Source organism: Bos grunniens, chromosome 7 (genome assembly GCF_055505025.1).
Source record: "Bos grunniens cultivar Pamir isolate PY7600 chromosome 7, Bosgru_T2T1.0, whole genome shotgun sequence".
Classification (NCBI taxonomy): domain Eukaryota; kingdom Metazoa; phylum Chordata; class Mammalia; order Artiodactyla; family Bovidae; genus Bos; species Bos grunniens.
The window spans coordinates 92,638,291-92,782,469 of NC_141171.1; the positions used below are offsets into that span (position 1 = coordinate 92,638,291).

Below are 144,179 nucleotides of genomic sequence, written 5' to 3' on the forward strand. Positions count from 1 at the left end.
TCATAAGATACAAGAGATAGTATAATCCTACTTGTAAGGAAACAAATTCTGTGAAGAAAAAAAAAATACCCCAAATTAAAAAAGCATGTTTCAAAATTGTATTCAGTCTTCACAGGCATGTGTCAAATGTTTCCCTCTCTTCTCGTCCAATCATGACACTACAGGACGCTTCAGGGATCTAGGATGCTGTGATTCTTAAGAGTGCATTCTGCTCACTGAATTTAAGAATGTTAAAAAACAAACTCCTTCAGTTTATGAAATTATTCATGCTGGAGGCAAACCCCTTTGTATCTTATGTCAGAGACCTGGTGGGAATCTTCAAATGGAAATAGTAAGAAGAAATGTCTCCTGATTATAACACATTTTTTTTTGAATGAAAACCTAATGTTTTGTTTACAAAAAGGAATGTCTCACATATCAAGAAGAAAGTCTGATCTTAAACAGAGCCCAGTAATAGCTGTAGCAGACACAATTAGCAAACCATGGAAAAAAGCCAGGAAAAAACATAAATTTCTTCTCTCTCTGTTTGTGTTACATTCCTGACTCTATCTAAATCCAAACAGGCATGTTTTTCCATCAGTGTTAGTCTATGGAGAATTTAGTAGATAAAAGAGAAGCAACAGCCTTGAGACAATGAATTTTGACCTCACTAAACATCTGCTAAATAGAAAACTGTAACAATAAATATTAAATTGAAAAAGTTGTCAGGCTTTAAGACCTGGTTCCTTTTAGGTTTATTTAAAACAAATTGCTTCTTCCCTTTTGTCCTTTTCATGGGAACTTTTTTAACAACTAGATTTTTGCTTATGATTAAATGAGAAGGAAGTTAGTTATAGGTAAATAAATATGTAAATAAAACTGAGGTAATGTATTAAGTAAACCCTAACACATGAAATGAAACAGTTTATAATGAATAGCTAAATCTATGAAATGGTTAGGCAAAATATCTTTCAATGCCCCAAATTCCTAAATATGTCACTAATCATAGGCACAAAGCAAATTTGAATTTCCATTTGTCTAGGTTCTCAAAAATTGATTAATAACATAAAAGAAACAAGTTTTGAGCATGTAGAAGAATGATTAAACCAATGTAGCAGTTTCTGTGCTAGAGGAAACTTCCTGAAAGTTCTAATTCTTTATGGAACATGGAAGTATGTGTTCCATTCTGCTTTTATATGCATAAAGTAATCTGATTAAATGATCTAACCAATCAGAAGAAATGGTTGATACTCTCACATTTTAAAGAGGGGTTGCTTCATACCCAAGGAGAACAACAGACGAAAGTTAGGGTTCAGGCAAGGTCCCATCTAATAAGAAAAACTGCCCTAATCACTGACTAAGTGTGATGAAGCCAGAAGAGAACCCAGAGATGACCTAAGATGAAGTGAGCACAGCCATAATCTAGTGAAAAGAGCATTGATTCCAGCATTAAAGCGATGTAGGTGCAGAGTCTGGTTCCATTTTAATCACTGTGCAAATTTTGAGTTATCTATACAGAATTGCTGAACCTCCATTTCTCATTTTAAATGTGAATAATCACAGTACTCACTCTATAATTTATTTCAAGAATTAAATGAGATGATGTCTGAAATGTTAGTAGCACTCTGGCTAGAATAAATGTGAGCATGTTATTATTATTAAACACCCAATATATATTAGTACACAGAAAATCAGTTGCGCTCATATGACTTCTTGGAAAAAAAAAAGTTAGAAATGGTTTTTGTATTTCCATGATTATTTGTGACTTGTTTCTATACTTTTGGTCCAGCAGGTCTAGAAATTATTTTAAGAAAAGGTATGCTTTGGCAAGGAGTTTCCTGGTGGCTCAGACAGTAGAGAATCTGCCTGCAGTGCAGGAGACCCAGGTTTGATCCCTGGGTTGGGAAGATCCTCTGGAGAAGGAAATGGCAATCCACTCCAGTATTCTTGCTGGGAAAATCCCATGGACAGAGGAGCCGGTGGGCTACAGTCCATGGGGTCGCAAAAGAGTTGGACCCGACTTAGCGGCTAAACAACGACAATGGTATGGCAAACAAAGATGGACTGACGGGCATAAGCCCCTCACAGCCCCACCTGACTTGGAGAGAGCTGCTTCTACAGACCTAGGATATCCACAGAGCCCTAAATCCTACAAATCTGTAGAGGGGCTGCCCAGGAATGTGCATCTGAGGGCTTTCCAGGTCGTTCAGCGATAAAGAATCTGCCTTTCTATGCAGGAGAAGCAGGGGACGGGTTTGATCCCTATGTTGGGAAGATCCCCTGGAGGAGGGCATGGTAACCCACTCCAGTATTTTGCCTGGAGAATCCCATGGACTGAGGAACCTGGCAGGCTATGGTCCATGGGGTTCAAAGAATGAGATACAACTGAAGCAACTGAGCAGGTTTGTAGAAGTCTCTTAAGAAGGCAGTCATGTGAACAGTCTATAGCAGGCAGTATAACAGGATAGACCCCAGAAGGCCCACTGGCCCAAGCATGTTTGTGTCCTAGAGTCTCAACTGGTTATGCACTGAAAGCTGGTTGGATTCTAGAATAGGTAAAAATTCAAGGATTTATGATGCATGTGCCTCTGTTTGGGACGATCCCCTGGAAAAAGAAATGGCAACCCACTCCAGTATTCCTGCCTGAAGAATTCTATGGACAGAGGAGCCTGGTGGGCTACAGTCCATGGGGTCCCAAAGAGTCGGACACGACTGAAGGACTAACACTTTCACTTTCACTGTTGCCTGGAAGGAGCCCCCAAGAGTGTGTTACCATAGATAGATTAACTTGTCAGATTAACTAGCCGTCATTGGGAACCTGAGGGGAAGAGCAGGAAACCTGTGAAAGAAGCAGAATGGCAGGGAGAAGGGCAGGGGAGGCACCAAGAGAGGAGCAGGAAGGAGAACCTCCGAGCAGAGAGGGGAGGAGAGGCCACAGCGAACCGGACTGGACCCTGAAAGGAAAGCACTGCTCTACAGAGGCGCCTGAGAATAAAACTAGGTGCTCAGCAAAGCCCCAACAGCTGTGAGAAAAAACAGTAATAAATCATTGACTTAGAGCAAAGAGCACCTTCCTCCTTATGAACCAGTCTGAAAACACTTAAGAGAAAGTATTTTGCTTATATTACATCTGCTACTTTTTAGCAGTTATGAACGTTATAGAGGAAAATCATATTCATAAATAAAAGATCATTTTATTCTGGAAAAAAAGAGAAAGCATGCCATACAGAAAAAATACCTCCTATGCATTATTACAAAGCAAACACTGCAGTCTCCCCTTTGCCCTCTCTGGCATACTCTCGGCCACTAGCAATCAGCAAACCACTAGGCAGGAGGAAGATGGCAGACTGCAACAGTCCAGAGCATCCTCCCATAGAGCTAATAAAATCTTAATGCTAAAAGAGCTACTCTAAAGTGTGTATGTTACCTAGCTGAAACTTGATTCATTTATTAAAATGTAAATTTTAAGTTTAGTGGCTATTTTTCATCATCTAATTTGCATCATCTCATGGGAAACTTGAAAAGCTATTTCAGGCCCACTTACTATGATGTAAGTAGAAAAAATATGAAAGAAAAAAAAATGCCTTCCTTGCTCTTAGCTGAGTTTGCCAACAAGTATCAAAAGCAAACAGAAATGAATATTTTGGAGCCCAATAACTGAAATTGGGGACGGAGTATCTGTCCCTTTAGATAAAATATATTTGTTCATTTTTTATTCAAATACTTTGCTTTTGCATTTTTGTAAAATGATCTTGGGGATACGGAACTGTTTTCCCAATAGGAAAAGATACCCGATATTCAGATCTGAACCAGTTGACTAGTTATGACATGAGTCAAAAGTAATATTTGCATCTCCCTAAATACTTGTGTATATATTTGTCATCACTAAGTGAGGCTTGGTCCATTTATCCAAAGCAAACTTCAGCAGAATTTGAAGAGTGAGTCAGAACATCCGTAGGAGCCAAAAAGGCCATTTGGTAATCAAAGGACAGCAGTATCCTTCAGTATTTCAAGAAATAAACACACGTGAAGGAAAAATAAAGGCAAAAGAATCTAATCACTAAAAATGCTTTGCCACATTACACATTCAGCTTTGAGCACTAGTTTTAAAAATACAGTTTAGACTTGGGAGACATTAGTTTTCAGGCCATCTAGTCAATTTCCTACAAATGTTGAATGGCTGATCATTAGAATAATTTTATAGGGCTCTTTGTTGAGTTGTTTTCAGTCTTCAGCTAAATGGTTCATCAATGGAGTCAGCAGTGAATATTGTTATCATTCGTATAAAGTCTTTCTGTTTTTCATTTGGGAGCATAATTTTGTTATTCTTATTCTCTCAGTTGTGTTGCTAATGAGTACCAAAAATAACTGTTGTATAACCACTGTTATTCATCACTAAACCGAGAAATTAGAAACATTTAAAAAAAAATACATTGACTTGAGAGTCAAGGCATGAGACACACACAGGAGATGACATGGTTTTGTGGATAAGTTGCCCTGTTGTAATACATTCAACTTCTATCTTAGGACATCAAGTTCATGTCCAGTTTATACAGGTGGCATGAAATCATTAATGAACTTCTGCCAAAGTGAGTAATATGGTCCATTCTCACTGAAAAGATCAAGACCAATAGCTTTCCCAAGTAGTGTTGAGTAGCAATGAACTTCATCATCCTTGTGAACAGAGCTTGACAGACATTGTCAGATTCTCACTCCTGAGGTATCATTGTCATTCACTCTGCATTAACCCCGCTAGGAGCTACTGCTGGATTTAGCCTTCAAAGTCTCCTCATTATTTGACAAGTTAGAAGAGGTAGTGGAACTACTAGTAATTGGGAAACTACAGCTCCATCCCAGCAAGTGACCTTGTCCCCAAACTAAGCTCCGGCTGGCCCCAGGTAGAACACCTTAATTGGCAGAGGAGTTATTATTGCCGCTCTTCAGCAGGAGTATTCCAGGAAAGGAATGGGTGAGCAGGATTTCAGCACAGTGCAGTGCGGATGAAATGCTGATAACTCCATTGGAGGCTGGCATATTGTGTGCAAGTGTCACTAGCTTTGGATTTATCTCTGTCACTTAGCTTCCATCTCAAAGAAGAATTTGATTTAGAGCTTCAAAAAATCAAGTCCAAATGAAAGAAGATTCAAGACAATTTTAAGTGGGAGGTCACGTTTCCTTCTGCCCTCCTATTTTAAAAACCTGATCCCTCAGCGTAGAGTCAGATTGACGTGAAGTTGATATTCAAATAACTTTGGTAAAAACTTTTAATTAGGTTTTAAACTTTCCAGACCTCTGTGCTCTTGGCACCATCTGAAGCTGGAAATGACAAATAATACAGAGGCTATTCCTTGATTCCTAATAGTTTGTTTTCATGATCAAGTGGATTAAATATTTTAGATCTCACTAGAAAGCTATGAAACCTAAAAAGTTTGAATACTAATGAGAAAATTTTTTATGAATACCCTAACCTTGGGATGCCTTGCCACAATTAAAAATAAACATGCAGAAGTTTGTCCAGCACGTCAATTAATGGAATATCTTAGTTACATATATATGAAATATTCAAGTTCTATGGAATAATTTGAACTACTGCTCCAAGTCCGTTTGGTTTACTAAAAGCCAAAGCATAGTTAGTTATATTAGTCTTTTGACATACAACAAAATGTCTACCTTAAACTCATTCCTAGGATCTGAAATATTCGTTTGTAATTTAGTCACCAAGGGCAAACGGCACAGAGCTCCTTTCCCTGCTAGTAAAGAAGGGAGGTCCAGGGTGGTCCATGCACCTCTTCACCACACACAATCTGCAAAATGTGAACATCAACAGCATGTGTCCAATCACCGCTTCCCAGAATAACTAAAGGCATGAGGTAAAGGCTTTCTAAAATATTTCCACGTTTCCTAAAACCACCATTTATATTATTCTTTGTGATACTTGACTCACTGATCTAAGTAGAGTTTTAAATATATAGTAAATACTTAGTGGATCATCATCATGTTTTTAAATTTGATTTATATTCTATATGTAAAAGAGGAAAAAAGAATAGAAATGGAACCATCATTATTACCCTCTAAATTCATGTGTGTGTGATCATGCAGCCAATCAAAATAACTGAGACAAAGAATAAAAGAGGAAAGCTAAACTTCTTCTCCAATTAAAGTATTATTTAGATAAAGGTAGATGTGTAAGTTATCAAAATTTTCTAGATCATTTTGCAATCTTGGTTTTGCCACTGTCAAATCAATATAGTCTTTAAGTATAAGAAATGAATCTGAAAAGCAAAAATTTCTGGTCTTGATTTAAAGTCACCAATGTTACCTATTTGAAATCTAATCCAAAATTTAATAGGGTGTATTATTTAGTCTCTGATAGCTTATAGGACTTTCCTGGTGGCTCAGACGGTAAAGAATCTGCCTGCAATGCAGGAGACCCAGGCTCAATTCCTGGGTCAAGAAGATCCCTTAGAAAAGGGAATAGCAATCCACATCAGTATTCTTGCCTGGAGAATTCCATGGACATAGGAGCCTGGCAGGCTACAGTTCATGGGGTAAAAGAGTCAGACATGATTGAGCAAATAGCTTATATGATTGGTTCTTATGAGTGAATATTGTCATTAAATTCATGTTTCTCATTTCTTTTACATTACTGGTGCAACTCCTGGGTTCTCTTGGGTACAAAGGAGAAACAGCAGTCTTTAACATGCTCAAGAAACCTTCAACTCTAGGAATAGTATTTGCAATATTAACAGACCATAGGAACCCCAGGTCGTCAAAGAAAGAGTGATCATCCCAATATGCCAAGACAAAGAAAGTTTTCTGGTATATAGAGCTTTGAGTGCTTAATGGTAAAACCAGCAATATCCTCAGCAAATCGGGGAAAGTTGGTCACCCAAGGAAACAGCACCTTAGCAAAACTCGTATGAGTGTGTTTTCCAAACGTTCCCCCCAGTCAACGTATAGCCAAGGCAAAACAGTCTCTTCAGCTTAGGGAAATAAAGGATGCAATGCGGAATTTTTTTTTTTTTTTTTTTTAGTGTTGCTCTTAACATAGAGAATGAGAGACTATGAAGAGTTGTTATATTCTTTTCAGTGGCCCTTTATAAGCATTTTCAATGCATCTTCTGAACCCATGTTCTTAAACATTGTCAAGCTTTCATGAAAGGTACAAGCAATACTGCTGAGACAAGAGTTGTATCCTATAAAGGAGTAGTAGAAAGCTAAATACAGTTGTACACATTCCAAGTTTTTTGTCCCAATAAAACATGATAGTCACATTGTTCGTTTTTAAAGTCTCTTAAGATCCCATTTTTTTTGCCTCGTGGCCATAAGCTAGGGAATTGTCTGAAGGGCTGTAACATAATGACGTGACCCAACCCCATAAAAAAGAATATATCAGGGTACCAGGTAACAGCTGAAAGATTAATAAGGCGGGAGGGTTTGGGCAGAACATCCAGTAATTTCTTCTGGATAGTTTTTCTAAAGCAGCTGAGATGCAGAACTCCAGCCCTGCTAAATTAAACATTTCAGCCCAGCTAACTAGTGCCACAATGCACAGGTAGAAGTAATAAGTAATAATGAGTTTTGGGCCATTGAACACTGTGAATTTTCCCAGTGTACCGCAATTATAGAAACATCTGTGCTAAATAAGTTCCTACCGAAAGCTAGGAGTGTTTAATAATCCTCACAATTTCTCATTATCAGCCCTAATACAAGGGAGAGTAAACTCCACAGAAGTTTACCATCTTCAAAGAAAATTGCCATGAACGTGATCATTTCTGGTACCGCATTTCCCTGGATGATAAAAACACCAGAGACAAGCTCCTTGGAAGAGAACATTAAATGGAAGCTTTAATAACATGTACCACAGCACAAGGCAAATAATGCCACTTTTCAACAGCCAGGCCATCTTGGCTGGAGGATCCTGACAATCAGGAGATTGATGATGATCTTCAGCTTTCTCCACCGCCGCTGACAGGAGAGTGGTCTAAAAATACACATGGCTTTCCTCGGACCTGTTGGAGTCACCAAGGCCCCAAATGAAACAGCTCCACACCTCCTGATCACTTCCCACAGGACTCCTTCCAAAACAAGCGCGGGTTTCAGGGCCAGCATCTGAATCACATTACCAACCACAGATGGCCAGCCATGGCCACTGAGAGAAATGTCACTCCTCTGGAGAAATGTCAGTGACTTGGATGTGCGTATCAACGGTTATTAGGTGCCTGTATAATTAGTTGGGGAACAATAGAGCAGATATTACTTTGGAATTAGGTAGCACATGGGAGTCAGTGAATGTCTGTAGCTGGATAAGTCTGTGATGAGAAACTGATGAACAGTGCCCATCATAGAATATGACTGCTTCGTTGTCATCGAAAAGAGAAAAAGTGATTTGCATCCACGCCTGTCAAAATGGCTTGAGTTCTGTGACTGAGTGAAACCGTCACTGATGCCAGACCAGACATGGAAGCCATCGTTAAAACATGGTTAAGGCACTTTGAAACTGTAAACTTTATGTTTATGTCACCTTGGCTGGACCCCAGGACCCAGATACACAGTCAAACATTAGTATTCTGGATGATTCTGTGAGGATGATTTGGATGAGATTAACGTGTCAGACTTTATTTTTGGGGGCTCCAAAATCACTGCAGATGGTGATTGCAGCCATGAAATTAAAAGACGCTTACTCCTTGGAAGGAAAGTTGTGACCAACCTAGATAGCATATTCAAAAGCAGAGACATTACTTTGCCAGCAAAGGTCCGTCTAGTTAATGCTATGGTTTTTCCAGTGGTCATGTATGGATGTGAGAGTTGGACTGTGAAGAAAGCTGAGCACTGAAGAATTGATGCTTTTGAACTGTGGTGTTGGAGAAGACTCTTGAGAGTCCCTTGGACAGCAAGGAGATCCAACCAGTCCATTTTAAGGAGATCAGTCCTGGCTGTTCATTGGAAGGACTGATGCTGAGGCTGAAACTCCAATACTCTGGCCACCAGACTCTGATGCTGGGAGGAATTGGGGGCAGGAGAAGATGGGACGATAGAGGATGAGATGGCTGGATGGCATCACCGACTCAATGGACATGAGTTTGGGTGAACTCCTGGAGCTGGTGATGGACAGGGAGGCCTGGCGTGCTGTGATTCATGGGGTCGCAAAGAGTCAGACATGACTGAGCAACTGGACTGAACTGAACTGAACTTAACGTTTAAATCAGCGGACTTTGAGTAAAGCAGATATCCTCTGTAATGCAGGTGGGCCTCACCCAATCAACTGAAGGCCTTAAAATGAAAGATTGACCTTCCCTGAGCAAGGGGAGAATTCTGACAGCACAAGACCTTTGGACTCGGCCAGCAGCATCAACTCTTTGCTGGGTCTCTTCCCGGGCCTGCTAGACCACATGGCAGATTTTTGGATTGCCAGCCTCCACAACTGTGCGAGCCAATTCTTTAAAATCAATCATGAATCAATCAGTTCTACTGGTTCCATTCCTCTAGGGAACCCTAATAACAGAACAAAATCAATATGCTGCTTCTATTCAATCTTTCTAGTTTTTTGCTATTATTATTAGCAATATCTAATATGTATTGTGTAGCAGGTAATATATTCAGTGCATACATACATATATGATATGATTACTGGCTTCATTTGACAGAGACCAAGGCTTGTAGAGGATGGCCAAATTGTCTAAGAACACATAACTGGTAAGTGATAAAGGCATGATGCATGTCCAGATGTGGCCCTTTAGAGCCTGAGTGTTGCATTGACTATAATGGGCTGCTCCACCAATAAAGTAATACCAAAAAAAAAAAAAAAGAGAGAGAGAAAGAGAGAGAAAGAAATGATAAGAACTACAAATACACATTCAGTTGGGAGAAGTTTTATCCTTAACCACTTTCGCCGCTTGGCTTCAGCCATCCTGCATGCTCAACAACTGGACATGTTATCTGACAATCTGTTCATGAACTTGCACCAATGTCTCATGCATGTGTCAGATGTGACCCCGGAAAAGCCCCTTAACCTCTCTGGGTCTCAATTTTTTTTAATCTATGAAAAAACAGAGGAAAATCAGATAAAATGATCTTTTAGGTTTCTGTATCACCTGGATGGTGAGGAAGCCTCAGTTTGAATAGAAAACTATTACTTGCTTTAAAAATTCTCTTGAGAACTAAATAAGAATAAATTCAAAAGTGTGTGGGGAAATAAAGAGGCATTAGGCACATATTTGATCTTCTGAAAATCACTTAAGAGCAAATACTGTCTTGCTCAATGTGGGAATGCAAGTAATAATTCGAATCAAGTTTTGATTTCTATGACTGTGATTCATGAAGCATTTTCACATGGAGCATTTTTTTCTGCTGGCACAATCCTAATGCTTTGGTATCATGTCTCATGTAATCCTGTTCCATTAGATAGATGAAACCTGGATAGCATTCCGATCACAAAGCCATTTTGCTTTTAATCTGAGATCAACCCAAGTTTTTCAAACTTCCACATTATTATGGTAAACATGGGATTTACACTTGACAAATTTTTAAGTGTACAGTATAGATTTGTTGACTACAGGTTCAATGTTGTACAGATCTCTAGAACTGACTTACAGGCCTCACTGAAGTTTCATGCCTGTCGAACAGTAACTTCTTTCCTTTTGCCCACATTTTCTGGCAACTACCATTCCACTCTGACTCTATGAGTTTGACTGTTATAGACAAGTGGAATCATATTGTATTTGTTTTTCTATACCCGGCTGATTTCACATCGTATGATGTCCTCAAGGTTCAACCATGTTGTGGCATATTGCACAATTTCCTTCTTTTTTAAAGTTGACTAATTTTATTGAATGCATATACCATGTTTTCTCTATCCATCCATCTGGTCAGTGGACATTTGTTTCTATAGCTCAGCTGTTGTGTACAGTGGTGTCATGCTTATGTGAGTTCACTATCTCTTTGAAATCCTAATTTCAATTTTTTAGGTAATATCATAAGTGGGATTGGTGGCTCACATGGTAATTCAATTTTTAATTTTTTAAAAAATGTATGTAATTAAGTATGTAAATTAAGTTTTCCATAGTGTCTGCACCATTTTTCATCCCTACCAAAAGTGTACAAGGGTCCCAATGTCTCTGCATCCCCACCAACTAACTCTTCTCAGTCCTTTCTAAATCTGGTTCTTCAACTTTATTTTCCTCCAGAGGAGCTACCCCAAGACTTTCCTCATAAATTTTCTTTTTGTTTGAGTTGAAAAGCCAGTTCTCTCTGTCCTAATGGACACATAGCCCCCTCCCTTGGAGAACAGAATTCTCTCTTCCCATCCCAAGCACCAGCTATTCTTTTTGTGGCTCCCTGGGCAGAAGCATCATAGAAATGCAATGCACATCCTAGGAAGCTTGATGCTCTCCTCAAACGACTTGTTTTCAACCAGGGTCCGTGACAAGGATGAAGCCAGCAGGCATCTAAAGTGCAAAAGGCAAGGAGGCCCTCTCTCTCACGGCCATGCAAGTGCAGGATCAGGTCCTCAGTGAGCATCTCTGGAGACTTTGTGTCAGACATGCCTCCTTGCCTCACCCTTGGCCAGCTGTTTTCAAGCAATGTTTAGAGATGGAGGTTCATTTCTTCTGCAAGGAAATGTTTCTGGCTGCTGGCCACGTACTTCATATTGAACCAATTCTTTCCCAGATACTACAATTTCAAGGCAGCAGAAACAGTTGTTTTCTGAGAATCTGGGAGCATCAGAGGCTTCAAAGGACCCTGGAGGATTTTGAGAGACTGCCCAATTAACTCCTTAGGCTCTACACATAGCTACTTCCTACTAGGATTATGCAAGGCCTAACTCCTACAAGTTCCAGAGCTCATTCTGATTGGGGCTTCGTCACTACGATAGCAAACAATTAGGAAGAAAATGTGCTTCCCCAGTCATTTCACAACCACAAAATGCCTTAGGATGACTGGCCACCCCTGAGGCCTCACCAAAATCGGGCAGGGAAATGTTGTTGCTCCTTGGAGAACGACTGAGAAATGGAGCAGGAAAGACTTCAATGGGACTTACACAGAAATTCCTTAATTAGGAGAGTGATAAAACACAGGAGACCTTTAAGAGAGACTGTGAGCCCTTGAACTCTTGAGGGCTTTAGAAAAAGCATCTAAAATCATCTCTCCTGTTAGACACTCACTGGTCTTACTAGACGATTTTAATTCTATTGCTTAAAACTCTCTTTTGCATGGTTAGCTACGTGCCTGGTGATGGTTAGGAAATATTATTAATTCCAGAAGAAAAAACTACATTTAAAATACATATATATATTTTAATTTATGAATATATATATATATACACACACACACAGCTTTTATACAATGTGCAATATACTGTTTGCCTCGTATTTTTTTTAATACCATGTTGCTGATAATATCTATTTCATACATTATTGGCTTTTATCTCTACTAAAAGTCCTATAGCTGAAATGTTCCATGGATCAACAGAGCACATATGGAAATGAAATACATAGGTCTTGCATCTATAACAGTTTTTGAAAGAAAGAGATCATTTTTTCACTTGGCGCAGGCAGCTGGCAGAAGCAGAATTTCAAAAACCACTTTTTTGCATTAAAACTTTACAAATATGATTGTACCATAATTACAATGATGCTATGTATAACATTCCTTGATATGACATACATAAAATTTAAAATTAATGTAATGTTTTTATTCAGTGCTCCTGTTTCCATGAAGAGCTAACCCCAATCCTCAAGAGAATCATGTTCTTTTAACACCTTTCTCTTACTATTATCTGCTCCTCTTCCTGAATATGCTTTGTCAATAGTCACATTTACTCATCTCCACGGAGTCATCTTTTCTTTCTTTCTTGCCCTTGTCCCATACTCAGTTTCTAAGACCTTTCATCGGTCTACCATCTCTTCCAGCCATCCTTTCTTTCCACATCTCCTAAAATAGACTTTATTGTTTCTCACTTGGACTATTGCAGTAGCCTCCCATTCCCTAGCCATCTTCATCTTCCTTTTAACCTTTTCTTCATGCTCCAAAGGAGTATGACTTCTGATTACCTCAAAGATAAACTAACAAAACCCATTAAATAGCTTTCAAGTGCCTCCTTGATCTGGCCTTCACGTAACTCATTTTTCCAATCTTTATCTGTTTGCTATTTTGAACTCTCATTTTTTTCCCACCTGCATAACTTAATTCATGCTATTTCTTTCCATTGAAACGCTCTTACAAGTTCTGAATGATTATCAAGTCATAGCTAAAATGTCAATTCTTCCATGTAGCTTTCCTCAATCATACTAGACAGAACTCCTCTAAACACAAAACTATTTCTATACATTTTTGTGAAATAGATATTATATAACCTCTGTTCCTTTTAGAGCACATGTACATTAATTAACAAATCCCTGATATATTTTTTCACATGATAAAATAGCAATATGTCTTCTTTACAATTGGATAATCAGTGAATAGGAATGAATGTATGTATAGCCGGTCCTTAGATTTTTTTATAATTCTGTTTTCTCCTTGTTTCTCTAAATATTGGCATAACCACTATACCATTTATTCAACTGTGTAAATACTCATGGACTGCTCATTTCCTTTGGTCCTTCCCAAGTTAATCATTCTATTTTCAAAAGAACATTAAGGAAGCAAAATCCGCCACGTCATTCTCAGCATCCTCACCATCCCCAGAAGCTCAACTGCTTAGTAAAAAAAAAAAAAAAGTAGATCAAAGTGTCAATGGCAACAGTTCTTAAAGTCCACTAACTCAAAAGTTTATAAATGGATGCTTTTTTATTAATGGAATTCTATGATTTAGAAGGTGAAGTAGGATTTCATTCATTTTTTAAAAAAAGCATTTAGTCTTCCACAGATCCAAAATTCCCCACAAAAGCCTTATCTTACACTTTTACTTAAATTTTATTAGATTTTAAAACAAATATTATACTTAAACTTTTAAGCTGTTTATTGTACAAAGAATACAAAAATCTTTAAATATACCCCCAAAACTTAAAGAAACGGCATTACTATTTACCTGAATTAACTAAGATAAGTGAAAGAACAAAAGTAAAGACTATTAATGGGTAGCATTTAAGGATATAGCGTCAAAAATAAGTGGCAAGAAAAAAAATTTTCAAGATGTAACAGGAATATTATAATGACTTATTGAATGTGAAGGAACAGGTGTTTTTATAGAGGCATTGAAATTACTTGCATATCATATGTTGTTATATTATTTGAAGAATATTTTCAATTGGCTGTTTTCTTTTAATGACATTAGATATAACAAGTACCATTTATCTAGATATTGTTCACAGTATAAACATTTCTAATACATAATTATTTCTTGGAAAACACTTCTATTTAGAATAAAACATTCTGTGAAAATTTTATTTTTCAATTTCAAAGTGATTTAATACTAAAGTTATACCCATATGAATCCAGAATAGCTAACTTTATAGTCAAATTATTCTCCTGCAAAGGTTGTATTGAAAATCATAGCTTTCCTCCTTTAAAGGTGGTATTTAGTAAGTTAACAAAGGGAGCAAGAAATTTAATACTTTTTCAGTTAGGACTTTTGGTTGCCTAGGATAGATAAACCAATGAAAGCCAGCTTGAACAGAATGAGACTTCAGTCATTTCTATAACTGAAAAATTCAAGGCACAGCTGACTTCTGCCATGATTAGCCTCAGGGTTCATATAGTGTCATTTGGGTGCATTTTCTCTCCATCTCTCACATCCAACTTCCGTGGTGTTGACTTCAGTTTCTTCCCCATCTATTGTTGAAATAACTCCAGGAGGTCCCCACTTCACTACTCCTCTCTGTCTCAGAAATTCTAGTTATTCTCCTGGCATCTCTTTTGTTGTGTTGGGTCACATGCTCACTCCTGAACCACTAGCTATATTCCCAAGAGAATCTGAGGGTCTCATTGGTCAGGTCAGATCTGAATCATATGCTTCAGAAAGATCTACCAAAATCACAGGAACTTATGGGGAAGGGAGACATCTTCCACTAAAATGGAAGTAGGATAAGTGGATGATGGGAAGTTCAGAAAGCAACACAAAACCTACTATGAGTTAAAAGAACATGACCTTGTTAATCAGGGACTCTAGAAGCAATGTCAGTTCTATAGTCTTTGGCTCTATAGCTTCCCTGCTATATCGCCTACTCCCTTCTGGATCACTGCTTTAGCCTCCTGAAAGCGCGTGTTAGTCGCTCAGTCGTGTCTGACTCTTTGCAGTCCCATGGACTGCAACCTGCCAGGCTCCTCTGTCCATGGAATTCTCTAGGCAAGAATACCGGAGTGGGTAGCCATGCCCTTCTCCAGGGGATCTTCCCAATCCAGGGATCAAACCTGGGTCTCCCACACTGCAGGCAGATTCTTTACCATCTAAGCCACAAGGGAATCTCTTGTATTTGGCTTCAGTTTCTTCTATGCCCTAGTCCTTGGATGAGGTCCAGAGAAACCACTACGTAATCAGTCTCCGGTTACTTCTCTACCCTCTTCTCAAATTTCTCTCCCTGTCACCCTCTGAGCTCCAAACACCCAGGACCCTTGTTAATTCCACAAGCTTGTCCTGGCCTCCAGGTGGCAGGGCCTTTGCACATTGTTTACCCATTGCCTAGATCTTTCTTCTTCCTTTCTGCTTAGTGAACCTCTACTAACCTTCAGATATTAATTCAAACATTATTTCTATAAGGACATTTTACTAATACCATCCTAATTATAAGGTTTCAAGTTCCCTTATATTGCACTCTCATGAAATATATTATTCAATAATACTAACTATAGCTTTTACTTTATATGCATTTATATAAGTTGATTAGTTAATATCTTTCTTCCCCATTAAAGTATAAGGTCCATGAAGAAAATATTATATGTGCTTGTTGCTGTATCCCTGTACCTACCATATAGTCAATACTCAATAAATAGTAGAAGGAATAAATAAAGATACTTTATGAAAATGTGTCTCAACTTCTTATCCCTAACGTAATGGAGTTGAACTAAAAGATCTTAAACCATCAATTTTGGCTCTTAAAATTTTTGATACCAACCAAATACTACAAATGCTTCATGTTATAGGTGAATAAATATCTAAATAATACCTCAGAAGAAGCTACTTAAATAAAAAATGGTTATTTAGTCAATAGCTGTTATAGAGGAAAGGCCAAAAATATCCTTTAAATTAGTAAAATATTACCATTCAAATTATAATGATCAATTCTCCATTTTCATTGATATTAGATTAAGGAGACACCCTCCACCTTCAATTAAGAGCATTTAAGTCAGTGTGAAAATCACTATACAAATGAGGATTAGCACCACTGAACTTCTTTGGGCACGGTAGGGTCAAGATTATATTATGAGGCAAGTAAAATTTGTCCTCTTCACCCTTCCTTTTGTTTTCCATTTCTCTCACTTGGGGGTCACGCAGACCTGACTACCCGCAACAAAATACTCAATGCCTTCTTTCTCTCCACTGGCTACCCCTCTATTAGAAACACCCTCTCCCGCCAAACTGGACCTGAGTAATACCCCTACATGCACACTATGAATCACCACCTTCTACTTCTCCATTAAAGCTTACCTCCCTTCTCTTCTGTGTCTTCACGGCCCTGATCGTTACTAGGTGTCAATGGTTGTAAGAGGTTATTAACAAGAAAACTCATCCATTCTAATATGTTATATAGTTAATTAATGTTACCTCCCTCAAGATAATAAGGCATATGTCCCCTTAAAGGCTTTTAAGAATGACTGTAATGGTGGACATTTCAGGCACCACTGCAGACTGATGAGGGAGACGGATTTTAAAGCATGGGGGGGCCGCCCGTGGATCCTCAAATTATTCCATGCAGGCAGCTGCAGACTCTGCCCGTGAGTAAGCCAGTCTCTCTCTGGAGGACTTTATAAACAGCATGACTTTCACTGTTTGACAGAGTTGAAGCATCGTTCTCTCTGAAAATAACCGCTTTTAAGGTGTCATCTGTTTATGAAGCTGTGGTTTAGGTGTTCTCGAGCCTAGGACAGCTAACCCTCACTCTGAGATTGAACAGGTCAGCCAGCCTTAGGAGACAGGTGAATTCGGAGGTGTCTTTGAGCAGCCAATTGATTTACTTATCATTTTCGTTTTGGATTCCAATTCAAGCATACACCCTGAAAAAAAAGGAAAGAGAATGCTGAAGTCCCGTGGTGTGCCCTGCTCTCCCAGAACGTGATTCCACCCCTCCTCCATAATCTGTGAATCTCCTTTTGGTATCGGGGAGTCACCACGTGCAGAGAGGAGAGACCCATGCCGGGAGAGGGAAGCCCATTATGTAGTTGAGAGCTAATTTTGCTTAATCTTCTTGATCTCCATAAAGAGCATTCTGAGGCCCACAGGATTTAAACAAAAAAGATAAAGATGAAGAGGGACTGCTCAAGCAGAGCCAGTGTAATACTTATTTATTAATGTCGTCCATCACAATGTGTTTATATGCCTAACCAAAATTTAAAACTATCTGATTGAGAACAGAGGAGGAAACCCGATTGCTGTATCCAGGCAGTACAGGCTCATTCCATCTCTATGTATGTAATTTGGACAATGAACTGAAATGATATAAGTACCACATTAAACACTTATGCTTCCATTTAAATGTTTTTAAAAGATAACTAAAAATATAAATGTGTGACCCTGAGTTTATTCTTACACAGAAATCTCATCTTAAGGGAGAATCTTTCCATTCTTAATAGAAATTAATAGAATTAATATTAAAGGAACCTTATTTTTCACTTAAACTTCTTCTGGGGAAAGGTAGGGAGGAGAAGGGGGGCTCCAAAAAGAGCAAGGGGAGTGTATTCTCACAGCTTAAGAGACAAGCTTAAGCAGGAGATCATTGAATCAGCTCAGAATTGGAAAATACCTTAAAAGCCTCCAGCTCAAGCAAGAGATGGTGTATTTCACCCCGAATTCTTCCAGTGACGGAAGAACCATCACCTCTCAGGCATCTCATTATAGCTTTGGATAGTTTGCAATATTGTACGTCTCTCCATTGTAATATTTGGAAATCTGTGCCCCTGTAATTTTCTCTTGTTGGTCCTACACCGCCTCTCTGAGCCAACTGCATGGAATGAATGTAATGTTTCTGAGTGTAGACCTTCAAATATTGAGAGGTAGTTCCCTTTGAATCCTTTGTTGGCTCAGTCTGCAGCTTTATAATTATAATAAATACTACTACTGAAAGTTCTCCAAACTTCCTGAAGTCTTCCTCTTTTCAGAGATGTATGTCGTTAAGTCAGATTTATCTTGTCTCTGGATTTTTAAAATTTGTCCTCTCTTATTTGGATGATTAGCTAACCTGTAAGATTTTCTACATGTTTGGATTGTCTACAACAATTTTCAGTGCAGTTCAGTCGCTCAGTCGTGTCTGACTCCTTGCAACCCCGTGGACTGCAGCACGCCAGGCTCCCCTGTCCATCACCAAAGCCCAGAGCTTACAACAATTTTGGATGTTGTAAATTTAAAAGGCATTTATTTGAAGAGGAGGGCAATCCTCTATAGTAGCTTCCCTGGCATTCATACACACAGGGCTTGAAAATGCTTGAATAAATAAATGAATGAATGAAGATTCCTTGTATTCTTACACTCATAGAGGGCTTGATACTTTACAAATGAATTACATCTATTATTCAAATGTCACTATACACAAGAGGTCAGTGCAAAAAGTATTATTATCCTTATCTTATAAAAATGAGAAAATATGCAACTTAAAAGTAAGTGCATTTTGAAGAAAAGCCTTTTACTGAGACAAAAACTATTCTGAACTTACTAATTCCTATGCTACTATAACATACATTCACAGGCTCTCAAAAGAACTAGATTTTTTAAAAACATTTTTGCATTATAGAAAAGTCACTAATTTTTACAGTGCATGTTTATTTTAATATAACACATTTCTTGGCCAAAATATTTTTCTTGATGTAATGAAAAAGCCACAATAACAAACTATCCTTTCAATAAGACAACTTATTTTTTTTAATCTCAAAAATCTTTACAATTAACATTTATAACAAGAAAATCATTATTTTTAAATGAGATATGTTGAGGAAGAAAAATTCAATTTTATTAAACTATTAAAAAATATTTATTGAACTTTTATTGTGCTGAGGGTAACTGAAGAATAACAAATAAGGTCCCAAAGCAGGGACCATAGGAAAGGATGACTCAAGGAACATCAGCATGTGAAATTAGGAGATACATGTATGCTGCTGCTGCTGCTAAGTCGCTTCAGTCGTGTCCGACTCTGTGCGACCCCATAGACAGCAGCCCACCAGGTTTCCCCGTCCCTGGGATTCTAAGGTGATAAAATTTAGCAGTGGAAGCTTTCTAGGGAAATCTTAAAGGATTGTAATTAGAGGGTAGAGGCAAAATACATTCCAGCCAATCTATATGCATTGGTTGACCTTAGATAAACCATGTAAGAGAATTCAGTATGACTCTGCTTCCTTCACTTTCCATTTCACGTCTCTTTCAAATAAGTAACCTTATTTGTATCTAACTCTGCTGTCTGAGGTCCCTGGATGGAAGGAAGATAATGGAGGAAAGTACACTTATTCCACAGTGACAGAGACTTTTATTACTGCTGCCAGAAGATTTAGAACCTTCTGCTGATATACACACCAGATATGAGCTTCTTGTCTCACCAGAAACCTACAGACTCCACTGTGAGCATTTCTGGAGGAATGCTCAGGAATGCCCAGAAGTTCTCTCTTTGCTTCCAGCTGTCCCCTTGACCAAAATAAGGAGAATCCCCTCTCCCAACTGCTCAGACACACAAAAAAAACCATCTTCAGCCACCTATGTCCATCCAATCACTCCTGCAATTAAACAGTCCCTGTGAGGTTTGCTACGAAGCTTGTCAGGGCTTTCTACCACTTACTCATTCTTTGTCTTACTAAAAATGGTAAACTGGTGAACTATTTTTTAGCTCTCACTTACTGCCTAATGATCTCAAATTCTTTAACCTTTAGTCAGCATACTTATCTTACAATTGTTCGATTCTATTCATGTTTTTCCCTCTATCGCCATAAAATTTTTCTGACACTCTGACTTGAAAGCCAAACTGTGCCCCTGTATTCCCTTAAAATCCCTACAGGAACTATTTATTCATGATGAATTGGGTTTTTAAAATTTTTACAAACAAAAGGATTTCCATAGCTTCCCCAACACACCACAAATATTTCCTGAGAAAGGCATGCTAAAATGAGACTCTCATTCTGGTAAACAATGGCCTGGCGTATGTGACATCAAAGCATTTTCAGACTGATAATATTTGTTAGATACTTAAGGCATGGTGGGCTGATTATTGCAGATATAGGCCAGCAGGGAGGCAATTTTAGGCTTAATTACAGATCCCCTGTATATATTGCATGTTGCTGGACAAGCTAACAAGCCTCATGTAACAACTGGGCATAAAAAAAAAAATTGTGATCTTGACACCCCTCCTAGAACTATTACAAATACCATCCTCATGAATCGCATGTGAACGGCTATATAAAAGAATGGAAATATATTTAGATGAAATAAAAGTCACTTCAAATTTAGAAAATTCAAAAAATAAACTCTGAATATGGCTCAATCTTCATATTTAAGCTCCAATATCATATAGTTCTAGGATGGACTATATGATGCAAATGATCTACTCAAAGATTATTTAAAACTATGAGATCATGATTTGCTATATTTTGGCAGCTTGCTTCCTCATTCTCAACTTGGTTCCACTCAGATTCAAAAGGATGGGCTGCAGACCCTGACAGAGTCTCTGAAACTCCCAAGCAGATGAAGCCCCATCTTTCAAGGTCTTTGAGTAGCATCCTTCCCATGGGACTGATGTCCAGAGCACAGTCACCTCTCTCTTTCCAGGGTTGCCTTTGCACTCCAGTGGCTCACATTTGTTCTAGTCTTTTACTTGTCAGCCCCTGACTGCAGATGCTCCCATTCTATCTCAGGGACCCTCTGTGGACCTCTGGGATCTAGTTTCCTTTGCTGCTACTGCTGCTAAGTCACTTCAGTCGTGTCCGACTCTGTGTGACCCCATAGACGGCAGCCCACCAGGCTCCTCCATCCCTGGGATTCTCCAGGCAGGAACACTAGAGTGGGTTGCCATTTCCTTCTCTAATGAATAAAAGTGAAAAGTGAAATTGAAGTCGCTCAGTCATGTCCGACTCTTAGCGACCCCATGGACTGCAGCCTACCAGGCTCCTCCGTCCATGGGATTTTCCAGGGAAGAGTACTGGGGTGGGGTGCCATTGCCTTCTCCATTTAGGCACTATCTTTTAATGTATCTCTATATTCTATACCAGAAAGATCTAATTTTCAAAATACTTGCTCTAAGGGAGAGTCTCTAAAGAGCTTCTGAAGAGTTGATGTCTGTCCCTACTCACCCTGATAGTAGCCTCTCAATTTATTAGGTCCTGGGTAAAGAACATTTAGAAACCAAAGCACAATGCTAATAACTGTGAGATCACTTAATGGATATGAATGTTTCACGAAAGTGTTGCATAAGAAGGGGCGAATTAAGTAGATGTGCGAATCAGGAGGAGGAGAAAGAGTAATTCTGTTTAATAAGATGTTTCCAGCATTATCTTACTAATTTGCTGAGGAGCAGGTATGGGCTGTACAGCACTTACAAAGTAATTAGAAATCCTTGATAATTGTTTTTTTAATTAACAACAAAATTTGAAAAAAAAAAAAGCCTGTTACCCATTCCCACTTCTCTTCTGGATTAACTGTGCTAGATTCAGGAAAGGCAATTTATGCACAAGAGATTTTTCCATTCCAAATTACCCAGTGAAGAGGTGCAGATTGGACACTTGTATAATTTATGAAGGCAGGAAGGGCCCCTTTATTTCCCCTCCTTTTAATGTTCCAAGAAAACCTGCTGATCACCTCTGACAAACTTTTGTTCCCTTATTAGGGGAGAGAAGATCTCACTACAGACAGTTGCTTTACCCTCACTATTTAATTCCACATCCCATCCTCAATTATTGAAGGTCACTGAGTCACATAAGGCCAACAAAGCAAATGCTGATCATCAGCCATGATGACAAGGCCATCAGCATAGATATAATGAGACCTGCAAGGTCTACAGAAACAAATAAGAATATTACTGTGATAAATCCAGACCCTTCATACTGCAAGCAAATGACTGATCACTTAGATAGCTAGAATTGCCCTCCCCCCGCAAGTGTTCAGGCTTCTGTTTTACTTCATATCAGCCACTCTGCCTCCTCCCATGTCACTAGAAGCTGAGATCAAATATCGCCCCCAGTGAAGGAAAACATGCTGATGAGAGTTGCACTGAAACTGATTCCCTCCTCTCCACCAGAACCTTACCAAACTTTGAAGCTGACTGCTGAAAGTCATCTACTGGGAAGTGTTCTTCTCTGAGAATTTTACCAGCTCTTTGACAGTACTTGTGTCAGGTTTTATCTTCTGTATTCTAGCATGAAAAAGGATGCCATTTTTCTTTCATTCTATTTTATGCCTAGGGATTGAGACTGAGTTTTGAGGTGGGGTAAAGACTGCAAGGGACTTCCCAGGTACTGTTGTGGTAAAGAACTCGCCTGCCAGTCCAGGAGATGCAAGACACTTGGGTTCAGTCCTTGGGTCAAGGAGATCCCCTGGAGAAGGGCATGGCAACCCACTCCAGTACTCTTGCCTGGAGAATCCCATGGACGGAGGGGCCTGGTAGGCTACAGCCTATGGGGTAGAAAAGAGAGTCAGACATGACTGAAGCGACTTAGCATGCATGCAAAGAGTGTAAGAAATATCTGAACCTAATGCATACATTAAAAAAAGGTAATTTGGGGAAATTTTAAATGCCCTATGTGTATCATTTCTTGCCTCTTTCATGGCCACTGAATGAGATGGAAGGCAGACTGTCACACTGGCAACCAGTGATTCATAAAATAAAAATATATTTAGTTGTATTGTTTAGTTGTATAGGATTATATATATTGTAATGATGTATAGTTGGCCATACGTCTCCATTTGCCCAAGGCTACTGTCTGTGGTCCTAACATATTATTAAAAGTGTCACTTTTTACTCTCAAAAATATCCCAATTTTGACAATAAATTATATGGTGACCTTGTTTATAATGAAGTTAGAAGAAAGAAGCCTTAAAATGCCCTTCTGAGTCAATATGAAACTTTTGCTGACACTCAAAGAGAAAATACTTCAAGGACCAGGGTCTGGTGATACTTGTTTTTCCAAGATTTTTGCCATTAAAAATCAAATTTTTATAACATAATTAGATATAAAACTCATTCCCTGTGAGAACGGATTGACAAAGAATGTTCAATGGGACAAAAATCAAGAGATTCAACATATTACAAGATACCTCGTCACTTTATGCTCATGTTCAAAGATTCAAAAGACTTGGTTAAATGTCTCACATTCACTTATTCATTCAACAGATATTTAGTGAGTATCAGAGACTGTGCTAAGTGCTGTGAGGCATATAAATCAAAGCAGACATGGACACCACACTCACAGATACCATGGCCTAGGAAAGAAGATGAGAAATGTGTATTCTGTGTCCATGAGAAGGGAGACCATGCAGTGCTGAGTGAGCTCAGTGGAAGCGGAGATGATATTCTTATTCGAGGGCATGAGATGTATACTGGTCTAACCATCTTGAAAGTGTCAGTCATTCAGTCGTGTCTGACTCTTATGTGACCCCATGGACTGTAGCCCACCAGGCTCCAGTGTCCATGGGGTTCTCCAGGCAAGAACACTGGAGTAGGTTGCCATTGCCTTCTCCAGGGGATCTTCCCAACCCAGAAATGGAACTCAGGTCTCCGGCACTGCAGGAAGATTCTTTACCATCTGAGCCACCAGGGCTGTTAGCTAACCTTCCTGGCTGTTAACATTTTGAGATACTTCCAAATTCCCCACTTACTTAGGCTATAACTCACCTATAATGCCCAAATGCATGTCTAGCAAATAAAAGAGTCTAGGAGCATTGCTGCTTGGAGAAGTGGAGCCCAAAAACCTGCTGAGTAGACCGAGGTGGCTTCCAAGGCAGTGGTGAGGGGTAGAGGTTGGAAAGCTGAAGGACCTGTCCACTGCCCAGGAACAGTCCAGTTCCAGGCCTGCTGAGGGTGGCGCTGCCGTGAACATTGTCAGCAGGGGCCTGGGGCTGGGCTGTCTCCAAAAAGTCATGTGAGAATTACTAGTTTTCAGATGCATACCTAGCCAGGAAGCATGCCAGCACCCCCAGCTGCAACAAAACCCAGGCTCCAAATACCAGCTGACTATGTCATTTGTTGCCTGTAGAAACACGTTCACAAAATTGCAATATAGTATTATTCTCTTGATTCTTACCAAGGGTCACTATAAGAAATGACCATATGAATACACTTTCTTCATCTTCTCTAAAGGCCACCATTAAAGATATTTTCTTTTATTACAGCAATCCAGGATTAGATTCTTGCTAGAGTTTATTTCCAGGAACATTTTCTTCTTACCAACTAGTATATACCCTTCTATTAGAAAATGAATACTACATGATTCATGAAATTCCTTTATTGGCCTTTGTGACCCACACAGGAACTAAATTTAATGTGTAATTGTAGAAACTATCCTTAGCTTAGGTTTCAGATCCAATCATCTCCTCTATTCCTTTATATGGTCCTTCATATTTAGCCTTATTTTAATGTTTTATCGTTTCTGTGTAATATACATCAAATCTTTATAAAAGAAGCAACATATACCAAATATCAAATATTTGTATATTACATATATATGTATGTATAATATAAAATATTTTGAAATCTTAGGATTTTCCTCACAGTACTAAACAGCTCAAGTATTCACCTTAACTCTAACTCCCTTATGTATCATCCCATACAGTTCCACCATTTTAGCGCACGCCATAATTCTTGGCACATATGTGTTGACTAGCAGCACGACTGAGCGTCTTCCCTTTCACTTTTCACTTTCATGCATTGGAGAAGGAAATGGCAACCCACTTCAGTGTTCTTGCCTGGAGAATCCCAGGGATGGGGGAGCCTGGTGGGCTGCCGTCTATGGGGTCGCACAGAGTCGGACACGACTGAAGCGACTTAGCAGCAACAGCAGCAGAGCAAAAATTGAGTACCACATTGAGAGAGTATTATAATATTTGTAATGGGGGTAAAATACCATCATAATGATGTCAATACCCCTTCATTTTCTGAACTAAATATGCAAAAAACATTGCTGAAAGGAAATTAATCATCTATGATCAGGAAATGTGCTTTATTTGGATATTTCAAGTACTATCCAAATAATAATTTGTATATGATCAAATTTGGCATTTGATATAGCATGGATTTTAACTGGAATGCAACTTGGAAAATCCTGTCTGCAAAACTCCCCACTTAGACAAAGAATGCCCCGTATATCTGCATCTTAAGAAGCCCACTCATTTTCAGTTTCTGGGGTTGAGGTCCCCCTCTGGAACTATAGCAAATTAGGAGGTGTGTGATTCTTGGAGCTTTGTCTCTTACATTAATAAAGGCTAATCGTGTTTAAACATGTTAGCACAGCAAGCCCAGGGACGTGGGATAGGATGCCCGCTTTAAAGTGGAATTAGTAGTGTGAAAGAAGCTATGTGAAAAATCGTGGAGAGAAATTGATTGAAAATGAAAATGAGGTATCTTTTGAAAGAGATGGCCTGGAAGCCTGACAGTGTGAACTGACAAAATAAGGTTAAAAAATATAATCAGAAAAAGTTGGGCTCTGTGAGATTCAAACAACTCTTTTGCTACACTCTACAGAGCAACTGCATTACAAAGAGGAAAAATTGTACCTACCATAGGCATATTGGACAGAAGACAGCTTTCAGAAAGAAGTCCAGAGCAGGAAAGCCTCTGTTGTACATGAAAACAAATGGAAAAAAAAAAAGAGATCCTCTCTTTAAAACCAGTAAAATCTCTCTTTTTCTCTCTCTCTCTCTGAAACACACACACACACACACACAGAGAGTCTCTACCTTGCTTCCTCCATCTTTGAAACACCTGGCTTAAGTATCTCTAAAGCTTTTTCATGTCACTGATGGGACCCTCATCATCAGAGGAGCCTGCTCATCTCTGCCTCCCCTATTAGTTGTGAAGTTCAACTCCCCGTCCTGTTACTGCTTGAGTAAAATGTTAATGTTTATAATTGTTCAACCATTGACCATGATGATGTTGCCTGCATCTATCCCTCATGGTTGCTATGGAGACAAAGCATCACCTTGAGGTACCAGGCTTCCTTCATAGCTCAGTTGGTAAAGAATCCACCTGCAATGCAGGAGACCCTGGTTCGATTCCTGCATCAGGAAGATCCGCTGAAGTAGGGATAGGTTACCCACTCCAGTATTCTTGGGCTTCCCTTGTGGCTTAGCTGGTAAAGAATCTGCTCGATCCCCTGGAGAAGGGAAAGGCTACCTAACTCCAGTATTCTGGCCTGGAGAATTCCATGGACAGTCTAGCGCATGGGGTCACAAAGAGTCAGACACGACTGAGCGACTTTCACTTGAGGTACCAGCTACTCCACATTCATGGTGCAAAGAACCAGAAGGTGGAACCTACACATTTCACTCGAAACTCCTTTCTGAGAGGAGAGACGCTCGCACACAGGGTACACACAGTCAATCAGGCTCTGATGAGCCACAAACCGCTTGTTAAGCGTTGTAAGCAGTTCACGAGCTGCACACTGAGCTTCAGTGCCTCAGGGTGAGTCGCCCTTACAGACAAGGAGTCAGGACCTCCGAGGGCCGTATTCATTTTGTGCTAATTTCCTCATGCTAGGTATTATAGAATTTCTTTATTTAATTATAGTTTTTCTCATGTGATATTCTACTGAGATTAAACATTTGGGGCCATTAATATAAATTTACATTATGGTACAACTATTTCACATAATTGTTTAAATCAATAATAATAATGTGGAGGAGGAGGAGAAAGAAAACATAATTTATTTCGTACTTGCTATGTACTAAGAGCTTTATGCACATTATCACATTGGAGCCTTACGCCGGTAAAGCCAGGATTGCTTTTGTTCCCATCTTGACTTCGATTGGTTTGAGAGAAGGACCTAAAATGTGTGTGCTTGTGACATGGTGTGGCCCGGGAGAGCTAAGGCTTAGTTTACTAAAAAGCAAGCATTTTTAGGACATCAGTGTCTCTTCTGTAGCTCTCTTCCCCTGAAAGCAAAATTCTGTAGAAGGGCTCTTACCCACCCAACTGACCTTAGTAATGCATCTTGCTTGTTGCCCTTCATTTACTTGATCATTTTAACAGAAAGGAAAAGATAATTAAATGATCAGGCAAGTCATCTGTTGGTACAGACACTCATGTATTTAACGATTCAATTTAAGGATATCTGTGAAACTGTGAGATAGTGTCAAAATATTATATAAGTAATGCCGCCTCTTGTGAGGGGCGTACTTCTTATTTGGAGGGTCTGCTTATAAAGCCATTAACCTAACCAGGGACAGAGCCCCCCTGCCCTCAGAGGCTGGATCACTAACAGGGTGATCTGGGGACTGAGCGAAAGGGAAAGGCATGTCGTGGTTTCTCTTCATCCCCTCTCCCCTTATCTATGAGCAGTTGACAAGCGGAATAGCTGGCGTGGGTGAGTTGATCAGTAGGAGTGCGTGGGGGAGGCGAAGGCAGACAGCTCTCCCAAATTAGCCTGCCGCCAGTCTTGGTTCGCTGGCACTTTGACACCGACGTGAGGACATAGAGCTTTATTGCAGTGGCACTTTGGCAGGATACCATTTCACAAGGAACTTCCAGCTCAGAGACGGAGAACAGGCCTGTTATTACCGGATGCTTTAAATTCATGGGCCTTGCAAATGGAGAGATGTGTTTGTCAAGAAGTCCACATTTAAAGAAATGCTTGATGTAGATTTTTGTGTGTGGGTGAAACTCACTTAACCCTCCAGAGGGCTCACATTTCAGCTGAGAGAGATCAGTGGTTAGCTGAATTCTACAGAAGGAATGAGAAGGCTTATAAATTAGCCTCTAAAAGCCAAATTTACTCAAGAATGCACAGTGGTAATAAACATTTATAAATGCCAAAAAATAAAGCATTTAGTGAGAAGGCTGATGTTAGATTGCGCCTATTTGTCATAGGATTTCACTGGAAGCCTTTACGTAAATTCCTCGGGTTCCAAGGGATAATTTGTACGTTGACACAAGTGCTGTGATGTGTTGCAGATGCCGGAAGTGCTCTAACGCTGCGAGTGTGAGCAAGACCAGCAGTTCAACCCTTACACACTTTAGCTGTAAGCAGATAACTAAGCTCCATGGGGCACAGAGTGTAAAGGTTAAACCTGTGGGATGGAAAGCGAGGAGACCGATTCATGAATAAAGTGAGAAATTGGTCTCACTGCTCTAGTCAAAGCCTTTGAAAGTGTGTATGTGTGTGTGTGAGTGTGTGTGTATACTCAGTTGTGTCTGACTCTTTGTGACCCCATGGACTGTAGCCCGCCAGGCTCCTCGGTCCATGGGATTTCCCAGGCAAGAATACTGGAGAGGCTGCCATTTCCTTCTCTAGGGGATCTTCGAGAGCCAGGATCAAACTCGTGTCTCTCGTATCTCCTGCACTGGCAGGTGGATCCTTCACCACTGCGCCACCTGGGAAGCCCGTGCACAGTTAACCCCAAACATATTTTAATAATGACTACTATGAAATCAAACTTAGCCCAGGAGGCCACAGTCAATTCACGATAGTATGTTTTCAGTTTTTCAGGGAAACGAAGAGATATCCTCTGACAGATATACAACCTACCTGCTTGAGGTGGTTCCCAGTTTCAATTAGGTTGTGTTAGATTCATTTTGATGATGTCGTGTCTTTGTGAAACTGAGGATCCAGTAATTGCTATGAGCAAGTACCACATGAAAGTCAACACAGAATGTGGGACCAGAACTGAGGCTAATAATGTCTAATCTAATTCCAAAGTTTAAGAAGTTGCACAGTCCAATACACACACGTATCTCGTGTGTATGTTATATTAGGTAAAAATGAACTGAAATTATGCTTTTTTTCCCAATTTATGTGTGGCTTTTAAAGGGCCACTATGTTGTTAGGACATAAATACTTACTAAATTGTTTGGACCCAGCCACTTAATGCAACAGTTATATTATTTCTTTTGGCTGGGGAATACTATGAGGAAAAACTGCTGAGATACTAAGAGCACTGTGAATGGAAAAGTTCTGAAACCTCTGATGTAAAGTTTTCGCAGCTGTTTCTCCTCCATCCCTCCCTTTCTTTCTCATGCACATAGGCAATACCTGTTTAAAGGAATTTGTCCTCCTTCCATCAATAGATAATTATTAACAGACATTATTGAGCATCAGATACATGCTAGGCACTGAGCTGTTTGTTTAGTTGCTTACCCATGTCTGGCTCTTGTGTGACATCATGGACTGTAGCCCGCTAGGCTTCTCTGTCCGTGGGATTCTCCAGGCAAGAATACTGGAGTGGTTTGCCATTTCCTTCTTTAGGGAAGTCTTCCTGACCCAGATGGAACCCATGTCTCCTGCGTTTTGAGCCACTGGCAGGCAGGTTCTTTTACCACTGAGCCACCATGGAAGCCCTGAGTTAGAGGCTAGGTATACAGTGTGAATAGACCCAATAGTCTCTGCTATCAGGAAATATAAGCTTTTGAGAGACACAAGCAGCTGATGAACAAGTTAACAAACAAACGCAAAATACAAAGTGCTCTAAAAAAAGAGTTATTCCTTAACAGCAGGGGCTCCCTTTCCCACTCACCAGGCTACAGAATTATGCTTGGCTTCCCTCCAAAATCCCCGAAAGCTTCTTAAACCCCACATGCCCACCTGCCCACACTACTGCGGAGTCAGCAACATCATTATTAGCGCTCAGTATCAGCAGTGGCATGAGCGCAAATGCTGATGAGAAAGGGCTCTGGGCAGCTACATCATCTTGGGGTGAAGGGACAGCGGTGTGTGTGACGGACTTTGGAAAAGGCAAGAAAAAAAGAAAATAGGACTCTCCTCATGAGAACCACAGCCCCAGGCAGGGCCCCTGTGACTAGCATGATACTCTGCGAAGCCAGTAGTCCCAAAACACGCTGCTTTCCACCAGCTGCTCCTGAGAGCAGAGGAAGAGGAGGGAGAGTGGGGAGGATGCCACTGAAAAGAAATAGGGCAGGTGTGGCGTTTGGCCTGAGTGAAGCACTGTTTGTCACCAATGCTCAGAGAAATAAAACTGTGCTCGGAGAATCTCCTGCCCAGTGTACACTTGGCTTCTTCTTCCTCACTCTGTCAGAAAGGATGCCTGACAGAACGTGGTCCTGCCAACACCCCCTGACCTCATGCAGAGTTACCAGCAATGGCCTCGGTCTCAGGCCTAGGTGTATCTACACATCCCTCAAAGAAACCCCTCAAAATTTCAAGCAGCAAAGGAAATTTTGACTAGAACCAAATTCCCTTGTGAGAACTGGACCATAAAGAAAGCTGAGCACCAGAGAATTGACGCTTTCGAACTGTAGCATGGGAGAAGACTCTTGAGAGTCCCCTGGACTGCAAGGAGACCCAACCAGTCACTCCTAAAGGAAATCAGTCCTGAGTGTTCATTGGAAGGACTGATGCTGAAGTAGAAGCTCCAATACTTTGGCCACCTGATGCAAAGAACTGACTCCTTGGAAAAGACCCTGATGCTGGGAAAGATTGAAGGCAGGAGGAGAAGGGGACGACAGAGGATGAGATGGTTGGATGGCATCACTGACTTAATGGACATGAGTTTGAGTGAGTCCCAGGAGTTGGTGATGGACAGGGAGGGCTGCCGCGCTGCAGTCCACATGGTGGCAAAGGGTCAGATACAACTGAGTGACTGAACTGAACTGAAATTCCTTACCCCTACACATGCATCCTTACTCAGAAAACATTGCAATTTATGTGAGAGAATTAGTGCCAGAACAAACAAGCTGTGAGAAAAGCAAATGGCGACACTGCCTCACCAAATAGAGTGAAGTTTTAGGACTAGGGGACTTCCCTGGTGGCTCAAACAGTAAAGAATCTGCCTGTAATGCAGGAGACATGGGTTTGATCGCTGGGTCAGGAAGTTCCCCCAGAGAAGGAAATGGCAACCCACTCCAGTATTCTTGCCTGGAGAATTTCATGGACAGAGGAGCCTAGCGAGGCTACAGTCCATGGTCTCGCAGAGTCAGACACAACTGAGTGACTAACACTTTCACTTTCAGGACTAGAGTATCTGTCTTCCTCTTTAGATCTGTCTGATTCCAGGAATGCTTGGAGAAGTCAGTCATTCAGTGCCATCCAAGGAAGGACAGTACATTCTAAGTTATAATTTAGAGTCTATCAAGGGTTTTTTGCTTTTTTTTTTTTTTTTCTCTTGAGACTCCCCTTAAGAGAGGAACCAAGGTAGATGAAATTATTTCCTGCCTGTGTTTAGCAAATGAGGGTTGTAGATTATCCGGGGCCATTGGACTCTGAGCTGTGCAACTCACAACATGCTTTCTCAGCAAGAGACTAGAGCAATTTGTCTTCTGTGGGGAAAAATGTAGAAATGGAAGGACGGGAGGCAGGATGAGGGAATTTGAGAGGTGGTGTGATATTCAGCTACTCAAGAGGTAGAGACAGTGCTGCTTGTTGCTTCTGCTCTGCTGCAAGCACAGCTGTCATTATGAAGCAATTTGCTCCTGAACCTTCTGGGTAGGAGTTGGGCTTATTCCCTCATGGACCCGTGGTGCGCAATCAAGTTGGCTGTGTCTCTGCTGTTAGGTATTCTCAACTGTTGGGGAATCTTCTACACAGGCTTTTTTTTTTTTTTTTAATCTGAATCAGAATATTCCTGCACCAGGAAATCAGGCTTTCAAAAGGAAAAGAGTAACATTAACCTTCAAGTGTTTGTTTTTTTTTAAGAGAGAAAAGAGTGAAGCTTTTAAAAAGCATTCTCCTGTTGCTCAGTACGATTTAGCACTTAATTGTATGCTGTTTAGTTTCGTCCTCTGCTAGAATTGCTGAAGGCTGGAGCTGGCCATGACCTTAGCCCTCATCTAGTCCAACCCTCTAATTTTAAGGATTTTAAAGAGAACACTATGGAAGAGGTTTTTTTGTTTGTTTGCTTGTTTAGCAGAGAAAATACCAGGAGCCAGATTTTCGGATTCCTGGACTGGTGTTTGACCAATTTGGCCGGTCTCAGGTGTTCTAGAAGATAGCAAATTTGAGATTGCAAACATGATTTTATCTTCATAACAATGTGCAAGTATTTACTTCCAGTGAATTTTTGGATTTCCTTTCTTAATTCCTCTTATATGTCTAAGAAAAAGTTTTAAGAACAAGACAAATACAAAGAATGGTATAAAGACTACGGCTAGTTTTCTTTTCAAAACTTAGTCCCAATAATAGCTAACATTATTTAATACTCATTCTATTCTATATACCAGGATGAACAGGCAGGCAAAAGTACAGATGATCTCTCTGTGACCAAACAGCGTCTAACTTAGCAGAGGAGAGATACTCCTCCATTTAACTGAGTCTTTTCTATGTGCCCAGACATACTGAAAGATCTGTAAAAGCATTATCTCATTAACCCAACAAAACACAGCAAAGTGAGCAATAGTCCCTTTGTTGGCATCATTCCATCCTATAGATGAGAAAACCAAGGCTCCATGGCTTAAGGTCTACAGGGTCTGGCCAGTGAAGATTGAGAGATGGGACTTGAATCAGGGAAGCTGAAGCCTGCCCTGGCTTGCTTAACCACTATACTAAGTTGTCCTGATGAACAGGAACTGACAACATGGTGGAAAATGTACAAACGTCATCAGAGAAGCCCACAGTATTACCTTCTCCCTTTCAAAGATCAGATTTGTAATTTAAGACTGTTAATCCTAAATCATGGTCCCCTTCAATCTAGCTTGAAAGACTGAAGTAATACCTAATTTGAAATGAGAATTATCACCAGAAAGGGGAATAACCCAGATCTAAAAGATATTTTATAATACTGGGGCAAAACATCTCTCATTTAACTCATGTGGAGCAATCAAAAACTTACGTTGTCTTTTTCAATGGGCAGAACCTCATGGTGACTCATGCCTTTAGTTACTGAGTGGACTCTGCCCTCTGGCTCCTGCAGTTTAGGCAGCTCTTCTTCTTGTCTCTATGTTGACAAAGATGAAGCATTTTTCTGTAAATCTTGCCTTGAATGTGACAGTAGGGTCACCAGCCATCCCGAATTGGTCAGTTCATGGTTTTTCCAGTAGTCACATATGGATGTGAGAGGTGGACTCTGAAGAAAGCTGAGTGCCAAAGAATCGATGCTTTTGAACTGTGGTGTTGGAGAAGACTCTTGAGAGTCCCTTGGACTGCAAGGAGATCAAACCAGTCCATTCTAAAGGAGATCAATCCTGAGTGTTCATTGGAAGGACTGATGTTGACGCTGACACTCCAATACTTTGGCCACCTGATGTGAAGAGCTGACTCATTGGAAAAGACTCTGATGCTGGAAAAGATTGAGGGCAGGAGGAGAAGGGGACGACAGAGGACGAGATGGTTGGATGGCATCAGCGACTCAATGGACATGAGTTTGGGTAGACTCCAGGAGTTGGTGATGGACAGGGAGGCCTGGCGTGCTGTAGTCCATGGTGTCGCAAAAAGTCGGACACAACTGAGCGACTGAACTGAACTGAACTGAACTGAGGTGCCCCCAAAATGCAGACTCGAGTGCTAAAACCCCAACAGTCCCAGGCATCTATCTCTTCCTACTTATGCTCCGCTGGACATCTGAGTGCACAGAGAGCTTATGTAGCCCATGTGGGTGGGGCAATGTCCAGCTCTGCTCATTTCTGGGCATTCATCTCTTGTCCAGATTGACTCTACTGCTGATCTGAGCTGGTGAAATTCATGGTCCCACTTCTCAACAGCAACAGCACACAGTGACAGCAGCCTGGTGAGCTCAGATGTCTCTCCTAGGGACAAGGCCTCTCGCTTGGCTCCCTCTGGACTGCAGTTTGCCTGAGAGCCCCCAGACGTGGCTCTCATCTGAGCCTCCACTTCCCGTTATGAAGGATTTTCTATGAGAAAGCTCCCCCTCTGGAATTCTAAATATGTACAGTGTCCCTCTGCGGAGGCTTCCTTCTCAAGCCATGATCTCAGTCACTAGCCCACCTACCACCAACAGAACTTTGAAGCCTAGGAGGTAGGCCTGTACACAAGGGTCTCAGTTCCTACATTTGCCCCTTCTCTCTTCTCTGGAGCAATCCCCTCACTATCAGAAGGCGTTATACTTCCCCCTAATGGGAACTTTGCTTCCGTGTTCTCCGCGTCTCTGCAGTGAAGTTGGCATGCGGAATAAAGCTTATGGAATTTAGAAAAACCCTTCCACTTAAGAATCAAGCTTTGCTACTCTAAACTGAGCTATGGCCTCTATTCTCAGGGATTCAGCTTGAAACTATAAATGCTATTGGTTCAATGGATGAGGAGTTACTAAGCAACTTGCTAAATACATCAGCGATACTTTCAAAAATATTAACCTCATTATACTTTTTTAGTTGTCTTAATTTGGCACTGGCTCCCTTACTTTTTACTCTATTTTTTACTACTATGATAGCAAAGGAATCTATGGCAACGTTGCCTTCACCAGAATGCACAGGAAGGAGACAGGAGGACAGAGGAGCCTCACGGTGCGAGGCTGACATTTAAAAGTTTGTCTTCCCCCCGTCCTGCCAGCAGCAAACTACCCCACTAAGATAGCAAGTGAGAGATAGCTCAATGACTACTATTAAGAAAGGTTATATTTAAATTAATTTCCTAAAAAGGCTTTTCTTTTTTTTTTGGTCACAGGAAAAAAACCCTGAGTTTTATTTTCGAGTGTAATAAGATTCTTTCTTTCCTTCCTGATCATTTCCAGACACGGTACTCTATCTTGTGGTGGGTTTTCCATAAGATATTTTACATAGAATCACAGACTAATTAGCACTGACTGGGTCCCAAGAGATCATCTAGTCCAGTCCTTTTAAACTATTTTAAGCCAGCAGAATTATGAATTTCCTCCCCCAAAAGACATCTTGCTCCAAAATACCGTATTCTAAAGGCAGTGGTACTGACCCGGCAGAAACAGGATGGAGCGCTCGCCCTAACCCACAGTGACCGCTGGCACCCAGGCAGTAGCATCCAAAAGAGCCCTAATGACAAGCACTACCGAGCCCCAACAAGGACGAGGAAACTCGGAATCAGAGGCCTCTCTCTGTCCAGGACACACTGCAGGTTGGGGTTCCTGTCTATTAGCATTATTTCATGCTAACACACATTCCGGCAAAGGTTTGCTACTTTTCTTAAGGTTGTTTTTGGTTTTGGTTTGGGGTTTTTGTTTTTGTTTTTTGCAATTATGCCAACTTACATGTCTAAGTTATTTTGGGAAATAATTTTTTGTTTTTAGCTTTTTACTGGTGATGTATCTTTAAGCTGCAAGTCAATAGAAGACAGTGATCTCATTTTCAAAAATTCTACATTCTGAAAAGTTTCTAAAATCACAAAATACAGCTGTACTATTTACCAGCACCTCTTTGACTGGGAAGTTCAAGGACTCAGTTAAATCCTGAAAAAAGCCACATGCGTCCTAAGGGAAATTTCAAGAGAACACCCTGTTCACAAAGGTATTTCTTGCCCACTTCATCAAAGCATTATTTGATGTAAAGCAAGCAGAACTGGAGCTGGGAATTTAAGTCACATCAGGATAAAGAGAAGAATAGAATGGCAAGCGTACTGTCCAGATCAAGAAAGGGGAGGGCCACACTGTTTTCTTTTGTTTCTCTTACCAACTTGATTTCTGAAATTTGAACATCCAGTAAGTCTTTTTACACTCTGGAGGACTTGGTGTGGAGCTTTAAACTTCAGGAACTATGAGTTCTTCAAAGCCATGGAAGATTGATTTCATGTTTTTCTTTTACAGCATTTTGATGTGGACTTGGCAAAGAATGAGGTTCCTGTGCTAATTTCCTCTTGCTCTATGTAATTAGTCAGCATTTGAAATGAGGTAACAGGATATAATTGTCTACTGACCATTGCAAGCCCCTTTGTTTATGACACACTCTCCCGGCTTTTAGATGTACAATATTATTACCCACCTCTTTATTTGTGTCGCTGTCTCTTTCCTCTTTTCTAATTTCTCTAGTTCTACTCCCTTCAGTCCCTGCTTCCTTTGTGGGCATTGCAAGAAGGCACTTTTCCTTCCAGCTGGCAAGGCATTAAGGAGGTCTGAAGGGGGTGTACAGAGGGACTTCCACACTCCCCAGAGGCCAATTACACTTGGAATCCTCCTGATCGGCCCTGATCAGGGAGCAGGGCTACCCCCTCACAGCCTATTGTGCTAGCTCGGAGCCACCTGATCAGCCTGGTCCTACCCAGTATTTAAATTAGGGCATCGCCAATCCTGGACCCACGTCAGGGCCTCTAGGTAACACTGGGGAATAAATTAACATTCTGCTGTTGTTCCAAAGCCACATGGATACCATTGTTAGAAACCCATCAGCAATAACGGGGACTGTTATGAAAGTCTCAAGAAGAAGGTGGTGGGGGGGAGGGGTGAAATAGCATCATGCAATTGTGTGCCATTGCACTGGGTTTTAATGCAACAATTACCATGCCGCCTTTGTTAGGTTTGAGTGGAGGAGTGAGAACAGTTTGACATGGCATCATGTTATGTGGCTAGTTATGTAAGTTTATTGCATTTCTTTTAGGATTGCCAAATACAGGGAAGGAAGGGAAGGAGTGAGGGAGAGAGGAAAGAAAAGGTAAAAAAAAACATATATATGTGTGTATATATATACACATATATGTATGCCTTGTTGTTGATATATATATACACACACACATATAAATCCCTTTGTTGTTCAGTAGATATGCAGACAATTCATGTGCTAGCTAGAATTGTAATCCAAGCCACTGAAAACCTAATGTAAGTGGTCAGGCTAGTTTACAGGAACACTTGCATAACAAAACAGTGACAGAAAAGGGAGGCTAATGGAAAAGGACTGATAGGCAAGTTAGCAGAAATCAAACAAACTGGCTGAGTAAGAATGTGAGAAAATATATGTTTCAATATCAACGGCAATGTACTTTACAGAATTTCAGAAAGTAAGAAGGACTTTGAATTTATTGAGGACAAATCTTGGCAGGACATCATGATGAAATGCTTTCATTTTACAGCAAAAAATATATATAGATATATATTGTGAGTTCCTGCATTCTTGTGTTTTTTCCCCCAAAGCAATTTGTGATATTGCTACTGAAATTTTGCAGTGAATTTCTACAATAAGTTTCATAGTCCTTTGCATTCAAAATACACAGCTATTATATACTTACATCTATCTATATATCAGCCATTTTACTTTCACTACTTTTATAACCTGTATTACACAGTGTTCTGAAATGAACATCGAAGAAGGAGGGAGTAAAACCATATCCTTTAAATAATTCAAACAGCTATTTAAATGAGGCAATAAAAATATTTTTAGGTGGAATGTATTGCCATTGTTCTCTCTTGAGAAACTATGTATATAATAATATAAAATACTCAGTTACTATTTTATAAATATATAAATCAGAAATGATGATTTTTCACTCTGCAATAAAAGGGCAATATACAGTTAATACAACTTCCAGAATTTTAGAAACATTTTTCAAAAATTCCTTGCTATTTTAAAAGTCTAAGTCATCAAATTTTATGCTGATTCCAAAGTATATTTTGTATCTTTTTTTTGAGAAAAGGATTTTTAATTGCATAATCATCTTAATTTTCATTATCATTTTGCATAGCCTAGATTAAGTAGGAATAGCAAATAAAACTGTGCCAATAAAAATATAAGAGAAATTACTTCAAAAGCAGTTTAAATCTAATTCAAATTTATGATATATAAAGAAATCCTAAACTCTGTGCATCTTAGTTCAAATTTCTGATCCAAAAGTATGTAAATATATTTTATCACAAATTATATCTTTAAAATAGTTATTTAATATGTAAAGAATTCAGATAAATTGATTTTGAAAATAGTATCTCAATAGATGAGTGGGCAAATATAGGCAAGGAAGTAACATAAATTAATAATAATCATGAAAATATTTCAGTCTTGTTAGTGATCACAGAGGGTTTCCCAGGTGGCTCAGGGGTAAAGAATCTGCCTGCCAAGCAAGAGAAGCAGGTTTGATCCCTGGCTTGGAAGATCCCTAGAGAATGAAATGGCAACCCACTCTAGTGGTCTTGACTTGGAAATCCCATGGACAGAAAAGCCGGGAGGCTACAGTCCACTGGGTTGCAAAGAGTCGAACACAACTTAAGAGACTAAATAGTAGCAACAGCAGTGAACACAAAAATGTAAATACAATCAGTAAGATACAACAATCAAATGTACAAAGACTTGAAAATGAAAATGCTAATGAAGGTATAGTGAATAAAGTATTAAATGGTGATAATGAGAGCAAATATCACATTACTAGAAAGCAATTTGACAATCTATAGCACTGGCCTTAAAGTGTTTCATACACCTAGCTAGTTTCGCTTCCTAGACTACATAATAAGAAACCGATACAAAATTCAGGCAAAAATGTATATTCAGTAATTTTTATTACATACTATTAATATAAGAAAAATGTTATTATTGTGTGACAATACAATAGTGATTAAGTAAATTACACATTGTTTTACCTAATATTATGCAGCTATCAAGATCAACTGGCAAGAAATTTTCGTGGAATAGGAAAATGCTTATAATATAACTTGAAATACAAGATTCAAGACTGGGTATACAGTGGAATTCCAACCATATTTTTAAGGTGTATATACATGTGGAACATTTGCTTTTAGAATTCAGCCCCCTTCCTATGAGGAAGCTCAAGCAGTCTGATTCAAGCAATTTCATGTGTGCTAAGTTGCTTCAGTCATATCTGACTCTTGTGACCCCATGGACTGTAGCCCGCCAGGCTCTTCTGTCCATGGGATTCTCCAGGCAGGAATACTGGAGTGGGTTGCCATGCCCTCCTCTTGGGTATCTTTCCTTCCCAGGGATTGAATCTATGTTTCCTGCAGCTCCTGCATTGCAGGCAGATTCTTTTATTGCTGAGCCACTGGGGAAGCCCCAAGCAACTCCATGGAGAGCCCCCAAAAGAGAAGATCCAATAGGTTCATTTGGGCTGTGTCTTATGTAGCCATCTTGTCAAGATGCCAGATACATAAGAAAAGCCATCTCAGACCTTTCAGACTGGCATATCTGCCAACTCAATATCACCCAGTGACCTCAGACAAGGGCATGTGTGAAGCAGAAGAAATGCCCACTGAGCGCTGTCCAAGTTCCATATCCACACTATTTTGAGATATGAGAAATGGAATATTTCCTGCCATATCAGTGAACAAGGATGTCACAGTCATCAGGGATTTCAGCAGTCCAATGTGAGCTGGTAAGCCCTAAGGGCACTCAGTAAGGAGAAGAATGCCTGTGGTCCAGCAGCCAGTTCCTGCCGTGAGCCCCAGGGGAGCTCAGGATGGGAAAAATACTGGATACTGACCCCAGAGAGCTAAGATGCATATGAAAGGAATACTTTCAGGGAGTATCTTGCATCTTCCCATACATAGAAAAGCACTAAATTTCTTAACGTAGGATATCTGGTTTTCTTTAATTAGCAGTACTCTTTTAATGTTCAAGATTACCTCCCCTTTGTTAGAAAACTTCTATAAAACCTGGCTCCTCCCCTCACCTCAGTTCTCTCAGGATTCGATTACTTGAGATGCTTGTCTCCCAGGCTTGAAGTCCTAAAAATTGCCACCAAATAAAACATAACTCTCAAGTTTTAGATTGTGAATAATTTTTAGGTATTATATATGACAGAGATATTCAAATAATTGTTATGATACATATAGATGAAGATAAGTAGATAAGAATCCTAAGGAAATGATTGGAAGAAAATATTCTAAAACATTTACAGTGGTTATCTTCGGTGGGTTGTTTATCAATAACTTTTAATATTTTTCTGTGCTCGCCAAGTTTCCATTGGTAAGCATGTAATACTTTTATTTTGAAAATAATTTTAAAAGTGAAAAATTCATTAATCATTATTGCTTAAAACAAAACATATCTTTAACATAGCATATCCAGAGAAATATGGCAAAGAGGCTTTGCATTAAATTACCTACTTGGGAATTAAATGTCCAAGTTATTTAATTTTTAAAGTAAAAATATTCTTCTTAAATTTCTGCTATTTAGACTAGATCATCTAAATAGTCAAATTTGGAAAATAACAAATGACTATTTTATACACGGGTAAGGTTTAGCTCTGAGATCCTCAGTGATGATACTGTACTCACATACCACAATCTATTTTGGGGGATAGTGAACAACCGCATCCACTCATGAGTTCATGGACCTTTCTCGTTTTATTCGTCAACTTCATTTTAAATTCCCAGGATCCGAATTAATTGCAGGTGTCTGTTTCCAACAGGAGCACAGTCCTTAAATTATACATGTCAGGGCATCACTTACATCATGTCACATCCTGTTATGCTTCTCCCCACTATGAACTGGCATAACACAACACGACACAAGAGAAATGTATTGACACAGTGCAAGATGTCAAAAAATAAACACTAACTTTTAGCAGATAATATGGTGCGGTTATTTTGAGTTATCTTAATTCTTCTGAGCAATTTAGTTGACCTTATTAAACTTTGGTCTTAAAAAAGCTGATGGCAGAATTGTTCGTGCTTGGTCCCAGGAGACTTCACCTTAAGTTTGGAGGTTCAAAACATGAAGCAATAACACAGCACAGGGGCTTCCCAGGTGGCGCTAGTGGTAAAGAACCTGCCTGCCAGTGCAGGAGACATAAGAGACGTGGGTTCGATCCCTGGGTTGGGAAGATCCCCTGGAGCAGGGCATGGCAACCCACTCCAATATTCTTGCCTGGAGAATCCCCATGGACAGAGGAGCCTGGAGGGCTACAGTCCATAGGGTTGCAAAGAGTCGGATGCGACTGAAGCAACTTAGCACAGCAATGTGTATAGGCGAAATGTTTAATCAGATGGTATTTTGTAAATGTTCTACTACAAATAACTCAAACCATCAGAAAATGATGTTGAATTTTGACTCATAATGGAATAAGCTCATGGTTTCATGGGACAAGAGCACTAACACAGAAGGAATGGTTTTAATGTGCTGTACAACTAAGAGTCAGGATTTGCAAACCAAAATTCTAACAATGACAGAGGGGTCAAAATAAACCAGTGACAGAGAGAAGCTGAGCTAGATAGCAACGGACAGGGCAACGTGCGCCTCATACTCAGTGTTCAGCTCCAGCCAGTTGTTGCCTTACGGAAAATGTGGGTCTAAAGTCCCAGGTCTTCCTGCTCTTCAAGAGAATATTTACACGACTGAAATATATTCTCTTTTAAATGTTGGCAACTAATTCATAGTTCTAATATGTGAACAGGTTAAACAAAGCATATCTATGTGCAGAAAGCTGTTCAAGGCACAGGGCCCCCTTCAGAGTCTTAAATGGTAATATTCCCAATAATCATTGCATTCATGGTTGAATCAAAGAGCTCAAGTGCTGGATATTCAACCCTGTGTGAGCTAGACAGGAGCACATCGTCAAGAGCAGATTTCTAATTTTTAACTAGGCTAATTTTGCTCCATGACTCTCAGTATCTTCAAGCCACCTTCAAGCCTGCTGCTGACATGAATACTATTACCCACAGATAAAGCTTAAACACTCTCAGTGAAGGGTAGATGCTTAACATGAAAGGAATTTTTATATTCACATGTTCCAAAATGTTACAAACTCAGAATTCCCAGCTAAATCTATAGCAACCTTTCACCAACTCTGCTAAGGGGCATGGGGACAACAGACCCAGAAAGAGGGATGGGTTACAAGAACTTTGAAATATAAATTGTTAGTCCAGTTTTGTTACTTTCAAAGGTGGCACAGCTTTGTTGACTACTGATGAACTATTATATATCAAGTACTAGCAAGAGTTGAGCATATAAAAATGAGCAAAGCCCTGTCTAGGAGACCTGAAGAGTTCTGCAAACGAATCATTATAATAGTACAACGTGATTCTCGCTCTAAAAGAGGAAAGAACAGAGTCTAACTCCCTAGAAGAGAGAGTAATCAAATCCAACTGGGCATGGAAGAAGAATGCTTTGCCAAAGAGGAGACACTTGAGCAGATCTGAGCCTGAGGACTGAAACAGTGTGGCCAACAAAGAGAACGACACGTAATTAAATATAGAGAGAGGATAGGTCATGGGGCTCAAGGAGATTGGAAAGGAGAAAGCAGTAAATTACAGGTCATCCTAAGAATTTGGGCTTAATATTTGTCAGTGAAAAATTATTAAAGGCTTTTAAGCAGAAAAGTACAAGTAGATCAAATCTTTCTTTTAGAAAAATCACTGGGAACAACATTAGGGCTAGAAGTGGGGGTGACTCAGAGACTGGGAAATGAGCTAAGAAACTATTTCAATAATCCATGAGAGAATCATGAAGGCTTAATATTTTTAATAAGCAAAACTAAGAAAAGGAAAATAACAATTCTTAGTACATTATAATATATATATATTATATATTAGCACATATAATATAAAGTATAATAAACATAACTGTACTTTGTTTTACTTTTTTCTTTTAACTTCTTAAGCCAGAAAATCAAGGATATTGTGTCTAAATTGCCACAAACTGCAACATTAGCAGAACTTAAGTTCATAAACAATAATCAATCATTAAAATCACATATCAATAAAAATCTAGGTTAAGGAAGAAAAATACCAACTTTAAATCTCAAACTAAATTTTTTTGTCAGATTCTCTTGATGCTTATTCAAAGGAGAAGTTATTTGATTAAATGAAGTTTAATTTCTTTACTAAAATTGGCAGAGCATAGAAGAGTTATGGTGTTTGTCTGAGTTCCCCAAGAGCAGAGTCAGAGGGCTCATAGACTCCTGCTTTATCAGGGAGAGCAACTCTGGGAGCAGGCGTGAGGATTGAGGGGGGTGACAGGGAAGGAGAAAAGGAGCCCTAGCGAAGACTGGAGGATACATTCCAGGTTCAGCACCGCTAAGTGCAAGTTGAGTGCTCCATATCCCAGAGTCCTATACCCAGTTTCCCAGAACAACTGCTGAAGGAGGCAAAAGGGGAAACTTTTACACCAGTTCCTACCTTCCATAGGTTCTAAACCAGGCTTGGTGGTGCTTTAGTCGCTAAGTCATGTCCGACTCTTTCGACCCCATGTACTGTATAGCCTGCCAGGCTCCTCTGCCCGTGGGATTCTCCAGGCAAGAATACTGGAGTGGGTTAGCCATTTCCTTCTCCAGGGGATCTTCCCAACCCAGGGATTGAACCTGGATCTCCTGCATTGCAGGCAGATTCTTTACCAACTGAGCTATGAGGGAAGCCAGGTTTAATATCACTCAATTAACTCCCTATACATTTCCCAGTTGCACATGTATAACTTCCGGCAGGTCATTGACCAAATGACTCCCAGCAGTGAAGGACCAAACTTCATTCCCTTCGCCACATCTGGTGGAAGGTGAGAGGTCCAACCTCTCAGATTGACCTCGCTTGTCAGACTGCACTTGGATGGCATCACTCAGAGCCCACTCAGAGCTGCCCACTGCTGCAGAGGTTGGAACAAGATAAGTGAGACCATCAGCACGTCAATGGGAGCCCACCAGGTACATGATACTGAGCCTGACTTCTGAAACAAACTTATACAATCGAAATAATTTGTGATGATGAAAACCACCTTCATTAATTACTCTATCATCAGAACTTTTCACTAAGAATTTATCTTTGAGATGAAAGATGTAAACATAAGTACAATTATTTAAGTTTACAGTTCTCACCCACTCAATATGCGTTCGGTCTTAACCATGCCGTCTGCCAGCATGTCAATTCATTTCATACTCTAATTCTGTGATCCTACCAGACTTCCAGGTCTCTAACTTCCCTCATGTCCTCTTCCCTTCCCACCTGGGATTCCATGCCTCTTTGTTATAATTATTCACTTGCAGATATCAGCTCCCTCACCTTTCGCTCCAGAACCTTGTGAAAACAACAGAAGAAATCCGAAGAGGATTTCAACAAACTCTCCTGCCAACATCCTCACACCTTCCTGCAGCTAGTGTCTACTTCTGCTTCTGGGTGGCTTCCCTGTTCCTGTAAGTACCCTGCCCTTCCATCTCTTTGTTGATTCCTTTTCCTCTTGCTTACTAAGAGACATTGCTCTGGTATTTGTCTTCTCTTTCTCCTCTGTCATCAATTGTCCTTCTCTACTGGATCAATGTATGGCAGGCAGAGATACTAGAACATTCTGTTCTTTAAAATACTGGGGTTTCCTGTGTGGCTCAGATGGTAAAGTCTCTGCCTGCAATGCAGGAGACCTGGATTCAATCCTGGGGTCAGGAAGATCTCCTGGAAGAGGAAATGGCAACCCACTCCAGGATTCCTGCCTGGAGGATTTCCATGGACAGAGAAGCCTGGCAGGCTAGAGTCCATGGGGTCACAAAGAGTCTGACACCACTGAGCAACTAACACACACAATCACATCTATCCTGGGAGTTCATAGCCTACTAGCTAGGAGCCATTTCTCTACTCCCCATTCTCGGTATTCCTCTTCAGCTTCTTCTCCTATCGTTCTCCCTTGAACCTTCTCCCATATGACTTTTATTCCCACTTCTCCATCAACCCTTCACTTGTCAAGGTTGTTAATGATTTTCACACTGATGAAGGCAATGGTTATTTGCCAGTTCTCATTTTAAACAACAGCAGCATTTGATACAGAGGATTGTTTTTGCTTTTCAAGCTTTTCCCCCAAAATTGTTTCTAAATATTCCCTCTAAATTTTCTTTCGTTCTATCTGTTCCTCCTCATTCTCCTTGTTGATGCTTCTGCATCTCCCCAAACTCTAAACTTGAGAGCCTTGAGCCTCAAGTTTGTGAATTCTTTTCTCTACATACACTCAGACTTTAAATAACCTCCTCCAAGTCCCTGCGGCTATAAATATTATCTATTCCCTGAATACCATCTAATCCATACTCTCTCTAAACCATCTCAATTTCAATGCCCAAATTTGCTTCTTCTCACACATTAAAATCTTAGAATCACATATGAATTCTCTTCCTTTCATTCCAGTTCTCAAACTCTTATCAAGTTCTTTTTAGACACTTATTTGCAGTAGTAATAATGATTATAAACTAAGACATACGTATGCAATGCCTGGAATACATTTCATCATTTCCATTCCTACTAACCTCACCCTTATTTAGGACCCATTGCAATGAATTACTAAAACAACTTTATTTCCTCCAGTTTTCCTTCCCTATTCGCTTCTAATTCACTCTCCCATATACTGTAAAATAAATGTTTTGATTCTTGCTATCGTTTTCAAATGTTCATTACCATTAATATGAACTATTGATGGGCCAGAGATGCATGTATGCTCCCAATTTACAGTCTAAGTATCACTGATGCTTTACTTTTCTTATGGGTCATGAACCATTGATTGCAAATACAAAAATAACCAGCTTGGAGGTCTCCTGGTACCTCCATATTGGTCAGGAAATTTTAGGGTAGGCTACAGTAGCAGTCAATTCCAAAATCTTAGTGCTTTCAAGCAAAAATTAGAATTTTAGATATGCCCCTACGAACTTGGTGACTTCCCAGTACTTAAAAACTCTTCTGATGAGATCAACAGTCATATTAACAAATCTGATCTTTAGATATCATCTAATACAATGTGTCAACATACATGGAAGATCGGCAAATTTAGTTTACAAATATTTCCTACATGATTGAGACTTGATGTTACAAAATCAGGCAAAATAGGCCAATGGATTTTAATAAAGCAGAGTACAAAAAGGTTAATTAACATCATTTCAGATTCCTCACTGCAACACTTTAAGAAACTATCAGACTTCCCTGGTGGTTCAGGGGTAAAGAATCCACCTGCCAATGCAGGGGACACAGGTTCAGTCCTTGGTCAGGGAAGATCCCACATATCTTGGGGCAACTAAACCTGTGAACACCATTACCCAGCCCACGCTTTAGAGCCTGAGACTGCTACTGAAGCCCATGTGCCCTAGAGGTCATGCTCCACAACAAAAGTAGCCTCCACTGCACCACTAGAGAGTCTCCCCCATTTGCCGCAACTAGAGAAAACCCACATGCCGCAACAAAGACCCAGAGCAGCCAAAAATACATTAACTTAAAAACAGAAAAAGAAACTACCACTTGTCAAGGTCAAAGGGGAATAGTGACAACTCACCAAACGCTGTTAAATACGCCTCCCTTTCCCAACTACATATCTAAGGTCAGACTTATTTCACGTACTTTGCAATGGCAGCCCACTCCAGTACTCCTGCCTGGAGAATCCCATGGATGGAGGAGCCTGGTGGGCTGCAGTCCATGGGGTCGCTGAGGGTCGGGCACGACTGAGCGACTTCACTTTCACTGTTCACTTTCATGCATTGGAGAAGGAAATGGCAACCCACTCCAGTGTTCTTGCCTGGAGAATCCCAGGGATGGCGGAGCCTGGTGGGCTGCCGTCTATGGGGTCGCACAGAGTCAGACACGACTGAAGTGACAGCAGTAGCAGTTTCCCAACTACATATGTAAGGTCAGACTTATTTCACGTACTTTAACCAAAACAGCATATCACAACAATGAGAATGTAGAGGAAGACAAAAATTCAGCGATTTCCTGTTAAGTCTGACATTAAAGAGACCTGGAAAACTGCAAACTCTGCCACTCTTCTCGCTAAATTTTGAAGAAGTTTGGAAAAGATACTTATTTTTCACAAAATACATGGTAGTTTTAACACATATTGGTTTACTACTATTACTAATTTTTTTTTAATTTCTCTATTTTAATCTCTACTACAGTCTTAATAGATACAACTCATATAAAAAAGCTAGTTAGCATTCTCACCACTTAATAGTGTTAAAGAGGCCTGACACTGAAAAGTCTGAAAATTATTGATCTAAACCTTGGACTTCATTTTCTTCCTGTATTTTTTGTCCCTGCAAACAAAGGGTCTTTTATTGTTGCCTAAAATTAAACTTTTTTCTGTCAGTATATTAAATACTGTTTATTTTTTGTCTGTTTCTTCATAGTCCAGTCATTTTATCAAGCTCTATCTTAATTCTAATAGTTTTTCAATCAATTCTTCTGCTCTTTAGGTATGCAGTGACATCCCTGGAAAATATGAAAACTGAATCTCCTTTCTAAATTAGAGCTCCATTCTTATTTGTTACTATTTCCCAAACAATATTAATAGCAAGGTAGCCATCATTCATTCCTAATTTTATTAAGAATATCTCCAGTGATTCTCTGCAAAGTAAGATGGTGACAGTTGGTAATGGAAAGTATGTTTCTGATCCTGGTATGATAAGGATTTGATCAGAAAAGATTTTATATTTAGATTCTTTGGGGGTTGGGTAAACAGAAGAGAGGCCCCCCAAAATGGCCACATTCTAATTCCCAAAAACCTGTTACAATGTTACCTTTCATGGTGAAACATATTTGGCAGATGTGACTAAGGGCCTTGACATGGGGGAACTTTCCCAGACTATCCAGGCAGCCTCAGTGTAAATCACAAGGGTCCATATAAGAGGAAAGTAAGAAGGTCAGAATCAGTAAAGATGTGATGACAGTAGAAGTTGGAAGGATAAGAGTAAGGGGACATGAGCCAAGGATAGCAGGTGGCCTCCACAGGCTGGCAAAGCGTAAACATGGACTCTTCCCTGGAGCCTTCAGAAGGAATGTAGCCCTGTCAACACTGTGATTTTAGGGCTCCTGATCTCCCAGACGGTAAGATGATAAATTCATGTTGCTTCAAGACACTGAGTTTGTGGTCATTTGTGACAAAAGAAATAGGAAACTAATGTATTAAGCATCACTCTTAATGATCATATTACTTGTATTCTGCAACCTATGACATAATGTTCAAATTAATACGTCCAACCATAATGAATTGTTATTTTATTTGAGGATGAAAAAACTAGTTTTGCTTATGGTGTTTCATTATTTAAATGAAACATTTTTTTTAATGTTTAAAAAAACATTTTAAATTTTCTGATATTTATTTAGTATTGGAGAAGGCCATGGCAACCCACTCCAGCACTATTGCCTGGAAAATCCCAAGGATGGAGGAGCCTGGGAGGCTACAGTCCATGGGGTCGCAAAGAGCCGGACATGACTGAGCGACTTCCCTTCACTCCATTTAGTATATCTGCATCCGTGTATTACAGCGATGCCATTGTGTGTGTGCTGTAGTTTTCCCTGCTGTGTTAGCTTTGTCACCCTTTGTTATAAAAGTATACTAGCTTCATAAAATGATTTGAAATGTCCTTTTAATGTTCTCAATCTACTTAAACACTTATGGGAATTTTTAGTCAGTGCAACTTTAAACACACAAAAGTTAAACTTGAATTTACTTTTTATTTTTTTTCAACAGTGGTAGGGCTACTTAAGGTTAAACTTTCCACCTCTTTCCAGACCAATTTTGATAACTAATACCTTGTCAGGAATGTATGTATTTCACCGAGATGTTTAGGTTTATTAGCATAGAGTGGTGTGCAAGATTTTCTCAAAATGTTTAAACTCTGTCATTTGATATATCACGCCTTATAAACTATAAATATCTACATTTAATGTTCCACATTTATTTTATTCTTGTTTGGATATGCCAGAAGTTTTTTTTATTCTTTATTCTGCTTTTGTTGTTTCCTAAATAATAAATAAATCGGTGATTGAACCATATTCTATCTCCCGAGTTTCTTATGTTTGCTTTGTTGTTTTTCCTCAAACTTTTTGGTTAAATATTGATCTTCAATCTCTGTTGTTTAATAAACAAGAATCCCAGGCTATAAATTTGTCTTCAAACCATGACTTTGGAAATATCACAGTGGTTTTAATTTAGAAAGTGCTCCTTATCTCTCTAAATATGCTATATCTAAAATCTGTAGTGTTAATTTAATCCAAGAACTCTTTGGCAAAATGGTTTATTTTGCTTTTAATATCCAACTAGTGTGAATTTTTTGTTTAGATGTGCAATTAAGTTTTTATTTTATTGCAATGTCTTTAAAAATGTAGCTTACACCGTTTCTGCTCTTTGTTTTTAATTACGATTTTAAGGGTGTGTGTTTAGCATATGATCATTTTGTAATGTTTCTGAGGTATCTGAAAATGAAATATTGTTTCTATAGAATATAGAGCTTTTATATAGATACAATGACATTTTACAAAGTTTTTAGTATAAGTATATATAACATGCCATATATCATTTGTATAAATATAACTATGCTAACTCCATTTTTCAAATTCTTTCAGGCCTCATTTATTTTTTACTTTTGATCTGTCAAAGACTAAGAAGAGTATGTGATAAGCATCCCATTACAATTGTCTTTCTGTCAGTGTCTCCATGTATATCTAACAGTTTATGCCACAGATAATTTATCTTTTCAGTTACATAATGTTTCATGATATTATAGCTTTACTTTATATATTAGTTTTATTAATATAAAAACATGACATTATATGTTTCTTACTGGTGAACTGTATTTTGTATTAAAGTGATACTGCTTTATCTGGGTTTGTTTTTTCTTGGGTTTTTTGGGGGGTTTTTTTGGTGAGTCTGATGTATCTGTCTTTAACTTTATATTTAACACTCTCTTTCATGTTGTTTTAGAGATATGGTCCAAAAAGATTTGGAGAAGTCTTTAGCCAGCCTAAATTTTCTTTTTTTAAAGTAACATGATTTTCCTGCTAACATTTCTGATAATTTTGCTGTATTTTTAGAATATGATTTCAACAAAATGTGTATAGTGAGATTAATATTTCTTAGATTTCGTGAGCTATTTCTACATTTTAAAAGTCAGATCTACCTTCTGGTAATGAATCTTATTCTGTTATGTCTTTGCTTATTCAGTGTGTGTTAGTCACTCTGCTGCTGCTGCTGCTGCTGCTGCTAAGTCGCTTCAGTTGTGCCCAACTCTGTGCGACCCCATAGACGGCAGCCCACCAGGTTTCTCTGTCCATGGAATTCTCCAGGCAAGAATACTGGAGCGGGTTGCCCTTCCCTTCTCCAGGGAATCTTCCCCAACCCAGGGACTGAACCTGGGTCTCCTGGGTTGCAGACAAATCCTTTACCACCTGAGCCACCAGGGAAGTCTTTACTCATTACTTTTGTTCATCTACTGTTCTCACTTTCCATATATGTAGATTGGATCATACAGCTCTGTCTATATTAGTAAATGTATTATTTTCAATTATTTATACTTTTCCTAAAAGTATAATGTTTTATCACATCTATTTTTTGTCTTGTTAGTTTGTTTTTCTGTCAGTTCTTTATGGCATTCCCTTGGAGTCACTAATCTAAGAGTTGTATTTATCATACCTACATAATACTTCTGTGTCTCAATTTTGTTTTATCTTCATAATTGCTTGTTACAATCTAAAGAATGTTTCTTAAATCTCACTGGAAAGATGAATCATAGATTTCCTCAATTTTTTCTGTGTTTCTGAAAACAGATGTCCTGCAGAGAACATATCCTCTGTCCTCTGAGTCTACTGGGCAGTTTCCTGCTTTTGATCTCATGTAACTGCCTGTTATATTACTGCCTCAGACAGTAATCCATTCATACCAGCCCTCTGAGGGAAGGAGCCCGGTTCATGGTCTTGTGTATGAGGTGGCCACCCTTCTCACAGCCTGACTTCATTGTTTAGGACTCTGAAAGATGAAAAATAATATGTAGGGCAGACCTGGTATATGGTAATACCAGACCAAGACAATAAAATGTTCAAGTGAATGGAAATAATATGTCCTACTGTGTATACAGTAAGATGTGTACACACATCTCTTTCCCTACTCACCTATGTAAAGTTCCCGGAAATATAGAAATTAGACTTCTAAAATATATTAATACACATCAGTGAAAATGCAAGTGGCATGAGTTGAATATTTCAGGAATTACTGGAAAAACAGACCATAAGCAATTATATAAGCAAAAAAAAGGAAAGCAGTCCCAGGGGTGCTCTGGGCTCAGCAAGAAAGGTATACATAAAATCATTAAGCTGATTGCCCATTGCTCAGAATAGGAGGCAGCAGAGGTATTTTCCTAGAAGCTGCAGCTAATGCAATAAATACTAATATTAGGTCTGAAAGGCAACATTTTGGCAGAGAGCTAGCAAAGTCAGGAAGAATAGGAATCCCTAGTTCCTAGAAGAGTCTGCCCACCCCATGCAACAGTATGTATGGTATCTCCCTCAGAATGACCAGAGACAATCTACAGATCATGAACAAAATATTCAAAGAGGCAGAAAAAAATAATAATCACCAAATAATTGAGAAACTTATCAGCATGATAAAGACAACAATATCATGAAATAAAGAATTAACAGCTGAGAATTTAAAGTGTGCCTAGCAGAGCAAACATTTAAAATACATGTACTGGATGTACCTAGAGAACTTTAAAAGGATATTTCATACACAAAATAGGAACAATTAATGATTTTAAAACTTTAAATATGATTATCAAAAAATTTAAGTAGTAATTTTTAAAGTGAAATGGAATGAAAACAAAGAATGAATCCTCAAACTGAAAGAGGAACCTAATAATTCTTCTAAAACATGATACAAATGAATAAATCATTGATAACATTATAAAATAAATTTGACATATTGATAATATAAGTATAAACTCCAACATCCATTACACTAGATTTACAAAAAGAGTAATAAGCACAATGAAGGGAAGAAAATAATCAAGAAAATTACAGAAGAAAATTTCCCAGAGCTAAAAAAATAGATGCATGGCTTTGAGCATAACCAGGGCTCAACAGAATCAAAGAAAAAACATACTCATAAAGATAAATCATATTAGAATTTCAAAATTCCAAAGAAAGGGAAAATCCTAAAGTTTTCATGGAGAAATAAACGGGTGACTTATGAAGGAATGAGACATATTTGTACCAGATTTCTCAGCAACAACTCATTCTAGAAGACAATGGAGCAATGCTGTCAGAGAACCAGAAGATCATTTCTTTAAATCTAATTCTCGACCCAGCTAAAGTTATAATCAATTATAAGGAGACAATAGTGGCATATTCGGGCTTCCCTGGCAGCTCAGTGGTAGAGAATATGCCTGCAATGCAGGAGACATGGGTTCTATCCCTGGTTTGGGAAGATTCCCTGGAGGAGAAAATGGCTACCCACTCCAGTATCCTTGCCTATGAAGTCCCATGGACAGAGGAGCCTGGTGGGCTACAGTCCACTGGGTAACAAAAAAAGTTGGATGAGACTCAGCAACTAAAACAACAGCAACAAGGGCATATTCAGAAAAGCAAAGACTCAAAAATTTTACCACTTTCACATTCTTTCTAAAAGTAACTAATTAAGAATATCCTATTTTATATCAATGAAAACTTCAGTGAAATGGATTACAAAGTAACCTAAAATATCTCAAGAAGTAGTGAGAATCTGAATGGGATAATTACTGTAGAAGAAAATTTTTAAGTTAATGCCTGAAAGATATCAAACCCAGATGATTTTATGGAAAACCCATAGTGAACAATTTCCAGAACAAATAATCCTCATGAGCATAGAAAACTAGGGAAATGTGGAAGTCTGCCCAACATATTCTTGAAGGCTAGCAAAATTCTGATAGCAAAAAGTGGACAAAGATAAGACAAAATAAAATTATAGTCCAATTTTTCTTATTATATAAATTCAAGATATTGTTAATAAATGAATCCCATAGTCCAGCCACAAAATAAAATAGTTATCAAATATACTATCATAGAAATGAAAGGCTGATGTAATCCTAGGAAATTTATTACAGTAATTCAGTATAATAAGTAGATTAAAGAAAGAAAATGATATTATAACCCCAATAGATGCCAAGAATTTTTAATAAAATTCAACCCCTATTACTGACTTAAAGTGGTAATTAAATGCTTCTGCCACACTGAACCCTATCATCCCCAATGAAAATAATAAGTCTATTTTTATTGGGACATTACCTACCATGACCCCCACCTAGAGAGGATAGCCACTACTGATTTTCTAAGGAATTTTAGTAATCCTTCATCAGCGTATTGCTCAATGTCTAAATAAAAAGAATGTTCTCTGGGCCTTCTTGAGAAACATAATTAAAGAATGAGTAAGCAGGTTATACATACTACAACATTTCTAACTAAATAATTTTATTCCTTCTTTCATATAATAAAGAATTTCTGATTTCCCAACTGCATTTTATGCAGGCCACCACAAAGAATAGATTTAACTTATCAGAGTAATAAGCCTTTAGAAACATTCCTTGCCTCATTGCATATGTTGACTGAAAGAAAAAGCCATAATTTAAGCAGTTAAGTATTATGATTTCTAAGGCTTATGTGCTTTGCTTTGTGGTTATTTGGTACCACCCTATAACTAGAAGCTAAACTGTACTAAGAGACTTCCCTGGTGGTTCAGTGGTTAAGACTCATGCTTCCAATACAGGGGGCCGTGGGTTTGATCACTGGTCGGGAAACTAAGATCCCATATGCTGTGTGACATCACTGGGGGGCAGGGTGGGGAAAGCTGCATTGAGAGACTGGAACATCTCCTTACCCTTAAACATTTGCATCTCCGATAATATTTAGAATACTAGTTTATATATACCAGAGGTTAATAATTATTTTTATCTTAACATTAATAAATAAAAGTTTGATCCACATCTTAAACATAGAAACAACTTAAGAGATTTAAAAAACAAATATTTCAATGAAAAAGTTTTGTGTATTTAAAAATTGTGTGTATTTAAACTTTATTTTAACCCAACAGACAAATGGGGAGGCATTATTTTTCTTAATTAATTACATTTTTAGACCTAATAAGTCAACCTTTTCTCTGCACCTTGGGACATCCCCATTTTCCAGCAAGCTAAGCTCTTTGTCATTGTACTAGCTGCTTTGTAAGAACCATAACATATAAAAAGAGAGATAGACAGTGGAACTCTAGACACCTGGAAAAGGTAATGCCTAATTCCTCAATATCCACAATTATAAGCTGTATAGCTGCCATTGCAGAAAAGTACATTTTCCATTATCAGAAATAATGAACCAGATTTCCCCAGTAGCCACTCAACTATAGTAACACATTTGGGGCTTTCTGGTAGAAATTAACAAACCCAGTAATACTCCAGTGGCCTAGAATCTTTAATCAGTATCCCTAAACACTTCACAGACACTGAGAGAACACATTAGCACTACAGGAAAAAAAGAAGCCCATAATAACTTAGCTTTTTATCTCAATCATCCAACAAATGGTTTAGTCTCTCCTTATATAATTTGAGTGAGTGTAGACTTTTTTATCCTCAGTACTATGATCATCACATGTTCTGACAAGTTGTTGGAGGACTGGGAAAGGATAGGTATTTTAAAACCTTCCCTGTGCCCAGTAGCTCAAGCTCCCTGTAAGTAATGAGTCTTCACTTTAGTGGAGCCAACTTATGTGTCAGCGGCCACCCACCCAGCTATGGTCTATCAAATGCTAATGGAAAATCATAATAAGCATTTGAATGGGCTAGAGCTCAGCCGATAAGAAATCATTGTATATTTAGAGTCATTTTACAAACTGCCTCTATCTTCAGAAAATTAGGCTTGCACTTTCCTTTCTACCATGCCATTTTTTTTTTAACTTCGTTTCAAAGTCACAGGGCAAAATCTGATTCATACCATTAATGTCTCTTTGTTCTTGGTTCTACTGCTTTCACAAAAACGCTGTAGGCTGTTCACTAGAATGACTAATTTACTGGAGAAGTTATCAGAGTCCATTCAGTTGCAACCATAAAATAATTCAAGTAAGACAGTGGTGCCTGCTAGCACTCCAGGGGGGAGGTTTGTCCGCGCAACTATTTGATTCACCTCAACATATTCATCCATGAAGTTAAAAGTCTCGTCTAGAATGTCCTGTTCATAACCACTTTGTCATTCTGGTCATAAATTAAGAAATTAAAACAGGTTTTTTAAGGTAAAACAAAGTCAAAACATGTTTTACACTACTCAACTCAATATTACCTCACAAAATTTGAATATTTTAAATACTATTTATATTATAATATTTAGAAACAAAATTGCCTTCCCTTAGTTTCAAAAGTTTTTGTTGTACGGCTGTGGTAAGTGTGGAATATTTAAGAATCCTTAGCATTAGCATTGCCATTTTTAATTTTTTTTAAATGTTACTCATCATGAGCATATAAGAAATATCAATAAACGTAGGCTTAGAATAGAAATATAATAAAATTATAGAAATTGTCATTTTGCCATTACTAAAACAGTGCCAACTCACCCAGATGCATGCACTTCCAATGGGTTCTGTCAGACAAACTGTATTTTACAGTAATCACGCTATACCAATTGGGATTTTCTTCTTGTACTGAACTCTCAAATGTTTTATAACTGATTTTATCCATATTGAAATAGAGAAAATTTAGTCTTCATACAGCCAGCCATTCAATATTCAGCGTATTGTTTCCCTGTAGTATTAAAAGTAAAGGACTGGAATTAGATTATTATAAACATTAGTTGTTGATGTGTAGCGGCTAAGTCATGTTTGACTCTTTTGCAACCCCATGAAGTGTAGTCCACAAGTCTCCTCTGCCTATGGGATTTCCCAGGCAAGGATACTGGAGTGCATTGCCATTTTCTTCTCTAGGAAATTTTTCCTGACCAGCCCAGGGATCAAACCCGTGTCTCCTGCACTGGCAGGCAGGTTCTTTACCACGGAGCCACAGGGAAGGCCCCATAAACCGTCACAGTAGTTTTCAAAACATTAAGATTTTCAGCCTATATCTTTCCAGAAAATTGCTATTTAGAACCAAATGAAGTAAAGAGAAAATAGAAGACCAGAATGCAGATAAATATAGTAGAAGAATATAAAGACTAGAAAGGTGACAGAACACAATGCTTCCTGTTTCAAAACTTGTAGTATTGTTTATGTTGTCCCTCCTCTTAGTAGAACAGGGCCCATGCTTACAGGACGGGGATGGGTTGAACAGAAACATTGGAAAGGGCTCAGAAATGTCAGCCCAAAGTCAAGAAAATATGATTCCGTAAAATGCCCTCACGCCCTTGGTCAAGCCCCTAGTCCAACCTAGCCCATACTTCTCTCACCTCACCTATTCTTTGTAAAAAAAATATCAAACTAATTTAAATTCCCTAAACATGACAGGCCTTCTTCTCACATCCCCTTGCCTTTAGGAATAATGTTTCCTCTTCCCTGCTTCTATAAATTCCTGTTTGACTACGTTTTAGCCCAAATATAACTTCCTCTGGGAATCTTTCTCTTACTGCCCCAGAAAACCGAGATTCTCTTTCCTTTATGTTCCCACCATGTGTTATACAAGGTACATTATTAGAAATGTTCTCATTTTACTCGTTTTACCATAATTGTGTGCATATATTCCTCCCCACTAAACACTTTTTTGAGAACAAGAATTATATTTGATTCATTTTCATATTCCTAACATTTATTATAGTGCCTGGCATACTGTGGATGATCAATAGCTTCCTTAAAAGAATAGGAGGGAATTAAAATAACAACATTATGAATTCTGCCTAAAATTTCATGAAAAATGTTTTGAACTGGGAAATAAGAAAGGATATATAAATAGGGTTTTTATGAGTATTTCTAAGTGAGAACTTCAAAATGGCAACTCTAGAAACAATTGTCGTCATGAGACCAAATTCAGTACACGGAGATGATACAAAGATAGAAGGAAAGCGGACTCAATACTGACCCATAGGAGTTCTACTTGTTACAGATTTTACAGGTGAGGAAAGGAGAGTCAACCATAAAGGTAAGAATGAATCCAGGGAAGTGTACTGGACGCCAACTGAAGAGTCCGTTGAGAGGGAAGGAATGGTCATCTTAGTGAAATCCTGCTACGAAGCAGAGCAAAATTAGACATAAACACGTACCCTGGATTGGACAACATGGAGACTTCTGGTAAGCTTGACAAGAGCAATGTGCTTTCAGTGGCTGGATAAAAAACCCTAATAGAGTAGATTAGGGGTTGAGCGTGAGGAAGTGCAAACAACATCCACAGTCACATAGTTTGAGAAGCCTGGCTGAGTAAAAAGAAAGGGAAGTGGAAAGGGGTTAGCTGATAGGGATGTAGAGTCAAGAAAGAGTAGCTTTTAGCATGGAAGATATAAATGATCCATTCGAGAGGGAAAGATTGAGATATCCCTTCTCTTCCACAACATCAGAGAGAAAAAACTACAAGCATTTGGGAGATGACGGGATCCAGAGCACAGGGAGAGGTTGTGGCCCTTGTTCAAAGGAGGTTCACTTTATTCAGGAGAGAGGGAAGAAGCACAGGTGGGTGTGGAAACAAATAGGTTCCTAGATGTGGTCGATGAAAGCTAATTTCATCCCAAAGCTCATAGAGTCACATTCTTTAGGTCATGTTGAAAGAGCACAGTTTACATCTCCGTCAGTCAGGGTAAACCATGTTGTACAGGAGTAAAAGGCCATCACAAAACCCCAAAGGCTGGCCAAAGTGTGTTTCCCTTGCACTGCTGCTGCTGCTTAAGCCGCTTCAGTCGTGTCCGACTCTGTGTGACGGCATAGACGGCAGCCCACCAGGCTCCCCCACCACCCCCCGAAAGTGAAAAGTGAAAGTGAAGACGCTCAGTTGTGTCCGACTCTTCATGACCCCATGGACTGCAGCCCACCAGGCTCCCCTGTCCCTGGGATTCTCCAGGCAAGAACACTGGAGTGGGTTGCCATTTCCTTCTCCAATGCAGGAAAGTGAAAAGTGAAAGGGCAGACGTTCAGTCGTGTCCGACTCTTAGCAACCCCATGGACTGCGGCCCTCCAGGCTCCTCCGCCTTGGGATTTCCCAGGCAGGAGCACTGGCGTGGGGGCCATCGCCTTCTCTGGCTTCTCTCGCACAGTGTTGTGTTTGTCACAAGTCGGCTGCAATTTGGCTTCACTTTGCCCTTTTTCTCCAACTTCGCTGATGTCACGCAGAGGGAGAGAGAACAAGCAAACTATGCCCTGACTCTTAAAGCTTCTGCCTGAAGTGACACAACTCACTTCTGCTCATGCTTCCCTGGCCAAACCACATCAAAAGGCCAGGCCTGCGCTAAAGAGGGCAAAGATGTAGGAAGACACTGACAGGAAAGCCACGGAACATGGGTGAATGTGGAACATGGGAGAAGAGCAATACAATCAATAAGTCTTTTAGATGGTTCATTCCTAGCTTTCAGTTGAAAAATCAGAGGTAAAACCAATATCCTCAGTCATGGATATTTTTTTATCCTATGACTACCCATTCTCCCTATCTATGCTCACTAGACTAAAATGATTAGTGTATTTTAGATCATTCACTGGCCTATCCTCACTTCCTGAAGTGTCACTCCAGCTGTAACTCTAGCCTCCTCTTTGGTAGCCGGTCACAGGTGACTTCTGCCATTCACTCATTCAATAAGTATTTACTATTTGCTAGCTATATCAGCCTTATCAATACCTGCCCCATCTATAAACAAAGTTGGCATGTTTTCTAGACGTTAAATGGATAAAATACACACTTTATGATAGTTTTCACGTAGCGAAGTATCTCCTAGGTTTGAGAAAACTATGAAAAATATTCCATATGAAATCTGGATATTGCTTCTAAAGTTATGTATATACTGTATTTTATGACAATTGAATGAATTTTCGCTTTCTGAGGAAGGGAGAAATGCTTATCAGAAAGCCTACCCTTGAAATTGTGCCTGAATTGTGCCATTTTTATTCAAAACATTTTTATTCATAATCAGTAGAAAAAAATTTAACTTTATTAATGAATTAAATGATTGCATAGGATGGATTCATTGGGGAAACATTCTGCTAAGGTTCAAAATGCAGACAGATAATTTTAACTTGTAGAATTCAATGACAGATAAGAGAAAGAAACCAAGGTTGAACTAGCTCATCTATAAATGAAAAAAATATAAGGCTTCTATAAGCCTTCCTAAATTAAAATACCCTCATTGGTAACTGACCAGCATAGCAATAAGACAGCAGAAAATTTTTCTAGCAAATATGGTTTACCCTTTAAACAAAGTTCTTCATGGTATTTTCCTATATTTAAAATGATTCCTGTCCAGAGCATATTGCTACTTTGTATTCCTCTTGATATTTTCATTTAAAAGAGAGCCGCTGTGCAAAATAATGTCCTTGTCTGTCCCTTCCTCATACAAACCTCCAATCAAATTTAATAAAGCTAGTTTGATACAATGCCAGCCTACACTTGGTTTACCCTTGGTCGACTTTAATAGGGTCAAAAATATTTTCGCATTGGCAGTGTACGCATTAATCATTTTTCCAGAGGATTTAGAAAATTGGAAGAGACAAGGCCAAGCAAAATTTTAAATTAATTGGGCCTACCCCAGCCTTCCAGGGTCACCTTGTGGCTGTTGTCCCACATTTTCCAGGTCATGGAGTTCCTGTGTTTCCTACAGCTGCCACGAGGAGAGATCCATGCTGTGGGCACACAAAGGTGAAAGAATTTCTCCCAGAAAGTGCGAATTTTCCTACGGCAACCACAACAATTGCAGTTTCCAGATTGTCGCCAGACACCAACCACTTAAATAATGCATGCTCGGCTGACGCCTCCACTTGTGCATTTTCTAATCGAGTAGTCAGGAAAATTTGCAAACACTCTGTCATTTACCATAAATCCGCTGCCTACTTATAACCACAGAGTAATTAATTTCAGTACTGCTCAGAATTATTAATTTCAGCCAGAAAAAAATCTGTTTTTACAATGGTTGTATCCCCCATGTCTTCCTCTACCAATATTCATCAAAAAGAGTGAAACCGTTTTCTTACGGGAGAAGGTTTAATCAGAATAATGCTATTGAGAGTCTGTGTGATAGCAATAATGGATCTGTATTTCTGGTTCCAATCTATAACTGTGCACTCATGGTTGTCTGGCTGACTCACCAAAAGAAGTTAACAACATGAAATAAAGGCTTTCATGAAAGTATGACACAGTAGTCCTTAAAGCCTGACTATGTGATAGGCAACTACTTCATGTTTGTTTCTCCTAATAGAAGGTAGTAAGGAGCTACACCTTCTGCACAGAAAGTACATGTGCCTTTTGAGAAAAATACCCAATATTTTTCACTTGTGTAAATGCTCTCAGCATGTGACAGCAAAAGAGAGTAAGAATCTTTAATGAGAATAAAAATAACTTGTAGTAGAATACACAGTTATGAATACACTGGTATGGAAAAAAATCTCAGCAATCACATGTATATCTAACACAGAGAATAAAAACTGAGCATTAAAGATGGTGCATTTTATCTTGGTAAAGCTACATCTGGCACTCTCTCATTTGATATTAGCTTCCTGCTCAAGCAGCTGCCTAATGTCACAAGACTGTCCATAGTATAAATATATAATGAGCATGAGAAAACTGGCACAGCTTTGTTTGACTGATAGCCAGACCTCTCCCCATCAGTAGTGGGAACCCAGAGCTGGCACAAGTCTTGGCACGTTTTCTGCCATGGAAGATTCCGTTTCCGTTTTCCACTGCATGAGTGATCAAGAAAAAACATGAAGGGAAAGTAAACATCTAGAGATGTAAACATGACTCACTGGGAAATCAGACATGGGTAAGTAAATTCCAGGATGTTTGTGGTTATCTGGGTCTAAACACTGCTGATAATTTTGACTACTCTTGTTTTTAACTGTTTTTTCCCTGAATGCTTCTTTGCCCAAAGTGCTTCATATAGAGACCTCCAACTTTTTGATTATGAACAGTCTGATTATTAGATGCCAGCGAAAAGATGTCAGTCAGTATTCATGAAATTACCTTGTAGGTCACAAAACACTCTCCACAAGACCATGATCTAGAGAAAAATGAATTTTTTTAACTTTTTATTTTGTATTGGGGTATAGCTGACTAACAATGTTGTGGTAGTTTCAGGTGAACAGCAAAGGGACTCAGCCATCCACATACATGTGTCCATTCTCCCCCAGACTCCACCCCTCCATCTAGGAGGCCACATAACATTAAGCAGAGCTCCATGTGCTGTACAGAAGGTCCTTGTTGGTTTTCTATTTTAAATATAGCAATGTGTACATGTGCATCCCAAACCCCCTAACCTTCCCTTCCCCCATCCTTCTCCCCAGCAACCATAAGCTCATTCTCTAAGACTGTGAGTCTGGTTTTGTTTTGTAAGTTCATTTGTATCATTTCTTTACATATTCCACATATTAGTCAGTTTAGTCATTCAGTCATGTCCGACTCTTTGAGACCCCATGGACTGTAGCACGCCAGGCTTCCCTGTCCATCACCAACTCCCAGAGCCTACTCAAACTCATGTCCATCGAGTCGGTGATGCCATCCAACAATGTCATCCTCTACCGTCCCCTTCTCCTGCCTTCAATCTTTCCCAGCATCAAGGTCTTTTCCAATGAATCCGTTTTTTGCATCAGGGGCCAAAGTACTGGAGTTCAGCTTTAGCCTCAATCCTTCCAATGAATATTCAGGACTGATTTCCTTTAGGATGGACTGGTTGGATCTCCTTGCAGTCCAAGGGACTCTCAAGAGTCTTCTCCAACACCAATTCAAAAGCATCAATTCTTTGGCGCTCAACTTTCTTTATAGTCCAACTCTTACATCCATACATGACTACTGGAAAAACCATAGCTTTCACTAGATGGACCTTGGTTGGGGAGAAGCCCCAGCAAGATGGTAGGAGGGGCGAAATCACATTTAGAATCAAACCCCACACCCACCAGAGATGCTCAGAGGGCTCAAACATACCTTGTGCACACCAGGACCCAGAGACCCCACAGAGACTAAGACAGAACTGTGTTTGAGTGTCTCCTGAGGAGGTAGGGTCTCTGGGTGTGGCATAAGCCCTCTTGGAGGAGGTCACCATTAACCCCACCATAGAGCTGCCAGAACTTACACAGGACTGGGAAACAGACTCTTGGAGGGCGCAAACAGAACCTTGTGCACACCAGGACCCAGGAGAAAGGAGCAGTGGCCCCACAAGTGACTACCCAGACTTGCCTGTGAGTGTCTAGGAGTCTCTGGTGGAGACGTGGGTTGGTGGTGGCCTGCTGCAGGGCTGGGAGCACTGAATGCGCAGCAGTGCGTGCACGGGACCTTTTGAAGGAGGCAGCCCTTACCTTCATGACCTCCACCATAGTTTGGCCTCAGGTCAAACAACAGGGAGGGAACACAGCCCCAGCCATCAATAGAAAATAGGATTAAAGATTTACTGAGCATGGCCCCGCCCATCAGAACAAGACCCAGTTTCCCCTCAGTCAGTCCCTCCCATCAGGAAGCTTCCATAAGTCTCTTCTCCATCAGAGGGCAGACAGACTGAGAACCAGAATCACAGAAAACTAACCAAACTGATCACATGGGCCACAGCCTTGTCTAACTCAATTTCACATATAAGGGATGTCATATGATATTTTAGAGGAAAAATAATGATTTAAGGGCAGAGTTGAGAAAACCTGACATTGTTACCACCTTTGTACTTTATTTTGGTAATACAGTAGGGTCATTCAAGATGATGAAGCTACTGTTATACTGAAATTTCCAATTCCTAAAAACATATCAAATTACAGACACATAGGAAAAGACCATCAACAGGGGGAAAAAAATATCAGAAAGGTGTTTTTTTTTTAAAAGATAAGCTCAGAGGGCTCAAAGGAGAGGGTGGGAAGATTTGGGAGAATGACATTGAAACATGTAAAATATCATGTATGAAACGAGATGCCAGTCCAGGTTCGATGCACGATACTGGATGCTTGGGGCTAGTGCACTGGGATGACCCAGAGGGATGGTATGGGGAGGGAGGAGGGAGGAGGGTTCAGGATGGGGAACACATGTATACCTGTGGCGGATTCATTTTGATATTTGGCAAAACTAATACAATTATGTAAAGTTTAAAAATAAAATAAAATTTTAAAAAATAAAATAAAAAGATAAGCACCTGAACTTGAGAAACTTGAGATATTTGACAGTTTTGTTGAGAAGTAGGAGCCTAAAAACACTCAGTGTGAGGTCCCAACCCAGCAAGAGCTGCATCCCCTAGGAATCTGTTAGGAATGCAGATGGTCAAGCCACTCTCTGACCTACCAGATCAGAGTTTCCCGTTAACAAGATCTAGGAGATTCAAGGGTACTTCAGGTCTGAGAAGCTCTGGTCTAAATCATGGCTGTGGAAGGGAAAAAAATTTCATGCAAATTCTTGCGAGAATCAACTTTTCACCTCTATTTCAAGCTAACTAATTGTGTTCCAGGTTCCTACGCTTCTTTTTTCTCCCCTGAGTTTTTCATACACAAAAATGTTGTTCCAAATTGCTGTATGTATATATGCTCTTGGACACAGGGAGCATAACCACAACTTCACATCTATGCTGGGTCCACTTTAAAGCAGGCAAGTATTGTATGCTTAAAAGTTAAGCAAAAGGAAATAAAACTTAACATCTCTACGGTGCTATTAAAGTTTCTGGGGTTATATTGCATGGACTTTCTCATCTCTTCTGATCCAGCCTCTTGTTTACAGTGGTAGATTTGACAAACATGCCTTTGGAACCATCATCTTTTGTCTTCTTGGTTACAAGACAAAGCCCTGAATCCTCCCAAACTGAAACAAAATCTTTCCCCCCCCCCCCCCCCCCGTACTTAAATTTCCCAGGCTATGGCAAAATTTCATGACAAAAAAAGAAAGAAAGAAACATTTAACATTTTTAAATCACTGTGATAAATAATTCAAACATTGTATAACTAATCTAGAAAAAGCAGAGTTCAACCCCATTAATTAGTCATTACAAAACTACTGACTTGTCCTATAAGATCAGTGGAGTTTCTGGCATAAAATATAAGGGAGTGACAACCAGGATATGGAATTAGAATACAGGAATTCAAAACACATAATTTTTTGATGGAAGTATTTGTTACTAAATTGAGCCGCCATTGAGCTATTGTGTTGCTCAAGATTACTTCTCTTTATTAATCACAAACATTTAAACTTTAATTCATGATATTCTGTTGAAAGAAGCACTATGCTGATCCTCACTATATTTTGACAGCAAACTGAATTCTTGTTCACAAGTATAGGATTTGTTTAGCTCCAGGCATCTGTGTTTGGATTACAAGAATGCTGATTGCTTCACTGCCGGGGGCACCTAAAGGTCAAACTGTCCTTTTACAAGTCTCTCTCTTTCTCCTCCTCCCTCTCTCTCCTTCTCTCCCCTTTCTTTGTCTCATTAATCAGAGTTAACAGATACAGGGAAAGGCAATGACTTCAAATCATCTCATTCTTTTTCAAGGATATTTTTAAAAGCAGAACTCAGTGTTGGTGTGAGGTCAAGTCGATGTGAGTGCAGACCACACTGGCACACTTCTGACAGGTGACCTGAAACCTTTCAAACTGACATCTGTCACAGAGACAGACACAAGTTTTTTAGCCTGAGAGCTTGTTTTCCTGACATTTCATTTTTCATCAGATTTTGAGAGAAGGGAAAAAAGATGAACTTGAAAAAGTCTTGCCGGGGGCAGAAAATAAGATCAGGTTTTCTGCAGCTGCCTGACTCACCTTTAAAGGTTAGAGGTCCAGCTAAAGTGAACAAAAAAGATCTCAGTTTGATGTTATTGGATAAAAGGACATGTTATGACTTTAAATATATTTCTGAGACTTGCATAACCATTAGGCAGCATTACAGGAGAAATGGAATCACAGTGAGATTACATATACATTTTAAATCCCAATTTTAGAGTTTAGTCATGGAGTAAATCAAATCCAACCTCACCTATTCATCTGGCACAAAAGATGAAATCCACAGGTGCATGAATTTTCTTTCTCATGAATTGAATAATCTCCTGCTCCTATGGTACTGAAATGGCCAGTGAAATTTAGGCAAGGTAATGAAATTCTTACTTTGGACAAGAGGGATTTCTGCATTCAAATAGTTACGTGGTTTATCTTGACTGAAAAACATTAGGAAAACGTATGCTATATTGAATAATAGAGGAAAGAGCCGGGAGTTTAAAAATAGCTGGGGTTATCATCTTGGCTCAACTAAAAATGTGATCCTGGGCAAGTGATATTTCTGTTGCAGTTTTATCACCTGTAAAATGGGGGAAATTGTATCTATCTTTTGGAGTTCCAGTGAGGATGAAATAAGATAATGTATTTGCATGCTGCCAAACATAAAACAGTGCATCAAGGAGTGGAAACCATACCATGCTCATCTTTTTCTTTTTTTATTCCAGTGCTCAATACAGTATCTGACATGAAGTTAGCATTCAGTAAGTGGTTCTTGATTTTAAATGACAGGTAGTACCTTCTAACTGAGTGCAGGGAATTTTTCTAAGACGAACAGCATGGTTGAAAGTTGGGAAATGTATTTCTGTAGATCATTTCTGGAAATGGACACAGGAGCAGTAATTTTGGAATTCACTAGGAGACTAAGCGTGTATTAGACAATTTTTAAGCCCACATTACTAGGCAAATCAAACTTACTGGTACAGAATCGTCCATATTTTCTAAAATAATGTCTCATGATACTGTTAACTGGCCTGTATTCCCTTGAGTATCAAATAAGAAGTTTTCAGCCATAGTGTTCATTATAGTTTAGAACCTGAGAGAGTACAGAATTTACTAAAGTAATAGGAGCTAAATGTTGTGGATCTGGCCACCTAAGCGTAAAAATCTAACACATCTTGTTAAGTACACCATCAAAACAGTCTCAAAATTCTATTTATATATTGTCCTGACAACATTCCTCCACAAAGATAGACATTGCAGAATATGTTTTACACATTTATGATACTTAATACATGCTGCTTATTATCAAACTGTTAAACAAGTAAAGTAGAAAGCGTATGACAAAGTTTAAGATCCTCAAGTATGAAAATTTGGATGCGACTTCACTTTTGTAGGTAAATTGGGCTCCAGAGCTTTGGTTCTATAGATAATTCTAATTTTTAGTCTTGTTTTTTATTCTACTTTTAAGCACACTTCACCCTAATACATATAGTAAATAAACCTAATGTGTATTCCAAGTCAGAAATCGAGGAGTATATATTTTAGCACATGAAGCAATGAAACAGTGTTTGCCTGATCTTGTTCTTATTTCAAATTTTTAGCTTCTGTTCTTCCTTTAAGTAAAATCATAATCACCCATACGATGTTTCAATTCTTGATTTTAAGGAGACTCCACAGAAGTAGGAAAATGACTTGAATCAATTCTTAAATCTATTTTTTAAACCCCTTAGGGCATCCTCTATTTTGGAGTGGTTGCCTCCTTTTTATAGTTCATTATCATTCTGCTTTATTTTCCTGACAAACCTGAGGAAAAAACTCTTTTATTTTATTTTATTTGTTTAAAAAAAAACAATTTATTTTATTTTATGAGGTATGTTCTGAATACTTTGTTTTGATGACAGCAATTTTAGTCAACAGTTGTTTTTGGTGACAGCTGATCACAGAAGGACTGCAGAACAATGTTAATCTGAACTCCCTGGGATATCACATTATAGAACCATCTGAAGAATAAGCGCATAGAATTTCTTCGGAAAAACTCTGTAGTACTTTGGAGACCTCACCAGCTTTACTTGATATTCTAATTTACTTCTTTAAAATTAATAAATATATTACCCCTGAACCACAATCTGTCTGTATCTTTTAATATCCTTTGTTTGCAATTCTTGATGCAATTCCCAATATAGAATTTTAAAGGGACAAACACATTTTTATTATTTCTGAATGTATATGATCTGAGATGTATATTATGTATTATTTCTGCTTCCTTCACATCTGTTTATTCACAATTACGTAACATTTAGGAACTGAAGTTTACAAGTGCTACTTGATTTCCAAAACAGGCAGGACCCATTGATCAGACTTTTAAAGCCATTCTTTTCCAAAACAAAAAGTTACATTGTTCTAATTGTAGTGTGATCTTAAGTGCCAGAGTTCAGTGTCAGTTCAGAAGTACAAACTCAAAAGAGATGAGTGGGTTTCTAATTTAGTGAAATATTTTAGACTGAGTTTCTGAACTGCAGAAGAGAAATGATACAAAGTGACACTTCAGAGTCCATGAACAAACAGACATGTGATCTGTTGGGTGGCTTTAGACAAGTAGAAAGGGCTCTTATGGCTTTAACTTATTTCTTCCACACCCTGCTCCCAGAATCAAGGAAAGTTGCTCTAAGGGCTTGAGCAGGGTCTACATTCGATCAGGAAAACAGACTGTGGCATGCCCATACAACCAGTTGGAGAAGGCAATGGCACCCCACTCCTGTACTCTTGCCTGGAAAATCCCATGGACGGAGGAGCCTGGTGGACTGCAGTCCATGGGGTCGTGCATGACTGAGCGACTTCACTTTCACTTGTCACTTTCATGCATTGGAGAAGGAAATGGCAACCCACTCCAGTGTTCTTGCCTGGAGAGTCCCAGGGACGGGGGAGCCTGGTGGGCTGCCGTCTATGGGGTCGCACAGAGTCGGACACGACTGCAGCAACTTAGCAGCAGCAGCAGCATACACCCAGCCCACCTCTACCGGTCTCCACAATCTGCCCTACTCATGCGAGGCAGTCTTCATCCACCAGTAAAACTTGCAGAAGAGGAAACCGTTACCTCCACATTTTCGTTTAAGGCAACACTGCATAAACCCAGCTTCCAGCCCTCCCTGTGCTTCTTTTTGCCTCATATTTGTATCTGTGTCCATCTCTGATTTTGCCAAGAAAATGTCCCTTTCGTTTTCTTCTTAAAAAATACTTTTTTTCTGTTCCGATTACATCTGTGATACATACATGTTCATTGGAGTTAACTTAAAAAAACAACATACAAGAGCATGCTTGCTCTCATTCTTCCCTAAGCCTTGTTTTAAATACATGAAGACATATAAAAACATATAATTTTATATGTAGCTTTTATCACCATATCATAAGCATTTTCCCATCATAAAAATTATGTTTAAAGATATTTTACTGGCTATATAACATTCTCTCAATATAATCATAATAGAATATTTTGTCCTTTGTTCTTTTATCAATTTATCATTTAGTGAGGTTTTTTAGTCATTTTAAAATCATTTTATGTCTTTGCAGATTAAAAATCACCTGTTCTATTCAAAAATATTTCCTAGATTATGTGTATCTTTTAAATCACTTAAGATTTTTTAGATGTATAGAGATTTTAATATCAATTATGGCAAATATATTGATCATTGAGTTTTTTGTAGTTGCTTGTTCTATTCTTTTCTACTTTTGATTTTTCCCCCATGCTTTTTAAACTTAGTTTTTCCACACAGAGCAAAAAAATTCACCTGTATTTTCTTCTTTTTTAAAAAAAGTAATGTTTAATATTGATTATTGTTAAAATTGAATGGTGAGTACATGGAAACTCATACTATTCAACATACTTTTATATATGTTTAAAATCTTCTGTATTAAAAATAAACAATAGAAACCATTCTAGCTTAATTCCATTCTATAGGGACTAAAATTTTCTAAATTATATTCTTTCTGGGCTCTGACAGAGAGAGAACTGACGTGGAGGGAAGTGTTAATGAATAATAATGTCATTATGCCAATTACGCCCAAAGTTTAGCATCCACAAGAATCACCTAGGATATTTGCTGTAAGATTTCAATCCACAAGGGCTGGTGTGAGACCTAGGAATTTGCATTTTTAACAAGCACTAGGAATGATTATGCTGAGATAGTATATGGACTATACTGGAATTATGTGCTCCATATTTTAAAATTAGATGAGCGATTTCAACACATGGTGCTGGAACACTTGAATATCCATATGCAAAAAAAAAAACAACAATTTTAATCCATATCTTTCACCATATATGTGAATTAACTCAAAATGGATCATATAAAAAATTAAAAATAAATGGTTGCAGACCTAAATGTAACACACCTAAAACTGTAAAACTTCTAGAAGAAAACATTGGCGAAATTCTTTGTGGCCTTGAGTTATGCAAAAAATTCTTAGTTAGAACACCAAAAGCATGATCCATAAAATAAAAAATTTAAAAATTGGACTAAGGAAAGTTTAAAACTTCACTCTTTGAAAGACACTATTATAAGAAGAGAATGAAAAGACAATAAAGGCAACACGTAGATAGCAAGCAATCAAATGAACGAATGCTTACCATTATTAGTCATTAGGGAAATACCTAGTTAAAAATTAAAATTGAGAACCACAATTTCCTACTGTATACCTATAGAGAGGCTAACACTTGGATTGGAAAGGATTAGAGGAACTGGAGGTTTTACACACTGCTCATAGGGATGTAAAATGACAACCATTCTGGAAAACAATTTGGCAGTTTCTTAAAAAGTTAAACATACACCCTACCATATAATCCAACCATTCCATTCCTAAGTACTTAGCCAAGAGAAGTGAAAGCATATGTCAATACAAAGACTTGAATGCTCTTAGTAGCCTTATTTATTACAGACAAAAGCTGAAAACACTCATGTGTCCATCAACAAATAAATGAACAAGAAAGTTATTATATATGCATAAGATAGAACACCATCCATGAGCAAAAAGGAATTAACTGTTGATGAAGGCTCCACACATGAATCTCAAAATATTCTGAGTGAAAAAAGGCAAACCAAAGAACACATGCTTTACAATTCCATTTACATAAAATTCTAAATGATACAAACAAATCTATACTGACAAGAAGCAAATCAGCGATTGCATGGGAAAGTGGATAGAGGTGAAGAGGTGGAAGGGAGGAATTACAAAGGATCACGAGGAAGCTTTGGGGACTGAAGAATATTTTTGCTATTTTAATCATGGTGATATTTTCATGAGTATATGAAAATGAAAGTGTTAGTCGCTCAGTGTCCTCCTCTTTGTGACCCCATGGACTGTAGCCCACCAGGCTCCTCTGTCCATGGAATTCTCCAGGCAAGAAGACTGGAAGTGGGTAGCCATTCCCTTCTCCAGCGGATCCTCCTGACCCAGGGATAGAACCTGGGTCTCCTGCATTGCAGGCAGATTCTTTATGAGTTTATATATATGTCAAAAATAAAACATAAATTTGATTAGAGATTCTAGAAGATAATGGTCATCTTGACTTCCTTTCGCACCTAACCCCTTCTGGGATAACCCAATTTCCTAAGTTGACTAGTGGTTCTTGGAGAAAAACTTAACAGATGAATTCCCAGAAGAATGATACACAAGTGAAATAGAATAAATGTATTGTTTTTTGCTTCATTCTGTGGTGAGCCTATGGAAAAACCAGTCTGTCCAAAAGGAGCTACCCCCTGTCATGCTTTGGGTTCCCCAGGAAGAAGACTCTGAGATGGCATTTCCTCACATCAACCCAGTGGAAGAGAAGAAGCAGGATGGGATAATGCAAGAGAGCAAGCTGGCAGCTTGAGCTAACTCCACACACCTTTTGGAGTTCAAAAGGCAGCAATATTTACGATTAAATCCAGATAGATGATAATCATGTGGCTACGAGTGACAACTTGCATATTGGGTAGCAATGAGTTCAGGTGAGCCAGTGGTCAGGGGATGTTACCAAAGGCCCAGCTTCCTGCTGTCTCTCTGTCACGTGTTCAGCTTCATTCAGGCTTCATTCAGCAATCTCCTCAGTTCCAGACTTTTATGAAAGAAAATGACATCTGTGGTCACATACCTCACACTCTCTCACCAAAAACTCCAGTGGAAAAGCAATCAAGAGTCTAATAGCTCCTATGAAAAACAGAAGTCTTCTCTTAAAAAAAAAAAAAAATTTGATCCAGCAAAAGTCTCTCCATATCTCTTCAACTGGGCTATGTGCCCACACGGGACCCAGGTTTCCTGGTCAGGAGACTGGACTAGACTCATCAACACAGTCCTGAAACTCAGGTGGAATCAACTCCTCCAAATCGGAGGAGGCGGACTTTCGTAGGAAACCTGGAGGTATTTGTATCAAGGAGATGCAACAGATGCTGAGCCACAAACAAGATGAGTGCGTTAGTGGATCAAAAATTATTTAAAGCAAAGGCACAAGCCATGGGGAAACTGGGGGGACAAGATCAATAAAAGGGCACTTTCTGGAGTTTAGGGAGCCACGTGATGGGCCACTTCAGCTTCATCACAATTGGCCAGCTGACCCTGCTTACTCATGCACAATCTGTCTTCCCTTTCCCCACAAGTAAACATATCCTCATCCTTTCAAATTAAAAAACTAAAAGAAATGTCAAAAATGAAGAAAAAAAACATTTTTAAATTAAACTCTATTAAAGAAATGCTAGTTCAAAAAAGACATAATTGGGCTCTCTAAAACCTGGCAGCTCCCAAACGCCAACAAGTTTTTCTCTTCGCAAGTCTGTTCTCAGCCATTCCAAGAAAGGAACGGAGAAGAACAGAGCTATATCATTTTGATGACAACCCACTTCTAATCCACAGGATCATATGCCTTTGCACCCTGTTCAAAGGAAACTTGGCCTAAAAAGAATGAGTTTCATAACAAACCAGCCACTCTGAGAATAGAGGTGAGAAGAGATCGGGGGGAAGAATCCGAGACATGTTGAGGAGCTGGCGAGTTTAATTGCCAATTCATATGCAACTTCGCAATTGTGCTCAGTGACCGAAGGGACTTGGCTTCTGGTGCCTCAGTCAAACTCTTTATTCGAGAGTCGAAAATAACAAAATCTGGAAGGTGTTTTGTCCTTGAGATATAGAAAAAAGGAGGGGTTTTTTTGTTTTGTTTTAAGTTACTAAGGCAAATACAATCATTATAAGGAGAATAGGTTCCTTGCAAAGGTCAGCATCTGCAGGATGGTCTACACTATCCTCATCTGACCTTTATGAAGTACGTGGTTTATAAGACAAGCCAAGCTCCCTCTTTTTACAAAGCTTAGACCCAAGTATTCAAATGCATCGTTTTATTGGCAACTGAGGTTTAGAGAGACAGAGACAGAGGAAGCCTGTAAAATTGGGAAGTCACTATGAAGCAAAAGCACAAAACACATTTTTACATGAATAAAAATGCTACCTAAGTCAAAATGATACACGGATGATATTGAGTTGGCCAAAAAGTTTGTCTGGGCTTTTCTGTACTACCTTATGGGAAACCCCAAACGAACTTTTTTGGCCAACCCAATAGATGATTAAAAGATTTAAAGATTATTACTTATGAAATCATAGAATTTAAACCAAATGCCAGAAATCTTTGCGAAAAAATAGTCATACGACCAGAGAGAACGTCCAACTGATTCTCTTCCCCATGCATGTGTTTCAGCGGTAGTATTCCTTAAGCCTCTTCTTTTATTTCTCCTTCTTCCTCCACTTTCTGTAAGTAGTTACCATTTCAAGCAAGCTTCACACCCAAGAAGTTACGGCTGTTAATGAAGCAAATGGTAGTAATAAAACTCTGAGCTGGGAAGAAAAAAAAAAAAAAACAGAACTGTTTTTAACTGTCTCTAACAAAGCTTCTTACAGATTAAAACCATGTAGGTAAAATGTGCATAGTGCATTTTACTTTTTTCATGGCCCTTTGATGAAATAAGCAAAAAGACATGAAAAATTAGTTGCATTCAACCAATGCTTTCCCCTCATCACCCTGTCACCCAACAGGCCACTAAAACACTAGAGAATGATTCTGGGAAACAGAAGACATGCTCCTTTGGTTCTCCTGATTTTCTCTCATTTCTGTGAATTTAATTTTCTGTGCGAGCATGTGTCTGAGCTGGGGCAGACAGATTGGTGCAGGGTTTCTTAAAAACAATTTTTTGCTCCATCAGACACAATATATTCTGCTGAAAGAGAAGAAAGCACTATACCCCAGGGAAAAAAAGTTTCCCCAAAAGTTTGTTCCCTCAAAACTACAATGAAAGAAGGCATCCCTCTTGGGTGATTTAATTTAATTGTTATGTTTTTTAACTTTTGTTCTGGGGGAAATTAAGCAACCATCAGCTGCAGTTCATAGACAAATACCACTTTTTGGTAGATAGAACACAAAACTAGGAATCGGAAAACCAAAAAAAGAATCCTGGCACGGCACTGGGTGATTTCATCTCCACATGCCTAAATTTCCTGTTTGCAAAATGAGATAGAGCTTCCCACTCGTCACTTCTTTCTTGGAGATGCTGTGAGGACTAATAGTCTTTGCTCTGATTTTTTTCATCTGAGAAGCAGAGATTTTTTAATGGTGCAAAAGAAGCATCTAGGTATGGAAAGGGCAACAGAGACGTGATTCTGTGCTACATTCAGTGACTACAGAGGGCAAGGCATGATCCATGCTCTTGAGTTGCTCCTAACTCAGATATTGAAACAGATATTGAAATACGGGCATCATATATTGAAATAGATACCTGACTATAGGAAATGTCAAGCTATACAGGGGAACAGATCAAACTGAACTGAGTCTTAAGAGGCAGGAGACCCTAGAGGTTACACTACAAGCTCCAGATGCTGATTCTAAAACCAGATTTCTAGCTGAGTGAACTTGGACAAGTTTCTTAACTTCACAGTGGCCCAGTTTCCTTATCTGTAAGAAGATAATAATAGTACCTCCCTCATAGGGATAATATATAGTGTTTAGAATAGTCAGTGCCTGCCATAGAGAAAGTGGTAATAAGACAATGAAGTCACTAAAAAATTTTAGATAAAGTAACATGGTCAGATTTGTGACTTGGTAAATAATTAAATGAAGATGCTGACGGAATATGATAGATGGTTTGCAAAGTGGCCAGAATTATTTTCCTCCTTGTTTTCACTCTTTATGTCTTTGGAGAAATTCCCTACTTATTTAATATGGGTTCACTTTGGATTTGTTATCTAATAATAACGTGATCAACTGTGTCAGTTTCAAGACTAAATCTCAAGAGGTCCTATGTTCTTATGACCTTTACGGCATCCTGCCTCCACCATGAACAAGTCCACACTAACCTGCTGGAGAAAGAGAGGACGCACAGAACAGCTAAAACCACCCTGGTCCAACCAGCCCCCTGATAGCCCAATACCTGGCCACAGAGCCCAGTGAAGACCAGCTGCCCAGCTGACTCCAGGCTTAACTGCCAACCTGTAGAATCATGAACTAAATAAACAGTGGTTGTTCTAATCCATTCTGTTTTGGAGCAGGTTGTTATGCAGCAATAGCTAACTGATAAACACATGTACAGAATTGTTTAAATGACTGAATTCAAATACTAGGCCCATGTACTATGCATACATGCATATGCCAATGAAAACATGCATTTGAAAATGATACATTTTTATTAGCAGTGAAGTGTACATTTCACAATGACCTTTCATGGGAATTATCTCCCCAGCATAAAAAACAATCTTGAAGTAATCTGAGACATGTATTATTTCATTTCATAGAGAGGTTGGTGACATCCATAATCATGCAATGGGAAGTAAAACTGGAATCTGAGACTTATAATAGCTGGTAGGTTTTTTTTTTAACCATATCACTCTATTAGTCCAAGAAAATAAACAAAGATGACATTTATCTTACTCATGAATTTATTCAACAAATACTTGAGTTTTCTATGTGTGAGGCTCTGTGCTGAGTACCTGGAATAAGTTGTGAACACGCCAGTCATAATCCCCACCTTGGTAGAATGTTGGGACATAGCTGGGTAAACAGACAAATGCCAAACAATATGGTGAGTGTCATGATAGCAGAAACAAAAGCGTGTGCTCAGAACTTAGGGGAAAAGGGAAAGCTTTCCAAAAGAAGACATATCTAAACAGAAATTCAAAGAATGACTGGAAATTGGCCAGGCGAAGAGAGGCTAAAGTGGTCTGAGTGAGGAGGAATAGCACAAGCGAAGTCATGAGGGTGCTCAAAGCATATTCTTAGAACTGAGAGTAATTACTTAAGTTTATAAGCTGTTCATACATGGTATGAGTTGGGAGAGGGAAGCTGAAGGCAATAGTGGAAATTTGCCCTTATAGGATTCATGGGATTTGGCCAGTATCTTGAAGGCAAGGGGAAATCATTCAGAACATTTACAGCAGGGCTATGACATGGTCAGTTCTGCATTTTAGAATGCTGACTCTGGCTAGAAGTGTAAAGACAGAATGGAGAGAGGCAAAAAGTGAGTAGAGGCTAGGAAACCTTAGGAAGCTGGGGCAGTAATTCAGGTAAAGGACGATGATGCCCCGAGACGGGATATGGCAATAAAGAGGAAGAAAAACGAATAGAATTAAAAGATGTTTACAAGATAGATGTAAGAGCCTTCAGTGCTTAATTAGATACTGGTGAGCGGAAGGCCTGCCCCAGATTGCTGCCTTGGGCAGGTTAGTGAAGGGTAGTGGTGTTCAGTTGGTTCTTTCAGATGGAGACACTGGAGAGAAACCATTTGGGAGAAGGACCTATTAATGCCCTCCAGTTTTAGGCACATCAAGTATGATGTTAGTGTGGGATGTTCAAAAGGAGAGGTCTGGTAGGCAGGTGGGGAAAACAGGGATGTGAAGAAGGGGGAACTTCGTCTCTGTGGTCACTTGAAGAAGTGTGGTTGCTTTGGAACAACTAAGCTGCAGCCTAGAAAGCCTAGAAGCAATGGTATGATGTGCAGTGTGCCTTTTCTCTTAGTCCATAGAGTAAGAAATTTGATGGACATCTTTTATAGGGTTTACACCTCAGGATCAGAGTTGAGTATATGCGGTAAGTGACAGGAAGCTAGGCATCCTAAAGCTTCTAATATATGGGAGTGGATGGTGCTCAAAAGTAGCAGTTTTATGTTCTGGCCCCTAAAAGAAGGCAGCAATCTCATTAGGTTACCCTGCTTCTCTCTACCAGATAAATTGGGATAATATACAATTTACACTAACTCATTTCATCATAAAAAACATCTGTGATATCAGCAAAGCAGATTATTAGTCATCATTTCACAAAGGAAGACACTAAAAATTAGTAATCTTCTGGGCCTCATAATTAGTAAGTGGCAGAGTTGGGATACTAGAATTCCAGGTCTCTTTCTAAATCCAGCAATATTTTTCATGAAAAAGGAAAAAGAATAAACAGCACATAACATATTAACTAGAGAGAATTAGAAAGAAGAATCAAGATAACTTCATAATTTCTGGCGTAGAAGACTTAAATATTGGTGATGTCTCCAGTTAAAATTGAAGACTTGAGGACGGAGGGAGGTAAATTGAGAATATGACTTCAGTTTTGAGCTGAAAGTGCTGGGCAGAGAGTGACCAGACATAGTCTCTAACTAGAACAGCTCTTGCTTCTCTGCAGCTGTAAATCAAGGCCAGTCCTTTGAATAGGCAAGATGGAGGCTAGAATTTTCATAAAATCATCTCTTTGAACATTCTCACCGTCTCTTTATTAAGGGAACAATTAAGAAAGAGCCACAGTATATTCTAAAGGCAATGTTCAAATGAATACAGTTAAGACAATAAAATAAGCATATTACTTAAGAAAGTTAACCCTGGCCCTAAGCATAGCTCCTCAATTTGATTTAGAATACATTTAATTGTATTTCCAGGTTACCCATGGAAATAAAGGTAAAGGGCAGTATTTTTACTCACTTACCGAGAAGCATGTAAGTCTTAACTGATAAATGTGTTTAGATGAAAGGAGCCAAAAAGCCTATTATTTATTAGAAAATACAGTAACTAGAACATCTCAAGCTATATTTTCTCTTACTACTTTTCTGACATTTTCTTTGAAGGTCAGGGAGATGACCAAGTGCAAAGAGGTTCACGGTATTTGGGGTTATTTATGCAACTTCTTGTGGACATACAATTTAAGCTTGACCAGTCTGATCACTCTGGAATGAGCCCTGGCCAAGTGGTAGGGATTAATCTGCCAGGAGACAGTCTTCGATAAATTATTTGGTTGGGTTTTTTTTTTTTCCCTCTTTTCCTGGTTTAAAACATTTTCCTCCAATAAATAATCGAGTTGTATACTGGAAAACGAAAATGACTGACCTCCTCAGAAAGTAAAACAAAGTCTGAAAATGGAAACTGGAGAGTTTCCCCTTCTAGTGTCCACGAAGTGAGAAAATGTAGTTATTTATTTGAAATGCCAGCAAATGGGCTCCCATGTAATGAAATATTTATTGAAATTGCTTCTTTGGCCCTCTACAGTTGCTGATAGGGTTTAACAAGAGGCAGGTAAGGAAGCCAGAGTGAAGGTATGTCTATTTATTTATTTATGGTTCAAGCAGCTTTGACCATAAGCCTTACATTGGAAAATCATACAGGCAGGGCCATACATGACTGACAATAATAGTTATTTTCCATTTTCATTGAATTGTTTGCCACAGCTCAGGAAAATCAATCTTAAAGGATTTCTGTATTTGCGTGGTTCTATACTTAAGCCTTCATTCTCTTGGTAAGATACATTTGTGTTAGTTTTAATTGAAGTTCACAATGTTGAGTATTTATTCAATATTTTTTCATAATGCTATCATCACTACCTTCATTCTCTTTTTCGTTATCTAGTTTTTGTTTGTTTACCTGCGTGTTTCTCTCATCTTTCTATACCTTGAGAATCAGAGGTATTTTTACCAACTCAAGCTAAGGCCGTTTTCTATTCCTTCTCACTTTGAAAAATATAGGTCTATCCAAATTAAGATCGTGTGTGTTCAAATTTTAACAATGACCCTGCAGAAGCAATTTCAAAACTATTCTTAAAATATCTGTATGAGCTATGCTCAGAAAGAATGAAAAGTGCCTAGTGTTCTAAAATCTCACATATACCAAATACAGACATTCCAGGGAACAGAGGGGCATCTCTGCTCTTCAGAGATCACTGGGTGATACTGGGGTTGTGTGAGTTTTCATAATATTCATCATGATTTATTGAGAGAGCTTGAGAAAATCACTAACTGGAGGTTTCAACAAATAGTCTCCAGCATTACTTTAAAAGCATTCCAACATGTTTATTTTTGTTATTTCTGGCTTTTAGAATGCTAATAAGTTAATAGAAGCATAGAACTTCACAGCTAAAAGTAGCCTTAGAGACTCTCTCATCAAAATTCCTCAGTTGATGAATAAGGAAACTGGAATCCAAAAGCGGTCAGAGAATTGAACAAAGGCTCACAATCAGCTGCAGAGCAGAAGTTAGAATCCAGGTCTCTCGACTCCTGCTTCAGTGTTTTTCAACAGCATCAGATGATCACATTATAATCTCTCACACACAGACACACATGCTAGGGAAATCAACTAAATGCACGTGTCTAATAAAGCTTTCAAAGATCACACATGATTTGAGCAAGCTGCTAACCCATGACCTCCGTGTGTTTCCAACAGCGGAGGGGATGCGGGGGCATGCCGCCCAGACCCGCCCTCCAAGACTAGACCCTCACTCCACAGCTTCTGGGAGAGTCGGCACTCTCTCTCAACAGAGCGCTCTTCTGGACTTGCCTTGGCCGAGGAGGGCCCCAGGTTAAAACCCTGCACCGAGCAACAGGCAATCCCTGGGTGTAAAAGCCCAGTGCCCTGACCTCAGATTGGAAGCCTTCCCAGCTCCAGAGCTTCTCTTGGGCTTAGATTAGGCTTTTGTTTCTCCTGCACTGCAGTTCAACTTCTTTCTCCCCAATCCTGCTTCCTTCACCACCCACCCCCCAAGTGTTCATCTCACGAGCTCTGCTCCCCAAATTCTGCCTGCCCTGCACATCTTCCTTTAAGAATCAGCCTCCCAGAGGACCTGCCCAGGGACACACAGCATCATGGTTAAGAGGATGGGCTCTGGAATCAGACTGCCTGGGCTTGAATCCTGGCCTTGGGCAAGTTATTGTTTAAATCTTTTATTGATCAGTTTAAAAAAAAATAGGAGTAATATTAGAAAGTACCACACAGGGCGGGTGCGTATGACATGAGATAATCCATGTTGCAGTTGTAGTGTAGTGCTTGGCACAGGCTAATTGGCAGGATCAGTCAGGATGCTAAAGGAAACAGATGGCACATTCAAAATAAAGGACTATTTACAGGGGTGTGGGCAGAGCTAAAAGAACCAATAAGGAGTGGCAGGGCATCCAGGGACTAGCAACAGTGGGAAGCCAGTACCAGCCCTAGGCTCGACAGGTCAGTCAAAACAGTATCACAGATGCACAATGTGATGCGTACCGCCTGGAGAGAGCTGTCGCTGTGAAACAGGCAACCTCCAGCAAAGGCAAAGCAGAAGAGGAGCTCAACTCTGCCACACCGCGAGAAGGGAATTAGAGAAGGATGCTAAGTACCATGGGTTCTTTCCCCTCCCACCCTCTGGTTTCCTGATGGTCTGCTGCTGGTCAAACACAATCAGGAGACAGAGGCAAGGGATGCCAGGAGAGCTAAGACATAGAGATGAGCATTCCCATCTTCCCTTCCACCATCCCACCCCCGACACACACCCCTAAGAATATGGCAGAGCAGAGAAGTGCAGAAATGGGTCTAAATGACAAACTAATAATCACCAGCACAATGGTCCTCAAATATTAGCTATTATTCCAATTTCTGCAACTCCTGGCATACCCTGTATTTGGATCTTGCTGTTCATAAAGCCAACTTAATCTGAAATTTGATAAGACAGAATTGAATTTTTTTTTAAATCAACTCACCCAACCGTCCAACCAGCTCATTAGAACAAATCCGGGCACATAGTGGGTGCCCAATATGTGTTAACTGATGATTTGACTAATTGATTTAACACAAATGAAACAAAATTTTCTTTTGTAGAAAAAGGAAAGAAAATTCTTTGGGAGATATGATGATTTAACTTCAACATTTACTAGACACTTTTAAGTTACTAAAGCATTTTAGAATTCTCAGAGATAGTATTCCGTGAGTTCCTTAAAAGAAAATTATCAAATAAATGCAACTTTGGATTGTTATTATTCCTAACCAATAGAATGAAAGGTTACAAAAATAAAATTCTATATTCAAACAAGACAGAAGACAATACTACAGTATCTCTCCCTCAAAATTAGTTTATCACAAGTAAGTAATTCCACTGATAGGAAAGTCCTTTTTTCACCTGGGTGAGATCTTCAAAGGACATTTCAAGGAATGGAGAAGAAACTGTCCCCTCCCCCTTAGAGGAAAAAAGAGTTACCAGGTCTAGCTGTGTAGTTTTGGACATACCCCTTAACACTTTGAGTTTCAACTTTTCCTCTACAAGCCAAAAAAGAAAAATGTATCCCTCAAAGGACAAAACGGGGTCATTTCAAGTGCACAGAAGTGGTAGTGTAGTTTCCTATGCTTGCGCACAAACATTCAACTGCCCAAGACCTACCTACCTACCTACCAGCAAGGAAGCGTGGGTGTGCCATGCAGGAGTGACAGTGCCCACTTTCATAGGTGGGCTCCCTGGTGGCTCAGGTGGGAAAGAATCCGCCTGCAATGTGGGACACCTGGGCTCAATCCCTGGGTTGGGAAGATCCCCTGGAGAAGGGAATGGCAACCTACTGCAGTATTCTGGCCTGGAGAATTCCACAGACAAGGAACCTGGAAGGTTACAGTCCATAGCATTGCAAAGAGCCCAACACAACTGAGCGACTAACACTTTCACTTTCATAGGGATAATAAAAAGTTACAGAGATCTCATCAGAGTCCCATTGCTTATCTAGATTCTGAACAGTTTCAAAGTTTGGAGCCCATTCAACCAGGAGTTCTCAGCCTGGGGCCCATGAAGTCCTTGAATATCACTGCGGGAGAAGGAAATGGCAACCCACTCCAATGTTCTTGCCTGGAGAATCCCAGGGACAGAGGAGCCTGGTGGGCTTCCGTCTATGGGGTCACACAGAGTTGGACACGACTGATGCGACTTAGCAGCAGCAGTAGCAGTAGCGGGAAAAATAAAGGTGAAGAAAAGTTGTATTGTTCGGGGAAGATGATCCACTGATTACATGAGACCCTCAAGAAGTGGGTGACCCAAAGAAAGATGAGGATCCCTTGCCATATGAACCATACCTAAGCAACCTCCCTAGCTACACTCCACCAGCTACCCACTGCCCTCCTCCAGCCATAGAGGGAACGAGCATCCCCCTGAGTTAACCAACAGTTCACAGAACCTTCCCAAAGGTGAAGGATGGAGTTTTTATCTGTGAATATTGTGGCTTTCCTTCTGGAAGTCTGAGTATCAATTTACATAATTCAGCTTTCAGCATATGTAGTCAGTTCTCACAGTCCAATGTCCCTTTTTATTATTATTTGAGATTTTGCTGAGGCAAATCTTTTGATGGCCTGAAGGCTTGCCTGCAAGCTTTATGCAGGGGAAGTTTTAAGACATAGGTTAACATTTATGAAAATCTCAACTCTGAATTAAATGTAATATCCAAAAAATGTTTCATTAATGAAGTAGTTCTAAGGTTTATAAAGCAATCTAGTCTGATTTTTCAGTTCAAATATAGTTAACTGGTTGTTTTCACAATCTTGAAAAGCATATTTTATTAGAATTTAAATTCTTGCTTTGGGGTTTCTTAGGAAAAGAAAGAGAAGGGAAATTTCTCTTGGATTAGTGTAATAATAGCATTATTAATTCTTTAACCAGCACATTTATAGCATTTTCTATGTACCAGGCATTCTTCCAAGGACTTACAGCTATTAAGTATATTTAATCCTCATAACAAGCGTATAAGATAGGTAGTATTATTATATCCATTTTGCAGATGAGAAAACTAAAGCACAGAGAGTGGTTAGGCAACAGGCCCAAAGTCACATAGCTTGCAAGTGGCAAAGACAGGATTCAAAATCAGGCAGAAACGATAATGCTGCTGCTGCTGCTGCTGTTAATAGCAACCATAATAAAACTGAGATTAAACTCATGTCCACTGAGTCAGTGATGCCATCCAACCATTTCATCCGCTGTCATCCCTTTCACCTCCTGGCTTCAATCTTTCCCAGCATCAGGGTCTTTTCTAATGAGTCAGTTCTTCGCATTAGGTGGCCAAAGTATTGGAGTTTCAGCTTCAGCATCAGATCGTCCAATGAATATTCAGGACTGACTTCCTTTAGGATGGACTGGTTTGATCTCTTTGCAGTCCAAGGTATTCTCAAGAGTCTTCTCCAGGATCACAGAAAGTATCAATTCTTCGGCACTCAGCCTTCTTTATGGTCCAACTCTCACACCCATACGTGACTACTGGAAAAACCATAGCTTCAACTAGACAGACCTTTGTTGACAAAGTACTGTCTGTGCTTTAAAATATGCTGTCTAGGTTGGTCATAACTTTCCTTCCAAGGAGCAAGCATCTTTTAATTTCATGGCTGCAGTCACCATCTGCAGTGATTTGGGAGTCCCCAAAAATAAAGTCTGTCACTATTTCCATTGTTTCCCCATCTAATTGCCATGAAGTGATGGAACTAGATGCCATGATCTTAGTTTTCTGAATATTGAGTTTTAAGCCAACTTTTTCACTCTCCTCTTTCACTTTCATCAAGAGGCTTTTTAGTTCTTCTTTGCTTTCTCTCATAAGGGTGATGTCCTCTGCATATCTGAGGTTGTTGATATTTCTCCCGGCAATCTTGATTCCAGCTTGTGCCATATCCAGTCCAGCATTTCACATGATGTACTCTGCATATAAGTTAAATAAGCAAGGTGACAATATACAGCCTTGACATACTCCTTTCCTGATTTGGAACCAGTCTGTTGTTCCATGTCCAGTTCTAACTGTTGCTTCTTGACCTGCATACAGATTTCTCAGAAGGTAGGTCACGTGGTCTGGTATTCCCATCTCTTTCAGAATTTTCCACAGTTTATTGTGATTCACACAGTCAAAGGCTTTGGCATAATCAATAAAGCAGAAGTCGATGTTTTTCTTCAAGTTTCTTGCTTTTTTGATGATCCAACGGATGTTGGCAATTTGATCTCTAGTTCCTCTGCCTTTTCTAAATCCAGCTTAAACATCTGGATGTTCATGGCTCACATACTGTTGAAGCCTTGGAAAATTTTGAGCATTACTCTACTAGAGTGTGAGATGAGTGCAACTGTGCAGTAGTTTAAACGTGCGTTGGCATTGCCTTTCTTTGGGCTTGGAATGAAAACTGACCTTTTCCAGTCCTGTGGCCTCTGCTGAGTTTTCCAAGTCTGCTGGCATATTGAGTGCCGCACTTTCACAGCATCCTCTTTTAGGATTTGAAATAGCTCTACTGGAATTCCATCACCTCCACTAGCTTTGTTCATAGTGATGGTTCCTAAGACCCACTTGACTTTGCATTTTAGGATGTCTGGCTCTAGGTGAGTGATCACACCATGATGATGATCTGGGTCATGAAGACCTTTTTTGTATAGTTCTTCTAAGTATTCTTGCCACCTCTTCTTAATATCTTCTGCTTCTGTTAGGCCCTTTCTTGTGCCCATCTTTACATGAAATACTCCCTTGGTATCTCTAATTTTCTGGAAGAGATCTCTAGTCTCTCCCATTCTATTGCTTTCCTCTATTTCTTTGCATTGATCACTGAGGAAGGCTTTCTTATATCTCCTTGCTATCCTTTGGAATTCTCCATTCAAATAGGTATATCTTTCCTTTTCTCCTTTGCCTTTTGCAAATGAATGTGACAGCTGGACCATAAAGAAAGCTGAGTGCCAAAGAATTGATGCTTTTGAACTGTGGTGTTAGAGAAGACTCCCTTGAACTATAAGGAGATCAAACCAGTCCATCCTAAAGGAAATCAGTCCTGAATATTCATTGGAAGGACGGATGCTTAAACTGAAACTCCAATACTTTGGCCACCTGATGCGAAGAACTGACTCCCTGGAAAAGATGGTCCTAATGCTGGGAAAGATTGAAGGCAGGAGGAGAAGGGGACAACAAAGGATGAGATAGTTGGTTGGCATCACTGACTCAATGGACATGAGTTTGAGCAAGCTCCAGGAGTTGGACAACGAAGCTTGGCATGGGGCAGTCCATGGGGTTGCAAAGAGTTGGACACGACTGAGTGACTGAACTGAATAGTTTTAGAATACCTACTCTGTGCCAGGCATTAGGCTAGGTGTTTTCTCTGCATAGTCTCATTTAGTTGCCATTAGAACTATATTATGAAGGTGCTAATTTTAGCCCACTTTACAAATGAGCAAACAAGCCCAGAGATGTTAAATTGCTCAAAATCACACAGCTGGTAAAAGGCAGAGTCACTACAATCCAAGTCTACTGAATCCACGGTAGCCTGGGCTCTTCATTACCACATATGGATGAACAGCTCAGTAGAGAGAGGTTGTAAGCATGAAAAGCAGCGTGAAACTTTGATAAGAGACTAAACAGCCCTCAATCTGTAAGCTTGCATTCACTTTTTGTGCTGAAAAAGGTCAAGGATGCTGGATTCTTTGGCTCCCCTCTCCTCCCATTTCTTGTCCCACGCATGCCTTTGTCTTCCAGCTGCCCTCCTGGAAGTAGTGTTGGGGTTCTTTCTGCGGGACTTCAGTAAGAGTAGAAGGATCCAATGTGCTGTGCTTAGACATCCTGTCCCTGGGCTGTGGGAATCAGCAGTGACAAGAAGCCACAGACACAACCTCTCAGCTCTCACAGCAGCCGAAGTCCTGCAGCCCCCAAGCCCAGGATCCCCACAGGTCTTCCCCCCAGGAGACGGCTGTTAATCTGATCTCCTGGCCCAGGGGATGAGAATCTGGGCCAAGGTATGTGATGACAGAACAGCAGAAGTCAGCAACACAAAAAACAAAACTGCATTTCAAAGGCTTCATGCTTCACAAAGCTGCTTCGCAGATGTATTTGAGCGCTTCCAATGGGAATTATTGGAAACTGAAACTGGTTCTAAGAACTTTTTGGTACTACTGAGTTTTCATATTTACCTTTGGCTTTATTACTATTATGAATTGCATTCCTATAATGGTTTTAAATTTATATTTGAACTTCTTCTGTGTACTTAGCAGGAGATTGCTGTTTCCTCAAAACGTATTTGATTCTACAAGGATAGTTTAAGGGAAAAACTATTATCATCTAGTCACAGATAGTGACTTTTGCCCTCAATTTAGATGGAATCACGAGCTTGGCTTAAAGCATGTGGGGTTGGGAATTTCTCCAACATTTATATGTTGAAAGATTGTGCCCCCACCCCTCAAATTCACAGGTTGAAGCCATGACCTCCAATGGGATGGTATTTGGAGATGGGAGTCTTTGGGACTAAATTAGGTTTAGATAAAGAACTCACCTGCCAAGGCAGAAGACTCAAGAGATGTGCGTTTGATCCCTGGGTCAGGAAGATCCCAGGGAGAAGGAAATGGCTCCAGTATTCTTGCCTGGGAAATCCCATGGACAGAGGAATCTAGCGAGCTACAATCCATGAGTTTGCAAAGAGTTGGACACGACTGAGCGAGCATTCACACAAGGTCACGAGGATGGGACTTCACTATTGGATTAGTGCCCTTATTAAAAGAGACATCAGAAAGCATGCTTACTCTCTCCACATCCAAACAAAGAAGAGGTTGTGTGCTTTCACCAGGAACCAACCAGGATGGCACCCTGATCAGAGAATTCTAGCTCCCAGAACTTGGGAAAACAAATTCCTGATGTTCAAACCACCCATCTGTGGTATTTTGTCATGGCAATCCAAGCTGAGACAGACGCATATGCATAGACATGGTACAATAAATATTACATACAGACACACAATATTGATCGATTATTGATATACATGTGTTAGAAAGTGAAGAAGCAGGCTATTGCATAAATAAATAATAAATCAATGACAGAGTTCCAGAAGAGAGAATCCACCACCTGAAGGCATTTTAGCCACAGAAATTTAAAAAGAAAGAAGTTTTCTCCCAAGTCCTTTGTGAGTCAGGCTCTAAAATAAGGTAGAGAGTCTAATTGAAGCAACCTCAGAAATAAGCTGGACAGAGATGAGAGAAAAGGAGGCTATCCAAGAAGCCTGGAGAACAGCACAGGTGGTGGAGGGGAGGGGACACCCTGCGCTTCCCTCTTCACTCTGAAGTCGTGTAAGGTAACCTGTGGGGAACAGGAGGCAAGCTTTTGTGGAAGGGAGTTAGCCTCAATGCTAAGGAGGAAGGAATTGCCAGCTTGCTTTTGACAACTTGGCCTTTCATGGCCTTATCGCAGCTGCTCTCTCACTGGAGTGCATGGTTGGAGTGGGAGAGCAGGGCTGAAAGCCCTAGAGGCTTTGCAAGCTTGGTCTCAATCTGTTGATCCCCCTGGTGAGTTAAAGGGCTCAGTCAGAAGGTACCAGTTAACTTCGGGGAGGATTATCAACGTTAGAAAAGATGGAGAGCAAATCTCCATGAGGAGTTCCAAGAGAAACATTTCTGTAGAGCCGCAGGAAATAATGAAAGAGAAATCTGCCCAAAACAAAACAGGCATTTTATTCAATAATTTGGATATTAAAATTCTTCAATAGTAAGGTTTTTTCTTTTTAATGACTGCTGTTAAACCTTTGACAAAATTAATCAGATATCACTTTAAACTTTCTGTATTAGCTGGGTGTGAGCAAGAAAAGTGATGGTTCAAACAAGGAGTGGTTGGGGGGAGGGGAAGAATTAAAAACATGGTGTCTAAAACTAACTCATCCAACAGGGGCAGTTACAATTTCAATATTAAAATTTATGATAACCTCTGTATACTTCATCTTTTAGAGTTATTTTTTAACATTTTATCAAAAGTTTAATAACAAAACTATCAATTCTAGAACTAGAACTGATTCTAGTTCTCAAATTCCTAGAATTCCTAGAACTCAAATTTCCAAGACAAATGTAGCCTACTGAATCTATCAAAGCTGAGAAAACTCACAGAATTGCTGATCTTTGGGCTGATCTACATTAGACTGATCAGTTTGGCTGAGAATTCATGCAGACTGCAGAAGAAGATGAGATTTTGGGAGGAATGAGTTATTCCATTGAGTGTTTCAAACACGAGATGAAATTGAAAACTCAGACCAGTATTTCCCTTTTTTTTTTTTGCTATTATAGTTGATAAGTTCTCAGCATTCAGCATACTAGATGTTTATGGCTGACAGAATAGAAGTAGATTTCTACCTACATGGGCTCAAAGGCTGGTTTGCTCAATTCTCTGTTGTTATTTTCTACAGAGTTGAAATCAGTAGTGCAAAAGACATGCGACATTTTTGAACTTCAAAAATTGGAGGTTGGCTTGCATCATGATTTTGGAGCTATTAAATCCAGGAAAAACCTGGGGCCCTTCCTCCTAAATGGACATGATGCTGGGTAGAGACAGTGATGAATCACTGCCAAACTGAAAGACGTTTTCACTAACATTTATCTAGTGCTTACTATGTAGCAGACATAGCCTAATTCCTCACTCATAATTCTAAAATTCAAAAACCTTTGTCAGCCAGGTTTTTTTGTAACTCAATTGGCAGAAAAACATGACCAAACTCATTTTGCAGCAAAACTGATCTGATTTTTAGAAGGTACTAATATTCAATTACTAATCAGTACCCTAGATTCCACTGGGGTATTATGTATTATAGGCATATTACACAACATACAAATACAGTCACATGTACAATAGCTTCCTAAAATCTAAAATGTTCAATTCCAAAACACATGTGCCCCAAATTATTTCCACTAAGGAGAGCTTTAAGTTTCCACAATTATCTAAAGTAAGTGCTTTTAATATTCCTAATTTACAGATAGGAAAACTGAGACGGAGTGTAAGCATATTGCCTAAGGTGGCATATGTAATAATACGTAGATCTAAGATCTGAATCCAAACAAAATCTATGCTCTTAATTGCTGCACCTCACTATGCCACCTTGAGTCACGGGTTCATGAGGTATCTTTAAGAAATATTTTCTGTTTTTACTATATATAGACTTGACAGTGAAAAAGAGAGAGAGGTATTACCTTTGGATATGAGTAGCAGCCTCTTCTATCTTTATCAGCCAGGACCCAGCTAGGAAAACGGTATCTACCCCACGTGGACAAATGTCAAGGAATTTAAAATGGGGTACCAGCTACAACGTTATAGGAAGAATTGAAAGGCCTAAAAGGGGCTATGAAGCAACCAGAAATTAACCAAGACTCGGAAAGCTACCACCACCTTTTGGGTTGAAATAACCAAGGGAGACGGTAGCCTTGCCAAAAGTCAGGACAAAAGTCAGGAGCCTCGGTCAACAAGAGTTGTTGACACCAGGAAGTGAGGTGATGTCCTACAAAAGCAGGAGTCAATGCCTTAGAAGTTGAGAATCAAAGCAAAAATAGAGAAAAATATCCTGGTTTTTCCCTTTCTTCTGCCATCCAATCCCCCCTTAAGAAACTCCATTGTCTAAACCTGGCTAGAAGCCAATTAGCAATGGAATCTGAAAAATAAGGTCAACCCTCTATGTTACAGGGTGGATCAGAGCAAAAAAAAAAAAAAATTCTAATTGGAGGACACATGATTAAATGACTATTACCCAAGAGGTTGAGAATGAAAACATTGGAGAACAGATTAAGGATCAGTCAGCACAGATTTAACAGGTGACTGCAAAGGCAAACCCTAAAAAAACAATCTTTGCACATTTCTTGATATTTATTAAATAATAATATATTAAGGACCTTTATACCAAGTATGATCAGTGATGAACATAAGCTTATAGAGGGCAGGGAGTAACTTAATGTTTTTATTTTTAAAAACATTTTTTAAAAAATTAAAATTTAAGCAACAAAAAGGGTTTTGAACTTGAGTAAAGAGTCAATTGTACATGAGATGAGAAGAGGGCTGTCTTAGGATGTACAGAAGAGGCTTTAGAGGCTTAGCTAACAGTAAGGTCTATGAGTCAACAAGACAAAGTGAATCTCAGAAAAAGCTAATTGGATTTTGGGTGGCATTTAATATTTAACATAACTCTATGTTAAAGCAAGATATTAAAATATGGTTAGGAGGTATTCCTATCATAAACCAGTCAGATAAGCTTGGAATGACTTCTGAACTTCTAGATATCACTTTTAGAGGGATATAAGTCAAGCAAATTATGTACAAAAGATAAAGTAGTAAAGACCCTCAAAACTATGTTCTGTAAGCAAAAATTGAAAAGCCTGGAAATTTTTAATCTAGAGAATAATAGGGTAGGGAGGTATTTAAACACACATTTCAAATAATTCAGAAATGTACAGGGGTATTAACAGCTGCATAACTACTCCACTTGATAAAGATACTGCTTCTCTCCCACCATCGTGCCTCCTAGATACCAATGCAACGGCCATGCTTTTAACTACACAAAACCATTCCAATCAAGGTGGACAAGTTGTTGACATACTGTCACTCAAAAGGCAGCCAGCCCATAAGCCAGCCACCTATGCTAGCATTCAGAGTAAGGTAAGCTAAGGTAAGAGTGAGGTAAGCTGGACCTCACTCTTCACAGAGCTAGAACAAATAATTTCACAATTTGTATGGAAATACAGAAAAACTCGAATAGCCAGAGAAATCTTGAGAAAGAAGAATGGAACTGGAGGAATCAGCCTGCCTGACTTCAGGCTCTACTACAAAGCCACAGTCATTAAGACAGTATGGTACTGGCACAAAGACAGACATATAGATCAATGGAACAAAACAGAAAGCCCAGAGATAAACCCATGCACCTATGGACACCTTATCTTTGACAAAGGAGGCAAGAATATACAATGGATTAAAGATAATCTCTTTAACAAGTGGTGCTGGGAAATCTGGTCAATCACTTGTAAAAGAATGAAACTAGAACAGTTTCTAACACCATACACAAAAATAAACTCAAAATGGATTAAAGATCTAAATGTAAGACCAGAAACTATAAACTCCTAGAGGAGAACATAGGCAAAACACTCTCCGACATATATCACAGCAGGATCCTCTATCACCCACCTCCCAGAATATTGGAAATAAAAGCAAAAATAAACAAATGGGACCTAATTAAACTTAAAAGCTTCTGCACAACAAAGGAAACTATAAGCAAGGTGAAAAGACAGCCTTCAGAATGGGAGAAAATAATAGCAAATGAAGCAACTGACAACTAATCTCAAAAATATACAAGCAACTCCTGCAGCTCAATTCCAGAAAAATAAATGACCCAGTCAAAAAATGGGCCAAAGAACTAAATAGACATTTCTCCAAAGAAGACATACAGATGGCTAACAAACACATGAAAAGATGCTCAACATCACTCATTATCAGAGAAATGCAAATCAAAACCACAATGAGGTACCATTTCACTCCAGTCAGAATGGCTGCGATCCAAAAGTCTACAAGCAATAAATGCTGGAGAGGGTGTGGAGAAAAGGGAACCCTCTTACACTGTTGGTGGGAATGCAAACTAGTACAGCCACTATGGAGAACAGTGTGGAGATTCCTTAAAAAACTGGAAATAGAACTGCCTTATGACCCAGCAATCCCACTGCTGGGCATACACACTGAGGAAACCAGAATTGAAAGAGACACGTGTACCCCAATGTTCATCGCAGCACTGTTTATAATAGCCAGGACATGGAAGCAACCTAGATGTCCATCAGCAGATGAATGGATAAGAAAGCTATGGTACATATACACAATGGAGTATTACTCAGCCATTAAAAAGAATACATTTGAATCAGTTCTAATGAGGTGGATGAAACTGAAGCCTATTATACACAGTGAAGTAAGCCAGAAAGAAAAACACCAATACAGTATACTAATGCAAATATATGGAATTTAGAAAGATGGTAACAATAACCCGGTATATGAGACAGCAAAAGAGACACTGATATATAGAACAGTCTTTTGGACTCTGTGGGAGAGGGAGAGGGTGGGATGATTTGGGAGAATGGCATTGAAACATGTATAATATCATATATGAAACGAGTTGCCAGTCCAGGTTCGATGCACGATACTGGATGCTTGGGGCTGGTGCACTGGGACGACCCAGAGGGATGGTACGGGGAGGGAGGAGGGAGGAGGGTTCAGGATGGGGAACACATGTATACCTGTGGCGGATGCATGTCTATATATGGCAAAACCAATACAATATTGTAAAGTTAAAAAATAAAAAAAGAAAATACAGAGACTGAACCAGTTAATGACAAAGGCAAAAGCTAAAAGGAAGCCAGCAGATAGAGTTGGCCCATGGCAAGCTGAAACCACGTGTAAACTGAAATGATGAGAGAGCAAACACTTTGTAAGCGAAGTTCAGCAGCAGAGAGAAGGAAACAGAAAACTTCAGAGGAAAGCCAAGGTGCTGAGAAGGGCAGGGAGAGAGATTCTGGAAAGTGAATCCTGATCCTGCTATCTTCTCTTTTTTCCCTCCATGTGAATCCTTATAATAAATCCCCTCTTTCTCAAGGTAACACATGGGAAATTCTGCCCTTGCAAATAACTGAAAACTAATACAGACAGTTCCAAGAAAAATGAATTAAATCAGTTTTCTAGAGACTTGAGGGATAAACACTACTTGGGAGAAGCTCCAGAGAGACTGGCTTATTGTTAGCAGTGCACGAATGTGGGATAGCTGTCTCAAGGAACAGAATTTTGTTTAGCATGGAGAATCGAAGCACAAACGGCCAGTCACACGGCAAGGACCTCAGCCCTGTAGGCAGTGCCTGACTGAAACGCCTTCAAGGCTCTCCCAGTCCTGAAACTACACCCTGATTCTAGGTGGAAAATTACACGGTACCTTGAGGTAATAGAGATGGCTTTCATAATCTAAGAAAAGCGTAAGCTTCTAAAATAGAATTTTGCCTTTTGTTTCTCAGTTAGATTTATTTTTCCACCCAGAGTTCTGCCATTTTGAGCTTTTCTTTCCAATAGAAAGTGACAAGCCCAATTACAATTTCAAGTTCAATAAACAATGCCTTAAGTGGTTTTGGTTCTGAGAAAAGGAACAGGTCATTTTGGCACTGACTTTTTTTTCCATTAATTTTTAAATTCATGTGTATTTTTCAGTAAATTTAGTTCATATGATTTAGATTTATTTACACTTAGCTCCCTAAAATGTGTGGTTAGCAATTTGATGACTCTGCACGTTCTAATTAGACTGTCCCAGAACCAGAAAGTCATGTGTTGCCAACAGGACCAGAGTGAAATCCAGCTGACACAAATTTGGATACAAATCGAAAAAGTCCTAAAATTCAAGACCATTCTGAACTTGGAGATAAAAGTTCCCTTGTTCCCAAAAGTTACAGACAAAACAAGTTCCAAGTATAAAGAAAGTAACAAATTTTCATGCAAACATGTGGCACACAGACAAAGGGCATCAGGACAGCTGCCTCTCTCGTTACTCTGCTACCATGGTTACCTTGTGATCAACTTTGGATTACAGGGGTTGCTTCACAGGAGGTTGTGTACGCATCCCTGAGAATCTGGGACCCAGTCAAGAAAGCCACTCAACTCGTTGTTGAGCTGAGTGTAAACCAATCCACTCACAGTAGACACAAATGTTTCTTGCTCGTAGAATTAGATAATGTTGAGTGTAGTAGGAACCTTCGAGAAGGATCGTGGCCAACCCTTCACTTTACTAACGTGTTTTAAATGATTGTTTTGACATTCTATGTACATAACCTTTAAAATTCAAATGACATTGGTCCAGGCATGAGTTTAATTACAAAACTCAAAGCACATATGGAGTAGAGAATATTTTCTAGGGAAACCTAGAGAATTGTTTCATGGGTTTTTTTCCTTCACTTATTCTTCAGACCCACAATATGAAAATAGGTTTCCTCCTTAAAATGTGTTAGAAAGTGATAATACTACCGAGGTACATAAAATATACATTTTATATACAATTTATGTTGATAAAAATTCTAAACCTGCTTCAACATATCTCTATGTGCCAATTTTTTCTACAAGCCAACACTTCATAAATCATATTCAAAACAAATACTAAAAATACATAACTTACATAATTAAACACTTATGTATTAAATTTATACACAGGCATAATCTCTCCAATTTAAAGATATTTATCCATGCCAGGGTCTATGTATTCAGCAAGAATTGGGGAAAGAAAGAAAAATCCTTAACCGGAAGTCCTTCCCTTAGTGAGTTCACAGGTTAAAAGTTTGAAACCACCACCCTATGTCTCCTTGGGCACCCTGCAAGTTAGAGACAGGGGCTGAAGGTGGTTCTATTTGTTGATCTTTCTCCCTTCCAGAAGTCTTTGCTTATCCCACCCATTTATAAGCCTTAGTCTTTGCTCCTTGAGTTTCTTCTAACTGCTAAAATAGAAGATGGCCCATCAGGTTTGGACAGCCATTATCCTGACCCTCCAACAAATATTTTCATTTTCTATGTCACTCATTATCTTCTAAGAAGCCAGGTTGATCCTTACTGTAAAACAAGGAGGAAGTGCAAATTCTTGAGATCTCTTTCTTCTTTTCCTCAATTTAAAAATATTTGCTATTTAATGTTCTCTTCCCTGGGAAATTCCTCATTCTCCCCAAACCACTGGTCTTTTCCTTCATCTACTAGAACTGGAACTCACATTTCAGGACCTACTTAAATCTCATCTACTCTAGGAGCCCTTCCCTGATCCTCCAGCTTCCTGTGATGTGCCCCTACTTTGAACTTCTAATGTGCACACTCTGTGCCACCCAGTTGCAGGCCTAAGCTTATATACAATCTAAGCTTTGTATATAAGCTTAGATTTGCTTGAATTGTTTCATCTTTGGTCTTATCTTCCCAAGCAGATTAAAGACTCCCAGGAAGAGTGAATCATGCTTTATTCTATTTCCACATTCCCATAGTGATCAGTAGCTTGCACAACCCGAAGCAGGAGTCACATACCAGTTAACAGACTGAAAAGTATTACAGTCCCTGTCTACTTCACAAGTGATAATAAAGCAACTATTTTTTATATCGCTGCAACTAGCTAGAGAAAATTCATTTCCTATAAAATTACCATTTATAAACCATAAGTAAACTTTGCTTAAAAATCACCCCTTCTAATAATACACCAGTTTAGCTAACTATTAAATAAAGTGCTGATTCCTGCCTTCCAGGAGCTCACATTCTCGTGAGAGAGCCATGTCGCTAAATTAAGATGCAATGTGAAAAATGCTCCCAAAGAGGCAAAGTCCACCACATGAAAGGCCAGAGATAAAGGAGCAACTTTCAGAGGTTTCTACTCAAAACTCTACAGTCTAATGATTACTGTCCCACATAACTTTGTGGATACAAATTCTGAACTAATTTTTTTTTCCATTTCTCCTTACTGTATAAAACCAGAGTGCTTAAACAGTAAGATTTATGATTTTTATTGAACTTCATAGCAAAATAGGTAGTGGAGATAAGAAATAACTTTGAAAATAAAAATATCTTAATGTAAAATTATATTTGAAGAATGTAAACTTGGAAAAATATACTATATATAAGTCATATTAATGAAAATATAGCTAGCTTTTTATTCAAAATAAAATCACAGTCACCTGCAGCATCTGTTTACTTCAATCACATTATTTACTCTAGTTTTCCTTTTTAATGCCTGTGCAATTTCTTGTACATATGCCTGGGGACTGGCAGAGATTCAGTTGGCTTTTATTCAGCCCTATCTTTTGGTAAAAATTAGTGTAAGATGGAAGCACTGTCTTTACTTATTTTGCAATCTTAATGTTACATGACAATGTCAAGATCTTGCTGCAGATCAGTGTACACATCAAATGTGTGTCTCAAAACTCTTTGAGCTTATTATGAATGCTCTTTTTCACATCTCCCTTTCACATTTTCAGGATTTTATTATCCTTGTTATCTTTGTATAAAAATATGATAATTAGATTTTATTTTCTTTCAGAAGCAAAGAGCTCTGACATAATTTGCTTTGAACAAGTTCAGATGATAAGTAGTATCTGGTAGTAGAGAAAGCAGTAAGATCTATAGATCTGGAAAAGAAATTTAGAACAGTAATTTCAATAAAAAGTGTTACAAAGTAGAAGTAGAAACAAGTATGAGATCTAGAAAGGAAAAAAAGGAAAATGGCTATCATCTCTTGAGTTTTCTCAATATGGTTGATAATCAGTTGAAGCAAAAATTAGAATACTATCTAATGTGATTCTGAGTGTGTACATAAGATATTGAGGACAATTATATTACATAGGAAAACAGGAGTGGCTACCTTATATCAGATAAAGTAGACTTCAGAGGAAATAAATTTACTAGAGACAAGAGGGATATTACCCAGTGACAAAATGTCAATCTACCAAAAAGATGTTACAATTCTAAATGTGTATTCACCAAAAACAGAGCTACAGAAAATGTGAAGCAAAAACTGGTGGAGCTGAAAGAAGAAATGGACAAATCTACGAATATACCTGGATACTTCAACACCTCTAATCACAATGGGTACAGAAGAACTCAACAATATCAACAAACAAGATTTAATTGACATTTGTTGAACAGTCCACCCAATAACAGCTGAACACACGTTCAAAAGGCTACAGATTATACACAAAGATAGACCATATTCTGGCCTATAAAAAAGACTTCCACAAGTTGAAAAGTATGGAAGTCATTTTAAGGTGTGTTCTTTCACTGTACTGGACTCAAACTAGAAATCAAAACAGAAACATAACAGAAAAGTCTGCAAACACTTTGAAACTAAACAACACACTTCCAAATAACGCATGAGTCAAGGAGGCAGTCTCAAGCAAAATCAAAGTATACAGTGAACTGAATGATCATGAAAATACAATATATCAATATTTGTGGGACACAGCTTAAAAAAATAGCGCTGAGAGGGAAATTTATAGCATTAAAATTCATATATTTGAAAAGGGTAAAAGTCTCAAATAATCAAAGCTACCACATCAAAAACATAGAAAAAGAAGAGAAAAAGTAAAATCGAGCAGAAAAAAGGAAATGGTAAAGATATGAACAGATGGATAAAATTGAAAAGGAGAAAAAGAAACAAAACCAATGAAATCAAGTCATTTCTTTAAAAGCATCAATGAAGTTGACAACTCTCAAAGGAAGATATAAATTACCAATATCAGCAATGGAACAGGAGATATCACTACATATTCAAGACATCAAAAGGGTAGTAAGGGAATACTATGGATTATTCTATACATAAATTTAACAGCCTAGATGAAATACATAAATTTCTCAAAAACACAAACTACTACAGCTCATCTTGTATAAAATAAATAGTTTGAATAGGCCTAGATGGTGACTGCAGCCATGAAATTAAAAGATGCTTACTCCTTGGAAGGAAAGTTATGACCAACCTAGATAGCATATTCAAAAGCAGAGACATTACTTTGCCAACAAAGGTTCGTCTAGTCAAGGCTATGGTTTTTCCTGTGGTCATGTATGGATGTGAGAGTTGGACTGTGAAGAAGGCTGAGTGCCGAGGAATTGATGCTTTTGAACTGTGGTGTTGGAGAAGACTCTTGAGAGTCCCTTGGACTGCAAGGAGATCCAACCAGTCCATTCTGAAGGAGATCAGCCCTGGGATTTCTTTGGAAGGAATGATGCTAAAGCTGAAACTCCAGTACTTTGGCCACCTCATACAAAGAGTTGACTCATTGGAAAGGACTCTGATGCTGGGAGGGATTGGGGGCAAGAGGAGAAGGGGACGACAGAGGATGACATGGCTGGATGGCATCACTGACTCGATGGACGTGAGTCTGAGTGAACTCAGGGAGTTGGTGATGGACAGGGAGGCCTGGCGTGCTGCGATTCATGGGGTCACAAAGAGTTGGACACGACTGAGCGACTGATCTGATCTGATAAGTATTAAATAAATTGAATTTGTAATTTAAAAACTATCCCCACATGCCCAGTATCTCAGGCCAGATAATTTCACTGGAAAAGTGAAAAGTGAAAATGTTAGTTGGGGTCAACTCTTTGTGACCCCATGTACTGTAGCCCACCAGGCTCTTCTGTGCATGGAATTTTCCAGGCAAGAATACTGAAGTGGGTTGCCATTCCCTTCTCCAGGGGACCTTCCTAACCCAGGGACTGAACCCAGGTCTCCTGAGTTACAGGCAGATTCTTTACCCCTGAACCACCAGGGAAGCCCATGGGTGATGATGTACCACATATATATGCCTAACTGATATATGCTGCTGCTGCAACTGCTAAGTCGCTTCATATGACGGAAGTGCAAAAAATCGAACGGAGGAAGAATGATAGACTTTTCAACTCGTGCTGGAGCCACTGTGCATCCAAAGGCAAAACACAGACCGACATAAACCTAAAACCTTGCATAAAAGTTAAATCAAAATAGAGTTACTATATAAAAAACTTTAAGCTATAAAATTTTAGGTAAAAACAGGAAAGGAAATCTTCACAATCTAGGACTCAGCAAAAAAAGCCTGATCCATACAAAGAAAAACTGGTAAACTGACTTCATCATCTGTATGATTATTTATAGCAAGCTTATTATATGAGCTAAAAACTGGAAACAACCCAGATGTCCTTCAACAGATGAATGTTTAAACATCCTATCTATGCCATGGAGTAATACTACTTAGCAAAAAATCTGCTGTTACAAGACAACGAGTTAAATCTCTATCCAGATAATTGCACTGAGTGGGGGAAAAAAAAAATCCCAAGAGTCCACACTGTAGGATTCTATTTATGTAACATTGTTAAAATGACAAAATCATAGAAATGGAGAACAGGTTCGTGGAGCACAAGATGGGGGAAAATACAGAAGTGAAGTGAGTGTGGCTATTAAAGGGCAACATGAGAACTCCCTGTATATGGAAATGTTCTATATTTTGTCTATATGAACATAAATATCCTGGTCGTGATGTTATATTGTGGTTTTGCAAGATGTTACCATTGAGGGAAATGTGTAAAGAATACACAAAATATTTCTGTACTATTTCTTACAACTGCATGTAATCTACAATAAACTCTAAAGCGAAGTTTAGTTTTAAAAACTAGCCCAACAGAATGGCTGAAATTAAAAGAGGAAAAAAACCATGATGAGGAAAACTGTACTTCTTCCTTCTGAAATACCTGTGTAACAATACAAAACAAGAAGGAATTTGAAAGTATTAAAGAGCCAATACACAGGAACAAAAAAATCTTAGCACTGTATTTTGTTATGCAGTTAATAAATTTTACAGGTAGGTTAATTTAATATACTGAGATAGCGATGGAATAAATCAGTAATATAAAATATAATCAATAGGCACAGATATTTGCATTGAAAATATATAAAAATATTAAAAGAATAGTGTTCTTTTTTTAATTTTATGTAGCCCCAAATTAAGAGTTCTTTCAGGCAGTAGACTATGTTTTGTTTCCATTAAATTATGCACAATTTAAAATAGGAAGGATAAAAGATAAAAATGAAGTCAGTCTAGTATGCTTTGCGTTTCCAAAATGTCAGAGTTTAAATACTCATGACAAATACCGTGTACACCACACATCATGTCTATACTTATACACACATGGTTGCTCAGATGTGTCCAACTCTTTGTGACCCTTTAGACTGTAGCCCGCCAGGCTCCTCTGTCCATGGGATTTCCCAGGCAAGCGCGCTGGAGTGCGTTGCCATCTCCCCCTGAGGATCTTCCCAATTTAGGGATCGAACCTACATCTCCTGTGTCTCCTGCACTGCAGATGAATTCTTTACCCACTGAGTCATTGGGAAAGCCCTCTATACTTTTGAAGAACATGTTTTTTCAACCAAGGTCATACTGTACCAATCCTGCCTTAAGACAAGACTGAGTCACTGCAAAATTAGATAAAGAAATCAATGACCTAACATTGGTCTTGCTAACATAGATAAGGAGAGATAGATGATTGATACGTAGGTAGGTAGGTAGATAAGTAGATAAAAAAGAGATATATATTAATACCGTATTGTTAGCCTAGATGTTCTGGTGAAACTGAGTAGTTTTTAACTGGCCACTTTAAAATACGAACACTGTAGACTGAGAAGAGTTATACAGAGGGCAAATAATTGGCTTGAGTGGAATGATTAAATTAGGATTTAATTAGCCTAATCAACTCAGTCAAAATAGCCATTCTGATCATATTGTGTAGGTATGACTTAACACTTTTAGAATCTTAGACATTGTGGATAATGACATTAATTTTTTAAAGATAATGACTATTCCAGATGTTTGAAGTTGTCTTTTTTTAATCTTTAAAAATGTTCTTGGATTTAAGGAACAAAGAAGTGAGAAAAATTCAGCATGCTATTAAGTCCCATTTTTCTTCTTGAGAATGACTCCTGAACTTCACCCTTATTTTCTATCCAACTTCCACCACCCATGTTCAGGCTTTCATCACTTATATTTAAATGCCACCTCAACTTTCTATCTGGTCTCTCTGCCTTGAATTCATTTTCTCTTCATCTTTTCTGAGGTTATGCACTTCTTAAATTCATTTTTTCATTTTTCACTCCACAACTTAGGACTCCATCATGACATAGCACCATCAGCTCCTCTGGCCCTTTCACCATCTATTCCAGTTCCCCCACTTATTGAACCTTGCACCCTGCAACTCATACACAAATACACTTCACCCCAAGGAAGCAAGTATCCTTACTTGCCCTGGTGTACCCAAACCTCTCACATTTGAGATTTTATTGCCTGCCATCAAATGTTCCCTTATTGACCTCTACTACATTTCCCTTCAACCTTCCTCCAATTTCTGTGCCACCCAGACTTCAAGGCCCAACTCGAGGTCACCATCTTCAAGGAACCATTCTGCCATCCCAGTCCATAGCTCATCGTTGTTCCTTTCGAGGTTTTGCTGAGTTATGCTGAGGACCAGAGCCAACCAGTGTGCCCTTAATTGCTCTCTTACACATTCATTTACTCATCTACTCTATAAAAATACACTGAGCAATTTTTGCGTGTAAGATACTCTGCTAATTATAGCAATTCTTTCATATCCCTTACGTTTTTCTGTGGTTATACATTTGGCAAATAAAATGGATTTTATTAGCTTCCTTTCCAGATTCCTCCACACATAGCAGTGTAGTTGGTATATCAGTTCAGTTCAGTTGCTCAGTCATGTCTGACTCTTTGCGACCCCGTGAACCGCAGCACGCCAGGCCTCCCTGTCCATCACCAACTCCCGGGGATGGCAGGGAATTGCCCTGCCCAAGGTTAGAGACCCTGCCAAGGGGCAACCCTTAGCTAGTGGCTAGTTTATTCAGGGAAACAAAGGGAAACAAAGGCTCAGGCTCCTTTGCCACAATTTGAGTGACTCTAACAGGCCACTCAGCCTCAGCATGCCTATGATGATCAGCAGAGGCCTCATTTGTAAGTACACTGCTGTTCAGCTTCTTCCTCTGCCCACTACTCCCTTGCTTACTTCTGCAGAGGTCTGTCTCCCAAGACCACTCTTTGGAGAAGACTTGAGAGTCCCTTGGACAGCAAGGAGATCACACCAATCAATCTGAAAGGAAATCAACTCTGAATATTCATTGGAAGGACTGATACTGAAGCTCCGATACTTTGACCACCTGATGCAAAGAGCCAACTCATTAGAAAAGACCCTGATGCTGGGAAAGATTGAAGACTGGAGGAGAAGGATGACAGAGGACAAGATGGTTGGATGGCATCACCGACTCAATGGACATGAGTTTAGGCAAACTCTAGGAGATGGTGATGGACAGGGAAGCCTGGTATGCTGCAGTCCATGGGGCTGCAAAGAGTTGGACATGATTCAGCAACTGAACAACAATCTCCTGAGACCACTCTCCCACAAAATTTCACCATGAAACTCCCCATCTCACAGTTTAGTTCCAGAGAACTGAGTCCCTATTTATGCTGGGGAAATAATACTTGCATAGTTCTTAGCACAAGTAAAGTTCTGGTTCAGAACACTAGCACTCAGATGGCCTCTCTCAGGTCTATCTCATCTTAAGATTTCTCCAGAATTCCTGGAGTTGACAGGGATTTCATCTTCACCTCTCATAAATAAAGACACTCAAGAGTAGAGAGGGGAAACACCCAAAATTGCACACCTAGGAAACAGTGGTTCCAGTACTCAAGGCCTGACTTTCTCAATCCTACCCAGCGCTCTTGCTCCTACACCAGTTTGAAAAGTGGCCCAGTTTTAAGAAAACAATATGGACGTCAAAAGAGGCAAACTCGGTTTTCCTCTTCTCCCAGTGATTAATAATGTGAATCTGAGCAAACTACTTAATTCTCAGGACTTCAGTTTTTCCAAGCAGCTCTGTGTCCATAAAATAAACATAAGAATACCTCCTTGTAGCATTATTATAAGGGTTAATTGAAGCATGGAAGACATTATTTCCTGTTCTCATGGAGGAGTGGCAGCACCTAACAAAGAAGTTTACAGTATCAGATTGTAGTGAACCTGGAATGGTTTTCCTGATTTTCTTCTTTTCATCATCTGTACTGAAAGTTGAAAGTGTTAGTTGTTGAGTTGTATCTGACTTTTTGCTACCCCATAAACTGTAGCCCTGCTTCATTCCATACTCCAAGGCCAAATTTGCCTGTTACTCCAGGTGTTTCTTGACTTCCTACTTTTTTTTTTTTTATTTTATTTTTAAACTTTACAATATTGTATTAGTTTTGCCAAATATCGAAATGAATCCGCCACAGGTATACCTGTGTTCCCCATCCTGAACCCTCCTCCCTCCTCCCTCCCCATACCCTCCCTCTGGGTCGTCCCAGTGCACCAGCCCCAAGCATCCTACTTCTGCATTCCAGTCCCCTATAATGAAAAGGACATCTCTTATTGTGTTAGTCCTAGAAGGTCTTGTAGGTCTTCACAGAACCGTTCAAATTCAGCTTCTTCAGCATTACTGGTCAGGGCATAGACTTGGATGACTGTGATATTGAATGGTTTGCCTTGGAAACAAACAGAGATCATTTAGTTGTTTTTGAGATTGCATCCAAGTACTGCATTTTGGACTGTTTTGTTGACTATGATGGCTATTTCTTCTAAGGTATTCTTGCCCACAGTATTAGATATAACGGTCATCTGAGTTAAATTCACCCATTCCAGTCCATTTTAGTTCGCTGATTCCTAAAATGTCAATGTTCACTCTTGCCACCTCCTGCTTGACCACATCCAATTTGCCTTGATTCATGGACCTGACATTCCAGGTTCCTATGCAATATTAGAAAACTAAGATCGTGGCATCTTGTCCCACCACTTCATGGCAAATAGATGGGGAAACAGTGGAAACAGTGTCAGACTTTATTTTGGGTGGCTCCAAAATCACTGTAGATGGTGACTGCAGCCATGAAATTAAAAGACACTTGCTCCTTGGAAGAAAAGCTATGACCAACTTAGAAAGCATATTAAAAAGCAGAGATATTATTTTGCCAACAAAGGTCTGTCTAGTCAAGGCTATAGTTTTTCCAGTAGTCGTGTATGGATGTGAGAGTTGGACTATAAAGAAAGCTGAGCACCAAAGAATTGATGCTTTTGAACTGTGGTGTTGGAGAAGACTCTTGAGAGTCCCTTGGGCTGCAAGGAGATCCATCCAGTCCATCCTAAAGGAAATCAGGCCCGAATATTCATTGGAAGGACTGATGCTAAAACTGAAACTCCAATACTTTGACTACCTGATGCGAAGAACTCGTGCTGAAGCTGAAACTCCAATACTTTGGCCAACTGATGCAAAGAATTGACTCAATTGAAAAGACCCTGATGCTGGGAAAGATTGAAGGCAGGAGGAGAAGGGGATGACAGAGGATGAGCTGGTTGGATGGCATCACTGACTCACTGGATATGAGTTTGAGTAAACTCTGGGAGTTGGTGATGGACAGGGAAGCCTGGCGTGCTGTGGTCCATGGGGTGGCAAAGAGACATGACTAAGCAACTGAACTGAACTGAACTGTAGCCTGCCAGTCTCCTCTGTCCATGGATTTCTTCAGGCAAGAATACTGGAGTGGGTTGCCATTTCCTACTCCAGGGGATCTTCTGGACCCAGAGGTGAAACCCAGGTCTCCTGCATTGCAGGCAGATTCTTAACCATCTGAGGCACTATGTGTGAAATTCCACAGCCTGTTGTTTCCAAAGTTTACATGGTCTGTTGTTTCATTTCTCTGGAATTTCATACTCTCTGTGTTTCTTAGAAACATACATTTTTTTTTTTTTTTACAGACCATATTTTACCATCATTGGCTGTAATTTGCCCATCAGTATGTAATGTCCTTGAGGATCAGAATGGCCCTAGGCATCTTTATACTCCACAGAGCCTAGTTCAGTAAGTGCCACAGAGTCAGTGCTACATGTTTATGGACTTTGTTGCTAAGTGTTGAATAAACTGATGCCTTGTTAGTCCATATAGGCCTGCCCCAGTAAACTGTAATATGAAGAAGAGAAGATAATACTTTTACCCTGAGAACAGGCTACTTTAGAAGACATAGAAGAAGGGTAAGCAAAGGGAGCAGTGTGTTACAACAGTCAGCCTGACTCATTAAGGAACACAGACCCCTGGACAACAGAGGATGAGATGGTTAGATGGCATCACTGACCCAATGGACATGAGTTTGAGCAAACTCTGGGAGATGGTGAAATGCAGGGAAGCCTGGCATGAGTCAGACATGACTGAGAGACTAAACAACAGAGATCTTTGGATGCCAGAGCCCACTTACACCAATAATCAACTAAATCACTTAACCTGATGGATAAGAAGAAGAAGTGAATGGGGAAAAGGAAGTGCTGCTCCAATACTGTTCGTTCCCAAGAAACATGGAAACAAGAGGGCCAGGAAGACAGTTTCCCAACAGAACACACTTCCAAACATTAATCAATTGAGCCAGAAGTGAAGGCTTTTGCTGAGATGAAGGATGGGGTGGAAACGCTTTTGAAGAAAATGTGATAGGAAGTTAGCAAAAGAACTGTGAACAGATGTAAAATTAGAAAACATGGCTCTACAGATTCAGTCAGAATAGATTTGCGATTTTCTATAGCAACATTCAACAGCTCAGGTGTGTGAGGAGAGAAATGATAAAGATGACCCTGGGTGGAGAAATGCTCTTCCCTGATTCCTTGTGCATGGTTATAGGTGTCAACATACATGACAACATGTCAGCGAATTAGAAATATTAGCAGACTGGATCCTAGGTCTTGTCCTCTGACCACAGAGGTGGTGTAGCAAAACTGTAATAAGGAGAAGCTCTACACACAAATAGTCCTGGGTTTGAATTCACTCCCTACTCCAATTAACTCTCTATCTTGGGAGACATTATTGAACTATCCTGTATACATACACAACAGTATGCAGGTCTTAAATTGTGAGAATTAAGATAACATGTAAAGCATTTAATACAGGTGCTGAATAAATGCTAGATAATACTGATTGGAGAGGAAAAGAACTTGAAACTCACAAGGATCTGTACTACTTAGGCTGACTTCTGCCTTTTGAGTACAAGAGAAACATGTGGGCCGTCACATCTGCTTTTGGAAACTGTTGTTTACTGGAAAGAGCTCCTTCAATTTAACACTGGTTGACTATGAACAAACCTTATTTATTTTCTTATTGCCCTTTCTAGTAAATAATAGATCTTACCTAAAACTGGCTAAGGCAATCCTTTAGATTTGTCATTCAAACATTAAATGACAAGCTGCCATCATCCCTGGAGCACCAGCACAGAGGGAATCCTTTTCCTGGCTCTTTGACAAGGTCTTTCTGATCTGTACAGCCTTGAGACTGTTCAGCTGGTGGGATTTAGATCACATGTGCTATGTCTGTCCAGTTATTTTTCTTAACAGCCTGTTTCTTGAATTTCTCTTTGAGCGCTAAGTCGCTTCAGTGGTGTCCAACTCTGCGATCCCATGGACTGTAGCCCGCCACGCTCCTCTGTTCATGGGATATTCCAGGCGAGAATACTGAAGTGGGTAGCCTTTTCCTTCTCCAGAGGATCTTCCAGACCTAGGGACTGAACTCGCGTCTCCTGCATTGGCAGGCAGATTCTTCACCGCTGGGCCAGGGAAGCCAATAGACTCACTACATAGGTTTTCAACTCCTGATTCAGAAGTCTGAGCCCATATACAGCTGTCACCACAGGAGCCACAGACGAGCCCTTTGTTAGGGATGTATCATCCCTGAGTTTGGAATATTTAGCACCCTTTAAAAAGTTTATTTTACCCAGGATTTTTATTTTTACCTTACCCAGAAGTTGTCTTTTTTTTTTAAATCACACAAAACTTACATCAAAAAATTACTATTACAGGCATTATAAGGAGCAATACATTGTCAAAAATTTTTAAAACATAGGTTATTTCACTCCCCAGCTCTAACTGTGCTATCACGCTCTCCCTTTCCTCCCTTCTGTTTTCTGATGGAGCAGCCATAATAGTTTGCAGAAGCCGTGCTTGTGCACAAGTTTGGGGGAAAAAAAAAAAAAAGGGTCTAAAGTAAAAATATTGAAGTTGAGAGAATCAATTGCCTAATATGCCAATAAAAACCAACAACTAAATTTCAAAGGTCCAACACCCTCTCCTGGTCTTTTTCCTAAATGCTTAGTGTGCAGTTCTGACTGTAATCTAATCATTGCTTTTCTGATCCAAATATCAATACTTAATGTTTACTGCCAGAATGCCAAGTTAGATGGCCCAGCCACCTCCTCCTAATAAGAAAAAATGACCTGAGCACTCGCCTGGCTTTGACGAAGCCGGGAGGGAACTGAAGGGAGCCTCCTCCTGCCAGTACAGCGGCAATGTGTTTTCTGTCTCCACTGAACTTCCACAAATTTGTGATTTATTTGGAAGAATATGTTGCAGATAAGCAAAAAAAAAAAAAAAAAAGGCATCTGGAAGTCTTTTTGCCAAATGGTAACTTTCTGGAAGGTTCCTCATTTAGAAGTAATTTCTGGAAAATTTCTTGATTAATACAAATCCGTGAACAAACTTAAAAATGATGGCTTTGTTATTGCTTTGGCACAATATGTTAACAACACTGTGAGCGCTGCCAAAACTCTGCAAGTTCTTTCCTGCGGATTATGGTCTTGTTTACAGATCCAGCTGTACGGAGGCCTTGGCCATGGTGGTAACCTAACAATGTTCCCAGTGGGGGTGCCCATTAGGGGAGGGGAGACTAACTGAAGTTTAGTTTGTTTAAATTGAGCAAGAATGCACAGCGGCACTCAGATCTTTGGGGAATGCGTTGGAAGCATACCCTTTTCTGGGATCTGTTTTCATTTATTTAAGGGGGATGTTTGCATTGCTCAAAAACTGCAATACACAAACTTGCCATACAAAATGCCTTCCAAATGTTTACACTGGTCTCTACAGAAGTGAGTAGAAAACATGTATAATACTAGATTGAATTAAAGACCTAAGTGGAAAAAAAAGTCATTGCTGACCTCTAAAATATCTGATAGTTAAAACCCAACTATTTTCTGTTGTATGTGTACACATATGTACAAAATATATATTCCCAAGTATGACCATTTAACTTGGATAGGGAAGATTAAGCAAAACTCATTGAAGAATATGTCTTTAGAATTGCAGGAAACTGGTTTTGATTAATAGGACACATGCAAATATTCTCTTTTTATTGGTTTGCATAGATGTGTAACATGGATTTTATTGGAATTTTATTTTACAGCTTCTAATGACAAAATAATTGATTCCTCCACCCCCGAAAAACACCAAATGTGAGAAACAATAAGATTGTATGTTTTTTCACATCTGACAAAAATGTTAAGATTTTAGTTGCTGTGTGTTATTACAGCAAAAAAGAATTCGGGATACGAATTGCTCTATGCTAGCTTTCCGACATTTCTGAAGTCTGTAATGAAAAGAATCTGTTCAGAAGAAACTTTCACTTTTTCTGCTTTCTAGCCTTTCTGGTGATAAAGAACCAAGAGCAGACCGAGGAGACAAGGAGACTTCAGGCTACCATGCTCCCTGGGTCTAACTCTGGTAGACAAAGTCTTCCTGAAAGTACTTCCTCTCTGACACCAGCTGAGAGACCACTGCACTTCCGTCACGTTAAAAATGTAGGTAGGTCTAAGTTGATCTCGGGTATCATTTAGGCCAAAACAAGATTCTTCCTGAAAAACCCAACATGATTCATGTGGATTTTAACTTGAAGTCCGTTTTATCAAAGTAATTTTCAGAGGATTTCTTTTCTATTTTAATCAAAAAGTGAAGTTGCAATAAATATTCCCTCCCAAAAAAAGCCCCCCACAATCTATTTTAATATGTAATTTCAGCATGTAATACTATCCTTGATATCAAGGTCAATATTTTAATTAAATGTATCATCTGCTCTTGAAAATGTAGAAATTTCACTAATATGTAAGAAATTATAAAGGTGCCTATTTTCTATGGAATTGTTACTTCTGTGCCTTGGAATTTAGCGATCCCACATGCGAACTGGGTGCCATGAAGCTCTGCTCATGGAGACACGGTATATTCCTCACTCTGCTACCAAGCGCCAAGGTGAGTGATGGGGGACAGAGGATGATGCTATGAACATTGATTTACAGAAACATCTTTGCTTTTCCTGTCAAGGAATCTTACACTGGTTGCAGTCTCATATCTTAATACAGTTTTTGAATCAACATTAACTAATATGAGGCAATATAATAAAGTACAAGGGCAAAGAACACAGCATCAAGCTACCTGGGATTTTATACCACATCTTCTACTTATCAACTACGTGCCTTGAAACAAGTTACATACCCTGCCTATGCCTCAGTTTCCTTGTCTATAAAATGGACATAAAATTATAATTTTTACCCTGGATTATTTTGAGGATTAAATGAAATAATACATGAATGGCCCTGAAAGAAAGGTGCTTGTAACATACTAAGTCTTCAATAAATATTATGTATAAAATAGTACTGTATGAATAGGTCCTTAGTTTTAATTGAGTTAATTTGAACTATTTTTAGTATCCTCAGCATTTTAAAGCAGTTAATAGATGCCTGTTTTAATAATACCAAAGACCTTGTTGACATAGTATTACCGAAAATATTTTGTAATTGTTCTGGTATCAGACAGCCAAATCTGGAAATATTTAGAAACTGTTAACTTTACGAAAGACAGACCTGACCAAACAACTTAGAAGCAAGCTTCCTGATAAAATGTTTTTAAAATTCCCCTGGAGATAATATTGTGAGTTTAAAGTAGAATAATGAAGAGATCATGACATATTCCTTGAGACCTGTAACTGATATTAATGAAGACAAGTTTAATATTCAAATATTTTTCAAATTATACTCAGTATATAATTGTTCTTTACTGTGAACTATTTTCTTGTATTCAGACTTTAGCATGTTTTCTCTACTGACAACTTTTAAATACCATATTAAATATATGAAAAAGAATCCTATTTGAAGAAGAATCGTAATATCTAGAAGTGAAGTAAAGTGAAGTTGCTCAGTCGTGTCCGACTCTTTGCAACCCCATGGACTGTAGCTTATCAAGGTCCTCCGTCCATGGGATTTTCCAGGCAAGAGTGCTGGAGTGGATTGCCATTTCCTTCTCCAGGGGATCTTCCCGACCCAGGAATCGAACCAGGTCTCCCGCATTGCAGGCAGACGCTTTACCGTCTAAGCCACCACGGAAGCCACAGAATATCTAGAAGAAACTGTCAAATATTTCCATAATCTGAAAGTTTCCTTAATAAACTGTGCATAAAGTGAAAGTGTTAGTTGCTCAGTCATGTCTGACTCTTTGTGACCCCATGGACTGTAGCTCGCCAGTGCATAAGCACAGTAAATTAGCACCAACGACACCTATTCTGTGTCTCTGGGCTGCAGCCTCTCCCCAAGTTCAAGGTTACTTTGGTTGAAACCAGGCTGTCCTCTAAAGGGGCCAAGGTCAAAAGAGGTGGAGCTGATCCACCGCCATCTCAGGGTTATATACTTCAGTATAAATTATTTCCTGCTGCTAAGTCACTTCAGTCGTGTCCAACTCTGTGTGACCCCATAGACGGCAGCGTAGGCTCCCCAGTCCCTGGGATTCTCCAGGCAAGAACACTGAAGTGGATTGCCATTTCCTCCTCCAATGCATCAAAGTGAAAAGTGAAAGTGAAGTCGCTCAGTCATGTCTGACTCGTAGTGACCCCATGGACTGCAGCCCACCAGGCTCCTCCATCCATGGGATTTTCCAGACAAGAGTACTGGAGTGGGGTTCCATTGTCTTCTCTGAAATTATTTCCTAATCCTGTTCATTATTATTTGCTTCCCAAGGACATAGAAGGTGCTGGAAATGCATCTTCTTAAAAATATTTTGATATTTTTAATTTAATAATGGTTGAAAAGTAAGAGCCATGTTTCAATTTTCCAGAGATGAACTATAGAACTTCTTTGTTAACCCACTGTATTAAACTGGCTAATGAACCACACAAAATATTTTAAAATATCTGTTAGATATAGTCACATGACCTTTCAAATAATTCACTCTAACTTTGTCCATACTGCCACCCAATATGAAATGATGAGACTGATCAGATAGTGATATCTTCTGATGGAAACCAAGTAATCTGAGGATGATAAGTTACAGTAGCATCTGTGAGAAGAGTTGGGTATAAATCTTCCTCCTGCCATTACAAGTACACCCTACATCCTTGTGAAACCTTTGTAATTTTCTAAATTGGTTCTTAAAATCAGTATTTTTTTTAGAGTAATTCTTTTCCTAGGCTATCCCTTCACTTTTATTTTCTGCGAATGGAAGCACACTCATTTAATCTTTAGGATTCAAAGTCATCGTGGAGGGAAAAAAGTCTCAACACCATAGTGAATCATTTGTAGCTGAAGGCGGCCTTTGTTCCCAGCCACTGGTTAGACTGCGCTTTCATAGCCTGGTGCCTCTACCAGAGCCCTTGATATATTCACGTAAATGATGGAAGATACACGAGACGTGAAGGTGACACGTGAGTCTCCAGGATGAAACTGATACCCTGGATGCTCGCTCAGGAGCCATCCTGGCGTTAGCTGCACAGGCAGCCATCCGGCTGCCCTTCCGGCTGGGAGGGAGGTGTTCAGGAGCAGCTGTCAGCAGAAAGAGGTAGAAAAGGGGCGAGGTCTCTTCAATTCACAGAACTAAAAATGGTTCATAAAAATCTCCAGTACTGTCTACTGAGAGCTGCCTTCTTTGCAAGATTCCTGACGGACTGCCTCCATACTTCTTTAGCCTCCTGGCTTATCAGTTTCGGGGCAATGTATTACTCGGCCACCGCCTGGGAAGTGAACCAGAACAATTTGAGGTTAATTCACCTCTCCCAGCAATCATAAAAGTTTGTTCGTTCGTAGATTCAACAGTGAACTTGTTACTGATTAGGCCAACTCAAAAAATCTGCACTTTCGTAATTTCAAGACGATTTAATTACCTTTTCCTAATGCAGTATATATGCCCCATTTGCCAAGACAAAAGAGCTATTATTCAACACGAAAAAAAAATATCGCTGTAGCAAGCACAGTAACTTTTAATGTTTTCACTGCTGAACTGTCAAAATGTGAACATTCCCACCCCCTGAAAAGTATGGAGCTATAGTATAACCTTCACTTTTATAGTAAGAGGTTTCTAGAATATGACAAAGAAAACAGAGCAGTTTCAGCCAGGTCATAATTTAGTATAAAATAAAACAAGACATTTAAACCCAGGGAAGAAAAAAAAAAAAATCCGAGAGTGGTAGAACTATCAAACTGTGTGTGCAATTTCCTTGTGTTCAAATTGCATTTTCTCCCTTCAGTGTTAGATGGAGCAGGGTCTTGCCCTCTAGATTAGAGACTTTTGCATTAGGGGAAACTAGGTTATGTCTTCCACTGTCAGAGGAAGAAATTATGAGCTGGAGTGCATTTTAGCCAGTCACTCTGAAAAATGTTAGCCCAAGGGGATAATAATTAGAACTGTTTTTGTCAGGTGACTGCATTTTAAGCAGTGATGTGTCTGAGAATCTAGCTGAGGGGTTTAATATAAATATAAATATTTTTTTCAGTCAGCATTGTGGCTTGATTTTTTTTTTTTTGCTTTACTTTTTATTTCAAAAGTAAGCACTTTCCAGAAATTATCAGCTAAAAACACCCTACAGTTTAGCATTATGTGACCTGATAATATAATAGCCAGCAGAAAATGATACTCCAGCAGCCTGAGAAGTTAATGCATAAAACTATAAACTAACTCATTATGAGATCATCATACATTTATGGACACAAATAACTAGTCTGCTTATAAAACTCTAAGCACAAACATAACAGTTTTGCTTCTAAATTATTATTTTACTTATTTAAGAAGTTATTCAATAGAGTTTAATATTGCTGTTCACACAAATAAAGGTATAATAACGCATCTTATGGGCTTTTGGAATACTTCAAGGTGGGGTGGCACCTTTGGGGTCAGGGGCCCCTAGTTGAGTGAGTAGTCTGGGAGTTCTGTTATTATTTATTAAGTTGTCCAAATCTGAATATACCCCTTTTTGACAAGAATGGATCATTTTAATATTTGTTCCCATTACAAAAACATTATGAAAAGATGGGGATGAATGGAAACAATCTCCTCTCCTTTAGCTTATAAACTTTAATAAAGACTATCCTTTGTTCTTACAATAACTGTTTCCTTACAAATAAATGAATCACTTTAGATTATGAGCTTCTCAGAACAAAAGATCAAGTTTCCTATAGGCTCTTTAAAATACTACATAAACCTTCTCATCATAGTATAAATAATGAATAATTACAAAATCTTGCTGTTGAAAATTAGCTTTAATTATTTTATATCACATGAAAATAAATGCCAATAATTCAGAAGCAATTCTCTAGGACCATTCTAATTTACCTATCATGAACAGATTCAACATTTTTCAACATTCTATCTAAAAAGGGTTCAGGCAGAAAAATTCTATCATTTATCATAACCAGTTACGAGCACTACATCCCTCGCCAATCAGAAACACGATATTCCAAGAACAAGCGTATGCGTGTGGATGTATTTCTCCGCTGTGTAACGCACCTCATCTTGCTCCGCAGCAATCATATTTGAATCTTTCTGTTTGAACCCTAAGTGACTGTTGAAAAAGACTGCTTTAAACTCTCTATCAAGAGTAATTCTCTCCTCTCTTACAAAGGATCTTACAAAGAGATCCTTCCTCCCTCGTTCTCAAGAGGCTACCTAGGTATAAGAGGATGCTCTCATGTCCAGAGGAAGAACTACTTGTGGCTGTGTACTAACATCTGGGGCTCCGCTGGCCTCTACCGATCCAGCTGTTCCTCTCTGCATCAGGCTTCTGGGTATCTCCTACTAGCATCCAACACATTATATTTTATACTGCTTAGTGCTCTGGGGGTTTAGAGAGGCTTAGGATCTGGGTGGCACCATTCCCAAAGCTTTCTGTAGCAAGTCCCGTGCCCTGTAGCATCCTTGTCCTTACATCACACTGAGTCTGTTAGTACTAGGAGACTTAAGAAGTCACAGAACTCCTAGATACCATCTCATGAGCCATGGGAACCCAGGGGCATTACTTAGCACTCCTGTCTAGATGCTTCCTTCGGTCATTCCTAATTTACCGGTCATGTGATGCTATATTTGTGTTGTATCATGATCAACATGGGACCCCAAGGAATTTGAAATTTTCCCCAGAACAGATCCTAAAACAAGTAGCAAGCTTAACCTAACCCCCCAATCCATGAATCCCACAACTTTAATCAGATTTTTCTGCCAGCCCTCACTTCACCCCAACCCAAAGGGTTTGAACTCCATGATGTAAATTCAAGGACACTCTCATCTGACCGCTTGCCATTCACACCCACTCTGTCTTACCAATTCTCAGACCAAATTTTCTTTCCCTTCTCTCAAGACCGTCACCTCACCATGTTACGGTCTTCCTCCTTCCCTTGGTTTAAATCACTCTCCCCTTCACTGCCTCATTTATGGTGGAGGAAAGTCTGCTAAGTAAACAAGATTATCACAGAGAGAAAGGACAGTGGAGGTGTGCTGGCGAGCGTGCTGTCTCCCAGTGCCTCCTGGTTTCCTCCATACCCTCGTCCATACCTCAGAGGCAAGAAAACCTGCAAAGCTCCATCTCCCAGACTCCCTTGCAACCTGATTTTCTGTTAAGTTTCATCAGTGGGAGCACTGATAGGACGCTGGAGAAAACAAGAAGCTAGTTTTGGGGGGTGGTTTTTTTTTTTTTTGCAGATTCTAACAGCAAGTTTAGCATCAGCAATGGTTTCAGTGAAGTGTGGTTCCAAGTTGTACTCAGGTAACTCACTTTCAACATCAGCAGCCTCAGCTTCACTGGGATCCCAAGGAAACATCATTTTTTTCCTTTGGGCCCCAGGCCTACGGGTGGTAGAGCTTTTGTATAGCTACTACTCTCCAGGTAACCTTCCCCAGGAGTGCCTCCAGCCTTCTAGTATTCTGTAGCTATATTAAATTAACTCTGCTTGAAATTCCTCAAGTGGATTCTGTTTGTCTGATTAAACACTGACTGATACCAGAAATATGTCAATCATATGAGTTCTATTATACTTAAACAATGTCTACCTATTGAAGTATTATTAGTTGCTTTTTAAAAATATCTTTACCGTGGTTCAAGAGAATGTAATGGAGACCTTTGGAGTAATACCGACTCACCATCACGACTGCCCAAAGAGAAGTTTTACTTACAAAGTAATTATTCCACCATGGCCTAAATGGTGTCTGCAGCAGAGGATGAAAAACACTAGTTATTATGACTAAGTTTTTGCCATCCATTTCCTCAAATCATAGGCTGCCTATGCTCTTTAAGAATTGTCTCTGAACTTAGGAAGAAATTTCAGAAGCGTTTTTTGGAGTTCTGTTGTTCCCTCTCTCTCTGATGACTCTCCTTGTCTTTAAGCACATATGGAAATAAGAACCGCAGAGTTCTGACTTTCTTTCCCCGCTCCGTATAGCACACATGCTACCACTCACCCACTCCCAAATTTCTTTTATTTTGAACAATTTGTAGCCCAGCGTGCCAGAATGCCATTAATCACCTGCAGAAATAGGAGAATGCTGTGGTCCAAGGACTCAAACAGCAATAAAGGCACACACACACATTCAATTACTCATCCCCTTTTCCTTTCAAGCCAGGGGCCTGTTAAGTGAAGGAAACAGGTTTATTTTATCTTTCTATCTTAAGGCCTGTTTTATTCCCCAACTCGAAAGGCATGTGAACAACTTCTAGGATTTTTATAAAACCATAGAATTATAGAAATCATATTGTTCCACCTCCTCATTTACAGATGATTATCTCTAACATTTATCACCTTTATCATAAGCTTTGTTATCTTCCTGACTGGTCTATGAACTCCTCGAGGGAAGGGTCTGATTTTCATCTTAACATCCTCTGTGTCTAGCCTGGTGCCTAAAACACAAGAAATATTCAAGAAATGCTTGTTAGAAGTAGACAAATAGGTGAACAAGTGAGTGGATTCTTGAATGAATGAACTACTGAGAAGTTTAATATATTGTCTGAGAATACACAGCTATAAGCAGTTTAGTGAGGATTTGTTGTGATTCTTATTGTTTAGTAGCCAAGTCATGACTGACTTTTTTGTGACCCCATGGACTGTAGCCTGTCAGGCTCCTCTGTGTGGGATTTTCCAGGTAAGAATACCGGAGTGGGTTTCCATTTCCTTCTGCAGGGGATCATCCTGCCCCAAGGACCAAACTGGCATCTCCTGCTTGGCAAGTGAATTCTTTACCATTGAGCCACCTAGGGATTCTTCTAATGAGGATTACGGCTACAGCTAAGTCACTTCAGTCATATCCGACTCTGTGCAACCCCATAGACAGCAGCCCACCAGGCTCCCCTGTCCCTGGGATTCTCCAGGCAAGAACACTGGAGTGGGTTGCCATTTCCTTCTCCAATGCATGAAAGTGAAAAGGGAAAATGAAGTCGCTCAGTCGTGTCCAACTCTTAGCGATCCCATGGACTCCAGCCTTCTAGGCTCCTCCACCCATGGGATTTTCCAGGCAAGAGTACTGGAGTAGGGTGCCATTGCCTGATAACATCTAATCATATCTGATTCTAGGTCCAGTATTCTTTTCCCTCTCTTCACTAAACATTAAAAACATTTTTAATGTTTTTACAGAAAACAAGGTTTAGTCATTTTGCCTTCCGAGAAATGTAGAAATGTGGGTGAAACAAGAAGAGAGGCTGTCCTATGTGTCAGACAGGAAAAGAGAAAGTAAAGGGCTCAGTACTTAGCACAAGGTTCAAAAGCAACAGTCAAGTCCCCAAGACCAATTAGAAAGCAAAAGAATCAGGCAAGCATGATAGAGAAGTAATACTGGATACAGTTACATTAAAAGCTCAATTTCCATTGTGGTCACTCTGTGCCAATTTATGGGAAATGTAGCATATGTAAATAACTGGATTCTGACTTTTTTGCCAGGGTAGAGATAAGATCACTATCTGTCTTCATTATTGCTATTTTCCCCCCAGGAACAGTACATCCTACTTACATAAATTGTGGGGGGAAAAAGAAGACCATGAGATATGCAACTGCTCTTTCAGAATTCTAATGCTCTAGAAGCATTGCTGATTTTAATATATAATACTCAGGGAAACATATATTCAAATAGTTGCTCTCTCAACATGTATAATTTGTAAACCAAAAAGCAATTAAAAATGGAAAATTAGGAGGGTAAACAAATGTCACTGAAAGATAAATACTATTAAAATTTTGTTACAAAAACATTTCAATTCCTTGGTGTTTATTTTAAACCCAACTGGAAATTACAAACCACATCATCTAAGATTCAAAACAAAATTGTATACTCTTATTTACACCCAGAAATTTTGGTATAAAGTTAACACACCACGATGCATAGGAGAAGAGCCTAGTATGCCACCATTTGGTTATATATTTCAGTTTCTCTCAATATGTGATGAAGTAGAAATGTGACATTTGCTATTATCACTGACAGTTAATTCTGTGAACATTTTAATATTTTTCAGACATCCCAAGATTTATATTTTTTTCTCCTCACATGAAAGTGAGAATTTAAATACCAAATCTTTCCTTTCTTTGAAAAAATAAATGCTCTAATACACCTCCCAAGGTTATTCTGTGTCCTTGCACCTCCAATGAATCCATGGCAAGAATATTTTTTATTGCTCTGCCATGTCTAAAATTGCTTAGTCCACACTCTTAGACACATCATTTTTCAAAGTCAAACTTCTAAGTTTCATCAGAGAAGATCACATTAAACTAGATGCAAAGTGAATGACTACTAACTCATGTTCTGGGGCTCTGTGCCATTATTCACCAAATAAGCAAGCCCATATGGTTTAGGTTGAAGAGATAATCTTGCAGGAAGCACTGTTAAGATACCGTAGACTTTGAATGATTCTTTGGCCAACTGAAGGATTTTCTTTCCTGGAAATTGTAACATCTGTGGAGCCCTCGTCCTCACCATTTGACTGGTAATGGATATAGTTTCAAATAAATGATCTATATTTACAGCCTTGACTTTCTTATCTCCTCTTAATTCTCAGCCTATTGCGCTGGCTTTTTCTCCCAACTCCGAAACTCATGCTAGGAGGAGGGGGTAAAAAAAACTGTAACAGGATAAATTTTGTCCTCCAAAATTCACATGCAGAGGTTCTAACCTCCAGGATCTTAGAACGTGACCTCATTCAGAAACATGGCATTGGCAGATGATAAAGTTATGATGAGGTCATTATGGTGGGCCCTAATGGAATGTGACTGCTGTCCTTATAAATAGGAGGAATTTGGACACAAAGAGAGACACACACAGGGATGACACCATGAGGGAAAATGAAGGCAGAGACTGTAGTCTCTGTATCAAGTCTACTTGTGATCACAAGTAGGGGTGATACATTGATCAGCCAAGGAACGCCAAAGAGCGCCAGCACGCCAGCACGAGCTAGGAAAGAGGCACTAGAAGGGATCAACGCTGCTGACACCCTGATCTTGGACTACTAGCCTCCAGAACTGGAAGGCAATACATTTCTGAGACTTTTGGGTAGTGACCTAATTTGTGGTACTTTGTTACAACAGCCCAAGGAAACCAAAAAAAAAAAAAAAAAAAAAAGCCCATTGTAGCAAAGATCAAAGCTGGAGAGGACTCCCCTCTTCCAGCAATGAAGGCTTTGCCTCCAAGTTCCACACTCAGTCCTTTCCTCCTGGGGAAATCTCAGCCATCCACAGCCTCCACTGACACTGAAGATCAAGTATTTCCAAACCTACTTCTAGTCCTATCTCTTTTCTTTGATCCAAACATGCATCTTGTAATTTGTCAGTTGATATCTCCAAGTAATTTTCCTGCAAGTACTGCAGTTAATGTCACTCCAAAACTGCTGCTGCTTCCAGTAAACACTATCTTATTAGTTAATAGTATCACCATCCACCCAACTAGCTCCATATGATTATACTTAACGCATCCTTCTCTCTCTGTCCCTCCATCAAGTAGGTCCAATTAAATCTACTTGTGAAGAGCTCTTGAATCCGTCTCATCTGTTTAGCTGCACTGCTACAGCACCTGCTTCAAACCCTCACTATTAACCTGCCCAACTTCTTCCAGGAATCCTATAAAGCTTCTCCCTGCCTTCAAGCCACTCTCCACACTTTTCACGAAATTACCTTTCTACACATAATCTATCTTGTATAAACCGTAGTTATGTTAAATCACAGCGCTATAGGGGAAGTTTCTTGCTGGTGCATAAATTAGCTCATGCTGGTTTATATCCAATGAGTTTTACATCTCTGCATTTATTTTATCTGATTCATGTGTTAAAGTGTGTTGGTTTGATAGCAAATCCCATTTGAAAACATATATGCCATGGCATTTTCAGCTCAGAGAAGATAGTGTGTGCTTTGAGAAATTTTGAAATAAAAATCAAATATCAAACATGCTATAAGGTTCAGCTCAATTGCTTCTCCTCCTTGAAGATCACCCTAAACTCTACCCTCTCCCTGACCCCTCACACTCCTTTTTCCTGCCTCCTCATATTGGTTTATTTTATCTTTGTCATTTCTCCTTATCTTATGGGTTTATGTTCCTCTCTTTTCCCTCCAGTCAGACATTCCAACTAAACTGTAATCTGCTTAAGGTCAGGATCTGTACCCAATATATTTTTTTAGCCCTCCTAAGCACATCATACAAAGTGCAAGGCCATTGTCTATGCTCAGTAAATGTAAATTGAATGAGCTCAGTCATGGAAAGTAATAAATGAATTTTTTTCTAAATGCACCATGCCTCTGGAAACCCACAGTGCTCACATTTTGCGTTATGAGCTCATTTTAGAGTGATTGGATGCCTTTTATTGGCTAATGTCCGCCATGTGGTAATGTCTTCATTTGCTGAGTTGATGTTCCAAATCTTACAATTCTTTGTCATAATTATTAGTTTTCCCCCTGAATTTTGTGCTTCATTGAGGTTTTAAAGGGTAAAATTAACCTCCCAGCTTTTCCTCCATAAATTTATAATTTCATTGTGATTTCATTGCTATATTGGCTTCCATTTCAGAGGTTTGTCCAAAGTTTAGGTGATTATGTGTCTGTTGTTTTTCTCCTCTCACAAATGCAGTTTATTTCCTCACCATCTAGTTTGCTCAACGGTACAGCTATAGACACAGCAGCATGAGGAATTCTAACTATTATTTACTTAGAAAAGATCTATTAAGGGAAATGAAACATTTTTTAACCTGTGTTAAAATTAGACCCAAGTTTATGAAAATACAGACCTCATTCACCCAATATTCTTCCCTGCTTTTGTATCTGTTTATCTGGCATTAGTCAACATTTGCTGCAGAACACAACACTGTAAAAAGTACATCAATTTCTTAAGGGATATTTTAAGAACAAAATTTTTTAGCCTCTAAACAATGTAAGCATTTGATTACTTGAGCCGGAAATATACAGCTCAAATTTCACTTAAAGTTATACATGATTATATACATTAAGAAATGTGTCTTGAGATTCTTCATTACTCAACATCGGGTAAAACTGTGGTAGGGACTCAAACTACTTTCCATGATTGCTTGTAGGTAGACACCTAAAAGTACTTTGTAGGTAGGAAAAAAAAAAAAAAAACTCATCTATAGGATCAGAAAAGCTACTTCAGCCTGGATGCAAACTAAACTTGATCAGTCATAATACTTCCTGAGACTTCCTAGGGAAAAAAAAACAATACTAATATTCATCTTACCTCACTGTATCCTTTGCAAAATTAATATATAGAAATCTGCTTCATCTATGCCTCTGAATGCCTCCAATCCCAAAGCCTGCACCCAGCTACCACCCTTATATATTACATTTTCCTTTCTCAAACTGTGGAACCAGTTTTAGCCCCATCAGAAGAAGAAGAAACTGGGCCAGTAACTCAGTAAGTAGTTCAGCATCAAGTGGGCCTTTCTCCACATCTTCTAAAAACCAGACACGCTAATTTACCCTTGATAAAAACTGTGCCTGAGAACTATGGTTTTAGTAACAGCATTCCATTGCTCCTGAGGCTCTTTCTGGTCTGCTTCCCCTTAAACTAGATAGCTCCCTGGTTCCCAAAATGTGGTCCACAGCCCAGCAGCATCAGCATCATTTGGGAACTTAGTTCAGTTCAGTCGCTCAGTCGTGTCCGACTCTTTGCGACCCCATGGACTGCAGCACGCCAGGCCTCCCTGTCCATCAAGTTGGTGATCCAACCATCCAACCATCTCATCCTCTGTCATCCCTGTCTCCTCCTGCCTTCAATATTTCCCAGCATCAGGGTCTTTTCCAGTGAGTCAGTTCTTCACATCAGGTGGCCAAAGTATTGGCATTTCAGCTTTAGTCCTTCCAACAAATATTCAGTACTGATTTCCTTTACGATCAAGTGAGTGGATCTCCTTGCAGTCCAAGGGACTCTCAAGAGTCTTCTCCAACACAACAGTTCAAAAGCATAATACAAATAATTGGGCCCCAACCCAAATCTATTCCATCAGGAACTCTGGAGGTGGAATTCAGCAGTTGGTATTTCAACAAACTCTCCAGGTAATTTTGATTAGTACTCAGACTTGAGAACTCCTGGGCTAGGTTCTTTAGCTCAAATTCCTTTTATTTCCATATGCTCTTCTGCTGTCTTTTAGTCCCTCACCTCTAACAGAGAAAACTTCTTTTGGAAAAGAAAGAGTGGTAACAGGAAAGATTTTTAACACCAGTTTCCAGTGTATGACTTTGGCAAGAGTGAAAGAGATTGAAAAAAGAGTGAGACAGGCTTTGCTGTGCAATTTTACTGTGGAAAATGCAGCCATGATATATGAAAGAAAATTGAGAGCTATCAAAGGAGAAATTTCAAAGTTAGGACTATACTCCAGCCCCTGGCATTTTTAGAAGGACACCAATTAAAAAAAAATCTTAATTTACTTTTTGGTAGCTGGGCTATTTCTTTTAATTCAACACCACGGAGACTACACCATATGGAGACCAAATTGATATTCAGGTTTGACAAGGAAGTGACCTGCCCGGCTCAGTGTGTTATGGGGCAGGAACAGCATGGGACAGAAAGAGAAGAATCAGTAACCTCATTTCTTCCCCCTTTGCCTCTTCTCAGATATTGTTCACTCAATTATCCCCACTCTCTCTTTCATCTTTTAACCTCCCTTCTCAATTGGTTCCTTCTCCCTCAGTATGTAAACCTATGAACATCAAAGCCATATCTTTATAAAGCCTGTTTTAATCAGGCAACCACCCCATAGGCACTACCCTAAATATGATCCTCTATTCACTTATAAGTCTCTATAGAAAGGGATCCACCTTTAAAATCTCAATTTAGCCCCTCTTGTTGATTCCTTAACCTAGTTTAACACAGCTTCATCCCCTTCATGGAAAGGAATTTCTACCACCACGTCCATCGGTGACCCACTTCTCAAATCCATGGGTAGTTTTCAGCCTTGTTCTCTCTAGAGTCGAATCTGTTCAACAGTCCTCCTTGAAACACTTTCCTCTCACTTCCCTGACAAAGAAATTCTCTATTCATTCTTCTTCCCCTCTATGGCTAGTTCTTCCCAACCCTTTTATGCTCATCTTCTCCAACCCTTCCTGCAAGTCGTGAGGCTTCCCAAAATTCAACTCTTAATCCTCTTCTCTTCTACCCTCTGCATGCTTCCCAAGCAGTTTTACCTCCAACTACAATCTTTCTTCTGTTTCCCCAACCTAATTTGCCCCCATCATTCTTCTGTCTTCAGACCCTTAAATCTAATTTCCCAGTAGATTATATTCATCTCAGAATGCCAACAAACGGTGACTCATCATCCTTCCCTCAAAAGTGCATTATCTACGTGTTCTCTTACTCTTTGCAAAACCAATAACTTAGCCTTTATTTATATTTATCCTACATTTCTTCTCCTTCCTTTAACCCCCATCAATAAAAATTGCATTGTCTCTATCCTCACTGCTACTGCAAGCCCTTATTGCATACTCTCACCTAAATTATTATAATAGCCTCATAACTTGGGTCTCTCCCCTTCACGCTGCTGAAAGTGATAAAATATATAAATGAGAACGAATTTAACTCCATCAAGTTTCCACATAGTTTCCCACCAGAAAGTTAAAAGACAAGACGCCAGGGTATTTACCGGTAACGAATAGAGGGGCAGGGCCATCTGCGGTGCGGAGGGCATGGGGAGCATCCCAGGGCGTGGGCAAAGGTGACCAGAAAGGCCAGTAATCATGGTCTGCGCTCCTGTAATAGGCTGCAGCCTCTGCTCTGGTCTGCTCTGTAACCTCACCTGAGGATGGATTTCTCAGCCCGCCAACATCAAAAGGTCACTTTCGATGTCAGACATCAGATCAGACACTGGCGCATGCCCAGTTACAGGGTCCGTGCTGCTATCCGATCGTAGCCAGCTCAGCTCAAACTAGACACAGCTGACTCCAATTCCTGGCAAACAACTCCAGGCCACCGTCTTTGTGTTTAGGCTCTCTGCAGACCTGGAGGACATGAAAGTCTTTTTTTAGCAACACTTAAAACTAATTAATTAGTGAAGGCAGGTAAAATGGATTTGACTATTGATTACCCATGGTTTCACTTTGAGCAGCCTAACTAATACAGCTGGACAAATTCAGCATGTATAAGGGAAAAGTTCTCTAAATTATATCTTACTAAAGAGTTTACCAATTCCAAGGGGAGAAAAATTAAGTTAATTTCAAAAATTCAAAATATACACATACATTCTTGTGTACAGTCTATTCTAGCCAACTCAGCCTTTCAACTCTTTTTATAAATATCGCCACTTCATAGCCCCTTTGAATGCTGTTGCAGATAGATATTTGAGTTAGATGAACGCAAACAACTGTTGAAGTCAAGGTTCTTATGCCCAAAGTGGCAAGAGAAAGAGAAGAGAATGTTACAGACTTGACTAGTCTGCTCTTAATTCTGACTGCATAGGTCAGGTTACACAAGCACAGCTGGTTCTACATATTTGTTTCCAATAAATGGCTACAAAGGGAAATTAAAACTATGACAACCTGCCTCTCCAGCCCCTATGTCTACTTCCATCTCCTAAGGGAAGGGGCAGGGATAGGCATTACATAAAATATGATTTGGATCCACTATCATTCACTATTAGAAGAAACTGTTTACCTTTATTTAGCTTTTTATTTAACATGGAGCTTAATATGTTGCCTTTTACCTACTGAGTGGGTGATCCAAGTATTTCTAAAGTGAACAAACTAAATCATTTTATCTTGCCTGGAAAATCCCATGGATGGAGGAGCCTGGAAGGCTGCAGTCCATGGGGTCGCTGAGGGTCGGACACGACTGAGCGACTTCACTTTCACTGTTCACTTGCATGCACTGGAGAAGGAAATGGCAACCCACTCCAGTGTTCTTGCCTGGAGAATCCCAGGGACGGGGGAGCCTGGTGGGCTGCCGTCTATGGGGTCGCACAGAGTCAGACACGACTGAAGTGACTTAGCAGCAGCAGCAGCACATTAGTAATTTTTCTTTTTTTAACCTTGTTATTTTACATTGGAGCATAGAGGAGCCTGGCAGGCTACAGCCCATAGGGTCACAAAGAGTTGGACACGACTGAAGCAACTTAGCACATAGCCAGTTAACAACGCTGTGACAGTTTCAGGTGGACTGCAAAGGACTCAGCCGTACATTATACGTGTATCCAATATGCGCAAACTCCCCTCCCAGTTACTGAATAGAAAGCATTTCCTTCCTACTACTTTATTACTCTTGCCACTGACACTGAAAACAGACAAGACAATCTGGCATGTGCTGGAATTTAATTATAGGCTAAATACGGTACAGTGGCTAGCTACAAAGTCCTGAAAGGGATATGTTGCAAATGTATTACTAAACTAGGAACGATATGCAGTATATAACAAAGCACGCACAGATTATCGTGCTCATGAAAGACACTATGCTTTCACAGGGTCTTTCACTGTGTCACACAGTCACAGTAACGCCTGTCTACCCCCAGGGAACTGACAGTTTAGAACGGAAATAATCCTATGGGGCTGGAATACAAGGTAACTTGGAGGAGGACCCAGCTGAGTAGTTTGGCCACAGAAGCCAGAGCAGACTTCATGGCATTGCACCCAGATGATTGCTTAGGAACTGGCCTCTGGTACACGGAGGCTGAAGAAGATACCAAACAGGCAGACCACGGCAGGTTGGTAAGTGACAGGTTTGATAAGCAAGGGAACTCACACCTGAAGCTTGTCTTGCACAGCTGTGCAAGATGAGCAGATACCTGCACGCGCCCATCAGAATCAAAAGTTTCCATAGATGCCTTAACTGGTTCAGTCACTATCCTGTCTAGATGGTCTCAACACCATCTTGCTCTCTCAAGGCTGTGTCCTTGGAAACAGCTTCTACAGTGGGAACAGTGGGTATAATGTACATTCCAAGGATGGGGGAGGGGAGAGGGGCCTCCAGTTGGCTGGGTCCAGGTCATAGGTCAACCAGTGGTCACATCCTCTCAACACCTCTTCCTCCAACAACCATGAGAATGAAGGAGTGTTCTTTACAGGGAAAACAGTTGGATGAGAATTTTCAAAGGTAGCATCCATCACTGGAGCAAGGGCACAGAGGCTGGAATTCCAACTCTGGCTAAAGGAATTTCTGGCTCTTTGCTTACTGATCACAATACACAATATTGAAAAAGCAATCTTTGTTTCCCTTTAACTTAGTTACTGGTGCATAGACCCCAGATGTTTTAATAGTTACAGTTATGGAGAGAAAAGGAGAGAGACAGTGTCAGAGAAAACATGTGAAAGCTGTTAGTGAAATGAAGACTGGAAATCTGGAGCTTGGGACTTTGTTTCAGCTCTGATCCTCACCAACCCACCTGCCATCAGGACACTCAGGATTTCCAAGCCTCGGTTTCCTAGCTTCTAGAATGAGGGAACTAGACCAAGGGGGCCTCCAAAACCCTTTCCAGCTTCAAACATCGACAACAGACTAATTACCTGGTTTCTTGCCTCTGTTTGCCTATTATTTATTAGCAGCTCTATGGGAGCAATAAAAGGAAGTGAAATTTAAACCACGCAATTTTGCTGCTCATCAGCTCTGGGAAAAGGTTTGATTAACCAGGAAGCTGAGGGCTCTGTATTGACTTCAATTATCAACACATTCCCTGCCTATCATTACACCACAGATAACCAAGATTATACCTTTTGCAGGCACACCTTATTTTTGGTTGGAGTTCCTTTCTTAGTATCTATGAAATTATTTCATAATCCCATTTGACATTTCTATATAGGTCTGTGAGGTCCTAGAGGCCAGTGTATAATATTGATGAATATTCAACACTAGACACTGAATGATTTGCTAGAATTACCTCAGTCAGTTTCAAACTTGTATTCTGCTCATAGAAAACATGATTTCCTACCCACGCTCTTGAAATGTGGTTGTTAAAGTGGACAAACAATACTGTTTGTAACATCAAGGTCACAGGTAACAACCACAGCTGTGTCGTGCTCCATAATCACACCAATAATCAATATTCGTGTTGCATTTGTGTGTCAGGCACTCTGGTAAATACTTTATATATTATGGACTTTCTATTATTGTCCCTCTGATGCTGGAAAAGGAACTCCATGAGGGCAGGGATTTCTGTTTTGTTCACAGCTGATCACCCCAGTGCTCTGCACTATTTGGACACTCAAGTGAAGGTAGTTGTCTTGAGAGCCCACACCACTGAGCAGCACACCATGATACATGGGTGTTGTATCTTCTGTGAGAATCTGTGCTTTGAGGAAGGCTCTAGATTCTGCCCCCATTATTTACACCGTGATGACCCTGACAAGTTACTTCATTGTTTGTTGGAGCCTCTATTTCCTTCTCTACAAAATGAGCATAATACTAGCTGCTGCTGCTGCTAAGTCACTTCACATGACTCTGTGTGACCCCATAGATGGCAGCCCAGCAGGCTCCCCCGTCCCTGGGATTCTGCAGGCAAGAACACTGGAGTGGATTGCCATTTCCTTTTCCAATGCAGGAAAGTGAAAAGTGAAAGTGTAGTCGCTCAGTCGTGTCCGACCCTCAGCAACCCCATGGACTGCAGCCTACCGGGCTCCTCTGTCCATGGGATTTTCCAAGCAAGAGTACTGGAGTGGGGTGCACTACCTCATAAAATGCTGAAGATTAATATCTACTGCAGCATCACAAACTACCAAAAACAAGGACTTCAAACAATAGCAACCATTCATTTTCACTCATAACTCTGCAATCTGGGTATGGCTCAACAAGGAAAGGGCTTCCCTGGTGACTCAGAGGGTAAAGACTCTGCCTGCAATGCAAGACACCTGGATTCCATCCCTGAGTCAAGAAGATCCCCTGGAGAAGGGAATGCCAACCCACTCCAGTATTCTTGCCTGGAGAAGTCCATGGACAGAGGAGCCTGGCGGGCTACAGTCCACAGTGTCGCAAAGAATCAGACACAACTGAGTAACTAACACTTTCACTTTTCACCTCCAGCAGGGAAAGCTCATTTCTGCTCCACAGAGCATCAAGAGTAGCAGTCCACGTGGCTTCCCTGGTGGTAAAGAAGCAGCCTGCCAATACAGGGGGCACAGGTTAGATCCCTGTCCGGGAAGATCCCACATGCCTCAGAGCAACTAAGCCTGTGAGCCACAACCACTAAGCCTACATGCTACAACTCCTGAAGCCCACACACCCCGTGCTCTGCAACAAGAGAAGCCGTCGCAATGAGAAGCCCACATACCACAACTAGACACTAGCCCCCACTTGATGAACTGGAGAAAAGCCCGCACAGCAACCAAGACCCAACTCAGCCAAAAATAAATAAATTAACTGAAAAAAAAGAACACTTGACTGTCCAGCTGAAGGCAGATTGATCTACCTACAAGATGGCGCACTCAATGCAGCTGGAAAGCTGGGGCTGACTGTTGCCTGGGAGGAGCCTCAGTTCATTTCCACGTAGCCTACACCCCGACATAGCACACTGGCTGGGTTCTTATGGGGTACATCTCCAGATGGGGGAGCCGGGCACAAAGGATATCCTTTCTCATAACTTAAACTTTGAAATCTCATAGCATCACTTCTTTCGTACTCTCTCGGTCGGGAAATGGTCATAAAATCCACTGAGCTTTGTGGGGCAGAGATGCGGACTCCACCTCTTGCTGAAGGAGTGGTGACATCCTGGAAAAGCGTGAGGGAGAGGAGGTATTGCTGTGGTCATTTGGGGAACGTCCAGTCTGCCACAACCTGCACCCTTGAATCTGGTTTTCCTCAAAGGAAATTTGTACTTCACTGAGGAATGACTGGAATGTCCAGTTACTCTGCGATTGGGTTAAAGCTGCCCTATCTAAGAGCTTGGGATAGCAGAGGACTGTTCATTCGTCAGCCACAACCCTGTGTGAAGGTTGATAATGGGGTTTTCCCATGCCCCCTGATAGATAGGTAGGGAATTCCCAGGCACTGGGCCATGGATGCTAGAAGGAAACCGATCCATGTATCAGGCTGAAAGGTGAAGGGGAGACGAAACCCGAGAACAGATACTGATCACCAATGAAGAAAGAAATCAACTGCATTTATTGAGCCCTGTTGTAAGGGCTATTTTACTGAGATTGGAAAATCTTCATGCAATGTTGCCTTTCCACTGACCAAAAAGTCTTTAAGCCATTATAAAGCTTGAAAATTTCAGTGTACCTTCTCATTTAACCCCCAAAGCGATCCTATCAGCATCATTATCCTAAGAGCATCCGATGAGACTATGTTAAAACTAGCACCCTTGGCATGGAAGGATGGCTTCAGCCGCAGAGGAGGTGCAAAGTTTCTCAGAGAAAGTGCTTCAAGTCCAGTATTCACAGTACTCTGACTGCTGACTCCGCTGACTCACGTCACATGCCGCAAGCCCATCAACGACTGTGCAGATTGATTCAAGAAAACAGCAGCACAGGGATGGGTATTTCTGTCCTTGCAGCTTCTCCAGGCAGTTTACGGAGAAGTTCAATGAAACAGGCTCTATGCAGCCCGTCCTGTACTTCTTTTATCCCAAGAAATGTTCATTTGTTTCTAATATTCGTTCTCTTCTCCAAATCAATTCCTTATCTGTAACAAAATGTCTCTTTTCATCCAATTCCGTGAAATCCTGAAGCATCAGAAGGATGTTTTTACAAAATGGTTCCATTTACAAGTAATTCTATCGCAAAGCCCCTGAGGATCATGCTGCAGCGAAGTTTTAGTATAATATTCTCTTGGATGCAATAATTCAGCCATTGTAGCTCATATCACGGGATCCTTGGTTTAATGAGAGTTTTGCTGCAAGGCATCCAATATCCACCCAGTGCACTTAAGAAAATCAGGTAAAACAGGTGTTTCCTCAATTAACAATTTAGAGTTTTGTTACATGAAAAATAAGTGAACCGAAATAGAAGGTAATATTCCTAGCAAAACATACCAGTATTCTACGCTTCCTGTTTTCCCAAAGCCCTTGAATGTATCATTTCATGTATACATTTTAAGGTAATTAATTAATGCATGCTTGCTAAGAAAAATCAGATCAGATCAGATCAGATCAGTCGCTCAGTCATGTCTGACTCTTTGCGACCCCATGAATCGCAGCACGCCAGGCCTCCCTGTCCATCACCAGCTCCCTGAGTTCACTCAGACTCACGTCCATTGAGTCAGTGATGCCATCCAGCCGTCTCATCCTCTGGCGTCCCCTTCTCCTCCTGCCCCCCATCCCTCCCAGCATGAGAGTCTTTTCCAATGAGTCAACTCTTCACATGAGGTGGCCAAAGTACTGGAGTTTCAGCTTTAGCATCATTCCTTCCAAAGAACACCCAGGGCTGATCTCCTTCAGAATGGACTGGTTGGATCTCCTTGCAGTCCAAGGGACTCTCAAGAGTCTTCTCCAACACCACAGTTCAAAAGCATCAATTCTTCAGTGCTCAGCCTTCTTCACAGTCCAACTCTCACATCCATACATGACCACAGGAAAAACCATAGCCTTGACTAAACGAACCTTTGTTGGCAAAGTAATGTCTCTGCTTTTGAATATGCTATCTAGGTTGGTCATAACTTTCCTTCCAAGGAGTAAGCATCTTTTAATTTCATGGCTGCAGTCACCATCTGCAGTGATTTTAGCCCCCCCAAAATCATTCACAGCAACCTCACATGAACCAGCATGTGTTTAAACAAACAAAAAATAAAATCTGCAAGGCAATGAAATATAATTTTTAACTTCTAGGGAATTAAACATAAGTAAAATAATTTGTTTTAGTTTCTAACTTTATGAAAAATCTTGCTTAAATATTTAAAAGTAAGTAGTGTCCATGTTTACAAACATTTTTAATATCATGTTGTTTCTTAACTCATTGGCAGTCTCTTGTAACTTGGGCAAAATCAGAACTTCTTCCACATCATACAGAGATTGAATCTGTTGGTCATATTCTACTTATAATTCATTGCTGATTGCTCTCAGAAGGCTAGCATCTAGTCTACCCAAGATAATTCTCATGATGGAACAAAGTGAAATTTGATTCCATTCCCAACTCCCTAATTAATTTAAGCAAGACATATGAAGTCCAGTTCCTCACTTTTTCTTCTAAATATTGCAGCTATCAAAGAAAATCTGAAACTATTCAGAGCCCTAAGTTGTTTATCTGAAAACATTTCCAAATATCCTTAGAGACTGCCTAGGAAAGAAAGACAAAGGACGCACGGTAACAGTTGGAGGAAAAACACAGACCTGAGTGCATCACCATCTAGGTTTGCTCTGGTTTCCATGTCCCCTGCCTGCTCACTCCATCACTTCGGGAAACCAGATTTGAAAACCAAATCAAAATGTTTCCCCTTTCATCTTTTATACAAATCTATTAGATCCAAGGGAGCTTTGTTTATGCTTAGGGTGACTATGTAACTGATCTCCCAAGCCAGGACACTTTTAAGAGTGAAAGGGGATTTTTATTTATAACTAAGCCTATTTAACAGACACAAAGGGAGGCTGTCCTGGGAAAACCGGGACAATGGCTCACCCTATTCACAGACAATGCTAACTTGGCCTAAGAGAAATTAAATTGTTCATTGAAAAAGTTATAACATTCTGCACTCTATTGACCTTTGTGCCTTCTTAAAATTGTAAATTCTTGTGGATTGAGATTTTAATCCCTGCATTTGCTTTCCTTAGCTTCTTCACTAGCCTATGTAGACTTTTTCCAAATCCTTCTATGCTTACCAGAGCCCTGACAAAATAAATGGCAAATATATCCAAGTGGACACAAAACTCTGGACAGACAATAATCATAACCAAAATATTTCTAGGAATTCACTGTAATATCAGCTCCTAAAAACCTGGGAATTTCAATGAGTCCATCTAGAATGGGATACTTGGAATTTTTACTGACATTTTTCTGAGCTAAATGTTCTCCCCCAGCACTCTCAACGTTCTCCCTCTCAACGTTACCTACTCTACCTTAGCCCCTGGGGATCCAGAGTTTCCTTGTCTTCGAGGCTTATAGTTGGCAACATACCTACATGGGAGTTCTCTGATGGCTGGGTTGTTGTTGTTAAATTACTTCAACCGCTCCAAAGAATCAGACCCTGGGATCACTCTAAAAGCAGGTTATTTCCCTTTTATTCCCAACTGAGTCAGAAAAATTTATTCATTTACTAGTCAGAAAATAAACTTGATGCACGTTCCTCAGGAGATCCACATGCTACACCTTGTTATGGCAACATGCCACAGGTAGAGCAGAAAGGAATGCTTGGTCACGTAGCCCACGGCCACAGCTGCGTGGGCCACAGTTCACTCAGAGCTTGTAAGGGAAGCGAGGCTGAGTCCAGAAACAACTGTGGAAAACAGGCCTGGGGGGAGGCCGCGCTGTGGGCCTGGTCTTGCTTTTCTTGTGGCTTCACTGAAGAGGGCCTTCGTGTTTGCAGAGGGGTGCTGGGCCTGAGACTGGCTTTCCACAGCAAGAGCTGGGGAACCCCAGGTGTAGACGGATCCCTCAGGATATTCTCCCGGCCTTTAGACTCCAAAGCCACAATTCCTGTGCTCTTCTGCCATCACCATGACCAGCATATTCCTGCCTCCTCCCAATGTTTCCTGGTGGCTTCAATGTGGACAACATTGTCCCCTTTTTGACTAAAACTGGGTGACAAAACTGGCAATTCCTTGTTGAGTCATGATCATGTTCACCGAAGAGAGGTTTGGATTACTTTAGTGAGTGACAGCCTTCTGCTGTCAAAAGTGAAACACCGCCCCCCTGCCCCCCCTCAAAAGAAAACCACCTCATTAACTGCTGCGGGAGACCCAGGTTTGATCCCTAGGTCCGGAAGATCCCCTGGAGAAGGGACTGGCAACCCACTCCAGTATCCCTGCCTGGAGAATTCCATGAACAGAAGAGCCTGGTGGGCTACAGTCCATGGGGTCACAAAGAGCTGGACATGACTGAGCAACTAATACACCATTGCTTTAGTATAGTAGAAACTTTCCCCTTAGAGTAAGTGGTTACCAAAATCAAGCATGGACCGAATATTTTTTAAGCTTCAAAGTTGTTCCAAATAGCTGATGTCCCCAGGAACACACATCTATGCCTTGAATCATTGATGGTTTAGGAATTAAATAATAACTAAAGGAAAGAGTTGGCAATTAAAGTATTAGGGGAATTAAGATTTCATTCCTCTTACTGGAAAAAATAACACCGTTATTCGAAGCTTATCCAAAAAAAGATTTTTTATGGGCATATTTTAGCCTACCATGCTGTAATCACGCATTTTTATGGGGCCATTTATATTAATAAGGCAGTAAAGGAGGAAGCCTCAGTTTAAAAAAAAAAAAAACATAAGTGGTAAAAGCCTTGGGAGCCAACGACGGGCCGAAAGAACAAGCATCTCCTGATGGTGCCAGCCACTCTGGATTCACCCTGCTTGGTTTCTGTTTGCTTTTTCTTTGGTCGATGTGGGAACACCCTGACCAGCCTTGAAAAGTAGGACTTGATGGCCCGTCATGGGAAAAGCTATTCACATATCCACAGTTGGTCCTGGAATATACTTCCAAGAATTTAGAAGATTTGCCAGCCACCATTTGAATTTTCCTTCAGAAAAGTGCACTTTGATTAACACCCTCCTCCCTCCTGGGGATAAAAATGGTCTCGGTATTCTCATGGGAAAAAGCAAGAGCATTCTCAAGAGCCTCTGTAGACAGAGAAGGCGAGTTCCTGGCCAAGAATAAAAATGGGAAAGTCTGAAACGTTGAGCGCTTCTGATTAAACCTTCAGTGGTATATTTCTCTTAGACAAAGCATTTGTCATAAGTAGCTTGTCTGCCTGAGTATGATTTATGCGGCTGAACTGCAATTGGCTGAATAATTTATGCTATTTATTGTTCCGCAAAGTTTCTTTTCTTAATAAATAAATAAATAATGCTGGGCTAAGAGAAAGGGGAAATAGTGGCAAGTGTCAGAAGTGTGATGAGAGAAAAAAGTCCTTTTTTCCATGTTGAAAGCTAATACAGTGTATCTAAGAGGAATGGTCTCCACGCAGAAGGGCAAGACTCTAATAGGTGAATATTGTCAGCGTTTTCAACGAAACCAATTGGCTAAGAGAAGCTGTCAAATCGGTGTGAAATGAGGTAAAATTACGAGCGATACACTTTCTTTTAAGGTACTTTGCTTTGTTCCTTACAGTGCCTTCCAGCAAAAAATTTAATTTAAATACTGAAAATGGAATGCAGTCATATTGATTTAAATTTGCTAAGAAATTCTTGGACTCTATTTCCTGTTTCCTGCATAAGTTGGAAGGTGTGTGAGTCTGTGTATATGCCTGCCTGAGTGTGCCATCAGCTTTTCTACTATTTATGAGTGAGTCACAGTTTATTAGACCCTACCACAATGTGTATTAGCATAAAACACATAATTTGAATTGTCAGTTTATAAAGTTTTCAGAATGTATGATTATAGTCCTGTTCTTACTGTAAATTTTTACATAGCTCCGATGGTTTATCCTACCTGTCAAAACACATAATATGGGCACATATGAGACCCTGGTGATTTTTTTGTTAAGCTTTTTTCTTTTGGGTGGGGGGTGGGAAGGGTTACCATTTTATCACATACATTTTATTCCTGGAACCTGTGCCAAAGACGGACAAAAGAATGGATGAATGGGTGTGCAGAAATACATGTGGCTCAGCTCAGCTGAAACTGTTTCATAGATAACTCGCTGTAAGCTATGACTAAAAATATTTGAAATGTTTACAGGCTGCATAATATATATGTTTGACATATTAAAGGAGACTTCTATCAGCTGCTCAGTAACCATTCCAGAAAAATGCCTTAAAAGAACTCAAGCAAAATCACAGCCCCTCATCTGCAGTGCTGTTTCTAATTTGAAGGCAAATTCATCTCTGACATACAGCAGATTCTGTGCAGGTGGAAGCAAGCCCCTCTCTGCTCCTCTCTCTGCCAGTCAAATTATGTCATCAGTGAAGGATCACTGGTTTTTAATGATACGGTGGCCTCCATACTGAGAAGCAGTCCTAGCAGAGCAGTATGCATAGCCAATAAAATGGCTGTCACCAAATTACAATTGACACTTAACATCACTAAATCTGCAGTGTAATTCCTTGTGACAGTTGTGTAGGTATATTAGAAGAAAATAATTTACTTCAAACCCAGCATGTTAGACACATTTTCCTGAGCGTAATTCATGTCACATTTACAGTAGCCAAAGCAAGCAGTCTCGAGACAACCTTAATCTGGGAAGAGATCATAGATACTAACATGTTCATTGAAGTATGATTATTTATGCATGCAATAAACAAAGCTAGAGCAGTTGTTCATTGTAGGTTTTAATTGTTATTGGGGGTTTTAATTGTTATTGGGTTTTAAATGAATATTAGCCTCTTTTGCTGTAGGGAATGAGAAAAACTATTAAAAAAAAAGCCACATTTTATATGGAAAACAGGCATCAGCTAAAAAGTCTTTTTTTTTTTTTTTTTTCAGGATTAGATAGACATTCATGTCCCTCTCACCCTAGTCCAGATCTAACTTGTGTTTGGACTTGAATTCTATGCTGAATGGCGCATAACAAAAGCATACACGTGCAACTTACAAAATGCAAGTTAACCGAAATACCAGCAACAGTATCTCTCTTCCCTCAGACTAATAACATTGGAGAACAAAGGTTTGGGAGACAGACACAGTTTCCTCTAGAATCCTATTTTGCTACGTTCATGCAGAGCGGGTCTGCAGAAAGCCCTTCCCTGGCCTTCTAAGCATACATAAATATGTGCCAGAGTTAAAGGTCTCCACTCTTCAGAATGAAGTGGTTTGAATGTCTGGCGAAATGGGACTGCAAAAAATTCATTCTAACTTTGTCTCTAGGCAATTCACCTTTGGCCCAGTGATGATATGAGTCTTTCTGCTGATGGGGGAGATATAATAAGTCAGGTCAGGCAGTCTCTAGAAGGCAGGGGCCTATTTGTTAGCAGAATGAGGCAGGTGTACTATTCCAGGGGAGATTAGCTCATCCCAGCATGATAATTACCTCCCAGGAAACCCTCAAGGTGACACAGCCAACTCAGGAGCTGTACACCCCGTCTTGGAAATGGGCATGCCTGTATCGTTAAGTAGTCTTAATTTAGAAACCCCAGATTTAAAAACACAAATCAGCGAGTGATAATTTCCCTGTCCTTTCATTAAGACATTAAAACGTCTCCAGCAAGTACGAGCTCACTAAAGAACGATAAGCAAGATTACAGCTCAGCTGCCAGGCGGAGGAATTATCCTCCGGCCGCATTTCCTCCTGGATTTTTTCATGCGAGTTGGAAACGGCAAACAAGAAGGAAGGGCGCCCACCCTCTGCTCGCTCGGGGCCTTTTGGTTGCTTTTGTGCCGTTTGCTGAATCCCACCTTTTGGGAAATCATCGTGAGTGGGTTTGTGTATCTTCTAGAACAAAACCACAGGGTTTCGGCTGGGCCACCAAAGAGCGAAAGGGAAAGCTGTCAGTTGGTGTTATTATTTTTTCTATGTAAAGTGTGAGAACACAGATGGCTCTTCCGACACCATCCTGACTTTGCAGTGGCCGTGGACCCCCGTCTCGGGCTACTGACCATCTTAGCTGTGCCAAGCAGCGCCATGTCACCACCGGCAAAAGCTGGAACCTCTCTGGTTTTCTAGGTCCGTGAAGATGACCTGGGAAATTCGTCTGCGTCGCTGGTCCCTTGAGCACACACGCCTGACAGCCCGAGGCTGGGGAGGTGGCGGGGTGACCGCATGATGACAGCTGTCAGATTTATCAGGTGGGCACCTGGCTGCGGGGGTAGGGGGGTGCAACAAGAGGAGTAGCAGAAATAGAAGCGGAGGGTGGGATAATATGATTAGAAGTCAAGAGTTTCACCAGCCTTTCGGTTAGAGGTATAAGAATCCGATGAGACTGAAGCCACTTAGCGTGCGCGCGCGCGCGCACACACACACACACACAATCGTGATATATGAAGCAAGGGCGTCTCTAAGGATGAACTTTGAGAGGCACCAACTTATCAGAGCTTTATTGGAAATGAAAGTTTTGAGCAGCCATTCTTAAGGATGCCTAATGAGAAAGGATTTCACACACACAAATCAGAATGGTGAACATGAATATTAATATCACACTCTTGAAAAAGATCAAAAGATATTTAATGAGTAATAAATGATTTGAGTTTTATATTTAATGGCTATGGAGGGGTGGGGGGAGGAGGAACACGTTAATCTGTCGATTTTGTACTCTAAAGTGGCATTCACTTTATTTTTCATCGGGCCAGAAGCAATCTTGTTGTGCGCTCATGTTGTTAAGGTCCATTTTGTGACAAAGATAAACAGTGCGGTGACCCCCGGAATGGTGTTTCTCACAGTGTGAACTCGAACTGCCTCCGTGGTGGATCCTGGCGAAAAACACCCCCTCTCCTAAGACCCAGGATAGTTTAGCACACCCGGACATCAGTTAGGATTTCCCTGAGTCCCTATCCAGGGGCACCCACCCCGCTGTTGTCTGGGGTCTCTACCCCAGCCCCACTGCCGTGCCTCTGCATTCTCAGAGAAAGGAAAGAAATCAAATGCAATAACTGCTTCTGCCAGAAAAGCCAGCTACAGAAGCTGTGCAGAAACCATTCGCTCACTGTTGATGGCAGAAAGCAGCATAAAACTCTGGACATACTTGTCAGAAAGTAACTTAATCTCTATTTTGAAAACATTACAATTGTGTTGTTATGATTATATGTATGTGACATAGAAAAATGCCTTCACACAGGAGTAAGTTAACTGAAGTCAGGTGACAGCTAATCCCTCAGTGTTCTGATACTTCCAGACCAGGTCATGTAACTCCCATTGCCAAAAACAAGTCCAATTTGTCACAAAACATATGTCCTGTTGGCTCTTTATTAGGAACAGCTGATTGGAAGAAATTATTTTCCAAAATATCGAATTTAGCATAATTCTGTTTAAAAGGGCTTTAAAGATTTCTTCTGGAAACAGTTTTAAATCTCTCCCTCCCAGTGATGCTCGTTCTTGCCACAACGATGAGAGATAGAATCCGAAGTATTAAACACATCAGTAAGTACCTGTTTAATAAATGGATAAAACTTTTTAAAATTGAGGTATACTTTTTATGTTCCCATTTTTTTTAAGTTTTTATTTCATATCAGAGTATGGTGGTGGTTCAGTCGCTAAGTCGTGTCCAACTCTGCGAGCCCATGGACTGTAGCCCGCCAGGCTCCTCTGTCCATGGGTTTCTCTAGGCAAGAATACTGGAGTGGGTTGCCATTTCCTCCTCCATATCAGAGTATAGTTGATTTGTAATGTCATATTAGTTTCAGGTGTACAACAAATTGGTTCAGTTAGACATATACATATGTCTAGGCTTTTTCAAATTCTTTTCCCATTTAGGTTACTACAGTATACTGAGTACATTTCTCTGTGCTATACTTAGGTCCTTGTTGGTTATCTATTTTAAATATTGTAGTGTGTGTATGTCAATCCCAAACTCCCAAACAAAACCCAAATTTGGTAGAAGAAAAGAAATCATAAAGATTAGAGCAGAAATAAATGAAATAGAGATGAATAAAACACTAGCAAAAATCAATGAAACTAAAAGCTGGTTCTTTCAGAAGATAACAAAATTGATAAACCTTTAGCTGGACTCATCAAAAGAAAAGGAGAGAGGGCTCAAATCAATAAAATTCTAAGTTGGAAAAAGAAAAAAAGAAGTGGACAACACAGAAATACAAAAGATCATAAGAGACTGCTACAAGCAACTACCCACCAATAAAATGCACAGCTTAGAAGAAACAAATTCTTAGGAAGGTACAATCTCCTAAGACTGAACCAGGAAGAAATAGAAAATACGAACAGACCAGTCACAAGTGCTGAAATTGAAACTGTGATTTAAAAACTCCCAACAGACAAAACTCCAGGACCAGATGGCTTCATAGGCAAATTCTATCAAACATTTAGAGAAGAGTTAACACCTATCCTACTGAAACTCTTCCAAAAAATTGCAGAGGAAGGAATGCTCCCAATCTTATGCTATGGGGCCACCACCACCCTCATACAAAAAAACAAAGATACTACCAAAAAAAGATAATTACAGGCCAATATCATGATGAACATAGATGCAAAAATCCTCAGCAAAATACCAGCAAACTGAATCCAGCAGTATGTTATTTAAAAAAGGATCATATACCATGATCAAGTGGGATCTGAGGAAGGATTCTTCAATATCCACAAATTAATCAGTATGATATACCACAAATTGAAGAATAAAAACAATATAATCATCTCAGAAGATGCACAAAATGCTTTTGACAACATTCATCACCCATTTATGATTTAAAACAAAAAAAACTCTCCAGAAAGTGGGCATAGAGGGAACATATCTCAACATAATAAAGGCCATATACAACAAAACTACAGCTAACATCATACTCAATGGTGAAAAGATTAAAGCATTCTCTCTAAGATCAGTAATAAGAAAAGGGTGTCCACTCGTCACTTTTATTCAGCATAGTTTTGGAAGTCCTAGCTATGGCAATCAGAGAAGAAAAGAAATAAAAGGAACCAAAATTGGAAGAGAAGGAAAACTGTCACTCTTTGCAGACGATATCATCCTATACATAGAAAATCCTAAAGATGATACAAAAAACTACTAGAACTCATCAATGAATTCAGTAAAGTTACAGGATACAAAATTAATACACAGAGAATCTGTTCACTATAGGGAAGAGAACTGAATGTATACACATGCACACACACACATCATAATCACACACACACAACACCCTCAGCCATTTGCTAGTTACTCAATTTATTCCCTCATACACTCAGGGAAAATAGGGTTCTATTCCCAGGCTTTGCTAAGACTCCTCTATCACACTAACACTCGGTCTCAATTTTTAAAATGAACACGTCTTTCTGAAATTACATGTTGAATATCAAACAAAGACCATTTTAATGTTTTCAAGGCCAGACCAATATCATGGATAAGTCTGAAAAGGATGAAAGTCAAATCATGAACTGTGTATGGCTTTGATAACCAAACAATTTCAGTGATTAAGACAGAGAAGTACGCTCTGGAATCACATTTGCACAATGATAAGGAGCAGCACTTATTCCGGGGGTTCTTTTCCATTGACAGAAGACATCAAAAAAGAAAAGAGAAAATGCTTATTATAAAAACAATTCTTCTTTATTAACTCCTATATGCATAAGAATAATTTTTCAAAAGGAGGATATAGGGAAATTGCAATTCCCCATGAAAATGCTATTCTATATTTTGTGAGGTCTCAATTATATTATGAACGAAATCTTAACTTATACCACTGATAGGAACATAAGGCATCAATTGATCTTTAATACATTATGTTTCTGCTCCAAGAGGCCAATCTATGGAGAATTGTTTTCTCTACATGTCTGGATATTTTAACTTTATAAAATAATCTTATGAATAACAGACGATTCTCTTTGAGGCCAAAGCACTGCTAGTAAAAAAAGGCAACATTTATTTATTATTCACATGTTCCTACTTATCCCATATTACACAGTATACAGTTTTTATTCAAAGAAGTTGCAATATTAACAGAACTATATTTGTAGCACTATTACATTTAATTTTATTGAAACATACAATATAATACTTGAAACCCATTTAGTTTATTTTTTCAAAAGAGAGCAAAGAATAAATTTTAAAAACCACTGAACTCCACATCATGTCACCAGGGAAATGCAAGTTAAAACAATGAGATACCCCTATATACCTATTATGATGGATAAAATTAGGAACACTGACAACACCAAATGCTGGAGACGATGTGCAGCAACAAAAGCCCTCATTCGCTGCTGGTGGAAATGCAAAATGGTATGGCCACTTTGGCAGACCGTTCGGTGGTCTCTTACACAACTGAACATACTTTCACCGGTTTGCTGTGAACCAAAAACTGCTCTCACAAATAAACTTTTTTTTTAAACATTCAACATTTATTTTCAATAAAAGCATTCAGATACATTTTCTTGAATCGTTACAAATACTCAAACAGAAGATGAAGGTTTTCCAAGGCGTTCAAGTTGGAAGGCTCTAGATTTTGCCAGAAAATTAGCTTTCTGTGATTATGAAGAAGCATTTTTCTTACTGTAATTTTAGGACAATAAACAATCGTTTTCTATAATTATCAGTGGGCTTGCCTGGTGGCTCGGACAGTAAAGAATCCGCCTGCAATGTGGGAGACCTGCGTTCAATTCCTGGGTTGGGAAAATTCCCTGGAGAAGGGAATAGCTACCCACTCCAGTATTCTGGCCTGGAAAATTGCATGAACTGCCATGGGGTCACAATAAACAGAAGTTAACATCATCCTCATATGTCTTTAAAGTTCCAGTTGTCTATTGCTATATAACAAATTATCTCTAAGACTTATTTAACACTTATTATTGGTCATTATTTTATGGGTCAGCAATTAGAGCAGGACTCAAGTGGAACAATTCTTTTGCTTCACAGGCATCAATGGAAGTCATTTGGTGATATTCAGCTAGTGGTTCAGCTGGGCTGGGTTTCTTATTCATGTACTTGGAGCCTGGGATGGGATAGCTGAAACAGCTGGCTGACATTGGATTGGCCAACCTTGGTGTCTCTTCCTGCTGCCTCTCCAAGCGGCTAGCTTGAGCTTCCTCAAAACAGAGCAGTCTCAGGTAGTCATATTTCTTACACAGTAGGTTAGCAACCCGAGAATGTGTGCTCCGAGAAACAGGAAGTAGACCCTTCTGCTCACCTCCGGCATAGACCCAGAAACTGGCAGAGCATCAATTGCATTATGTTTTGTTGGTCAAAGCAGTCACAGAGCTCACTCACATTTAAGACTGGAAGACACAAACTCACCTCTTAATAGGAAAAATGTCTAAAATGTTGTGACCTTCTTCAATTGGCTACAACCAGAGTGTTTCATTTTTGGAACTGCTTTGTTAAAATGTTTTTCCTACAAAGAGCATACACTCCACCCAATTTCCTTATCAGGGATCCCCAATTTTCAAGGCCAATTTCATTTTTTCCAGTAAAATAGACAATAAGCAACAAGGAAAGTCATGGAAAAGCCTAAAGACATATGGAAAAAAACTGTGTCACATGAATATATATAGCATACTATGCCCAAAATAAGTTCAACAGAAAAAGGTAATACTGAATTCAGGGATTTTTTTTTTGTTTTGTTAATTCAGTTAGTTATTTTGATTAAGTTTGATTGAGAAGAAATCATTTGAATTCATAAAAAAGTAAACTCAAGCATAAAGTTGCCATATTGAAACTTTAGCTTTAAAAAGTTTATGTGTCTTACCAAAACTTCAATTTTGAAAATGTTTTTTTAGCATAATTTGTATGCTCAGAACAACAAGACTGATTCCTTAGGGTCATGTGTACATGCTCAGTTGTTCCCAACTCCTTGCGACCTCCTGCCAGACTTGTCTGTCCATGGAATTTTTCCGGCAAGAATACTGGAGTGGGTTGCCATACTCCAGATTCCCTAAGTCATACCCAACAATCAACTTAATTACTCCATCAGTCAGTTCAGTTCAGCCACTCAGTCCTGTCTGACTCTTTGCAACCCTATGGACTGCAGCATGCCCAGCCTCCCTGTCCATCACCAAATTCCCGGAGCTTGTTCAAACTCATGTCCATCAAGTCAGGGATGCCATCCAACCATCTCATCCTGGGTCATCCCCTTCTCCTCCCACCTTCAATCTTTTCCAGCATGAGGGTCTTTTCAAATGAGTCAGGTCTTCACATCAGGTGGCCAAAGTATTGGAGTTTCAGCCTCAGCATCAGACCTTCCAACAAATATTCAGGACTGATTTCCTTTAGGATGGACTGGTTGGATCTCCTTGCAGTCCAAGGGACTCTCAAGAGTCTTCTCCAACACCACAGTTCAAAAGCATCAATTCTTTGGCACTCAGCTTCCTTTATAGTCCAACTCTCACATCCATACATGACTACTGGAAAAAACATACCTTTGACTAGATGGACCTTTGTTGGCAAAGTAATGTCTCTGCCTTTTAATATGCTATTGAGGTTGGTCATAGCTTTTCTTCCAAGCAGCAAGTGTCTTAATTTCATGGCTGCAGTCACCATCTTTGGAGCCCAAAAAAATAAAGTCTGACACTGTTTCCATTGTTTCCCCATTTATATGCCATGAAATGATGGGACCAGATGCCATGATCTTAGTTTTCTGAATGTGGAGTTTTAAGCCAACTTTTTCACTATCCTCTTTCATTTTCATCAAGAAGCTCTTTAGTACTTCTTTGCTTTCTGCCGTAAGGGTGGAGTCATCTGCATATCTGAGGTTATTGATATTTCTCCCAGTAATCTTGATTCCAGCTTGTGCTTCATCCAGCCTGGCATTTCTCATGATGTACTCTGCATATAAGTTAAATAAGCAGGGTGACAATATACAGCCTTGAAGTACTCCTTTCCCAATTTGGAACCAGTCTGTTGTTCCATGTCCAGTTCTAACTGTTGCTTCTTGACCTGCACACAGATTTCTCAGGAGACAGGTCAGGTGGTCTATATTCCCATCTCTTGAAGAATTTTCCACAGTTTTGATCCACACAGTCAAAGGCTTTGGCATAGTCAATAAAGCAGAAATAGATGTTTTTCTGGAAGTCTCTTGCTTTTTGATGATCCAACAGATGTTGGCAATTTGATCTCTGGTTCCTCTGCCTTTTCTAAATCCAGCTTGAACATCTGGAAGTTCATGGTTCACATACTGTTGAAGCCTGGCTTGGAGAATTTTGAGCATTAATTTGCTAGTGTGTGAGATGAGTGCAACTGTGCAGTAGTTTGAACATTCTTTGGCATTGCCTTTCTTTGGGATTGGAATGAAAACTGACCTTTTCCAGTCCTGTGGCCACTGCTGAGTTTTCCAAGTTTGCTGGCATATTGAGTGCAGCACTTTTAGAATTTGAAATAGCTCAACTGGAATTCCATCACCTGCACTAGCTTTGTTCATAGTGATGCTTCCTAAGGCCCACTTGACTTTGCATCCCAGGATGTCTGGCTCTTGGTGAGTGATCACACCATTGTGGTTATCTGGGTCATGAAGATCTTTTTGTATAATTATTCTGTGCATTCTTGCCACCTCTTCTTAATATCTTCTGCTTCTGTTAGGTCCATACCATTTCTGTCCTTACTCAGCTCCCAAAATTAATCAAAATTAAGTATGTCCTTATTAAATAATCCTAAATAAAAGGAATACAGTTTTCATCTCCTAATAAGTATGGACTAGTCAAGTGGTTGCTAGGATAATGTTCATAGATTAAATCTGTGTCCTGATTTTCTTTTCTTATAAAGATATTGGTTAGATTGGATTAGGGCCCACCCCATGACCTCAGTTCAGTTCAGTCACTCAGTCTTGTCTGACTCATTGCGACCCCATGAATTGCAGCACACCAGGCCTCCCTGTCCATCACCAACTCCCAGAGTTCACTCAGACTCATGTCCATTGACTCAGTGATGCCATCCAGCCATCTCATCCTCTGGCGTCCCCTTCTCCTCCTGCCCCCAATCCCTCCCAGCATCAGAGTCTTTTCCAGTGAGTCAACTCTTCACATGAGGTGGCCAAAGTACTGGAGTTTCAGCTTTAGCATCATTCCTTCCAAAGAACACCCAGGGCTGATCTCCTTCAGAATGGACTGGTTGGATCTCCTTGCAGTCCAAGGGACTCTCAAGAGTCTTCTCCAACACCACAGTTCAAAAGCATCAATTCTTCGGTGCTCAGCCTTCTTCACCGTCCAACTCTCACATCCATACATGACCACTGGAAAAACCATAGCCTTGACTAGACAGACCTTTGTTGGCAAAGTAATGTCTCTGCTTTTCAATATGCTATCTAGGTTGGTCATAACTTTTCTTCCAAGGAGTATGTGTCTTTTAATTTCATGGCTGCAGTCACCATCTGCCATGATTTTGGAGCCCCAAAAAATAAAGTCTGACACAGTTTCCACTGTTTCCCCATCTATTTCCCATGAAGTGATGGGACCAGATGCCATGATCTTCGTTTTCTGAATGTTGAGTTTTAAGCCAACTTTTTCACTCTCCTCTTTAACCTTCATCAAGAAGCTTTTTAGTTCCTCTTCACTTTCTGCCATAAGGGTGGTGTCATCTGCATATCTGATCAGATCAGATCAGTCGCTCAGTCATGACTGACTCTTTGCGACCCCATGAATCGCAGCACGCCAGGCCTCCCTGTCCATCACCAACTCCCAGAGTTCCCTCAGACTCTTGTCCATCGAGTCAGTGATGCCATCCAGCCATGTCATCCTCTGTCGTCCCCTTCTCCTCTTGCCCCCAATCCCTCCCAGCATCAGAGTCCTTTCCAATGAGTCAACTCTTTGTATGAGGTGGCCAAAGTACTGGAGTTTCAGCTTTAGCATCATTCCTTCCAAAGAAATCCCAGGGCTGATCTCCTTCAGAATGGACTGGTTGGATCTCCTTGCAGTCCAAGGGACTCTCAAGAGTCTTCTCCAACACCACAGTTCAAAAGCATCAATTCTTCGGCACTCAGCCTTCTGAGGTTATTGATATTTCTCCCAGCAATCTTGATTCCAGCTTGTGCTTCTTCCAGCCCAGCATTTCTCATGATGTACTCTGCACAGAAGTTAAATAAGCAAGGTGACAATATATAGCCTTGACGTAATCCTTTTCCTGTTTGGAACCAGTTTGTTGTTCCATGTCTAGTTCTAACTGTTGCTTCCTGACCTGCATACAAATTCCTCAAGAGGCAGGTCAGGTGGTCTGGTATTCTCATCTCTTTCATTACCTTAATTACCTCTTTAAAAACCCAGTCTCCAAATACAGCCACTTTTTGAAGCACTGGAGTTAGAATGCAAAATTTACAGTGTTTTGGGTGGGAAGTCTTTATTGTTCAGTGGCTAGGTCATCCAACTCTTTGTGACCCCATGGACTGCAGCATGCCAGGCTCCTCTGTCCCCTCTATCTCCCTGAGTTTGCTCTAATTCATATCCACTGAAACTAGGCTTAGCCTTACAAAAACTGGGAGGATTACTTTTGTTCGTTAACAGAAGACCAACTATAGACACTCCGTGGGCTTCTACATCACCTTTCCTTGAGCCCATGGTCAGATCTTCTACCTCTGGGTGTGAGTCCTCTTGACTCAGGGGAGGCATAAAATGAGACAGCACTTCTCCCAAGAGCCCAGTGGAAAACTGTACCAACTATGAATTCACAGCATGCGCTCTGTGCCCATCAGGCCTTCTAAGAGTGAAGGCCTTCCCTGGATATGATCTTATGCAGCACACCAGCCAGAGGAAAGAGAAGACAGTAAAGTGACACCACAAAGTTGGGTGGAGATCTACGCCCAAACAGGAAGATTCCCCTTCCTCCTCTGAGTTCTGAATCCCATTCCTAGGATTATTTAATCTTTTGAACACCCTTAGAAATATTTAAAAAAATTTTCCTATGCCCTTTTATAAAAAGTGATATAAGCATTTTTATTTTAGATTAGTAAGTTTTAAA

The 144,179-nt window shown here is 39.7% G+C and overlaps 1 long non-coding RNA gene across 5 annotated transcripts; it reads right to left on the reverse strand.

Moving 5' to 3' along the window:
- Window positions 1-12,250: 12,250 nt before the first annotated feature.
- Window positions 12,251-121,669, reverse strand: LOC147369972 (uncharacterized). Of its 5 annotated transcripts, XR_015168254.1 has the most exons (6): window positions 121,444-121,669; window positions 72,238-72,420; window positions 55,341-55,527; window positions 25,815-25,871; window positions 22,579-22,714; window positions 12,251-17,130 (listed from the first exon to the last, which is right to left on the reverse strand). It is a non-coding gene; the product is annotated as an uncharacterized LOC147369972 (long non-coding RNA). The 5 variants fall into 5 exon arrangements; XR_015168256.1 differs by lacking the exon at window positions 72,238-72,420; XR_015168255.1 differs by lacking the exon at window positions 25,815-25,871.
- Between the last annotated feature and the right edge of the window lie 22,510 nt (window positions 121,670-144,179).